Below are 135,378 nucleotides of genomic sequence, written 5' to 3'. Positions count from 1 at the left end.
TTAAAATGAAGATTTGTGAAGAGGAACAGAAAGGTGAATGAAGGGAAATATCAAACAAACAAACAGGAAATTAGAGCTGACTCCCTTGACATATCACGTGCCTTCGATACGGTCTGGCACCCCGCTCTGCTCACCAAACTCTCCTCTTTTGGTATCCATGGAAATCTCCATGCATGGCTGGCGGACTTCCTCTCTAGTCGTAGTCAACGTGTGGCCCTGAATGGGTTTCTCTCATCTCCTCTTCCTGTTCAGGCTGGAGTTCCCCAAGGCAATGTTCTGGGCCCTGTGCTTTTTCTGGTCTTCATCAATGATCTCTCTGACTCTCTTGAAAATCCTCTCTATCTCTTTGCTGACGACTCTACTCTCTTTCGCTCCATTCTTCATCCCTCAGATCGGCAGTCTGCAGCCTCCTCACTCTCTGCAGACCTGGACAAAATCACAGACTGGGCAAACAAGTGGAACATGTCTTTCAATCCTGACAAATCTCACACTCTTACGATGTCTCTCCGAAAAGACCGACTAGACAACCCTCCCATCCACTTTCTGAATAATCCTCTCCAAGAAGTTCTGTTACTCAAGCTTTTGGGTCTCACTATCTGCCATGATCTTTCCTGGGAAAACCACATTTCAAATCTGGCCTCCAAAGCCAGTCGCCGACTGGGCATCCTCCATCGTGCGAAGTCCGTCCTTGGCACACCTGAGCTCCTCACCACATACAAGGCTTTCATCCACGGCTGAATGGAATACTGCTCTCCCCTCTGGGCTGGTGCTCCTGCCTCACACCGAGCTCGTCTTCACGCTGTTGAAACCAAAGCGTTCAGAATCATTGGAATCTCCCGTGATGAAGCTAACTCCAAGGGCCTCTCACTCACTCACCGCAGGCAGGTTGGTGGTATTTCCGTCTTCTACCGACTCCTCTCTGGCCTTGCCCCCCCCAGCTCTCTCTGGGCTCTGTCCCCCCAATATTCCTTCAGGTCGCACAAGATCTGCCTGCAACCCTCTTATGGTTAAACTGCCAAAATCAAGACTCTCTGCTCACCGTCACTCCTTCATTCCTCTTTTCTCCCACCTCTGGAACAAACTCCCTCACTCTCTTCAATCCCACTCCACCCTCCAGGTCTTAAACATCTGTTCACCACCATCTCTTATCTTCCCCCATCCAAAACCTTGATCTTTTCTACCCCCGCTAATTTCACCCCAATTCCACTTTTTTGAAATACCAACTTCTGTCCTGGAAGTCCTTGGTGTCCTTGTGTTTTATACTTCTCCCACCCCTCCCCTCCCCCCCTTCCCACGCCTCCTCCCCCCAAGCCCTCTCCCTCCCACACATCTCCCTGCTCTCAAATGTTGTGTTTGTGTGCTTCCCCTTCTCTCCCCATCTTGTTTTCCGCTCCCTCTTTTTGTGTTTTGTTTGTCTGGTTGATTTGTTTGTGAAGTAAATGTTAGCTCTTTCACGAGCCTCGATTCAGTATACAAAAAAAAATACAAAAAAAAAAATCTGAATGTCTTGTTTACCGGAGGTGTTTGTGAACCCGTTTAGAGATCCATCTGAGACAGTTGATGATGAAAATGGTGAAGGAGATGACAATGACTGCATGTTGAAATCTCGCCCACAGTGAGAACAATTCTCCAACTTTCATCGGGCCAAAGATGGGCCCTTCGCCAAAGATCTGTGGACACGGACACGACAAGGTTAATAAGTACGTGGCGTTCAAATGATCCAGCCCAGCGCACCACACAGTGCTGGCCTGCACAAGTCCAACACTTCACGCCCATCCAACGCGTCACATCCCAACGTCACATCCGGAAATCCCAACGTCCCCTAACACTCCCCTCTCCAAAATCAACGAATAGGTCATTTTACTGTCTTTTCAATCATATCAACAAAGAAAAACACAACAAACAAAACTTAACCTCCAACTTACCGTTTGCAATCCAATTTTAAAATGTCATTTTAGTTCAAATTTATTGATCACTGTTAGGAATCAATCACAAATTCAAAGAAGAAAGAGCAATCAGAGATTGCAAACCCTCGCCAGGATGTATTTTCAGTGTTTTTTAAGGCTTTTGTGTTAAAACAAATATGGCGGCCGAACCACGTGACCGATGAAGTCATCATTTTTTTTTTTCTAAACTAATTTATTCTGAGATTATGCTCAATAAATTTCATTTTGATCGATGAATTTTTGTACTTCTGGAATTATGACATCATAATGGAAGCACCTATGACATCATCATTAACATATTTTATTCCCCATGGAGAGTTCTTTACAATGAGCCATGTCTAAATGTTTTCTATTCAGCGCTTTCGGAGATATAGAGGTGCAAAGTCTTTCGACTTTTCCAAGATGGCGGCCAAAGCACGTGACCTATGACGTCATAATTATCATTAAAAAATTCTCCAGGTGGAGTTGCACCTATGGTGAAAATGTCCTGCCAATTGGACCAACGGTTGCAGAGAAAATCATATTTATTCTGTGCGGACAAACAAACAAACGGACTGAAATGCAATACCCTCCCTTTGGCGAGGGGTCTTCAGTAGGTGGTGTCTAAATAAAACGAGGAATCAATTATTGCCTCCACAAGGATTCGTAAATGAGATCGTTTAAACCTGACATTCTGAGCACATGCCAAATGGATCAAGCCTTTCAGTTTCACACCAGGTGTGGCTTGCTTGGAACAAGATAAAAGAGGAGGTAACATTTGTTAACACCGCAATTAAAGTGTAATTATTTATTTAATATCACAATATTTAACACTTGACCCTCCACGTTTCCCACTCACCTCATTATTTTTTGATGTCCAGACGACTCCGTGACGCACTTGGCTCACCGGAAGGATGTTTTCAAACTCAACATTCATATTTCGAGAGTTTCCAAAGAAGAAACGCACCAGCATAATGAAACACGACCACATCGTGCAACGAATCGAGAAGAACGGTCCAAATGTTCTCACAAAGGAAACAGAACAATGCACAATGAACAGTCTTTGTGACGCTGCACTGACGTCATGGGAACGGCGCATTTGCTTTAAACAACCTGCTTGGATGGTTCATTACATCGTTATGTCATCATCTCATGTAATATTATGTCATGTAATATCATTTTGTCCGTGTACAAGTCAATTATTTATTGCATTTCGTGAAAATTCGGAAGAAAACGGAAATTAAGTGAAGGAAGTGATTGAAGGGTTTGACGGATTGCTGAAAGGGCGTGGCTGCGGCTTTCGAAGGGGGCGGGGCGCCAAAATTCCTTTCATATTTGCATACATAATAAGTGGACGGCTCTTAATTGAATTTATCAGCGTTTTGTTGAATCCAAACCACGTCCGTTGTTGCACTAAAATTTGTTTTCGTATTCATCTCGTCGTCATAAACGAACCGAAAGCAGAGGTCGACTTGGAAACATCTCGTGTGAAAAGTTTAAACCAAATAAAGCGGTGGACCAGGCTCTCCTTTGTCAAACACGGCGGCCATATTGGTTCCCCCAAAAACGCACTTAACGTGTGAACGCAAGTGGAAAAGTGACACTTATCTTCTGTTTCTTTCATTGGTTTTACGAATATTCTGATTTCATACTGTGGAGAGTCAGGAGTGCATCGAAGGTGCGCTGGAGGGGGCGTGGCCAATAGGAGGAGGAGCCGAGGGGAGGAGTTCCGCATTCCGGGTGCAGGCCGCAGCGTGGAGAGGATTGGAAGTGGACGTGCGTCCGATGTTGGATTGAATAAAACTGTTGGATCTTCCTGAATGATTCATTCTTGCTTCTTGGAGTACTTTGCGCACCAGAAACCGGCGACGAGAATGCGATTGAACTTGAATCCACCGACACCCTTTCTGCAAAACCCGGACGAGCCCTCGAAGCCTTTCACGGCCTGGACTCGTGTCTTTGATAACCACGTGCTGGCGATGCAGGAGACAACACCAGCTGGTGCGAGGAAGCGCGCACTTTTGATACATTGCTTCTACACCGAAGGTCGGAGACTCTTTGTACATTAACAGTCGCTGATAATAGCGATGAGACTGCACTTGCGGCCTTGAGGAAATTTTTTGTCCCAAGAGTTGATGTGGCAGAACGATATACATTTCGGCAGTATCCATACTTCCTGAATGTGTCTACACGCAAGGTTTCAATAATGTGTCACTGACTAAGCCAAAACTACACCTGGATAGCTACCTGAGAAACCCGATTCCCGTGCGTGGTTGCCTGCATGCCGATGTGACTGGAGAATCACTGTGCACCTGCTGAATTGCACATCGTGCGGAGCGGTACTGCCATTCTGGGCAGAGACCTGGTTGCTGCACTCGACGTGCAATTGCTGAATGGTAGCATCACCTCTCCCACCCAAAACAGGGCAAATCGAACTCCAGTAGCAAATGTTACAGGTGTCAGCAAGGAGGACACCCTGGGATGTGCAAAGGGGTTCATTCATCTCGTTAAAATACGACCCAATGTGACTCCGGTCCAGCAAAAGCTGCTCCGCTTGCCTTTCTCTGTGAGATGCTGTTTCTCAGGAGTTGAAAAAGCTCGTTAAATTGGATGTAACTGAGCCAATTGAATCTTCAGAATGGGTTTCACCAATTGTTGTGATAATGAAGAAAAACGGAGGGATTCGTCTGTGTGTGGATTCAAGAGAACCAAATAAAGCGGTGGTGATTGACGGATATCCTCTTCCGCATATGGAGGAGATGTTTGCCGAGCTGCTAGGATCCGAACAATTAAATAACATAATCGCCGCCCGGATCCGAACACTACCACTGACGACACCCAGCCGAGTCATCTCAATGGGCGTCAAGAAGTGGCCGTGAGGCCATGCACCGAAGAACGTTTGGGTAAAGAACGTTGGGGTGAGCGGGTAGCACTTGTTGATTGGAGCACGTGTGATGTCATCACAGAATGTTCAAGCACCAGGGACAAAAAAGATACGTCCTGCCATTTTTGCTCTCTTGGTTCGTGGCTTTCATCCTGCCACGGTCACAGTTTATACGCTCTTGGTTCCGACATTTATTATGGACAGTACGTTTCGCAATCGCTCTTTTGTGCTGGGTTCGTGACAGGCAGTCTTGCAGTTTATTCACTCTCTTTGGCCTGGCTACCATTGCGTACAATCGCATTTACTCTCTTCTGTCCTGGCCTTCATTACGAGCGGATGCATCCTTCTCTTTTCTCTCCTTGATGTCGGCTCGTGACGGGTGTGTTTCGTGCCATGTGCACCTGGAAAATTCGGGACGTTCGGAGCTCGGTGCAGCCGAGCGAGAAGGATGTGGGAGGAGCTCTGGCCTGTTCGCTTCGCGTCGGCGGCAGGCGGTGAAAGCGACTTCGTGCCAACTCGTGTTTTCCCGCGCAGGGACAAGGGACTGGTGAAGGCCCGGGACGGTCAAGTATCCCAAGCTGAGTACCAAGCAAACGCTGCACACCACATTTTTCTTTAATTTATTATTCCCTGTGTCTGTATTTGAGTCTGTGTGGAGGGTCCCTCGGTTAGGAATTTAGTGTCTTTTAAAAAAAAATTGTATTGCATTGATTTTTATTAAACTTGTTAATTGTTGACTTTCAATTCCTTGTCTTGTCCGTTTATTTGTGTGCGGTTCGGAAAACCAGTGACGCGTCCCCGGCCGTACAGGTAAGCTCTTGCTGCCCTCCAATACGCCACCCCCCCCCCCAATTCCTTTGGAAATGCTTATTTACTGAAGCTGGAGGGTGTGTGTGCTTTTATATCAACCATTGATCCATTTAATCAATCACAACCTATAGCATAATAAAGGATGCTTAACACTTTTGTTTTGCTTCCATCTGCATTAATGGAGTTTACATAACAACCTGGAAAAGAGTTGACTTGAAACATCATGATGTTCGGATCTCAGGGACAAGAGATTATGAACATCATCAGCTTTATTTATTTTTGTATGTAGAATGCAGAATTGTAGATTTTGCTTTATTTGTTTGATGGATGAGATCATGGTGTGCTTGTTTTATCTCGTCCTTGTTATCTTTTGTCTTGATGTGACCAGAAAGGTAGTCTGATTGAAACGCTGGAAACTCTACTCGTTGTTGAGAACCATTCCTTGGAGGGAAGTCAAATGCAACCCAGTTAGAGCTCGTGAAGAGCAGACACTCTGGATGATCTACCCTACTCTGGACATTCAATTCAAATGATGTCGGAGTTACAAGGTAGGTTGGGGGGGGGGGGGGGTGGGGGTGGCAATGTTTGCTACGATCTCCATTTGCGATCGCATACTGCGATTGCTCTTAAGATAACTGTACCAGGAAATCAAATTAAATGATAAAACACTGATCAGTAAGGAATTGGTCAACATCGGCATCGCACAAGAGCTAATACCAAATGAATTCAACTTCCTGAGAAGATACAATCTTTGCATTGATTTATTGTACACAGCATCAGTATTTCCATCAAAAGTTAGCTTGTTATCAATAAAGGTACCCAGGTATTTAAATTTGTTAACAATATCTACCTTATCACCATTTATGGTTACAGGCTCATGATTGTGACCTTTCCGAAAGTCCAAAATCATCTCTTTTGTTTTGTCCACATTCAGAGTAAGACAGAAGTCCCCACACCACTTATTCAATGTGTCAATCTCGTCGAGGTACGATACCAAGGATGATTGATCGGAAAGACAGCCAACAATGGCGATATCGTCTGCATACTTAATAAAGTTACAAACTTCTTTAAGAGCCACGCATCCATTGGTGAAGAAACTGAACAGTCGAGGTGACGATACACAGCCTTGTGGAGCAGCAGTATTCAAGATTGATAACTTTGATAAGCTACCATTCACCCTCACCTGCTAAGTAATGCTGATGCCAGATTGTATTATACAACCAGGATGTGTTGTCCTCTTTTTAGCCAATATCCAACCTCCGCGGCCCTATGTTGCACCACCATTTTGCAGTTGGCGCTATGAGCATCTCAGATATTTTGTTCTTAGCAAAACCACGAGTGCAACACAATTGACCTTTTTAAAGTCCATGAAATAATATTTAAATTGAGAGATTAACTTAAACCTTTCCTGTCACTTGGGACGGGTCCTCCTCCGAGTTTATTTATAAACTTACCTGTGAGGATTATAGCTGTTAAATGCCGCGTTGCGTATGATGAGTGTGTGGTATTTTTCTACCTGGAGGGTGGTATAAGGGGTGGCAAAACATATTGTATTGTTGCACGAGTCTTGCATCTGCGCAAGATGGCCAAGGGGCCTTGTCGACAAGGAGCAAAGCTTTGTCTGTGACATTGTTCTCCTTGGTGCTATTTTCAATTGAGCTGCAGAAGGCTCGAGTGGGTTGGGGATTGGCATTCTCTCACACAGAGCTTAACCCCATGTCATTATAAAAGGTCTTTTCCATGGTCATTATTTACTTTTAACGATGTGTATATGTGCATCACGCAGAGGATTGTTGCTTTCGTGTCGTTTATTGGTAAATATCTCTTGAAGTTGCTTTTACTTTGTCATGTTTCATCATTTTCTGTTTGTATAAAAATGAACGAAAGTTTATAAATTTACTTTTTCTTATCATAAACTTTAACTTTTGACTTGTGGATACAAAAGTGACCTGAGAATGTTTAATATTTTAATGTTTTGGTTTCCTTTCAGTTCCTGAATGAAGTGACTTCAATTCCAGGCAGATGTAAGTGACTTTTCATCATCTGGTACATAAAGCTCTTTGTAACCCCTGACTCTCTCACTCACTGATAGATAATGTTTAATACCTTCGATTTGGGGTAGAAAGCTGAAATTTTGCCAACTTGCTGCAACTCAAAGCCAATATCCCAGGAAAAATCGCAATACAGTCGGAAATTTTCCATGAATGAAAATATCAGGGAATGAAAGATGGTTGCTGGAGACTCGGTATGACCACGGCAAGTGTTGTGACCCAAGACAAAGGAATACTTCGCAGAATATTGCGGTGACAATTGATGTAACGGTTCTCTGGTTTGTTCCGGTTGCCCGGGACGAATCCAGCGAGTCATGTTAAAACAATCGTGACAGTCAGCCGCTTCAAAGACTCCCTGCTGGATCTGCATCTGAAGACCGCATTACCAGGCAGATTGCAGTTCCAAAAGCGGGCGATTGTGCTGCCGAGAGATGACCACAAGACTGATCTAATAAGGCCGAGGAAACCTTGATCATGTGACGCGATCTTCTCCAATAGCGAAACAACCCTTAACGGGAATTACGAGAACCACCAGATGAAGCCACCAGGACAAAGAGAATTCACCCGAGACCAAGTCAGGTTGAATGACAAGAATGGCACGGTGAGGGAACAGGATGAGCAAGTGCAAATAACAGTCGATAAGAAACAATAAATCTATCATAACTAGAACGCCACTCAGTAGAGAGCATACCTCCGCCTGGTTGGTTGCATCACTCAAAGGTGAAGAATCACTTTTAAAAATTCCACTCGCTGGATCCGGAGCTGGATCTTCACCGAAATTGAATCGATTCTTCCTTGACCCACGCACAACCTGTCCAACAAGTTTCGTCCAAATCCATCCATAACCTTTTGTGATATCCTGCTACGTATCGTTTTTGGATCTATCTCACAATGGTGAAGAATCACTTCAAAAATTAAATAATTCTCATATCCGAATCCATATTCAGATCTTCACCAAAATCGAATCGCATCGTCCTTGTCACACAACCAACCGGTCCACCAGGTTTCGTCCAAATGCGTCCACAACATTTTGAGATATCCTGCTATGTATAGTTTTCGACCATATCTCCCAATGGTGAAGAATCGCTTGAAAAATTGGAGTAGCCGGACCTGAATCCGGATCTTCACCAAAATCTAATCATTTCGTCGGTGTCACATACGCTACATCTCTGCCAAATTTCGTCTGAATCCGTCCACAAGTTTTTGAGATATTTTGTTCACAAACAGACAAACAGAGGTGAAAACTTAACCTCCATCCACCTTTGGTGGCGGAGGTAATAAGTGTGTGTGTCAGTGTGTGTGTCTGTGTGTCTCCTCCATAAATCCAAAACCATGAAAGCTGGTGGCTTTCAAATTTGCATGAAACAATTAAGGGAACTTCAAGGGAGTTCATAAATGAAAACTGTGTATTTGTGTAAACTAGTACACCCGTTCGCTACGGGAGCGGCAAGAAGGGTCATTCCTCTTTGGGGTATATAGATTACAGTCGATCTATGGTCGGGTCTCAAGAACATTGGGTGTGTTCATTTTCCAAGTTTCTTGTGGAGAGATCGCCAAGTGCTTTAAGTATTCGAGCAAGCACTCCATTCAAAACCATTAAGGAACGGCTGGCTTGGCAAGCGCTAGCTAGCTGCTTGGTAAAAGAGCACAACCCGGGCTTCCTCCCTTTCAGTTTCGTGTTAAACAGCAGGAGCGAGTTTCAAAAGTTGTTTTCCGCTAGCTGCCTTCTCCTCTCTTTCCCTCTTCTCTCTCTTTTTCTCTCACTCCCACCCCCCTCCTCGCACCACTCCCTCCGGAGTGTATAGTGTTCTGAGAGATTGGTCTCCCCCTTCCTCGCTCCCCCACCCCTTCCTCCCTCTACACCCCCCCCCCCTTTCTTAGCTCTCACCCTTCTTTTCCCCCCAACCCTCCTCGACCCATCCTCACTCTTCCCTTCCCCATCCTCGCTTTCCCACCCCTCCTCTTTCCCTCTTCCCTATTAATATTTGCTTGTCAATAATTAGACTCCTCACCTTCGAACCGATCATACCCACCTATGAGTCAAGGAATAATGGGAACCATGATTATCTAAAACGCCTTCAGACTCAAACCACGAGGGAAAGACAAAGCAAAATCACAAGACAAGAAATATTCTTCCTCGACTTCTCACACACATGTTCTGGTGCCGTGGCCTGATGTGAATTGTGGAGGTGCTTTTCCTGTAGAAACATAAACTAAGGGCTGATGGCCTACACAGACACGAAAAAGAACATTTATGACTGAAAACAGATGGTGGAAACATCGAATAAAGGGTCAAATGTGCATATGCAGTAGTGTGCTTCACTCTCATATGATCATGGAGATACCATGGTTTGGTAACGAGTGGTACGAAGTCCTTGGTGGATGAGCTGAGATGGTTTGTTGAAATGATCCACACAGATGTTCTCTTTTACAGGTACGTGGAATGATGATTTAATGAATGGTGTGCACAGAACCGTCATCCTCCTACTTTGTTTGGCTGTGATCCTGCGGATCCTGGGACCCATCATCAAGGTATGGATGTAGTGAATACTGCTGTGCAAAAGTCTCAGAAAATTTGCATTTTTTCTCTTCTGATACAGAAGGAAACGGAAACTTTGTGTTCAATGCAAATAATCTTGATGAAAATAGTCTTATTGAAATATCTCGATTTAAACACAACTATCTGAAGTACCCAGCGTTGCCTGGATAAATACAATAAAACATGTGTTTAAATATTTCCTGCATCACAAATTGGGGAATGTTGGTCTTCTGCTTTCGTATGAATTACAAATTTTAGGCGTTGGAAAATGCTCTTGGACCACTTTCCCTTCTTTTTATTAATTGTATATTTTAAATACAGTTATCCTCCGCTTATCGAAGGCGTTACACACCTTTATATCCCTTCGTCATGCCAACCTTCATTACGTAGGAGCTCGTTTTACATTATTTATTGTCGGAAAATTCCACCGTTTCCTCACCGTAAATTTTCAGTCTCCGAGCAAAGTCATGTCCTTGGTATCTGGATGGTTTTAGTGCAAGTGACATGAAATATTATTATTTACCTGATAATAAAGACAGGAACACAAGAATAAAGTTAATTTAGTTTTAACACCGACCAAAAGAGTGCCTACTTCTCGGCGATCCTGTCAGCTTAATCGTCCCACACAGCTTCAATTATATTGAGATCTGGGCCTTGAGGGGGCTGTGAGTATTGTTGTATATATTAAAGGACTTTGCTTCATCTTTCTTTTGGAAATAAGTTTTAATTATGCTAGCTGAGTGCCTGGGATCATTTCGTTGCTGTAACACAAGGTTTGGACCAACAAACATTGCACCCCTGTGGAGAGAGAGCATGATGGATGAAAATTTGTTTGTGCGTTGCACAGTCAATATACACGATGCAGTGTCTCCACAAAGTGTTGTTCTGGTTTGGTTGTAATCAAAGTTGTAATAAACAGCACCAACACGTTGTGGGCACCCTGCACTGTTGCACTTGCGGAATTCTAAACACGCCGATGAGCCGCCAGGCTGGAAGGGGATGACAGGGCACCACATCCACCCGTTATTTGGTGCTGGTGGTCAAAATTTAAGAACCGCGTGCATTGATGTGCCCTGTTTAACTTTGTTCCTGGAAATGAAAGTAATCTTCCTTTTCTTTCAGGTATACATGATGCCCACCATTGTGAAGTGGAAAGGCATACGATCAAGTCAGCAGCTGGTATGTATGATTTATACTTCCCATCACAATGTCCATTCAAATGAATGTATGAATATTTATTAAACGTTCATTATTGTTTTTAATGTGATTGTTTTTTGATGCGTTTTTAGCTCATGTGGAACGTAGTTTAGGGGGAGGTATTAGCATGGTGCGGTGTCAGTCAGTCAGGCTGTAGGTAAACACTCAGATACCAAAGTTTGTTCACGGCATGAAAAAAAATCGGGATCTAAAGGGGTCACCGGTGTTCAAAGTGGGTCCATCTTTGGCCCTCCAAAATAGTTACTTGCTCTCTTCTTTGAAACTACACACGCAATTCTGATGAAGCTTGGCCACAACTTTCATAACCCGTGATGGACTAACGTTTGTTCACAGCATTAAATAAATAGCACCGCAAAGCGGGCGTAACCCCTCAGCCTAGGCATGGTGAAAGGAAGCCGTGGCGGCTATATTAAAAATCGCAGCGCGCCCATTTTCGAAAGGAACCTTCCTCCACTCACCCCCAACACACACTGCAAACCTGGATTTAATCGGACAAGCTGTTGTGCTCGAAATTGACAGAAACCAATTTCAAGATGGCTGCCGTGGCGGCCATATTGAAAATTGCAGCGTGCCCATTTTCGAAAGGAACCTTCCTCCACTCACCCCCAACACACACTGCAAACCTGGATTTAATCGGACAAGTCGTTCTGCTCGAAATTGACGAAAACCAATTTCAAGATGGCTACCGTGGCGGCCATATTGAAAATCGCAGCGCGCCCATTTTAGAAAGGAACCTTCCTCCACTCCAGCCCAACAAACACTGCAAAAATGGATTTAATCGGACAAGCCGTTCTCCTTGAAATTGACGAAACCCAATTTCAAGATTGCTACCGTGGCGGCCATATTGAAAATCGCAGCGCGCCCATTTTCGAAAGGAACCTTCCTCCACTCCACCCCAACAAACACCTCAAAAATGGATTTAATCGGACAAGCCGTTCTCCTTGAAATTGACGAAACCCAATTTCAAGATGGCTACCGTGGCGGCCATATTGAAAATCGCAGCGCGCCCATTTTCGAAAGGAACCTTCCTCCACTCACCCCCAACACACACTGCAAAAATGGATTTAATCGGACAAGCCGTTCTCCTTGAAATTGACGAAAAACAATTTCAAGATGGCTGCCGTGGCGGCTATAATGAAAATCGCAGCACGGCCATTTTCGAAATGAACCTTCCGCCACTCACCCCCAACACACACTGTAAAAATGAATTTAATCGGACAAGCCGTTCTCCTTGAAATTGACGGTAACCAAAAGTTGACGGACGCCCGGACGACGCCCGCCCGGACGACATCCGTGACGACAATACCCCTTAGCCCATTGGGCTGAGGGGTGAAAAGGAGGGGATCTAAAGGGGGTTTGTGGGGGTAGTGGAGGTTGACCCTCCTCCCCCCAAAAAATAGGTATTTGCTCTTTTCTCTGGAACTAAAAACACACAGTTGACGAAACTTGACCACAACCTTGATGTACCAATGTTTGTTCACAGCATTAAAAAAAACATCAGGGGTTTGTCCTCCAAAGGTATTTACTTTCTTCTCCGTGACATATTTTTGGGGTTGTCCACGCCTACCAGTGGTTCCCTGGTTCTGCCAGGTGAGCCCAGGGACATTACCCCTATATTTTCTTCGGCCTGGCAGTTCGTCGGGGAGGTTAGAATTCCGCAACCGTAACAGTACAGGGTGTCCACAAAGTCTTGTTTCAGTTTGGTTGTAACAACTTTTTAGAACCACAACAATACTTTGTGGACACCCTGTACTGTTACAGTCGTGGAATTCTATCCACCCTGAGGAATCGCAAAGATGGAAGGGCCAAAAGATCACCACACCCACCCTTAATTTGGTGCTGCTTGTTGGCAGTTTGAGATCCACGTGCATTCATGTGTCCTGTTCAAGTTTGTTCCTGCAAATGAAAGTAATCTTCTTTTTCCTTCAGATTAGCCACATTCAGATGTCGAAAAGCACACCATCAGGACAGCAGGCAGTACGTATGAATTATGCTTCCCATAACAATGTCCATGTAAATGATGGAATATTTATTAAACGTTCATTTAGTGTTTTTGGCATAATTGGTTCTTTGATGCATTTTTAGCTCACCTGGGACGAACTTCAGGGGAGGTCTGTATGTAAATTGTGGGATCTCCTTTTTTTCTCGCTCTTTTTTTTTGTATACAAGATCGAGGCTCGTGTAAGACGTAACATTAATGATAAAAAATAAATAAACAGAAACAAGACAAAATAGAAGGAGCAGGAGAAATATGGGGAGAGAGGGGGAAGCACACAAGTATATCATTTGAGAGCAGGGACATCGGGAGATCTGTTGGAGGGAGAGGGCTTGGGGGGAGGAGGTGTGGGAAGGGGGTAGGGGTGGGAGAAGTAAAAAACACATGGACACAGCTAGGTCTTCCAGGAAAGAAGTCGGTATTTCAGAAAAGTGGATCTGGGGTGAATTAACGGGGGAAGAAAAGATCAAGGTTTTGGATGGGGGAAGATAAGAGATGCTGGTGAACAGCTGCTTTAAAGACCTGGAGGGATGAATGGGATTGAAGAGAGTGAGGGAGTTTGTTCCAGAGGCGGGAGAAAAGAGGAATGAAAGAGTGAAGGTGAGCAGAGAGTCTTGTTTTTGTAGTTTCACCAGCAGAGGGTTGCAGGCAGATCTTGTGCGACCTGCAGGAGTATTTGGGGGACAGAGCACAGAGAGAGCTGGGGGAGCAAGGCCGGAGAGGAGTCGGTAGAAGACAGAAAGACCATCAACCTGCCTGCGGTGAGTGAGTGAAAGGCCCTCGGAGTTAGCTTCATCGTGGGAGATTCCATTGATTCTGAAAGCTTTGGTTTCAACAGTGCGAAGCCAAAAATAGCTAGGTAGCCATGCTAGGAGCATGGCTTTTCCAAAACTACACGCACAACTTTGATGATACTTGACCACAACCATCAATAGCCTTGATGGATTAAAGTTTGTTCACGGCATTTAAAGAATATCAGGGTCTGAAAGGTCCACGAGGAAGCCCGCCATCTTGGTCAGCCCACTGCACCTCTCGCTGGGTTCTTAAGCCGCCATTTTGTTTCGGCCTACTGAAACGTGCCTGCCTTGAAAACACGATCGATTATCATCACATAATTGAAGCATACTCGTACCCGACTGCAAAGCCGCAATGAGCCGGCAAAGCCAAAGCCTCTTGCCACTATTTTACCCATCACTATGGCATCAGTAGGTTAGGTAGTTGGTAGTAGGTAGGTGTAGTAGGTCCCGTACCTAGTTCAAAATGACACCATTTGCATTCTGGATGAGATTAATATTTATAAAATTTCCTTCTTGATTAATTCGGTGAATTCCGTCTCAACTTCGGATATTTCCGGCCGTGAAAAACTACCCCCTACGGCCGCGAGATTTCTAAAAAATAATTCTTCGTCAATTTTAGAATATTTGACGCCGTTTTCAGCCTCCGAAACGCGGTACCAGTAATAAGCTTTTTTGAAATATTTTTTCAAATGCTCGAATCTCATTGGTTCCGGTGTTTGGTGACGATTTTCGTTGAAGATAACCAGGGCCTGTGCGGGCCCGGGGAACAAGATTGGTCTTAAATGTTTTAATTACAAATTAGAGGTGCAGAAGATTGTGAATCAAAAAAAGACGGGTGAAACAAATTCCTATTGAACTTTTTATCAATTTTTTGTGACTACTTCCGCATCCGCAAGATGGCGGCCTCCATTGAGCGATTTGGTGCGTCAAAGCTTCGAAATTCTCAAAGGATTCAGCAAAATCTGGCTTTTCAACATAATACGTACGCGTTCATTCACAACACTGTTTTCGCCGGCTATCATCAAAATCTGGATTCGGATATGATGATTGGATGCTGTAGACTAAATAATGTACAAATCTGGAGTGAAATCTGACAAAATTTACCACATCGAGAGATTGGTGAACGCTTTTCAGGCTGCTTTTGCGAGCCATGGCGTTACAGTAGACAGACCTCCCGTTATGTTTTTATTCACAAGGCCGGGGAAGTTTTGTTGTGTTTATAACAGCCTTTAAAAAAAAAAATTGTTTGCTCTCAGTCGTTTCCACATTATTTGATGCGTTAAATCGATCTGTTTTTAAAATTCCTCGGCCATTTCACCAAGAAGCAATCGGCTTGCTATCGCTTGCCAAGCCAGCCGTTCCTTATCACCCATTTCGCTCGAGTGCTTCAGTCGCTTGGTGAAGGCTCCATAAATGAAGTGAGAAATGCCTGTGTACTTAATTAATTAGTGACAAGGCCGGGGAAGTTTGGGTGTGTTATAACACCCTCTTTGAATATGATTGACGAGTAGAGGTGAACCACCACTTAGTGAACACTATTCAGGCTGCTTTTGCAAGCCATGGCGTTATAGTAGACAGAGCTGCCTTTTTGTTTTCACGTACCCATTTTTTCATTGACTAACATTTTTTGTGCGATATAGTCACTCCACCCTCTCCCTCCCCCTGCTTCCTCGCTCCATCCTCCCTGTTTCCCTCTCCACCCTCCCTTCTTCTCACCTCCTCCCACTCCACTCCCCCCCTCCCTCCTCCCCTCCCTCGCCCTTTCCTCTCTCCCCTCCTGCTCCATCCTCTCTCCCTCCTCTCCCTCCCTTCCCGCTCGCTTTATATTCCCGTGAAGAAGCGACTCATTGTGAATAGTTTACGTTTTGTATCCCGGAGTAGACCAGAAAATCACAATACAGAATCACGTTCAATCAAAATCATCCGTCCAAAACTTTTTGAGATATCCTGCTCTGTTTCGTTTGTCGCCCGATCTCCCAATGGTGAAGAATCACTTAAAAAATTATACTGGCCGGATCCGAATCCGGATCTTCACCAAAATCTAATTATTTCGTACTTGTCACATACTCTGCCAAATTTCGTCCGAATCTGTCCATAACTTTTTGAGATATCTTGTTAACAAACAGAAAGACAAACAGACAGACAGGGGTGAAAACATAACCTCCATCCCACAAACAGAAAGACAAACAGACAGACAGGGGTGAAAACATAACCTCCATCCACCTTTGGTTGCGGAGGGAATAACCCTTCCTGCCGCTCCCATCGTGAACGCGTGTGCGAGTCAACATAAAATGAGACTTTTTCCACCTTTTTCCACCTTTACATATCGTAACCCACCACTTCCAAGTGAAAAACAAATTCTTAAAATTTCAGAAAATTAATGAAAAATAGAAAACTAGAATATCTTGGATATACATATATATATATATATATATATATATATATATATATATATATATATATATATATATATATATATATATATATATATATATATTGTAACGGTTTTGAGAAGTGTAACGGTTTTTGAGGAGTGTAACAATTTTGGAGGAAGTGTAACGAATGTAAAAAGTATGGTTTTGTTATGTGTAACACCCTCGTAATGTAAATATTGGTCGCAGCCGTCCTCCTAGTTAATTCCATGAAACGTACACGCAGGCCATGATATATCTTTTTATATAGTGTATTTCCTTATTCTATGTAGGCTAAATATGTGTTTCCCACTAGATTGACTTTGCATTGTATCAAACAAAATAAGCGTAGGCCCTTGCAATTTCCCCAAACATCTCCGCTCTCCAAAGTTCCTTTCAAAAGGGTGCGAGTTGTGTTCAATCCCGCAAGCCGCCATTGCCCATGTGCTAATCTCGGAGAAGAAAGGCGTGTCTCCACCTCGTCATAGAGGGGAGGAGTGAGCCAGAGGGTCGCATGGCCAATCAGCACCGCGGTGAGCGACCCGGTAGGCGTGCCCTCGCAGCCGGCGGCTTGATTCCGCCCCGAGTTATAAAAGCGACTGTAAGGGACTGCTTCACGAGATGACCTGGGAGAGGAGCGAAGAGGCGACACCAAGAGGAGCGGTGAGATGCGAAACGCTCCAAGCCAAAGAGGAGAGGTACTCGGAAAGGAAACCAGCTTTGGAGAGACGCGCTGAAAGGAGGGAGACGGCTCCACCAGAAGGAGAGGTACTCGGAAAGGAAACCAGCTTTGGAGAGACGCGCTGAAAGGAGGGAGACGGCTCCACCAGAAGGAGAGGAGCAGGTGTGCCCGAGCCAGCGCGTGACGTCTAAAGCATCGGCAGCGGATACGCGACGAAGGGTTTTCCCGCCAAAAACCGCGAGGAATTGAGAGCTGCTGCCTCCGACCCTCCTCCCTCTCCAGCAATCCACCTCAAGCCCTACCTGCCTGCAATATCCCCCGAGTAAGTGTGAACGTCGTCTGTCCTACTCGTTGTCTTGGGGTTAAGTAAAATGAATAGTGTAAGTTAACGATTCGCTGTGTGACTGCTTCTTCCATCCATTGCTTGTGTGTGTATAATAAATCTGTTCTTCCTCCGTACTCTGTCTTCTTCTCTTTTCATTCTCTTTCGGTCGCTTTAGAGGTTTCCCGATTGAATATCTGCGGTGCGATCTGGTCAACGTCGGGTGGAATCGGGTTCTAATCGGGGAGTAACTGTTCGGACGCGGTAATACCAACCGCTCGGTAAAATAACATCTTTAAACCGCGTCTGCAACAATTGGTGTTAGGAGTGGGATTCGGACCTGGGACTAAATTTGTTAGGCCCAAATTTTGGAACACCAATTGTACTATTAGAGTAACAATTGGTGTCGAGGAGTGAGATCGGACCCGAAGCGCGCTTAACGCGCTCAAAATTACAAGCTGCCGAAATTTATTTTGTTTTATAAAGCAAAACCCGAATTTTGAGATCTCGCCATGGACAATCAAGGCGATCGGATGTCGGTGGGGGAGATAGACGGGTTAGGGGTAACCCAGGACTTAGGGGAAGAAAGGGAGGAGGAGAGCAATGAGGTGGTTGAGGGTGTATCAGACGCACAAAATGGCGCTCTCGCGCACGAGGTTTCAGGCGCGCAAAAAGGCGCCTCGCACGAGCGCGCGGTAGCCGAGCCCGCTGTATCAGCGGGCTTTAACATGCAGCCGTTTGACATGCAGCAGTTCATGGCACAGTTTAGCGAATACATGGCACAGTCGAAGTGCGACAACGAAAAAAGAGCCAGGGAAATGGAGAAAATGGAAAACAGAATGGGGGAGCGACTAGGAAATCAAATCGGGGAATTAGACAAGAAATTTGGGAAGTTAGACAATAATTTTGAGGGGTTAGACAACGGGATAAAAGAGGTAAAGAATGGGTTAACGGGGGTGGAAAATAGAATGGCTGCCCAGGAGAATCAGTTGGAGGGGGTAAAGAATGGGTTAACGGGGGTGGAAAATAGAATGGCTGCCCAGGAGAATCAGTTAGAGGGGGTAAAAAATGGGTTAATGGGGTTAGAAAATAGGATGGAAGGCAAATTGCGGGAGATAGGGGAGCAATCCGCCCGAGGAATTAAACAAATGGGAGAGCAGATAGAGGAGGTAAAAATCGGGGTAGAAACCAAATTGGATGCTCAGAGGGATGAATTGGGACAGATGAGGGTGGCATCTACAAAAGAGATGGAGGAGATACGACGAGGGGTAAGTGAGGAGGTTTCGGGGCTACGCGAGGAGGTAAAGCGAGGTGAGAAGCGTATGGAGAAAGAAGTGAGAAATAATACGGCAAAGTTACAAGGGGGAATAGAAGATCTGACGGAGGAGGTGGAACAGCTGACGGAGGGACAAAAAGAACTAGTGGAGCAGGTTCAAAAGAACACTGCAGTACTCGGAGGGTTAAAGGCGACACAAAAAGAAATTAAAAACGAATTAATAGCGACACAGAGGCAATGTCAGATGGTACGTGAGGAACTGACAATGAGGGTGGACGAGGTGACAGAGATAATGGAGACAAAGGACCGAGAGGTGAGGATGCACATAGAGACGGTCACGGTAGCCTTAGAGGACGAACTTGAGGAGACGCACCGAGAAATAAAAGAGGTTAAACAAAAATTAGAGGAAGTGGAAGAAGAGGTGAGTGAAATTAAGAAGAGACGGACAGAAACTAAGACAGAAATCCAGGAGGAGGTAATGGAATTGGTACAAGGTCGGTGCTCAACTCATAATGTGATGCTCATTAACCAAATAAAGAGTTTGCAGGTGGCAAAGGAGGTGCGGAGACGAGGTACGGAGGTGAGTGGCAATGTATATGATGTGAGGAAAGCTTCAGTCGGCTTGGGGATTGGTTTGGATCCGGGTGTTCGTGAGAGGCCGTTGGTGAAGTGTGCGACAGGTCTGGTGTGCGAAAAAAGAGGTGTGCGAGAATGTCCGACAATGGGGTGTGTGAGGAAAAAGTGCACGCCGAGGAGTGAGTGTGCCGTCAAGAGTGAGTTGGACGTAGCGCGTGTGCGAGGGAGCACATGGAAGCGCGGTGTGGTGAGTGTTACAGAGGAAGTAACGAGAGAGTGTACACCTGTGGTGAGTGTTACAGAGGATGTAACAAGAAAGTGTATGCCTGTGGTGAGTGTTACAGAGGGTGTAACGGGAGAGTGTGCGCAAGAGTGTGCGTGAGAAAGGTGTGTAACGGACAGGTGCATGAGGAAAGAGTGCGCTGTCGAGAGTAAGGGTGAGTGCGCGACCGAGAGTGGAGGTGAGAGTAGTGAGAGTGACACGGAGCGTGAGTTGGTTGTGGCAGGTGAGCGAGGATGTACACCTGGAATGGAAGGATGCACACCTGGAATGGTAGAGCGTGAGTGGGAATGCACACTGGAATTGGTAGTGAGGCACGTGGTTGGGTGTGCGGGTGAGAGCACACCTGTGATTGTCACGAAGGAGGTGACCGAGAAAGGGGCGCGAAGAGGTGTGTTGGTGAGGTGTGCGAGCGACGAATGTGTGCCAAGGTGTTCGGTGGTCAGGTGTGTGACCAAGTCTGGGAGCGGAATGAGTGTACCGAGGGGTGTAAGGAAAGGTACGAGGAGCATGGGAACAGCTGGAGGTATGAGCAAGAAAGGGGTAGCGTATGCATGTAAGCAGGCAGGTGAAGCATCGACGGTAACCGGGTTAGAGGTTAGAACGACTTATAGCCGAATCGGGCCCTCGGTGCTCGTCGGGCAGCTTCGCGTGCCGCGAGGACCAGCGGGGATCCGAACCACGGCGGTTTCGAAAGAACCGCCGTACGCGATCCACGCTGTGCCTCGCTTGGAACGGCCGCGTCCGGGCTCCACTAGGCGGAGCGGGCAGCCCGATAGGAAGGGTCGTCATGGCGACCACTTTCTATTGAGACGTGCCGGCAGGTCGAGATCGGGACATTGGATGGCTCCACGCCGAAGTGGTGCGTGGGATCTCGGCCCGGGTAAGCCCCCGTCCCTGCCACGAATGCGGGACGTATCCAGCCGCTGGCACAAAACAACCCGTATTCATGGCTCGGCTGTACGAAGCCGAGCTTTAGAAGGGAATTGGCGCACCGAGAGGATGTAATAAGTAGACGGGTGATGAGGATAGTGTTTTGGCCCCGAAATTAGAAAAAAGCAAAATTTGATGATGGTATGGTGATTAGCAGTAAATGGCAAATTTTTGGTTTATTGAATTTGGACGAACAAAATTTATAGGGAGAGACCCCCGATGTGGTGGGATGGCAAATCCACCATCCCTCACAGGGTGGGGGCAAATGCGCAATAGTTTATGGGGTGGCTATGACAACCGAGCCAGGGAGGGCTTGGCTATATTGATAGGGATCTAGCGAAGATGACATTAGGTGACGTTAAGATTAGTTAGTGACTGATACCTGTAGTGGGGACGCAGGTAGATTAGTGTGGATTATAATGACGTGGGAGCGCAATAGTTTAAAGGGACGACTGGGAAGCGCAAGTTTCAGAGGGGAGTAGTTAGCTGAGATGATGCCGTGTGTTTGAAGATTGAACAGGTGTGATTGAACAGGTGTGATTGCACAGGTGTGCAACTGAACAGGTGTGTGGAGCAGTGTATGAGGGAGTAGTGGTGATTGCGTGTTGTGTTGACCAAATGGTCCAGGAAGAAAGGAGGGAGCAGGTGGCACCAGGTGTGAGGGCACAGGTGTGCAACAACAGGTGTATGTGGCTGTGTGGAATAAATGGTAGTGTGGAATATCTGGAGTATTGGAATGGATGGTCGTGGAGTGAGTATGGTGGAAATTGTGGAGTGGAGTGGATGGTGCGAAGGTGTGAATGGGGGAAGAGTGGACCCCCATCACGGATACCCGGGGCGGGTAGTGTAAGTGTTAGGTAGAGGGTACAGGTAAATTGTGGTTGGATATTGGCAGCTGTGGTGCAGGTGAAAGAATGGTCTTTGGATGGGTGCATTAGTGTTGTGGAAATGGCTGGGCGTGTAGCCTGTTAGTGTGTGTAGTTGGTTGGGCGCTCCACCACTGTGAGGATGTCGGCCAGGTGAGGCCGCAGGTGGGCTCTGGGAGCCGGTAGTAGTTGTTGTGGATGGGGCCCGAGGATCCGGAGGACGGACCCGGGTAGCCCAGTGCCAGAGGGCACCAAGGGGTGACAGAGCCAGGAAAGGGCCTTCCCCAGTTAGTTAGGTTAGGGTGAGGAGCTAGGTAAGCTCGGGTGGCAACTGCAGTGGTGGAGGTGTGCAGGTGGGTAGACCTGCTGGGAGAGCTACACGTCGCAGCCCAGAAATTGTGCGAAGGCACCGGGAGATGAATCGGGGGAGTGAGACCCCAAATTGAGAAGCACCACAGTTTGGGCAATGGGAATTGGTTTTTAGAACCCATAGTGTAAGTTGGCCAATGGATTGGCAGGGAAAGACCCCGGGTAGTGTAAAGTGTGTTAAAGTCATTTAGAGGATAGTTAGGAAGAAGGATCTCCTCACACCATCTGCATCCACTCACCTGAGGTGACAGGTACTCCGCACCATGCCATGTTTACTTATTTTTGATGCAAATGTTTGGATTGTGAGACGCATCATGACGTGGGTGTGACATTGTGCGTAATTCCATCTCTCCCTCCTTATGAGGATTGATGATGAATTGGTGATGGCAAATTTTGAAGTCGAGGGATTGTGGAGACGAATTTGGTATAGAGGAAATATGGGGAAGACGTGACAGTAGTGACGAATTTGTAAATGGGTAGATTTTGTAAATAGGGGGTAAGGGCAAGGGTAGTGTAGGTGACAGGGGGGTGACGTACGGTAGGGACGAGCTTTCTCACTTCGCCCTCCGTACGCATTTCGCCTTGCATTGCCTTATTGACGTGTACCCTTGTGACCTTACCCCTTGCTCAATTGTCTTTCTTTTGTCTCCCACATGACCTGTGCGCCATTGGGTGCCGAGGGGAGCGTGCGTGAGGTGGCCATTGTGCGCCCGAGATTCCCAGAACCAGCATGCATTGCGTTGATGTACCACCTTATGGACCGCTGTTCTGCGGCCAAGTACCACTTGATGGACCCCAGGTTCTGGGGCAGGGCACCTCTGTTGGAGACCGGCCATAGTGGCCAGGGAATCTTGCTTGCGGACCTCGGTAAGGTGGCACCTATGCCAAACAGGTGGACCACCCTTAGTTGGCCCCTGAGGCCCTAAATAAAAACGAACACAAGTTGTGCTTTATTATTATTTCCAAGTAGGCCGCATGAAGCCAGAAGACGTCGGGAAGAACATCGGCCCAGCAGAGAAAGAGAAGACCACCACCAGTTGTTTTGTTGAGTTTATTATGAACCATGGTGACTGCGCACCGGGTGGTGCTTTTGGTGATTTGTGGTGCTTTTGGTGCTTAGTGGTGCTTTTGGGTGCTTTGGTGGTATTGGTACTGGTGCATCGATGCAATGCGTGCTGTCTCCTCCCTCCCAACAGGAATTTCTTTTTCTTGTTCCCTAAAAGGAAAAAAAACAAAAAAAAAAAAACACAGGTCCTGGGTTGCGTTGTAAATAAGAAATCACGTCATTGTAAATAATGCTCCCCACCGTAAATGTATAGTTTGAGAATAATTCCGTAATTCGGTTAGCTGTGGGCTTGAGTCTGTTAGACAGGGTGCAATGCAATAGGGGGACATACTTATTTGTGTTTTAAGATTGTCACACTCAGGGTCAGGTTAATTGTAGAGGGAATTACACCTACGTGTCACACTAAGTTAAAGTTTTGTAGGCCCGAGTACGGGCCTGAAGAAAGGAGGGTGCAGTGTAACGGTTTTGAGAAGTGGGTAACGAATTTGAGAAGTGTAACGGTTTTTGAGGAGTGTAACAATTTTGGAGGAAGTGTAACGAATGTAAAAAGTATGGTTTTGTTATGTGTAACACCCTCGTAATGTAAATAATGGTCGCAGCCGTCCTCCTAGTTAATTCCTTGAAACGTACACGCAGGCCACGATATATCTTTTTAAATAGTGTATTTCCTTATTCTATGTAGGCTAAATATGTGTTTCCCACTAGATTGACTTTGCATTGTATCAAACAAAATAAGCGTAGGCCCTTGCAATTTCCCCAAACATCTCCGCTCTCCAAAGTTCCTTTCAAAAGGGTGCGAGTTGTGTTCAATCCCGCAAGCCGCCATTGCCCATGTGCTAATCTCGGAGAAGAAAGGCGTGTCTCCACCTCGTCATAGAGGGGAGGAGTGAGCCAGAGGGTCGCATGGCCAATCAGCACCGTGGTGAGCGACCCGGTAGGCGTGCCCTCGCAGCCGGCGGCTTGATTCCGCCCCGAGTTATAAAAGCGACTGTAAGGGACTGCTTCACGAGATGACCTGGGAGAGGAGCGAAGAGGCGACACCAAGAGGAGCGGTGAGATGCGAAACGCTCCAAGCCAAAGAGGAGAGGTACTCGGAAAGGAAACCAGCTTTGGAGAGACGCGCTGAAAGGAGGGAGACGGCTCCACCAGAAGGAGAGGTACTCGGAAAGGAAACCAGCTTTGGAGAGACGCGCTGAAAGGAGGGAGATGGCTCCACCAGAAGGAGAGGAGCAGGTGTGCCCGAGCCAGCGCGTGACGTCTAAAGCATCGGCAGCGGATACGCGACGAAGGGTTTTCCCACCAAAAACCGCGAGGAATTGAGAGCTGCTGCCTCCGACCCTCCTCCCTCTCCAGCAATCCACCTCAAGCCCTACCTGCCTGCAATATCCCCCGAGTAAGTGTGAACGTCGTCTGTCCTACTCGTTGTCTTGGGGTTAAGTAAAATGAATAGTGTAAGTTAACGATTCGCTGTGTGACTGCTTCTTCCATCCATTGCTTGTGTGTGTATAATAAATCTGTTCTTCCTCCGTACTCTGTCTTCTTCTCTTTTCATTCTCTTTCGGTCGCTTTAGAGGTTTCCCGATTGAATATCTGCGGTGCGATCTGGTCAACGTCGGGTGGAATCGGGTTCTAATCGGGGAGTAACTGTTCGGACGCGGTAATACCAACCGCTCGGTAAAATAACATCTTTAAACCGCGTCTGCAACAATATATATATATATATATATATATATATATATATATATATATATATATATATATATATATATATATATTGTTACAGCCGCGGTTATGATGTTATAGACCGAGCGGTGGTTTAAAACCGCGACCTAACAAAACTCACCCGATTCACCCAGAACTTTGGCCGTATCGCACCCTAGCTGCTCAATGAGGGAAAAGACAAAAGCGACGCAATGTAAGAGGAAAAGGAATTAAAACGAGAAGACGTACAGACGAGTAATGGGGTTTATTATTTACACACACAAGCAAAAAGGAGCAATCAAGTTTATTTACAACACATAAGACGCAGGTGACACAGTGCAAATACTAGCTTATCTACAGGCTTAACTTATCCCAGGACAGAACAAACAAAAGACTGACTCACGCGGGGAATTGCAGGAATCGCAGGATGTGGATGGCTGGAGGGAGAGGGAGGTCCAAGGGGGGGTCATGCAGCACGATCGGCGCGTTTAGCAGCCGCCGTTCCTTTTCGGCCCTGCTCCAAACCGCCGCCCAGGCCCCAAGCGGCTGCCGGGTGTCGCTGCTGCTGCCGCCTCCATTTGCCTTGCCAGGCCTTGTCCCACTCGTCTGGTCCAAACCCTCCACTCTTTCTTGGTCCCTCACTCTGACCACCGACTCCTCACCGCAACCAACTCTGTGCAACCAACTCTGACCAACGGTGCAACCAACCCTGCGCAGCCAACTCTGCGCAACCAACTCTGTGCAACCAACCAACTGTCCAACCACCACTCCACCAGCCACCTCTTTTACTTCCGTGCGCGCCTTTTTATAGCGCCTCCAGCGATCACGCCCCCGGCGCTTTGGACACGCCCATCGGGGCGCTCACCTCGGCCCTGGCTGGTCGCACGACCCTCGGGCTCCGCCCCGGACGACGACGGGCGGGCGCGCCCCTCCCCTCCTCTGACGAGGTGGAGACACGCCTTTCTTCCCCGACTCGAGCCTCGTGGTCAATGGCGGTTATTGGAGGGGAGGGAAAGGGAGATTTTTGGGGATGGGAAGGAAAGGGGGTCTATTCTCTTTCACTGGTGCAATGGAGTATTTCAATTAATGGAAGACACAGCCTTACGCTAATACACATAATAAGGATATAACTGTCAAAAGAAAGGATATATCGTGTCCTGCATGTATGTTTTATGGACTAACTACGGAAACGCCCTTTGACCTTTATACAACCACAAACGGAGGGAGGAGGGGTGATATTTTACAACAACCTTTTACAACAACATTTTACCACAACAACAAAATAAAAAAAACATTCTCATATCCACAACAATATATATATATATATAGTACATTATTACGTTCTGATAACTTTCAGATTTTGCAAGAAATGTATTTGTTTTCTCTGCAGGAAATACCAGGCAACATGATCGGCTTCAGTGTCACCTGCAGATCTGTTCTCACCGAAATGATTTGCGTGCAGCGTGGAAGCCGACTCACTGCAAAGGTCGGAGGTCCAAACTGTTTCCAGCTATTTGATTTCATTCATTAAGCATATTTCACGATACTGTGGCTATTGATCATCTGTTGTCCAGCAAAAGGGTATTTCCTGGTGGTGTTCATATTTCTATCTCACATGTAAGTTCTTATGCTTTACAGGAGATAATGAGGGACACTCGAGTGAAACAGTTTACGTGTACTCCTTCGAAACTTCCACGTTTGAAAGGTACTACAGCCGTCTTTTACAACTACCATGATTTTTAGCCGCGTCGCAGACGCTGCTCATAGAGTGCCCTCTGCTGTTGTTCTTGTTCTTCTTCTTGTTCTTGTTGTTCTTGTTGTTCTTGTTCTTGCAGAGAAGACAAAACCTCAAAGCTCCACCCATTCTGGGAACCATAGCTCCACCCATTCTGGGAGAGGCTTCATATAAACAAATATCCACCATTTTATTAACTCGCATAGCTTTGAGGCCTGTTTTGTAGGCCCGTGGTGTCTTGCTCTCTCACACAGTTTTATTTCAAATCAAATTCGATATATCATTTCATTTTTCACAGTCGCTAACATAGTTTTAGACTCGGTTGAAAAAAAACGGGAAGAAAATCCGATGAAAGTTGCCCTTTATAGAACGAAATGAATTCTCAAAGGCCTGTAACTTCAAGTCCATTGAGGTATTTTTTTTAAAATTGCGGCATGGTCAGTCATACACCGCCTGAAATAACAGACGGGAAAATGCCGAGATATATTAAAAATTCGTCCATTTGATGACAATCGTCACGATGAAATATTTAATTTATACGTCGTCACAATAATGTGGAGAGAGGAGCATAGCTTCGTTCACGTGTTGCTACACACGGGAAATTGCCAAGATATATATTTTTTAAATCGCGGCATGGTCGCGGCATGGTCATGGCATGGAAAAATAACATCAAGTAATCGAATCAATAGGAATGTCCTGTGCCTATAACATCGACGTTATAGGCACAGCTGCATCTAGGCATTGTGTAACATCGACGCGGCTTTTGTTTTAATTAAAACTTTTTGCTCTTGTTTTTTAAATACTTGGGCTCTGGCTTTTAATGGAGACACACACACACACACACACACACACACACACACACACACACACACACACACACACACACACACACACACACACACACACACACACACACACACACACACACACACACACATATTGACGAGACAAACAAAACAGCCACCGAGTTTGTTTTTGCTGGAGCGGGGGTTAGCCTTGCGGTCCCCATGACAATCTTCTCCATTTTGCCCTAATTTCTGCATCTCCCCTTGTTAACCCCCTTACCCGCATTTCTTCTTCCACCATCTTTAGCCAAGTCTTTCTCGGTCTTCCCCGTCCTCTACTCCCTACTACATTCATTTCCATCACTCTTCTCAACCAGTCACTTTCATCCTTCCTCAACAAATGACCAAACCATCTCAAACTGTTTCTCTTCACAGCATCAATCACAGGCTCTATTCCCATCATCTTTCCCAATTCATCATTTGTCTTCCTCTCTCTCTCAACGATACTCCACACATCCACCGAACCATTCGCATTTCCACCCTTTCCAGCCTTCGTTGCTGCCCTACGTTCATGACCCATGTCTCGCTCCCATAAATCATAACACTTCTCACACATGCAGCATACACCTTTCCCTTCAGCTTCACCGACACTCCCCTCCTCATCAGCACGCCACTCAGTTCCCGAAACCTCTTCCATGCACATCTCATTCCAGCAACCGTTGCCGAGTCTGATCCACCTTCTCCATTCAGCATGTCTCCAAGGCAACAATGTTTTCACACCTTCCAGTTTCACGCCATCTCCAAGATCCAACTCAACATTTCTCCATCTGCAGCTCCCTCTGTGCACACCTTACACTTGAATGTAGCTGCCACACTGGTTAATGACCCTCTCAAACCACTACATTTTTGATGAACCCACTCAGCGCACATTGTACATTGAATATAATTCACTCCGACACCCTTCCTGCACACAGCACACGGCCACTTCCCAGTTCTTTACACCTCACCACATGCTTTACCACTTGCCATCACCTTCGTTTTTCCGATATTCTCCTTCAGACCTTTTGTCTCCATACATTCCTTCCACTTGTTCATCTTCTCCTTCAGTCCATCCATACTTTCTGCAATCAACACCAGATCATCGGCATACAACAACTCCCACGGTAAACCCTCCTTTACGTTCTGAGCCAGCACCTCCATCACAGCTACAAATAGTGGTAGACTTAGTACCGACCCCTGATGCACTCCCACCTTTTTTTTTTTTTTGTATACAGAGTCGAGGCTTGTGAAAGAGCTAACATTTATCAAACAAACAAATCAAACAAACAAGTAAACAAAGTATATAAAAATGAGAGAGGTCGACAAGATGGGGAGAGAAGGGGAGGAAGCACACAAACACAACATTTGAGGGCAGGGACATCGGGAGATGTGTGGGAGGCAGAGGGCCTGGGGGGAGGCAGGATAGGTATAAAACGCAAGGACACCAAGGACTTCCAGGAAAGAAGACAAAAGTCACCTCAAAAAAGTGGATTTGGGGTGAAATTAGTGGGGGTAGAAAAGATCAAGGTTTTGGATTGGGGAAGATAAGAGATGGTGGTGAACAGCTGTTTTAAAGACCTGGAGGGAGGAGTGGGATTGAACAGAGTGAGGGAGTTTGTTCCAGAGGCGGGAGAAAAGAGGAATGAAGGAGTGAAGGTGAGCAGAGAGTCTTGATTTTGGCAGTTTAACCATAAGAGGGTTGCAGGCAGATCTTGTGCGACCTGCAGGAATATTTGGGGGACAGAGCCCAGAGAGAGCTGGGGGAGCAAGGCCGGAGAGGAGTCGGTAGAAGACGGAAAGACCACCAACCTGCCTGCGGTGAGTAAGTGAAAGGCCCTCGGAGATAGCGTCATTGCGGGAGATTCCAATGATTCTGAACGCTGTGGTTTCAACAGCGTGAAGACGAGCTAGGTGTGAGGCAGGAGCACCTGCCCAGAGGGGAGAGCAGTATTCCATTGAGCTGCGGATGAAAGCCTTGTATGTGGTGAGGAGCTCAGGTGTGCCAAGGAAGGACTTCGCACGACGGAGGATGCCCAGTCGGCGACTGGCTTTGGAGGCCAGCTTGGAAATGTGGTTTTCCCAGGAAAGATCATGGCAGATAGTGAGACCCAAAAGCTTGAGTGACAGAACTTCTTGGAGAGGATTATTCAGAAAGTAGATGGGAGGGTTGTCCAGTCGGTCTTTTCGGAGAGACATCGTAAGAGTGTGAGATTTGTCAGGATTGAAAGACATGTTCCACTTGTTTGCCCAGTCTGTGATTTTGTCCAGGTCTGCAGAGAGTGAGGAGGCTGCAGACTGCCGATCTGAGGGATGAGGAATGGAGCGGCAGAGAGTGAAGTCATCAGCAAAGAGATAGAGAGGATTTTCAAGAGAGTCAGAGAGATCATTGATGAAGACCAGAAAAAGCACGGGGCCCAGAACACTGCCTTGGGGAACTCCAGCCTGAACAGGAAGAGGAGATGAGAGAAACCCATTCAGGGCCACACGTTGACTACGGCGAGAGAGGACGTCCACCAGCCATGCGTGGAGATTTCCATGGATACCAAAGGAGGAGAGTTTGGTGAGCAGAGCGGGGTGCCAGACCGTATCGAAGGCATGTGATATGTCGAGGGAGACAGCTCTAATTTCCTGTTTGGCATTGAGGACCTCCATCCATTGTTGAGACAGCAGAAGCAGCATGTCCAGAGTAGAGTGACCTGGTCTGAAACCAAATTGATGATCAGAGATCATGCCATTGGAGAAGAGGAAAGATTTCATATCCGAAGCAATCTCCCACTCACTCGCTCCGGAGCCCCTGCTGGGGCACCTTACTCCCATAACCGTATCTTACCTGTCCAGGTAACCGCCAGGTAACCAGGCAACCTTACTCCTTATTCCCGAAAGATCTCTCCTGCATATAGCCGCCTAATCAGAGATCTCTCCCGCATATATGCTCCCTTTATATGCTAACCGTACCTTACTTTTTGCCGGCGTCCTTATGACGCTTCTAACCTCACTTACGAAACCAATCTATTCCCTACCTCGTGCCCCCTGCTGGGGCACCTTACTCCCGTCCCGTAACGTTACCCTGACGAATCCATAAACAGCCAGTTGCTCCGGAGCCCCAAAACGGCTCGTTCTTAAATTTTGTTCGAGGATCAGGCTCGAGCAGGGAACGGGCAAACGGCACCGAGCGACAGAGTGAGTTCCAATTTAGCCTAAAATCCCAGTCTATAACAATATAAACCCAAGGCTCAGCTCACCCAGACCGATCAAACCAGCTGGTGTTTTTTCCCACTCACTCGCGCCTGGAGCCGCGTCCCGAGTCTGCCCGAGCTGACTCCTGCCTGGCTCGCCATTTGACGGGATCCATTGACTTAGGACTCAAGACTCATGACAGAGAGAAAGGAACAACTGATACATATTTATTTGATTCGTCAAACACACAAGCTTGTGGAAAGCAAAATGCTTAAAATGGAGGCCCACAAGGACCATAATTCCAACAAGATGCTCTAAAATAATTCGGTCAAGCTCTCACTTTATAAAGGGAATATTGGGGTGTGGTTTTAGCTCTCAAGACAAAGAGAACGACCCAGTGGTCTCCTCGATACGTCCGAGGTCATTCATGAGTCAAACTACATGTTGACGACTTTCCAGAGTCCTGGTTTTTGGGGGGAAAGTTCAGCAGGTCGTAAAAAATGTCAAACATGAAAGTGATCTAACGCAGTCTTTTAAGGGGGACTGGAAAAGATAGGTTGGTCTTCACAGAGGGATTATATCATCAGGGTCTGGATTTACAAAGCATATAACTTCTTATAACAAGTTTCCAAAGGAATATTTCGACAGTAAGAGAACATGCCATCACAGTAACTTAATTCTTTAACAGGAAATATAATGGATAAGGTTTACAAAGCAACACATACAAATTAGTTATTTTTGGTAATTGAGCAACATCTTTAGCCTAATACTGGGATAACAGGTTTCCAAAGAACATGAAAGTATTATGAGTATACAGAAATCAATCAAAAACAGAACATATACTTGTTTATACTTGGTAATAGGTAAACATTGAAAACACAAGGGGGGAGGGGGACATCAAACCCCCACACATATATATATATATATATAATATATATTGTTGCGGTTTTGAGAACCCACACGTGTAAATATGACATCATTCTTGTAAATATGACATTAAAGGGTTAAAGGTTGCACCCCATAGTTAGGCCACAAGCAACACGTAGGCCACCATAGGACTTCAGTTATTTCATTAGAATGTGAATTAGGTAAGGCCGTGTTTCCAATAGTTGAATCTAAACGTGTTTCCAAAATAAGAAGTAGGCCCATTCCGTTCATTTTGAAAGCCTCCCTCTCCAAGCGACGCCATTACGCGCCCTCCAGTCTGCCCATGGCTCTCCCAATTTGTTACACGCCTTTGTTAGCAGCGTTCGCTGCCTTGAGCTGGAGCTCGCTCAAACGCCGCCATAAGCCACGAGGTTAGGCCCGAGAAAGGGGGCGGAACGCCAGGAAGAAGGTGTGGCCACGTCACCTCGCCATCATGGCGTGGCCGTAAGCGATGCCCAGCCAACCAGGGCTGAGGTAGGATCGCCGACAGGCGTGGCTTTGGGGTTCGCGGAGTGATCGCTTGGTGAGTTATAAAAGCGAACGCAAAGCCCTTTTACAGGACTGCGCAGAGGACTTGACAGCGAGCACATTTACCAAGAGGACTGCGCGTAGGACTGTTGTGATTGCAAGGACCGACTTATGAGATTTACGGCGCGCTTGATGAGAACTTACTTACTGATGGGAGAGAGCGCATTTGACTTACTGGGAGAATGCATGTTGCATTGAAAGGACTCGTGCAGTGGTGCTGATGAAAGGAGGACCTTATCAAAGGAGTACATTGGAGAGGGGGCGTTTGGCACCTTTGTATAGTGCACATATTACGTACGCAGCGTACCAGCTTCCCCCCGTTATATGAATTGTCCGGTCGCGTTCCACCTACGTGCGGAGCTGCCTGCCGGGTTTCGCCCGCTGGACCGGAACCTGGACTGGAGCCGACTGGAGCCGACTGGAGCCTGTATGCGCCGGTGACCGTCCACCATCTACAATCCCCGTGTGAGTGTGTATGTTTGTCCGGGGTATTAAGAATAAGACTGTCTAAGGCTGCCCTGTGTTCTGCTTCTTCCTCTTCCTATCCTGTATATTCTTTCGTTTCCTCTTCTCCTTCTTGTAAATAATTAATAAACCAATCTTTGTTCTTCCTATTTTCTGGTTTCCTCTTGTCCGATCGCATCCGTCTTTTCTCTCATTGGGTAAACGTGGCACGATTAGGAACCACTCAGAATCGGGTTGAGCCATTTGTTAATAGCTCGGATCGCGGATTGCTATCCGCTCGGCATTTTCCATCATATCCGTGGTTTGAGCGGGAGTTATTCCCTCGTTTCTGGCCTGCACTAGTAATTAGGTAGTAGTGAACCCCTAGGCCTAACAAACCCTACCTAACTCCGCGCCGGGAAGGACGTTATAACTTCCAGGACTCCGGTCGGCCAGATAAAAAGACAAGGGGATTAACCCCCCCCCCCCTTTGATAAGGGGAAAGCCCACGTCCGAGATCCGTAACATTTGGTGTCGGGGAGTGGGATTTGGACCCGAACCAAATTTTTATATGTTTGGACAAAAATTTGGTCGAAATTATGAGCGAAATTTTTATTAACATCCAAATTGAATCGTGCCATGGATAACCAAGGCGATCGGATGCCGGTGGGGGAAATAGAAGAAGGGTTAGAATCAACCCGGGACCTCAGGGAAGAATTGGGAGAGATGGAGGAGGAAATTAAAGAAGGTGCGGTAGTGGGGGTTGCAGGCGCACAAAATGGCGGTGCCTCGCACATGGCGACGAGGGCCGCGCCCGCTGCGCAACTGGGAGGGATGGATCTGCAGGACCTCATTGCGCAGCTGCAGGCAGCCATACAATTGGGGGTGGACAAAACACAGGAGCAAATTGGGGGATTGAAAAATGAGATGGGAAACCAAATTGGAGGATTGAGAAACGGGTTGAGTAATTTGGAAAATAAAATGGGGGAGCAATTGGGAAGTCAAATTGGGGGGCTAGAAAGCAAATTGGGAGGATTAGAAAACAAATTAGGGGCCCAATTGGAGGACGTGAATGGCCAAGCCCGAGAAAGCAACGAGGGGTTAGCGAGGGAGAAGGCCAGGTATGAGATAAAACAGATGGGGAAGGACAGAGACCGCCTGTCAGGCGGGAAAGGCACACGGGTATGCGACGGCGTAGCGCGGCTTGAGGAATGCGGGAAAAGCGAGTTAGAACAAAGCGAAGTTACGTGGACTTAGCTGACCGTATCGAGGTTGAAGGGCCGAAATGGGATGATGCTGAGGACCTCGACTTAGGACCCGGTCAGTGCGGCACACTGTGACCAGGTAGAAATCGTGACACGGGGGATAGAGAAGCCGACGACCGCCGAATTAGAAGATTTTATTTTATTAGCGCCAGTGGTCGTCGAGCTGAATAAAGAAAATAAAATCGAAGAAATAGTGAAAATTGGGTTTGAAGAGACGGCGGACTTAGAAGAGCAACAGCGGGAGGAAAGGATGGAATGTGTGCAAAGTCTGTGTTCACATCGTGATGTCGTGCTGCATAACCAAATGGGAAGTTTGCAGGTGGTGGAGGAGCGAAGAAGAGGAAGCACCAAGGTTAGTAGGGTGGTGTATGGCGCGAAGAGGTTTGGCGCGAGTGTTTGGCGCGAAAGGATTTTTCGCGCGCTTGGGATCCAGACGTCACCCGGGCACTCGTAGAAGGTCCGTGGTGCGCGGTGTGAAAGCGAATGGCGTGCGGGAGCGAACGGTGCCAGAGCGCGAGTGTGTTACCGAGAGTGAAAGCGAATGCATGACAGAGTGTGTATGTGAAACTGAGTGTGAGAAGTGCGACACAGAGAGTGAGTTGGTTGTGGAGCGTGTGCGGGAATGCACACCGGAGCGCGTGATTGGGTGTGCGACGAGAGATTGCACACCTGTGGGTCGATGTGCGCTGAGTGGGTGTGCAGCAAAAGAGTGCACACCCAGGGGTGTTACAGAGGATGTAACCAGAGAGTGTGCGAGTAGAATGAGTGCGCAAGAATGTGCACGAGAGTGTGTAGTAACGGAGTGTATGGGATTTGTGAGTATGGGAAGAGTCGCGTGTGGATGTGAGAAGGCGACTTGAGCATCGACTCTGACCGGGGCAGCGCTTAGGCCGACGTATAGCCGACGCGAGCTCTCGGGTCGTGGTGTTCTTTGTGTGCTGCGGGGGCCGGCGGGGATCATTGCCGCGTCGCTCCTGCAAGGAGCGCCGTGCACGATTCGGGCCGGGCTCCGCCCTGTATGGTCGGTGCCGCGCCGTAGTGGCAAGCGGCACGATTCCGGGGGAGAAAGGCCAGGTCAGACCTTTGCCCCCTGGCGGGCACGGTGTTCCGACCGGGCGAGGTTGGGTCATCGGGCCGGAGACCGAAAGGCTCTGCGCCGAGATGGACCTTGGAACCTCGGCCCGAGTATGCCTCCTCCCCAGAATCGTAAATGCCGGACGGACCCAACCTACAGGAGACAGGCCACCAGTATGCATTGCTCGGCTTGGCGAAGCTGAGCTGTGAAAATGTATTCCCGCACCGAGAGGCTCAGAGTATAGTGGACGATTAATAATAGCAGTAGTGATGGATGGTAGTTTTACCATTCACTACACGTTGGGGCGAAGGAGCTATAGGTTTATGGGGTTTGGCGGTGAGAAATAGCCAGGGAGGGTTTGGATAATGTTAGGATCTAGAGATGACCATAGGTGACACAAGATTTAAGTCGTGACTTTGTACAGGTAGTGGGGACGTAGAGTAGAGTAGTTGGATGATAACGACGGGGGATGTGCTTAGTATAAGGGATGATGGGGAGCACTAATTTAGCAGGGCAACAGGTAGATTAGATGATGCCGTGTGTAAGGAACCGAGTTGTTAGGGTTAGAAGGGAGTAGTTAGTTTAAATGATGCTGTGTGTCTGGAGTGTAGTTTATTAAATAAGGAATTGAATGAGTGTTTTGCTGGTGAGCATGTTGAAATGAGGAATTGAGCGTGGCAAGATTTGAGAGCGTGAGGCAATGGTTTGGAGAAGTGCTGTATTGTGGATGAATGTAATGAAGTTGGTTGAATGAATTGCTTGCTTAGTGTGCAAGTAGAGATTTGGTGAGTGGTAATAAATGGTGTGGAGTGCTTGTTGGGTGGAGTGAGTATTGTGGAATGAGTGGAGTGGAGTGCATGGTGCGAAGGAGTGAATGGGGGAAGGATGGACCCCTTCAGGAGTACCCGGGGAGGGTAGTTTAAAAGTAGGTAGAAGGAGTAGGTAAATTGTGGTTGGATATTGACATCTGTGGTGCGGATAGTCGCAGAGTACTGCTTGGGTGGGTGCATAAGTGTGTGGAATGGCTGGCCGTGTGGCCTGTTAGTTCGTATGGTTGGTTGAGCACTCCGCCACTGGTTGTCTGTCGGCCAGGTGAGGCTGCAGGTAGGCTCTGGGAGCCAGGTTAGAGTTCAGTGGGGCCCGAGGATCCAAGGGAAGGACCCGGGTTGCCGATGCCAAGGAGGGCAGTAGTGGGGTGCGAGAGCCAGGAGGGCCTTCCCCAAGGTAGGTTAGGGTGAAGGAGCTAGGCAAGCTCGGGTGGCGACGTTCAGTGGCGGAGGTGCGCAGGTAAGTAGGACCTGCGAGGAGAGCCACACGACCCAGCCCCGAAATTGTGCAAGGGCACATGTAGAAAAATCGGGCGAGTGAGACCCCAAATTGGTGAGCACCACAGGGATGGTCAATGGGAATTGGTTTCTAGAACCGCATAGAGTAAAAGTGGCCAATGGATTTGCAGGGCGAGACCCCCGGGTAGTTTAAAGAGTTAATGTCATTTAGAGTATAGTTAGGAGAAAATCTCTTCGCACCATCCGCATCCACTCACCGAGGTGATAGAACTCCACACCAGATTTTGTGCAAATGTTTGTAATGTAAGACGCATCTTGACGTGGGTGAGAGATTGTGGATATTCCATCCCTTCCTTCTAAGGAGGGATTGATGACGAATTTGGATTAGGGGAGATATAGGGGACGTGACAGTAGAGACGAATTTGTAAAGTTGTAAATTGTGTAAATACGGGGTAGGGGCAAGGGTAGAGTAGGTGACATGGGGGGGGGGGGGGGAGGGTGACGAACGCGAGGGACGAGCTTTCTCAGCTCGCTCTCCCACACCCTTCATGTCACATTGCCTTGTTTTGATGTGTACCCTTGCGCCCTTACCCCCCACTAACCTCTGCTTTGTCGTCCTTCCCCACTCATGGCCCTTGGTCTTTTGTCCGAGGGGAGTGTGCAGGTGCCCTGGATTGTGCTGCCCGCACCCTTGCTGCCTCCTGCCTGCACTGATGCACCATATGGAGCACACGTTCTGTGGCCTGGCACTTATGAACCACACGTTCTGTGGCCTGGCACTTATGGACCACACGTTCTGTGGCCTGGCACCTCTGCTGGGACCGACCATTGTTGCCAGCGGTATCTGGCTTGTGGACCACTGTTTTTAATTGGCATCAATGCTCACCAGTCGGACCACCAACGTTGGCCCTGCTGGCCATAAATAAAAAAGCGGACGCGGTTTGTGCCCTTTTTATTAAATCAACATCAAGCAAGAAGATCAAGCCAAGGTACATCGGCCCAGCAGAGGAGCACAAGAAGACGACATCCTTTATTATTTTTTAAATGTCTGTTTTGTGCATTTTTGATGCTTTTCGTGCATTTTTTTTATTATGGTGCATCAGAACCGAGATCTCGCGAGATCACGGCGAGGTCACGTCTTTTCGAAGCTGTTCCATGCGCTCACGCTTTCGAAGCTAAGTAATCTTTCACAATTGTGTTTTTGTCGAGACTGTATCTATCTTTCGGTGTGTGTACCTATAGCGTATCTTTAGGAAAATTTTCGGTGCTACTTTTTCGTACATGTATACACAATCGTCGGTTAATGCGTATCGAGTATTCTGAGGCCTAGTACTCGTAGGCTTAGGCTACCGTACCGTCTCCGAACTTGTGGTTTTGTTTTTCCCTCAGCAGTTCGTCGAATGCGCTGCAATTATTTTCGTTCTATGTTTCGTCCCAGTCGATCACCCCATACCTCCTTGTTTAATATCTCTACTCAAAAAAAAAAAAACCCCAAAAAATATTTCCTTCTCAGGTCTTATTCGTTTATTTGTTGTTCTTACTTGTTCGTTCGTTCTTCGTTCACGTTGTTCGCGATCACGCGATCACGTGGTTAGAAATGTATAATCTCTCCCCTGAACAACTATTTTCTCTCATATATTATAACACCTTTTTCTTCTTCTCCTACAAAAGGATGCTTTCGTCTTGCTCACCAAATCTATTCATTCCAAAAAATATATATAATACCATCTCTTACAGTTCCTCTTTTCTACATTCCCAAAACTATCCAGAACTCCACCCCTCCTTCAGTGTCCTCAAACGTATTTTTGACTCGAAGGTCTCAAACTCATTTTGCAAAAAATGTTCGTTTCCCATGAATCGTACACTTTTCAAAATCCAATCTCACCCCTCCCCTCCAAATCTTCCCCATCCCCCCTTCCCTCCAAAACTTCCCCATCCCCCCTCCCCTCCAAAACTTCCCCATCACCCCTCCCCTCCAAATCCTCCCCATCACCCATCCCTTTCAAATCTCCCCCCTTGCCCCTTCCCTCCCCTCCCTCCTAAACTCCCACCATACCCCTCCCCTCCGAGACTCTCCCTCGCTCCTCCCCTCCTAGACTCCCCTCTCACCCCTCCTCCTCAAAGCATCCTCCCTGCTTCTTCCCCCTTCCAACTTTCACCTTCATCTCCCCCAACCTTCTGCCTCGCTCTTCCCCCTCATCAAATAACACCTCACTGTGCCTCACCCAATCTCCATCAAACCTTTTGTCTGCCCCATTCTTCCTTTTCTCCAAGCTATTCTGAAATCTCTGAAATCTCTGACACACCTTCAACAGCTCTCCCTACCTCTTCCTCCTCTTCCACATCTTACCCGACCTCTCCCCCCCCCCCCTGTTCTGTACCCGATGCTCCCCCTCCTCTTCATTAACGGTATGGACCTCAAACATCCGGGGCCTTCGCTCAAACTTGACTGATCTCTCCATACAGGTTGCTTCTGACAAACCAAATGTGATCTGCTTAACAGAAACTTTCCTCCTTCATGATGTCTCTGATGCCTTGGTATCTCTCCCAGGTTACTCCCTCCTCCGGTATGATAGACCTGAGCCTCGTCCTGGAGGTGGGGTTGCTATCTTTATAAAGAACTCTCTTCCTCACTCGCCCTCCACTGCCCTCTCTCCACCTCACCCCCAGGAATACCTTTGGCTACGGCTTCCCCTTCGCTCCCACCTTTTGTTCATATGTGTGTTGTACCGTCCACCAAACAGTGATGACTCCATCTACATCTCGCTGTCTGATAATATGGACCAACTTCTATCTACCCATCCCAACTCTCTCTTCCTCATATGTGGTGATTTCAATTGTCACCATGCCAGTTGGCTGGGTGTGGGTACCTCTCTCACCAGCCATGGCTCTTCAGCAAAGGACTTCTGCGACTCACTGGGACTGACACAATCTGTCAATTTCCCAACCTGGATCTCAGTCAACGGAGCATCTTCTCTTCTGGATTTGGTTATGACTAACTTCCCTGAAAATGTCTGCTGCTCTTCTTCTGCTCCAATCGGCTCATCTGATCATGTGCTTGTCAAAGTGGACATCTCTCTGACCATTCTCAGAGAGCCTCCTCAGCGTCGCCGAGTCTGGCATTTCACTCAGGCCAACTGGCACGGTCTTCAAGCAGCCATCAATCATCTGGACTGGTCTCCCATCTCTACCGCCTCTGACATCAACTCATCCTGGGAATTCTTTCAAAGTAAATTGCTCTCTCTCATGCACAGATTTATCCCATCTCGTCTTCAGTTGTCATACCCTTCCTCCCGTTCATGGTACACGGAATCTTGTGGTGAGGCTATTGCCCTGAAACAACTTGCTTTCATCTCCTGGAAAGCAAATCCAACGGAAGGAAATCTCATTTCCTTTCACAAAGCCCGAAACAAGTGTGTGTCCACCCTCAGGAGAGCCAGGAAACAATATCTCACCGTTCTCAAGACCGAACTCTCTTATCTGTCTCCCTCTTCCAAATCCTGGTGGCGTCTGGTCATATCTGTTTCTGGTGTTTGTTCCCCCTCCATCCCCTCCCTCACCTCAAACGGCTTAACGGCTGACTCCGCACGTGAAAAAGCTGAATGCCTCAACTCTGTGTTTGCCTCTAAATCTTGTGTCCCAAACCCATCCCTCTCTGTAACCACCGTACCCAGTCGTACCCAGCTGCTCCTGGACTCTGTGTCCTTTCCTCCTGACAAGGTGGAAAGGTTTCTGTCAACCCTCGACTCTGATTCTGCAACTGGTCCTGACGGCATCAGCCCACGGGTCCTAAAATCATGTTCTTCCGCTCTTTCACTCCCTCTTTCTGTTCTCTTCACCCTCTCCTTTGCTCAAGGTCATCTGCCATCTGCTTGGAAATCAGCCAACATCACCGCTTTGCACAAAAAGGTGCAAAAACAGATCCTAGCCACTACAGACCAATCAGCCTTCTCCCAATTATCAGCAAAGTCATGGAATCCATCATTGCTTCAGATATGAAATCTTTCCTCTTCTCCAATGGCTTGATCTCTGATCATCAATTTGGTTTCAGACCTGGTCACTCTACTCTGGACATGCTGCTTCTGCTTTCTCAACAATGGATGGAGGTCCTAAATGCCAAACAGGAAATTAGAGCTGTCTCCCTTGACATTTCACATGCCTTCGATACGGTCTGGCACCCTGCTCTGCTCACCAAACTCTCCTCCTTTGGTATCCATGGAAATCTCCACGCATGGCTGGAAGACTTCCTCTCTGGTTGTAGTCAACGTGTGGCCTTGAATGGGTTTCTCTCTTCTCCTCTTCCTGTTCAGGCTGGAGTTCCCCAAGGTAGTGTTCTGGGCCCTGTGCTTTTTCTGGTCTTCATCAATGATCTCTCTGACTCTCTTGAAAATCCTCTCTATCTCTTTGCTGACGACTCTACTCTCTGTCGCTCCATTCCTCATCCCTCAGATCGGCAGTCTGCAGCCTCCTCACTCTCTGCAGACCTGGACAAAATCACAGACTGGGCAAACAAATGGAACATGTCTTTCAATCCTGATAAATCTCACACTCTTACGATGTCTCTCCGAAAAGACCGACTGGACAACCCTCCCATCCACTTTCTGAATAATCCTCTCCAAGAAGTTCTGTCACTCAAGCTTTTGGGTCTCACTATTTGCCATGATCTTTCCTGGGAAAACCACATTTCAAATCTGGCCTCCAAAGCCAGTCGCCGACTGGGCATCCTCCGTCGTGCGAAGTCCTTCCTTGACACCCCTGAGCTCCTCACCACATACAAGGCTTTCATCCGCAGCTCTATGGGATACTGCTCTCCCCTCTGGTCTGGTGCTCCTGCCTCACACCTAGCTCGTCTTCACGCTGTTGAAACCAAAGCGTTCAGAATCATTGGAATCTCCCGCGATGAAGCTAACTCCAAGGGCCTTTCACTCACTCACCGCAGGCAGGTTGGTGGTCTTTCCGTCTTCTACCGACTCCTCTCTGGCCTTGCCCCCCCAGCTCTCTCTGGGCTCTGTCCCCCAAATATTCCTACAGGTCGCACAAGATCTGCCTGCAACCCTCTTATGGTTAAACTGCCAAAATCAAGACTTTCTGCTCACCTTCACTCCTTCATTCCTCTTTTCTCCCGCCTCTGGAACAAACTCCCTCATTCTCTTCAATCACACTCCACTCTCCAGGTCTTTAAAACAGTTGTTCACCACCATCTCTTATCCTCCACCATCCAAAACCTTGATCTTTTCTACCCCCGCTAATTTCGGTCCCCTTGTGTTTTATACCTCTCCCCCCCCACCTCCCACGCCTCCTCCCCCCAAGCCCTCTCCCTCCCACACATCTCCCTGCTCACAAATGTTGTGGTTGCGTGCCTCCCCTTCTCTCCCCATCTTGTCTTCCGCTCCCTCTTTTTGTATAATTTGTTTGTCTGGTTGGTTTGTTTGTGAAATAAATGTTAGCTCTTTCTCGAGCCTCGATTCAGTTTACAAAAAAAAAAAAAAAAAAAAAAACTTTTTTTTTCTTGTATGGTGTATCGGTGCAGTGCATTGCAATGGCATTTTCCTCTTTTCAAAAGTTCTTCTCTTGTTCCCACAAAAGACAGGTCCTGGGTTGTAGTGTAAATAATAGTAGTCTTGTAAATAATGGTCCCCACCGGCTAAATGTTTAGTTTGAGAATAAATCCGTAATTCGGTTAATTGTGGGTGTGAGTCAGTTAGGTAGGACGCAACGCAGCAGGGGGGACATATCTAGTGTTAAAACTGTCGCACTCAGGTTAGTAGGTTAAAAGTAGAGGGTAACCACACCTAAGTGTCACACGAATTTAAAAGATAGTCCTGATTGTTTCGGCTTGGGCCGAGCCTGGAAAAGAGGGGAGGGGGGGGGGGGGGGGTGCAGTGTTGTGGTTTTGAGAACCCACTCGTGTAAATATGACATCATTCTTGTAAATATGACATTAAAGGGTTAAAGGTTGCACCCTATAGTTAGGCCACAAGCAACACGTAGGCCACCATAGGACTTCAGTTATTTCATTAGTATGTGTATTAGGTAAGGCCGTGTTTCCAATAGTTGAATCTGCGTTGTGTCAATCAAATAAGAAGTAGGCCCATTCCGTTCATTTTGAAAGCCTCCCTCTCCAAGCAACGCCATTACGCGCCCTCCAGTCTGTCCATGGCCCTCCCAATTTGTTACGTGCCTTTGTTAGCAGCGTTCGCTGCCTTGAGCTGGAGCTCGCTCAAACGCTGCCATAAGCCACGAGGTTAGGCCCAAGAAAGGGGGCGGAACGACAGGAAGAAGGTGTGGCCACGTCAACTCACCATCAGGGCGAGGCCGTTAAGCGATGCCCAGCCAACCAGGGCTGAGGTAGGATCGCCGATAGGCGTGGCTTTGGGGTTCGCGGGGTATATATATATATTTTTTTTTTTTTTTTGGGGATCCTGAATCGAGGCTCGTGAAAGAGCTGACATTTACTTCACAAACAAATCAACCAGAAAAACAAATTGCTGAGGGCATGATCGCTTTGTGAGTTATAAAAGAGAATGCAAAGCCCTTTTGCAGGTATGCACAGAGGACTTGCCAGTGAGCACATTTACCAAGAGGACTGCGCGTAGGACTGTCGTGATTGCAAGGACCGACGTATGAGATATACGGCGCGCTTGATGAGAACTTACTTACTGATGGGAGAGAGCGCATTTGACTTACTGGGAGAATGTGCGTTGCATTGAAATGACTCGTGCAGTGGCGCTGATGAAAGGAGGACCTTATCAAAGGAGTACATTGGAGAGGGGGCGTTTGGCACCTTTGTATAGTGCACATATTACGTACGCAGCGTACCAGCTTCCCCCTGTTATATAAATTGTCCGGTCACGTTCCACCTACGCGCGGAGCTGCCTGCCGGGTTTCGCCCGCTGGACCGGAGCCTGGACTGGAGCTGACTGGAGCCTGGACGCGCCGGTGACCGTCCACCATCTACAATCCCCGTGTGAGTGTGTATGTTTGTCCGGGGTATTAAGAATAAGACTGTCTAAGGCTGCCCTGTGTTCTGCTTCTTCCTCATCCTATCCTGTACATTCTTTCGTTTCCTCTTCTCCTTCTTGTAAATAATTAATAAACCAACTTTGTTATTCCTATTTTCTGGTTTCTTCTTGGCTGATCGCATCCATCTTTTCTCTCATTGGGTAAACGTGGCACGATTAGGAACCGCTCAGAATCGGGTTTAGCCATTTGTTTATAGCTCGGATCGCGGATTGCTATCCGCTCGGCATTTTCCATCATATCCGTGGTTCGAGCGGGAGTTATTCCCTCGTTTCCGGCCGGCGTGAGTAATTAGGTGGTAGTGAACTCTTAGGCCTAACAAACCCTACCTCACGCCGCGCCGGGAAGGACGTTGTAACTTCCAGGGCTCGGGTCGGCCAGATAAAAAGACCAGGAGATTAACCCCCCCTTGATAAGGGGAGAGCCGACGTCCGAGATCCGTAACAATATATACATATACACATATATACACACACACACACACACACACACACACACACACACACACACACACACACACACACACACACACACACACACACACACACCGGTGTGGTAAGCCGAAGAGTGAATGGATTAGTCTTGATTCGTTAGGTCACACAACGTAGGCTTTATTCAGCGAGAACAGTACAGCCTATAACAACACAGAAGCATAACTAAGTCTGTCGCTTAGTACAACAAGCATAATAAGTGTCGTGCGACTCCGATTAACACCAGAAGGTCGCGGATGGACCGAAATTGATTTAATGGAGGCGATAACCAAACACGGATTCGGCTGTACGTCGAGCGGGAGGATTGAGGAAAATGGAAGCTGTGCAAGTGCTTAACTGCGGTCACTCCGATCCTGTCGAGGCAATTAACTCAAGCGGGCACAGGTTTGAATGGGAAAGGAAAATAATACAAGGGTTTATTGAACCGGAATGCAGGAACAGGAAAACGCGGTAATAAACTAATAAAGAAGCCTGAATTGGGACGTCCCCACACACAGATATCAGAAACGAGACACAGGAATATCAGTCAAAGGAAAAGAACACGTTCTGTAAAATGTAATGGGGATTGGCCTTATCTGTCCCTCGTCTTGTCTTGGTATCGTCCACCATGCGGCTCCAAGCTCCGCTCGTGCTCGCGCGCACCAGGCCTTGCTCCAAATTCCAAAGCACCCACGAGGTCCCACAGCAGGAAAAGCACCTCGCGTCCAACGCAGGCTAGCGGCTCCAAGCGAGGTCAATCTTCACACACGATCGTCCTGCCACGTCCCAGTCAGCTCTCCCGAAGCAAACGTGCAAGAAGCAAGTGAACTCCACTCGGGCTATGACTCAACTCAACTCGGGCTGCGCAAGACGAAGCGCCGGATGTCCAAAAAGGCTAGCTGCACAAACAAGAGCATGAACTGCAAGAGACTCAAGAGCTGCAAGAGAGAAACCCGTGCTGCGTAGGACGAAGAAGAGAAGAGCGACGAGAAGAGAGAGGTGTTCGGCGCTCCCTTAAATAACCTTGCCGGTGACGTCAGCCTTGACGCGCTACCAACCAGCGACTTCCACCGAACCTTCCAGCTTCGCGCCTCTCGCACTCGTTGGCTGGAGGTTCGCGCCCAGCGCGCCGACCAATCACAGGACCGTAGCGTGGCGATAGCTCGTAGCATGTAGCGTGGTGATAGCACGTAGCATGTAGCGTGGTGATAGCACGTGGCACTCGATGTGGCTAGGCCTGTCGGAGGTGTAATTGGCGGCGGCCATCATTGGCGGTGCCCCAGCCTGGTTTCTCTGCCTATTCCTTCCGAAGTCACTGTCAGGGAAGGGAGTCATTTATTGTTGCACGAAGGAGATCCTAACTAAGTGTTTCAATGGGTGCAGTGCCAAAAGGGACAATGGTTTGATGACCAGGTGAGACACACAGGGGCACTACTCTTTAATCCCTAACTCTATTTATCACACGAACATCCTGGTATGTCCACAGGTATACATCTTACCCGACAAATCGCCGAAACATGAAACTTATTACAAGGTAGATTCCTTACCGCGACAGACGAAGCACGTTACCCACATAGATCTATCTGGCTCTACATATCACTACCCTACTGACATAACAATACTAATAATATTACTACACACGTAAGCATAACAATCCTACATTAATAATTAACCGAGAACATAACAATTATTAGTCTGACCGTAATTATCATCCATCCACACGGGCCCACGTAGCATCCATCTTGAATATTGCAATGCACTACTGGTAATCGCAAGACCCGGCTATATATATAACCTATGACGCTGATGTTGTTGTTGTTGTTTAACTATGGGGGAGGGGAAAAGATCCAGGCTCTCGGGCTTACAGTATGGAGGAGGATTTGGAATGACAATCTATAACATTCTTCCCCTCTCAAAATAATAAGCGAGTAAACCCCTACAGATTCAGGCGAACAGGTGGTTTTCTGTCTCACCCTGATCTGCGCAGTGGAGGAGCATTAGGAACCTCCTTCGGAGAGCTTCCGACATCTAAGAAGCTGGTAGTATCTTCATTACCACTCATGAGCTGATCGTGTGACAGATCCCCCGGGGTTGCGTCTGTGTCCAGTCCAGGAGGTTTTTGAACAGGAGGATCTAAGCCACCAGAGTTTTGGACCTTACCACATGGTGCCAGGTCATGCAGAGCCACAGTTGTCTCTTTACCGCCAGGGTAGCGCACATGGGCATACTGAGGGTTAGCCTCAAGCAGTTCCACCTCCTCAATGACAGGGTCATACTTCGATTGTCTCACGTGACGTTTCAAGAGAACAGGTCCAGGTGAGGATAGCCATGTCGGAATTGAGCAGCCACTTGTCGTTGGTAATTGAATAAACGCTCGTGTGGAGTAGCATTTGTAGCAGTCGAGAGCAGAGAACGTATAGAATGCAAGGCGTCTGCCAGAACGTTCTCCCATTGAGGAGTTGGTAGCCCTCGTGATTTGAGAGCCAGAGTAATAGTCTTCCAAATCACACCATTGTAACGTTCACACTGGCCGTTCCCTCCAGGATTATACGGGGTAGTGCGACTGGTCGAGACGCCACAGTCGTATAGGAAGTGCTTCAATTCTGACGACATAAAGGAACTGCCCCTGTCAGAATGCTATATTTGGTACTAGCAGAAGTACCCGGCATTGCCGGGCGGGGGCGGGGAGGGAAGGGGGAAGAGGAGGGGAGGGGAACGGGGGGAGGGGAGGAGAGGGGGGGAGGGGAGAAGAGGGGGAGGGGGAGAGGGGAGAAGAGGGGGAGGGGGGAGAGGGAGGGGGAGAGGGGAGAAGAGGGGGGGATGGGGAGTGGGAGGGGGAGTGGGGGAGGGGGAGAGCAGGGGGAGGGGGGAGGGGGATAAGGAGGGGGATTGGGAGGGGGAGGGGGGAGTCAAGTCGGAAGTCAAGTCGGAAGTCATTGTCGTCAATTGAATGTCGCATTTATTTTTTATTCCCTGTCAAATGTCATTGGTACCGCATTCCGAACCCGGAAGTCGGAAGTCATTGTCGTCAAATAAATGTTTCACTCTCTGTTACATGCCGTTGGTCCCATGTCAATCGGATGAAGTTGAAAAATTAACATTACGAAGTTTCTCTGGGACGTACTGAAATCCGAATATGAAGTTGAAAAATTAACGTTCCGAAATACGCTGATGACGTCATAATTTTAAAACTCGAAGTTTTTTTTAATTTTAAGGTGTGCTGTAGTTGCTCTGAGACGTGCTGATTCCGAATATGCCGTTGGTTTTGCTCTGCGATGAGTAGTTCTCGAATTATAAGAGGACAAACAAACAAACAAACAAACATACTTTACTGCTTTATATAGATAGATGCCTGCTTATGTACAAAGAGTTGACTAAGACATTTAATCACGGTGCAAGTTGTCATGTCGGGACAAGGAAAAGTGAATGGGAAGCGAGAAAACTCATCTATCACAGTAAGCAAGTAGCAGTTAGCGGTTGATGATGGTAAGGGCCCCTTGAAATCCATAATGAGCCTTTCGAATGGTTGCGTAGCTTTTATCAAATGTGACTGTTGCGGTTGGTAGAATCTTGGTTTGCACTCGGCACACACTGGACAGGAGGCCGTTATCTTCTTCACTTCCTCGACAGAGAAGGGAAGATTCCAGGTTCTTATGAAATGTACTGTTATGTCGGTAGGGTAGAGCAATATCTAGAGTCAGGTAGATCTGAATAGGTAACATGCTTCGTCTGCCGTGATAGGGAATCTACCTGTAACAAGCGTTACGCCTCGGTCCCCCATCGGTGAAGTGATGTGAGTTGACAAAGTGGAAGACGCAAGGCAGCCATCTTGGATTTTGACGTGGCGACCCAATTTTCAATAGTGTTCTCCCTTATGCATAGATACACCCACACACCAGATTAGAAGTTGGTACTTCATCTATTTTTCAAGATATTCCGCTCACAATGTTCAGACATACATGGTGGTGGCCATCTTGGATTTTGACGTGGCGACCTAATTTTCAATAGGGTTCTTCCATATGCCTAGTTGCACCCACACACCAAATTAGAATTCGGTCCTTCACTTACGCAAGAACGCACGGACGGACGGATGCACACACGGACGGAGGGGAAAACCATAGTCCCCCTTTCGCTCCGCGGTGCGACGGGGGCCAATAATAGCCGGCGACGCCGGTGTTGTGAATGAATGCGTACGTATTATGTTGAAAAACCAGATGTTGCTGGATCCTTTGATAATTCCAAGCCTTGACGCACCAAATCACTCAATGGAGGCCGCCATCTTCCGGATGCGGAAGTATGCATAAAAAAGTGAGAAAAAGTTCAAGAGGAGTTTGTTTCACCCGTCTTTTTTTGATTCACAATCTCATGCACCTCTAATTTGTAATTAAAATACTTTAAGACCAACCTCGTTCCCAGGGCCCGCACGGGCCCTGGTTATCTTCAGAAAATCTTCACCAAACACCGGAACCAATGAGATTCGAGCATTTGAAAAAATATTTCAAAAAAGCTTATTACCGTCAAAACGGCGTCAAATATTCTAAAATTGACGAAGAATTATTTTTTAGAAATCTCGCGGCCGTAGGGGATAGTTTTTCATGGCCGGAAATATCCGAAGTTGAGACGGAATTCACCAAATTAATGAAGAAGGAAATTTTATAAATTTTAATGTCATCCAGAATGCAAATGGTGTCATTTTGAACTAGGTACGGTACCTACTACACCTACCTACTACCAACTACCTAACCTACTGATGCCATAGTGATGGGTAAAATCGTGGCAAGAGGCTTTGGCTTCGACGGCTCATTGCGGCTTTGCAGTCGGGTACTAGTAATACTTCATACGTAAGCATAACAATCTTACATTAATAATTAACCGAGAACATAACGATTATTAGTCCTACCGTAATTATCATCCATCCACAGGGGCCCACGGAACATCCATCTTGAATATCGCAATGCACTACGGGTAATCGCAAGACCCGGATATACATAGATATATTACTAGATGCCGCATGGCCTATCAGCGCTTGTTGTCATGATACGTCGGAAGCGCCGCCATCTTGCGGAGGTACAACCAGCATGTGTGATCATTGGATCCAAGGGTAAAAAATTGATTCCTAGACCGTAGCTCGGTTAATAATGAACGGATCTGTACAATTAATACCTCATTTTAATGCTGAGGAAAATTTCTATTTAATAAGAGCAAAGTTTTTCATAGGAGGAAAGTTGGGGGTACTGTAAAAAGCAGACCGGCCAGAATAAGCGGACCATCCAGAATCGCAGACCACCCTCACAGCAGGAGCAGACTAGACACTGAATAAACATTCTCTGTGACTCACACACAGGAAACTCACAGGAAATTAATTAAGATTAGATGTACATATAACATGATGTTAAATATGGACTAACCAAATAATACTTTTTAAAAAGGCTATCAATTAAGCTCAATCAATTAATCCCTACCTCAAACAATTGTTGTGTTTAAATGCATGTACATGTATAACATTTATATCTGTTTATAAGATATTGTACTGTAACCTCTTCAGCTTTTGTTTGAAATAAAAAAATCTATCTATCTATCTATCAATTAAATAACTATTATATTAATGTATTTGTTATAAATGGAAAAGTCCATAACTCATCTATCTATAATTCCACTAATCTCTGTGTGTCTGTGACCGCTGTTTCTCGACAACCACGGGTCCGATATACTTGAAACTTGCCAGATATACTGCTGGGGACCTGAGGATGTGCCTTTTCAAGGTTTCATATTAATCGGACAAGTAGTTACCGAGCTATGTCAAAAAAACGATTCGACCAATCAGAGAGCAGCGAGCTACCGAGCTATGGCGATTTAGCCGTTCGCCGTTCGCTTTGGCTTTGCGAATGGACCAAACCATTTCATGTAAATAGAGGGGGGGGGGGGGGGGGGTTCTACCGTACTCGCAAGCCGTTCGCTTTGGCTTTGCGAATGGACCAAACCATTTCATGTAAATAGAGGGGGGGGATATAATTTTAGATATATATATAGTACGGGCATGCCCTAGTTATTATAATGACATAAAAAGTTATTTAGCATGTTTAGAGGTCAGGTTTGGTTCAAAGTGGATGGCCACAAATATGCACTAGTGTTAAGATATTTCTTCACCAGCCTAACCTGAAAAAATATTTTTCATACTTTTCAATTACTTTACATTTATAAAATGAAGAAATGAAAGATTTGCATGAGTTATCTTGGTAATAATGGCCATATAATACCAAGGGCAATTCACAAATCTGGCATCATGTATTCACACCGAGTTTAATTGAGAATTAATGGATTAATAGTTGAAGATATATTTTTTAATAGCCACATGGATTTTATAAGGGTAAAACAGGAGTGAGGATTGTTGATGGTCATTTAATATATCTTGGTATAGTTTTACCATTAACTGGTAGGTATAAGAAATCTGCGTTTGGGTTTTAGGATTTCATGGGCAATTTATGACTTACATTTGGTCATTTTATGCGTGCCCCAAATTTATACAAGTTTTAATGAAGTATTTAACTAACCCGATAATTATAAGATTTCACCAAGGATAAAATGGTGAACATGACAGATCTATATACTATTGAGATATATTATCACTGCTAATTATGCCAAAATCAGGCTTGAGGTCCTATTTTATCCTATGCCACAGATGGAATTCAAAATTGTAACTTTAATAAGTGCTGTATAATTATATTATATATATATATATCTATATATATATATATATATATATATATATATATATATATATATATATATATATATATATATATATATATATATAATATATATATATATATATAATAATAATAATAATAATTCATTTATTTTGTATAGCGCTTTTCCAGAAGCCCAAAGGCGCTTTGACAGAGTGGAAAACATAATGCATAACAATACATGAAAACAACAATTGCAAAAAGACAAGAATCAAGAGGGAAATATTTAAAGCAAAAGGAGGGAGAAGGAGAAGAGATAGTCAGGGGTTAAATGCAGTGGGTTGAATGTTGAATGCAGTGTTGAACAGGTGGGTCTTTAGTGACGTTTTGAATGTGGTGAGTGAGGAGGAGTCTCTGATGGTGTGAGGTAGTGAGTTCCAGAGGGTGGGAGCAGCGATGGAGAAGGCCCTGTCCCCCCAGGATCTGAATTTGGTCCGGATGGAGGGGGTCAGGAGGTTGGTACCAGCAGAGCGGAGGTTGCGGGTGGGAGTGTGTCTGGAGAGGAGGTCAGCCAGGTAGGATGGGGCCAGGTTATGGAGGGCTTTGTATGTCAAGAGGAGGATTTTGTACTGGATTCTCTGGGGGATGGGGAGCCAGTGAAGCTTGTAAAGGACAGGGGTGATGTGGTCACAGGTCCGGGAATGGGTGAGTAGACGGGCAGTGGAGTTCTGAATGTATTGGAGTTTATTGGTGATTTTTGAGGGTGAACCATAGAGGAGGCTATTGCAGTAGTCCAGACGGGAGGTGATGAAGGCGTGGATGAGGGTTTCTGCAGCCGTGGAGGAGAGGGATGAGCGGAGACGGGCAATGTTTTTCAGTTGAAAGAAGGCTGACTTTGTGATCTGTTTAGTGTATTTGTCAGAGGAAAGGGTTTGGTCAAAGATGACGCCAAGATTCCGGATGTGAGGGGAGGTGGATACTGGGATACCGTCGATGTTGAGGGCAAAGTTATGGGTGGATTTTGTGAGCGTTTTTGGGCCAATGATGATTATTTCAGATTTATCACAGTTAAGCTTGAGGAAGTTGATTTGAAGCCAGGATTTTATTTCAGTGATGCAGTTTGTCAGGATAGAGTGGGTGTCGGTGGAGACGGACTTGGTGGAGATGAAAAGCTGGATGTCATCGGCGAAGCAGTGGAATTGGAGACCATGACGGCGGATTAAGTGACCGAGGGGGGACAGGTAGAGGATGAAGAGGAGGGGGCCAAGAACTGAATCTTGGGGGACACCTTGGGGGAGGGGAGCAGTGGGGGATTTGCAGTTATTGATGGAGATGAACTGGCGTCTGTCAGAGAGGTATGATTTAATCCAAGAGAGGGCAGTGCCGGTAACGTTAAAGGTGGATTCAAGTCGGGTGAGGAGGATGGTGTGATCGATGGTGTCAAAGGCAGCGCTGAGGTCGAGGAGGACGAGAATGTTGAGGTTGCCAGCGTCAGAGGAGAGGAGAAGGTCGTTGGTGATCTTGAGGAGAGCAGTTTCAGTACTGTGGTTGGAGCGGAATCGGGATTGGAATGTTTCATACAGGTTATATATATATATATATATCTATATATATATATATATATATATATATATATATATATATATATATTGTTACGGACCGTGGATAGGATGTTGTTTTGCCGAGCGGATGGCGCCGCGGCCCTAACAGTTACCCCGACTAACCCGATTCCTGGACGTTGGCCAAAATCGCGCCACAGATATTCAATAGGGAAAAGTCAAAGGCGATACGGATGTGAAGAAGAAGAAGAAGACAAAAAGGTTTGAAATGCTACTAAATTTATTCCTACTATTTACACAATCAAAGAAACCAAGGAGAAGGAAGGATAATAAAACTGAGGAAATGGGAAAATGTGATTTTTCAAAATGGAAATGAAAAAAAAAAAATCCACCAAACAGCGATGACTCCATCTACATCTCACTGTCTGATAATATGGACCAACTTCTATCTACCCATCCCAACTCTCTCTTCCTCATATGTGGTGATTTCAATTGTCACCATGCCAGTTGGCTGGGTGTGGGTACCTCTCTCACCAGCCATGGCTCTTCAGCAAAGGACTTCTGCGACTCACTGGGACTGACACAATCTGTCAATTTCCCGACCCGGATCTCAGTCAGCGGAGCATCTTCTCTTCTGGATTTGGTTATGACAAACTTCCCTGAAAATGTCTGCTGCTCTTCTTCTGCTCCAATCGGCTCATCTGATCATGTGCTTGTCAAAGTGGACATCTCTCTGACCATTCTCAGAGAGCCTCCTCAGCGTCGACGAGTCTGGCATTTCACTCAGGCCAACTGGCGCGGTCTTCAAGCAGCCATAAATCATCTGGACTGGTCTCCCATCTCTACTGCCTCTGACATCAACTCATCCTGGGAATTCTTTCAAAGTAAATTGCTCTCTCTCATGCACAGATTTATACCATCTCGTCTTCAGTTGTCATACCCTTCCTCCCATCCATGGTACACGGAATCTTGTGGTGAGGCTGTTGCCCTGAAACAACTTGCTTTCGTCTCCTGGAAAGCAAATCCAACGGAAGGAAATCTCATTTCCTTTCACAAAGCCCGAAACAAGTGTGTGTCCACCCTCAGGAGAGCCAGGAAACAATATCTCAACATTCTCAAGACCAAACTCTCTTATCTGTCTCCCTCTTCCAAATCCTGGTGGCGTCTGGTCAAATCTGTTTCTGGTGTTTGTTCCCCCTCCATCCCCTCCCTCACCTCAAACGGCTTAACGGCTGACTCCGCACGTGAAAAAGCTGAATGCCTCAACTCTGTGTTTGCCTCTAAATCTTGTGTCCCAAACCCATCCCTCTCTGTACCCACCGTACCCAGTCGTACCCAGCTGCTCCTGGACTCTGTGTCCTTTCCTCCTGACAAGGTGGAAAAGTTTCTGTCAACCCTCGACTCTGATTCTGCAACTGGTCCTGACGGCATCAGCCCACGGGTCCTAAAATCATGTTCTTCTGCTCTTTCACTCCCTCTTTCTGTTCTCTTCACCCTCTCTTTTGCTCAAGGTCATCTGCCATCTGCTTGGAAATGAGCCAACATCACCGGTTTGCACAAAAAAGGTGCAAAAACAGATCCCAGCAACTACAGACCAATCAGCTTTCTCCCAATTATCAGCAAAGTCATGGAATCCATCATTGCTTCAGATATTAAATCTTTCCTCTTCTCCAATGGCTTGATCTCTGATCATCAATTTGGTTTCAGACCTGGTCACTCTACTCTGGACATGCTGCTTCTGCTTTCTCAACAATGGATGGAGGTCCTCAACGCCAAACAGGAAATTAGAGCTGTCTCCCTTGACATTTCACGTGCCTTCAATACGGTCTGGCACCCTGCTCTGCTCACCAAACTCTCCTCCTTTGGTATCCATGGAAATCTCCACGCATGGCTGGCGGACTTCCTCTCTGGTCGTAGTCAACGTGTGGCCCTGAATGGGTTTCTCTCATCTCCTCTTCCTGTTCAGGCTGGAGTTCCCCAACGTAGTGTTCTGGGCCCTGTGCTTTTTCTGGTCTTCATCAATGATCTCTCTGACTCTCTTGAAAATCCTCTCTATCTCTTTGCTGACGACTCTACTCTCTGTCGCTCCATTCCTCATCCCTCAGATCGGCAGTCTGCAGCCTCCTCACTCTCTGCAGACCTGGACAAAATCACAGACTGGTCAAACAAGTGGAACATGTCTTTCAATCCTGACAAATCTCACACTCTTACAATGTCTCTCCGAAAGGACCGACTGGACAACCCTCCCATCTACTTTCTCAACAATCCTCTCCAAGAAGTTCTGTCGCTCAAGCTTTTGGGTCTCACTATCTGCCATGATCTTTCTTGGGAAAACCACATTTCCAAGCTGGCCTCCAAAGCCAGTCGCCGACTGGGCATCCTCCGTCGTGCGAAGTCCTTCCTTGGCACACCTGAGCTCCTCACCACATACAAGGCTTTCATCCGCAGCTCAATGGAATACTGTTCCCCCCTCTGGGATGGTGCTCCTGCCTCACACCTTGCTCGGCTTCACGCTGTTGAGGCCAAAGCTTTCACAATCATTGGAATCTCCTGCGATGTAGTCAACACCGAGGGCCTTTCACTCACTCACCGCAGGCAGGTTGGTGGTCTTTCTGTCTTCTACCGCCTCCTCTCCGGCCTTGCTCCCCCAGCTCTCTCTGTGCTCTGTCCCCCCAATATTCCTTCAGGTCGCACAAGATCTGCCTGCAACCCTCTTATGGTTAAACTGCCAAAGTCTAGGCTCTCTGCTCACCTTCACTCTTTCATTCCCCTTTTCTCCCGCCTCTGGAACAAACTCCCCCACTCCCTTCAATCCCACTCCTCCCTCCAGGTCTTTAAAACAGCTGTTCACCACCATCTCTTATCTTCCCCCATCGAAAACCTTGATCTTTTCTTCCCCCGGTAATTCACCCCAGAGTCCTTGCAGTGTTCATATGTTTTATTCCTCTCCCACCTCCCCCCAAGTCCTCCCGATGTCCCTGCTCTCAAATGTTGTGTTTGTGTCCTTCCCCCTGTCTCCCCATCTTGTCTGCCCCTCCCCTTGTTTTTTGTGTTTTGTGTGTCGGTTTGTCTTTTTTGTGTGATTAATGTTAGCTCTTTCACGAGCCTCGATCTTGTCTACAAAAAAAATAAAAAAAATAAAATAAATTTACTGAAGAAATCAGAGACACAGTGAAAATACTAGCTTATCTAACAGGCTTAACTTATTCCCTGGACAGAACAAACAAAGACGGACTCACACGGGGAATTGCAGAGTGGATTGGCTGGAAGGAGGTGGGTGGCTGGAGGGGGAGGAAGGCACGGAGCTGGCTGGAGCTTGATCCCGCACGGGACGTCGGGCTGGACCTCGACGGACGCCGATACCACCGATCCTGTCGTGTGCGCGGGATCACGGGTCGGAGCTGCTTGGTGGAGCCGAAGCGCTGGTGGGGGGTCTGGCGTGACGGGTTCTCTCCTCTCTCTTTCTTAGTCCAACCCAGTCCAACAACTTCCTCTCTTGCTTAGTCCAACAACAACTTCCAGGCTTTTCGGTGTTCCGATCTCCTCCCTCCTCGACTCTCTCTGGGGGCCTCTGCCTCGGGTTATATAAGCCCCACCCTTGACCCTTTTGCGAACCTCCCCCAAACGTTCTCTCTCCGCCCTCTAAAGCCAACCCCTCGTTCTGGGTTGGTCGGCAAGGGCTGGTTCACTCCTCCCCTCTATGACGAGGTGGAGACACGCCCTTCTTCCCCGACCTTGCCTCGTGGCCAATGGTGGTTTTGGGGGCGATTCGAGCTAGCCCCAGCCAAAGGGCAGCAATGGCGAATGAAGAAAACCGCCCAAAATGCAGTTGGCAATTGCAGCAAAGTGGACGGCAGATGAAATGCAGCAAAGTGGCTAAACCTGGCACTTGGAAGATGCCATGTCGGAGGGATCTACTTTATTTAATGCAGTGCAATGGAGTGTCAAATTAATGGAAGACAAATCCTTAGCCTAATACACATAATAAGGATATAACTACTGAACATGGATATATGGTGTCCTTCGTGTATGCTTTATGGAATTAACTACGGGAACACCCTTTGACCTTTATACAACACTGGAGTAAGGAGGGCGATATTTTTACAACTATTTACACAACAACAACAACAACAAAAAAAAACATTCTCATATCCACAACAATATATATATATATATTGTTACGGCCCGCGGATAAGGATGTTGGTTTGCCGAGCGGATGGCACCGCGGCCTAACAGTTACCCCGACTAACCCGATTCCCGAACGTTGGCCGGATCGCGCCACAGATATTCAATATGGAAAAGACAAAAGCGACACGGATGTGAAGAAGAAGAAGACGAAAAAAAAAGGTTGAAAATACCACTAAATTTATTCCTATTATGTACACGCTCAAAGTAACCAAGGAAGAAGGAAAGATAATAAAATAATTTACAGAAGATTTTTGACACAGTGCAACCTAGCTTATACAAACTTAATTAAATACCCAGGACAGAACAAACAAAACAAACTCACGTACACAAGAGGATGGAAAGGCAGGAGGCGGATGGCTGGAGGGAGAGGAAGGTCCAAGGGGGTCCTGCAGCACGATCGGCGCGTTTAGCAGCCGCCGTTCCTTCGCGGCCCTGCTCAAAACCGCTGTCCAGGCCCCAAGCGGCTGTTGAGTGTTATTGCTGCTGTGGCCGCCGCTGCTGCTGCTGCTGTGGACGTCGCGTGCTTTGTCAGGACTACAACAGGCTTTGTGCTTCCCTGGATGATGATCTCCTTAATGTTCTCTATGTTCTTTTGCTCACATGCCAGCCTCGGACTCTGTTCGGAAAAGCACCAGCTCAGGAACAAACATCGGTCCACTTGATCAGCCGTTGCTGTGTACAAAGCTTCCTTGGGTGATCTCAATGTACTCTCGCAGTTGGTTCTCTTACAGTTGGTTCTCTCTGGATGGTCTTTTTACACAACTCAGCAACTACTCCACTCTACAACGTCCTTGCGCGCGCGCTTTTATAGCGCCTCCGGCGATCAAGCCGCCGGCCTTCAGGACACGCCCATCGTTGTGCTCACCTCGGCCCTGGTTGGTCGCGCGACCCTCTGGCTCCGCCCTTGATGACGACGGGCGGGCACGGCCGTCTTCCCCGACCCGAGCACATGTTCAATGGTGGTTTTGGAGGGGATGTAACTCGCAATCGAGGCTTGGCAATGATGAAAGGCAATGAAAGTTTTGGGAGTGGGAATGGGGAATGAAAGGAATCTACTCTATTTCACTTGGTGCAATGGAGTGTCATCTTAATGGGAGACAAGGCCTTACCCTAATACACATAATAAAGATATAACTATCAACCAGGGGGAAATCTATGATTGGCTAACGTGTATGCTTTATGGAATTAACTACGGGAACGCCCTTTGACCTTTATACAACACTGGAGGCAGGAGGGTCCAGACTTAAGCAATAATTCACAACAATTTACTACAATACAACACAATAAAAAAAATACAATCCTCATATCCGCAACACTGCACCCTCCTCCTCTTAGGCACGTCCCGGGCCTATAACTTTAACTTAGTGTGACACGTAGGTGTAGTTCCCTCTACTTTTAACCTGACCCTGAGTGCGACAGTTTTAAAACATAAATAAATATGTCCCGCTGCTCCATTGCACCCTACCTAACAGACTCACGCCCACAGCTAACTGAATTGCGGAATGGTCTTCAAACTATACATTGACGGTGGGGAGCATTATTTACAGTGACGCTATTTTATTTACAAAACGCAACCCAGGACCTGTGATTGTTCTTTCTGGGGGGGAGACAGTCTGCTCTGCATCGACGCACCATGAAAGCACTCAAAATGCACCAACACACCCTCAAGCACCAATCGGTGCACAGTCATCATTGTTCATGAATAAAATAAATCGACAACCCCTAACCCTGCAGGTGGTCTCTTGCTCTTCGGCTCCCTCTGCTGGCTATTATTATTTCTTCCTGATGTTGTCATCTTCTTTGCTGGCGGCCAATTTGTATCAAAATAAAATGCACCCAACGTGTCCATTTCTTTTTATTTATGGCCCACAGGGGCCGACTATGTATGGTTCACCTCTGGGGCATCGGTGCCCTGTGGCCAAGGTCCGCCAGCAAGATTTCGGGCCCTCATGGCCGGTTCCAGCAGAGGGGCCATGCCCCAACCCATGGGGTCCATCAGTGGTGCTCAGCCACAGACATGTGGTCCATAATGTGGTGCATCGATGCAGACAGCTGGTTCTGGGAGTTCCGGGCGCACAATGTCGGACTCATGCACGCTCCCCTCGGCGCCCAGTGGCGCACAGGTCCTCATGTGGGAGACAAAAGGGGGGGACAGACAGATGAGCGAGGGGTAAGGTCACAAGGGTACACATCAATAAGGCAATGCAAGGTGAAGTGTGTACGGAGAGCGAAGTGAGAAAGCTCGTCCCTACCGTACGTCACCCCCCCTGTCACCTACACTACCCTTGCCCTTACCCCATATGTACAAAATCTACCCATTACAAATTCGTCGCTACTGTCACGTCTTCCCCATCTTTCTTCTATTCCAAATTCGTCACCACAATTCCTCTAGCCAAAATTTGCCATCACCCAATTCATCATCAATCCTCATAAGGAGGAAGAGATGGAACATCAAGCACAATGTCACACCCACGTCATGATGCGTCTCACAATCCAAAACATCTGCATCAAAAATAATAAAACAACCTGGCATGGTGTGGAGGTACGTCACCCCAGGTGAGTGGATGCAGATGGTGCGAGGAGATCTTCATCCTAACTACTTTCTAAATGACTTTAATACACTTTACACTACCCGGGGTCTTTCCCTGCCAATCCATTGGCCATCTTACACTATGGGTTCTAAAAACCAATTGCCATTGACCAAACTGTGGTGCTTCTCAATTTGGGGTCTCACTCCCCCGATTCAACTCCCTGTGCCCTTGCACAATTTCAGGATTGGGGCGTGTAGCTCTCCCAGCAGGTCTACCCACCTGCACACCTCCACCACTGCAGTTGCCACCCGAGCTTACCTAGCTCCTCACCCTAACCTATCTAATTGGGGAAGGCCCCTCCTGGCTCTGTCACCCCTCGGTGCCCTCTGGCACTGGGCTACCCGGGTCCGTCCTCCGGATCCTCGGGCCCCATCCACAACAACTCTACCGGCTCCCAGAGCCCACCTGCGGCCTCACCTGGCCGACATCCTCACAGTGGTGGAGTGCCCAAACCAACTACACACACTAACAGGCTACACGCCCAGCCATTTCCACAACACTAATGCACCCATCCAAATACCATTCTTTCACCCGCACCACAGATGCCAATATCCAACCACAATTTACCTGTACCCTCTACCTAACACTTACACTACCCGCCCCGGGTATTCGTGATGGGGGGTCCATCCTTCCCCCATTCACACCTTCGCACCATCCACTCCACTCCATAGTTTCCACCATACTCACTCCACGACCATCCATTCCAATACTCCAGATATTCCACACTACCATTTATTCCACACTACCATTCTCCATACACCTGCAGTTGCACACCTGTGCAATCTTACCTGGTGCCACCTGCACCCTCCTTCCTTCCTGGACCATTTGGTCAGCACAATACTCATCACCATCACTCACTCAAACACTGCTCCATACACCTGTTCAGTTGCACACCTGTGCAATCACACCTGTTCACCATACACACGGCATCATCTAATCTACCTGTTGCCCTGCTAACTTAGTGCTCCCCGTCTTCCCTTTAAACTAAGCACATACCACGTCATTATCATCCAAACTAATCTACCTGCGTCCCCACTACCGGTATCATTGTCAATACCTATTCTTAACGTTACCTATTGTCATCTTCTCTAGATCCCTATCATTATATCCTAACCCTCCCGGGCTAGTTTTCACTGCCATAAACCCCATAACTAGTGCTCCTTTGCCCCCGCTGTGAGGGATGACAGAGTTGCCATCCCACCACATCGGGTATCTTCCACTACCAATTTTGCTCACCAAATTCCAACCAATCAAAAATTTTCCAATTACTGACAATTCTATTCACTTTTCTAAATTTCGGATCAAAAACACTATCAGTATCATCATCATCATCACAGTCCGCTCACTAGTGCCTGTCGGTGCGCCAATTCACTTCTACAGCCCGGCTTCGCACGGCCGAGCAATGAATGTGGGTTGCTTGGTGCCGGCGGCTGGATACGTCCCGCATTCGGTGCAGGGACGGGGGCTTACCCGGGCCAAGATCCCACGCACCATCTCGGCACAGAGCCCTCCAATGGCCCGATCTCGTCCTGCCGGAACGCCTCAACAAAAGGGGGTCGCCATGACGACCCTTCCTATCGGGCTGCCCGCTCCGCCTAGTGGAGCACGGATGTGGCCGTTCAAAGCGCGGCCCGGCGTGGATCGCGTACGGCGATTCTTTCGAAACCGTCGTGGTTTGGATCCCCGCTGGTCCTCGCGGCACGCGAAGCTGCCCGGCGCGCACCCAGGGCCCGATTCGGCTATAAGTCGCTCTAACCGCTAACCCGGTTACCGTCGATGCTTCACCTGCATGCTCACACGCATACGCTACCCCTTTCACCCTCACCGAGCTCGGTGCTCCAGCGCCGCCCGTACACCCCGCGTACTTCGCTATTGCACTCGTTCTTTCGCTCACAGACTTGGTCACACACCTGACCACCGCACACCTTTGCACACACTCGTCGTTCGCACACCTCACCAACACCTCTTCGCGCCCCCTTCTCGGTCACCTCTGTGACAATCACAGGTGTGCTCCCACTTGCACACCCAACCACGTGCCTCACGACCAATTCCAGTGTGCACTCCCACACACGCTCTACCATTCCAGGTGTGCATCCTTCCATTCCAGGTGTACATCCTCTCTCACCTGCCACAACCAACTCACGCTCCGTGTCACTCTTACCACTTTCACCACCACTCTTGACAGCGCACTCACCCTTACTCTCGACAGCGCACTCTTTCCTCATGCACCTGTCCGTTACACACCTTTCTCGCGCATCCTCTTGCGCACACTCTCCCGTTACTTCCTCCGTAACACTCACCACAGGTGTACATTCTTCCTTACTTTTGACAGCGCACTCTTCCCTCATGCACCCGTCCGTTACACACCTTTCTCACGCATCCTCTTGCGCACACTCTCCCGTTACTTCCTCCGTAACACTCACCACAGGTGTACACTTTCTTGTTACATCCTCTGTAACACTCCTCACTACGCGCTTCCATGTGCCCCCTCGCACACGCGCTACGACCGACTCACTCTCGACAGCACACACACTCCTCGGCGCGCACTTTTTCCTCACACACCCCATGGTCGGACATTCTCGCACACCTCTTCCTTCGCACACTGTACCTGTCGCACACTTCACCAACGGCCTCTCAAGAACACCCGGATCCAAATCAACCCCCAAGCCGACTGAAGCTCCCCTCACATCATATACATTTCCACGTATTTCGCCACTCACCTTGGCACCTCGTCTCCGCACCTCCTTCGCCACCTGCAAACTCTTTATCTGGTTAGCAAGCACAACATCATGATTTGAACACAGACCTTGCACATACTCCATCACTTCCTCCCTTATCTCCTTTTTAGTTTCCCTCCGTCTCTTCTTAATTTCACTCACCCCTTCTTCCACCTCCTTTAACTTTTGCTTCACCTCTTTTATTTCCCGGTGCGTCTCCTCAATTTCGTCCTCTAACGCCACCTTGACCGTCTCTATGTGCGTCCTCACCTCCCGGTCCTTCGTCTGCATTACTTCTGTCACCTCATCCAACCTCGTTGTCAGTCCCTCACGTACCATCTGACATTGCCTCTGTGTCGCTATTAAGTCATTTTTAATGTCGTTTTGTGTCGCTTTTAACCCTCCTAGTACCGCAGTGTTCCTTTGAACCTGCTCCACTAACTCCGTTTGTCCCACCGTCAGCTGTTCCACCTCCTCCGTCAGGTCCTCTATGCCCCCTTGTAACTTTGCCGTCCCATTTCTCACCTCTTTTTCCATACGCTTCTCGCTTCGCTTTACCTCCTCGCGTACCCCCGAGACCTCCTTGCTTACACCTCGTCGTATCTCCTCCTTCATCTCCTCCCTCTCTTTTGTAGATGCCTCCCTCATCTGTCCCAATTCATCCCTCTGAGCATTCAATTTGGTTTCTACCCCGATTTTCACCTCCTCTATCTGGTTCCCCATTCGTTTGATTTCCCGGGCGGATTGCTCCCCTACTTCCCGCAATTTGCCTTCCATCCTGTTTTCTAACCCCCTTAACCCATCTTTCACCCCCTCTATCTGATTCTCCTGGGCAGCCATTCTATTTTCCACTCCCGTTAACCCATGTTTCACCCCTTCTATCCCATTGTCTAACCCCTCAAATTTCTTGTCTAACCCCTCAAATTTCTTGTCTAACCCCTCAAATTTCTTGTCTAACCCCTCAAATTTCTTGTCTAACCCCCCGATTTGATTTCCTAGTCGCTCCCCCATTCTGTTTTCCATTTTCTCACTATCAGCCCTCCTTCTGTCTTCCATTTCTTCACCCGACTTAACCATAAGGGCCCTCATTTCAGCCAGAAATAATTGCATGTCTTCCACCGTTGGTACAAAGGGCGCGGCTCTATTTGGTGCCGCTGTAACCACGTGCGCGAGAGCGCAATTTTGCGCGCCTGAAACCTCCTCAACCACCTCCTCATTGCCCTTTTTCTCCTCCTCCCTTTCCTCCACATACATTTCCCCGAGGTCCTGGGTCGATTCCACCCCGTCTATCTCTCCCACCGGCATCCCGTCGCCTTGACCAGCCATGGTGCGATTTCAAAATTCGGGTTTTGTAAAACAAATCAAATTTCGGCAGCTCGTAATTTTGAGCGCGTTAAGCGCGCTTCGGGTCCGACCCCGCTCCCGACACCAATTGTTACTGCCAATAGTACAATTGGTGTTCCAAAATTTGGGCTAAATAAATTTAGTCCCTGGTCCGAATCCGACACTCCTGACACCAATTGTTACGGCCCGCGGATAAGGATGTTGGTTTGCCGAGCGGATGGCACCGCGGCCTAACAGTTACCCCGACTAATCCGATTCCCGAACGTTGGCCGGATCGCGCCACAGATATTCAATATGGAAAAGACAAAAGCGACACGGATGTGAAGAAGAAGAAGACGAAAAAAAAAGGTTGAAAATACCACTAAATTTATTCCTATTATGTAAACGCTCAAAGTAACCAAGGAAGAAGGAAAGATAATAAAATAATTTACAGAAGATTTTAGACACAGTGCAACCTAGCTTATACAAACTTAATTAAATACCCAGGACAGAACAAACAAAACAAACTCACGTACACAAGAGGATGGAAAGGCAGGAGGCGGATGGCTGGAGGGAGAGGAAGGTCCAAGGGGGTCCTGCAGCACGATCGGCACGTTTAGCAGCCGCCGTTCCTTCGCGGCCCTGCTCAAAACCGCCGTCCAGGCCCCAAGCGGCTGTTGAGTGTTGTTGCTGCTGTGGCCGCCGCTGCTGCTGCTGCTGCTGTGGACGTCGCGTGCTTTGCCAGGACTACAACAGGCTTTGTGCTTCCCTGGATGATGATCTCCTTAATGTTCTCTATGTTCTTTTGCTCACATGCCAGCCTCGGACTCTGTTCGGAAAAGCACCAGCTCAGGAACAAACATCGGTCCACTTGATCAGCCGTTGCTGTGTACAAAGCTTCCTTGGGTGATCTCAATGTACTCTCACAGTTGGTTCTCTTACAGTTGGTTCTCTCTGGATGATCTTTTTACACAACTCAGCAACTACTCCACTCTACAACGTCCTTGCACGTGCGCTTTTATAGCGCCTCCGGCCATCAAGCCGCCGGCCTTCAGGACACGCCCATCGGTGTGCTCACCTCGGCCCTGGTTGGTCGCGCGACCCTCTGGCTCCGCCCTTGATGACGACGGGCGGGCACGCCCGTCTTCCCCGACCCGAGCACATGTTCAATGGTGGTTTTGGAGGGGATGTAACTGGCAATCGAGGCTTGGCAATGATGAAAGGCAATGAAAGTTTTGGGAGTGGGAATGGGGAATGAAAGGAATCTACTCTATTTCACTTGGTGCAATGGAGTGTCATCTTAATGGGAGACAAGGCCTTACCCTAATACACATAATAAAGATATAACTATCAACCAGGGGGAAATCTATGATTGGCTAACGTGTATGCTTTATGGAATTAACTACGGGAACGCCCTTTGACCTTTATACAACACTGGAGGCAGGAGGGTCCAGACTTAAGCAATAATTCACAACAATTTACTACAATACAACACAATAAAAAAAATACAATCCTCATATCCGCAACAATATATATATATATATATACATATATATATATATATATATATATATATATATATATATATATATATATATATATATATATATATATATATATATATATATATATATATATATATATGGATATATATGGATATATATATATATATATGTATATATATATATATGTATATATATATATATATATATATATATATATATATATATATATATATATATATATATATATATATATATATATATATATATATATATATACACAAATAATTAAGTTAAGCACCCCCCCCGTTTTTTTACAACCTCGCACATTACAAGTTTGTTGTCGTCAAAACAGTGTAATATACCCATGATATTGCTATATTTTCTGGAGAAGTGATATTATGGTCACATAAAAACATAACAATCATGCCGTTTTCAATATTTTATTCTGAATAATTTAAGGTGAAATGTTTTGGGAATTTTAGGCATATTTTCACCTCAATTTAAGTATGGAGCTATAGGTCCATCACGGACAGTGTGGATGACGTTTATGTTTTCTAACGTACAGTCATTGTTCTGAGAAGACCTCTAGCGATCTTTGCGTCAATAACGTGTGTAGGACCCACGTGATCGGATCACTGACTCAACCAATCACTTTTTTTCACTTTGATCACTCAATTTCATCAATGGATAATTGCTAATGTCATACCAATCATTATTTGATCTCACATACCTTAGAATATATGCCAACATATACATATACACAAAGAATATATATTAGGGGGTGCTTACCTTAATTCGTTGTGTAGGGGTGCTTAACTTAATTCTTTGTGTATATATAGGATTTAATATTGCTTTAATTTTATTTTTATTATTTATAAATGTTTAAACTATTTATGATATATTAATCAGAAACACATAAACACGTTATGTAGGCATTACATTTATTTCTTTAATCAGGGCATTTACATGACAAATAAACTGGTTCCCAGTGAAAACAAAATTACCAGATAATTATTTAGACCTATTTCCACACTAAAAATATAGTATATCAGTATTATTTTAAATATCAGTATTTTTATGAATGCTGCAGCATTTCTCTGATAATACCCTTAGTTATAATAAACCGGAATGACTGGAGGCAGAGGAGCCCTGATTGTCGCACTCAACCTCTACAAAGGACCCAATCTGGTCACAAACCACAGCAGCCTACCTTGATGTTGAGGTGGTCCTCAATTTCTTAGGTTCCGAAAAGAGTCAATGAATTTTAAAATCAATGAATTTTAACTGGTATAACTGCAAAAAAGCAAAGTAAATAATTTTGTGTCTGTTCTACTCTCAAAATCAACTCACTTTAAACAGATGTGATGGGAAATTAAACACCGATGGCATCACCCCATCTCGGAGACGGACAATTTGACCCGTCCGGTCAAAATTCTCGGACTCAAAATGGTCACTGCAGAGGACGCTGTACTTGGATGCCTTGAACCCTTCTCTCTTGAGGGCTACTTCCCACAATCTCTTTTGGTGTGCATCTGACGGAAACCTGCATTAAGAAAATATATATATACGTATATAACTGTATTTCTATGAAATTTATTTTTGACATAATTATCAACTCACTAATTCATTAATGCATTTCCAACAATGCTTGGTCTGGAAACAGGACCCTCTAGAACCTTTCATAGACTATTTGTTATGTTTTTATAGGACAATCTCCAGGAATAACCCATTATCATGTGACAAAACTAGTCAAATTGCGAAACTCGTACACAAAGTATCTACAAATAACACCCAGCTCTCCAAATTAAGAAATAACACCTAGCTCCAACTTAACACAGTTAGCATAAACTACAGAATATATTTTTGTTACTGTTAGTCAGGGAATGATTGAGCTGCTGTCAAACTGCCCTGTTTTCTGTTGACAAGTGTTGTGGATGTATGGCAACACAAAGCTAGCGGTAAACTTCCACTAAAATTAACGCAAATACACCTGTAAAGCATGACTTACTTGTGGAATGTGATGCCTTTTAGTGCGGGAGCCCAGAAACATTTGTTTCACATCTCGAGTACAAAAGGTTTGAGGCCTGGAATATATGCATCTATGATAGGAGACCCCAAAAAGGCAATTCTTAAGTTCTGCAATTCTGCACAGCAACCAGGGGGCGCCACCAAAGACCCCTAAATGTGACTCTTAATTCACAATTTGAGTACATCTTTCAAACTTGTCTTAAAATGTTCTCTATAGGAGTGGAAATCAGAATTCCCAATTCTTAAGTTTTCAATTTGTGTATTAGGTCGCTTAAGAACGACCTAATTAACGCTAATTAACGCTAATTAGCATTTTTAATTCACAATTTGAGTACATCCATGAAACATATGGCAATGTATTCCTTAGGTCATCCTAAATCAAGATCAGTCATTCTTAAATATCCATTTCATGTATTAACCCACTTAAGAACGCAAAATGTACTCATTGACCCCGTCCCTGGCAAGGTGAGTGTTAATTCACAATTTGAGTACATCTTTCAAATTGGTCCCAAACTGTTCAGTAGATCATCGTGAATCAAGAACAGCAATTCTTATGTGTCCATTTCATGCATCAACCCACTTAAGAATGCAGTCAGTATTGTAACGGAATTTGGGTTGTCACTGGCTGCTATCCCCCCTCCACTCCCTGGCTGGCCCTCCCTTATATGCAAGGGAGGGGCTGGAGTGCTGACCTGAGGGCAGGCCCCAAGTAGACACCCACACCAGTGCTGAGCATGCACACACCTGTCTGGCTGGCCGGATCGAGGGTGTTCAGTTTTGGTTAAGGAAGGAGTTTTGGCCTCCCAGCCAATGGGGAGGCTTCTTCCCTAACTTGAGCCAATTACACCCTAAACAGGAAGTGCCTCTCTACAGAAATGACTGTCCTGCAGTGAATAACTGGGACCAATATACAACATTGTTTGGGGAATAATAACCAGTGACTTAAAGGGAAATATTAACACATTATCAATCCAGGTTTGTGACACTATCTTGAGGGACGAACTTTCTGGGACACCCTGTAGAGGGAGTTGTCGGTTTATCATAGGACCTAATCATGGGGAATCTCCTGCTCTTTCCCTCCATAGATTCTCTGAATCGGCTGCAGAATGTCTGATGTTGCCTGCAATGCCTAGATCACTGCTTAGGTAAGTCAACAAATAGGGTTAGGGTTTGGGGTTAGGTGGCAAAACCCCGGCAGAGGTTGTAGAAGGTGACGACTCCTTGGATGGACATAAATGTGGGGCATTGCTATGGTGAACATCACTGGCGGCTTTAACAGGTGGCGTTTGGGATGAGATGGCGGTAAAGTTCTTGTAACAAGAAACATGGTAACCCTAACCCTAACCCTAACCCAACCCTAACCCTAACCCTAACCCAACCCTAACCCTAACCCAACAAACAATACTATGCTGTAGGCCTAATAAGCATTCGGGGCCGATACAGAATTATGTAGCCCTAGGCCTAGGTGGCGCGCAGGAAATGTCCAGGCAGATGAGGGTATCCAAAGTTCTGTATGCATACCGATTTCAGGTTCGAACCACAGCTGAGTAGAAAATAATGACTTATTGCCTCAAAATTTGAAATAACTTCTTTTGGATTTCACTGACCAAAACTGACTGACTCGCCATGCTCACTGACCACCCGCTGTGATTTTATTTTTCAGACAATGATTTGAAACATGCAACCATGGAATCGGCCACCAATACTACGCCTACTGTCCAGCCTACTGTCCAGCCTACTGTCCAGCCTACTGTTTCATCATTGGAACGCAGATGTATTCTTCACATCCAACGCAGTGCAGACAAGAAAGCTCGTCCAGACGTTCTACCTTTCAAGGATACGCAATGGGAAGCAGTAGAAACAGCAGCAGCTAATAGACGGCAAAAGCAACATTTCCAGGACTCTGTCTATTGTGGTGTAGTTCAGAGATTGCCTACGTCTCCTGCTGAAATGGATGGTTACCATGTTTCTTGTTACAAGAACTTTACCGCCATCTCATCCCAAACGCCGCCTGTTAAAGCCGCCAGTGATGTTCACCGTAGCAATGCCCCACATTTACGTCCATCCAAGGAGTCGGCACCTTCTACATCATCTGCCGGGATTTTGCCACCTGTTTGTCTATTCTGTGAGAAAAAGATAAAACGACTCAAAGGTGGAAGCGTCGAACTGTTGGGAAGATGTGAAACCATTGAAGCCGGTGTATCGATCCAAAATGCAGCAAAGACATTAAATGACAGTAAGGTTATTCCAAAAGTAGTTGATACGGATTTAATTGCCAAGGAGGCCCACTACCATCATTCATGTAAAAGTGCGTATTTGTTGTCAGCCAATCGAGTTTCCCAAAAGGACACACGTGAAACAAAAACGCCTTCTGAGACCAGTGTGTTGGACATTTTTGCATACATTGAGCAATCTGTAATAATAGACAACAGACCTGAACTTCTTAATTCTGTATATGAACGTTATCTTGATATTTGTTCGGCATCCGCAGAAACGCCCAGGGGAAGCGCCTTCAGCCTCTCTAGGACATTGATGAGTCACTTCAAAGCGCGCATAAAGATACAGAGTTCACTTGGGAAAAGGCTTGGAAACATCTTATATAATGCAGAAACCGCAGATGATGCAATTCGTGTTGTATATGATTACACATCTACTGATGAGAGAACAATCGCCAAAGCAGCATTGCTTTTGCGCAACCAGTTGCTCAAGGTTGAAAAGGTCGACCTTCCTGAATGTCCGACATTGGAGGATTTAAGAAACGGGGACTCGTCACCCCCAAAACTTGTAGTAGATTTTTTCAATATTTTGTACGGAGGGCTAAAACCAGAGCGATATACAGAGTCAGTAAAGCGCCGCGCAAATTCGTCTAGTCAGGATGCCTTGTTCATTGTACAACGGGGTCGCGCAAAACCTGCAAAACATGTAGCTCTTGGTATGAGTGTTAAGTCGGTCACTGGCAGTAAAAAAATGGTTCAAGTCCTGAACAGGTTTGGTCACTGTTTAAGCTACAACACATTGGAAGAAGTTGAAACTGCCACAGCTGAATCCATTCAAGAACAGAAGCTTGCTTGTCCAAAAAGAACAGTCGTAGGTAAACCAGTCGGATTAGCCTTCGACAATTTCGATGAGATGACTCAAACCATGTCTGGAGCCAATTCGCTGCACGATACCATGGGTATTCTGTACCAAAATGTGCCAGCACCTGATGAAGAACGTGAAGCATCTGCTGTCATGGCAGTTTCAACCTAAACTAGTGCTCGGCAAGTAAAGACAGGCAAAAGGAAGAGAACCCTTGAGAGTACAGATACTGCACTCCAGCCATATAGGAAGATACCAAAGATGACGAAGTTCAGTTACAAAAACACTGCAGTCTACAGCCTTCCAGATGTTAGCAACAAGGCTCGCCACCTGGACCTCGTGTGGATGATGAGCCATGCCATTGGCAATGATGTATTGCCTATTATGTGGGTTGGGTTTAATGCAAGCATTTGCAGTGACCACCTTCCAAAACAAGAGGTTCTATATATGCCAAACTTACGCCAGCCTATCACCAGCCTAGAGGTCGTGCAGGAGACTCTCCTCATCACGCAGAGGTGTGCTAATGAGACGGGACAGAAATACGGAATAGTCAGTTATGATCTGGGCGCAGCCAAGCCGGCACTTCAAATACAAGTGACTGAGAAACCGAAATTTGATAACATTTTCATAATGTTAGGCCCATTCCACATCCCTCCCTGCCTTCCATGCCTTTACCGGCTCGGATTACACCGCAGCATTTGTAAGAAAGGGCAAGGTTCAGCCCTTTAATAAGCTGGAAAAGATGCCCGATGTACAGCAAGCTTTCAAAGCTTTGTCAACAGATGGACTGCCAAGCGAGAAATGCAAGGACACACTCTTGAAATTCAGTGCTATAATGTATGGAGCCAAAGAGAAGTCGAAGGAAACGTTAAACGCCTACAGGTTCAAGACCTTTGAAAGAATTTACAAGCCCAAGTTAAGAGGAAAGAACCCACTTGAAAAGCTGAAGGGAGCTGATGCCAGTAGTATTCCTCCATGCGAAAGAGAGGTTGCTGCCCACATAAAGCGTGTATCGCTTGTTTCAAGAATGTGGGCCAATGCTGACCAGCCAATCATCCAGCAACACCCATCAGAGGATGACGGATGGGAACTAGTGGGAGATCAATATAAACCCATCTGGTTTGAGGGAGACCAACTTCCGGAGTCGCTCGTTCCAGATGATGAAGAATTAGCTGATGCTGACGATGATGAGGTCCTAGCGCAGTCATCTTATGATGAAGAGGACGTTGAAGGAGATGGTGATGATGGTGATGTGTAGGTTTACAATCGACCAAACCTGTTCATACGATTATATTCAGTACGGTACATATCCAAAGCATCCTGACAGGGAATTTGTAATGTTTTTGAAATTTTAAGCAAAATAATGTTAGGAATGTTGGATAAAACAACATATATACAATCATGTTGATGTTTGAGATAAATTCAATAATTTTTCGTTGATATAGTTAGTTGAGTTTTTACATACATTAAAATTTGTTTTTAGTTCAGGGTAATTAGCTTAAACATGTTAAATAGTTTATAAGCGATAGTCAGAGATAAAACAGCAATATCGCTAATAGAGTAAAAGTTAGACATTAGCTATTAATTTTTATAAAATTAACATTAAAAATTGTTTTTTGTTCCGAGATTTGAGATTTAATTGTTGATGGGCGGTAGAACCAGGACGCCAATTTACTACATGACTTACTATGATCTGATTTTGAAGCATAATTCATGCATACTAAGTACATTTTTGTGTAGTTTATAAAAAAATAAAACATTGTGTTTGTATACAATCTATGTTTCTCCTTTTTGTCAGTGTGCATTCTTAAGTGGGTTAATACATGAAATGGATACTTAAGAATGACTGATCTTGATTTAGGATGACCTAAGGAATACATTGCCATATGTTTCATGGATGTACTCAAATTGTGAATTAAAAATGCTAATTAGCGTTAATTAGCGTTAATTAGGTCGTTCTTAAGCGACCTAATACACAAATTGAAAACTTAAGAATTGGGAATTCTGATTTCCACTCCTATAGAGAACATTTTAAGACAAGTTTGAAAGATGTACTCAAATTGTGAATTAAGAGTCACATTTAGGGGTCTTTGGTGGCGCCCCCTGGTTGCTGTGCAGAATTGCAGAACTTAAGAATTGCCTTTTTGGGGTCTCCTATCATAGATGCATATATTCCAGGCCTCAAACCTTTTGTACTCGAGATGTGAAACAAATGTTTCTGGGCTCCCGCACTATTTGTCCTTTGACTCCAATGTACGTGTATTTGTACAGCCGTACGCTGCACAAAATTGCGGCATTTCGCTGCTTTTAACTGCACCAGCGCGTCAGCTTTGAAGGACCTCCCCAAGATGGCGGACTGTTCCATGTATCCGGGGAGGTGTCGCGCGACATCTCGTGTTATATATATATATCTATGCGGATATATATATAACCTATGACGCTGATGTTGTTGTTGTTTAACTATGGGGGGAGGGGAAAAGATCCAGGCTCTCGGGCTTATAGTATGGAGGAGGATTTGGAATGACAATCTATAACAACCGGTTTAGTCAGGTTCACTATGTTTTTTCGTTCAAAATTTTGGTAGATTAGCAAAACTACACATTTTTGGAATATTCAGAGCATGAGGAATCCAAAACGTAATGTTTACATTTGCGTAAACACCTTTGCGAAAATGACACTCAGGACAGTGATGAAGATGTGTAAAAGCATATTCCTGAACGGTATAGACCTCGAAGATCCTGTGTATAGGACTTATAGTTCAATCTGATACTACCTATAACTTCCTATAACAACCTATAACTTCAAAGGACTTGCAATATCATGTATTATGTAATACAGTTATATCACAAATATAAAGACAATGGTTTTCAATTACCTTTGTTTGTTGCTTTTCTATAATCCTGAGCACTGTTTTGAGGCCTTTATTGGATTCCTTGACCCAGAAAACATAGGATTAGCATATTTAATTAAGTCTCTAGGTTGACTAGAAGCCGAGATCGCGCAAAATATGTATTTTATGGCGGCCATTTTCAAAATCCAAAATGGCGGCCATGCAGGTGTCTGTGCAAATGCCAACATTGATCTTCAGATTCTCCATGCTCTGAAGATTCCAAAAATGTACAGGTTTGCTAATCCCAAAATTTTGAAAGAAATTATATTTGTTAACATAGTGAACCTGACTAGTTACTTGGATGATTATATACCGGCGACTGGAGTGAATATAGTGACAAAATCATGTGACATACAAAAACAAACATTAGGCTACATGTACACACGTTGTACACACAGACATGTACATTCTCCCGGCTGCTCACTCTGCGAACCATTTGGGCCTACTTAATAAAGTTGATTACATTTCATCACTTTAGTTTGCATTATTTTGATACGTAATAAAAGGACAGCTCAGCTCATGTTTTCAATTCTGACCAAAAACAAATCATTGTGAAATAATTCGGACAGAAAGGAGCAGGGACTGGGGTGCAGAGCTGTCTCTATCTACGGCTCGGGTTTGGTGCACCCCTCCCTCTTCAAATCCATGGACTCGTCCTTCGACTGTTGGGTGCATAGTGTAGGCTGCTATGTCTTAAAAATGGCTGTCGTGTTTTTTTTTTGTTAAAAGCAAAATTCCACTTGATTCCTTGTCTTTGGGGTGTCACATGTTCGAAAAAATAGGTTGTTAATTTTTTAAAACGGATTAAGGGTGTCAAATCCAAGATGGCCGCCAAAATATATAAATGCCATGAAAACTGGTATTCTGAACACAGTATGAGGTCCAAATTAATGATAATACCCATAATTTCAATACCAAGGAATTCAAAAACAATTAATTTCAATATGGCAGTCAAATTCAAATTCAATTTCAATATGGCAGAAGGAAGCGGCATTGACCAGGCTTGGGTGGAAGCTGGACTATATTCTCCAACAAGCGTAACGCAAATCCTAAATGGAAAACATCTCTACAGGTCCCTAGAAGCACATACTGTAACATTGCTTGCTCTATACCATCTCTACTTTGACAGGTTCCTAACAAAAGCACCAGAAGAGAAAGTGTTCCTAAGTGAAGCGTCCATTGATTTGGAAAAAGCATATCAGAAAGATATCAGCATGAACACAGGCAACCGTCAAAACCTCAGAGATGCCGTCAGAGAAACCATGACCATGTTCGAATCTAGAGATATCCTCACAAAGTTGGGACAGTTTGAAAGCAATCCAGCACCAATTCAACACTACATCCGTAACTACTTGAGGCAGTTTGAAACTATCCTTCAGTATATTAGAGCTACCAGACAACGGGACCTGCTGCTGCATATGGAAAGCACTGAAGCTCTTATCAAGTACTTCTTTGCTCACGACCACCTGAACAACGCACGTTTGCTCCCTTTGTACCTGTCAACAATGCAGCAAAACAGAACAAGTTTTTCCAGATGTCTGGGCAGAACTCCTCAAAGGAAATTTCTGTGTGACGAAGGGGATTGCTGCATTCACTTCAATAGGTCCAGATCACGGAATTGAGCAGGAGAACTGCAAACTCAAGGTCATTGGAGGCATTACTGGAATAACCCAAATTGAGAGAGCTCTAGACCGTTTCTTCCTGATTGCACCTGACTTGTCTAATCTAGTAGAGGAGTTTCAAAGAGAATATGGCATGGAAGGTGCTGATACCAGAGACCAACACCACGAGATCACAGGGGGAAAGTCCACCCGAGTAATGAGAAATTCTGCTAGATTGACAGAGGTATTTGTTGTTCATGGAGACCCATTCGTAACCGATGACAGTGACCTGTGTAACCTTCTTACCAAGAAAGTAATTGATGAAAAGGTAACAAAGGACATAGTAGACCGCGATGCCATCGGACAACAGTTGTTCCAGACATTTGTCAAAGAACGCCTTACAGAAGGAAAACTTTCAGTGTGGGATCCAATGAAGAGAAAGAACATAGGCACTTTCAAAAGTGCCAACACAGTGAAGAAAGTGAAAGCAGGTGACAAACTCATTAAAGTCAAAGAAGAACGAGGACTCCTACAGAGGTTTATAGTAGCATCAAGAAGCCGTCCAGACCTTGATCTAAAGGACTGTATTGGGAAGTATGAATTTGGAATTGTTCCACGTGCCCTTTTCGCTTCGGATGGGTCACTTCTCCTAGCATATGACAAGGCTAAGGTCCTTCATCATCTTGAAGCGCTAGTTACCAAGGAGCAACCTAGCCCAACAGAAGCCACAAGCGATCCAGCTAATGCCATACCGAGTGTTTCTGGCGACCAAGTATTGAGTGAAAACTCCCAAACTGAAGTACCACCCCAAGCCGAGGCGCCTGAAGTACAAGAAGCGCAGCCTGAGCAAGAAGCTTCAACTGACATGTCCGACATGTCTGAGAAATTTAAAGTTGTAGTCATAGATGGCATGGCCCTCGTTAACTCCATCTCCAAGACAGACAAAATGAAAACATGCAGTGATTTTGCCATGTTATTTCTTGAAAAGCTTATCAGGATTGCAGCTAACTACGACGAAGTAAGACTGGTATTTGACAGATACGTCGAAAGTTCTCTGAAAGAGCAAATGAGAAAAAAGAGAACAAAGGGAAACTGGACCTACTATCACATCCAAGATAGTACACTGATCCAGAATATTTCCTTGAAGGACTTCCTTTCAAGTGTCAAAACCAAGGCAGAACTTGTAGAGTATTTAGCTGCATAGACTCTGGATCACAGCAACAGCTCTGCTAACAAATTGAAGAAGTTCATGGTAACCTTCGGCACTGAGACAAAAGGCAATGTAAGTGTGCCTGATGAATTGGTAAAACACGGTCATGAAGAAGCGGATACGTTACTCTTGCTCCATGTCCTAACAGTTAACGGCGATGTAGAACTTGTAATAGACTCTCCAGATACCGATGTCTTCTTGCTGATGATCCACATGTATCCACAGCTACCTGCTGAGACATATTTCCTTACCGGAAAAGGAAAACTGAATAGGAAAATTGCAGTCAAACCTATCTTTGAAAAGTTAGGAGTTAACCGCGCCTCAGCTATTCTCGGGTTTCATTCTTTCACAGGATCAGATATGTGTGGCAGGTTCGCTGGCAGGACAAAGGACTGGTGTATGAAGGTGTTCATGTCCTGCGATGATATATACTGGATTCACTTGCTTCACTTGGCAAATCTGCTGCTACACCCTCTCCAAACGCAATTGACCAACTGGAAAGGTTCGTTTGCTTGTTGTACAGATCCAAAACACACACCAAAGTAAATGCACTACGATGGTTCTTGTACGCAAATCGACAGGCCGAGGGAGAGAGTCTGCCTCCAACCTCTGGATCATTGACACCACACATTCTGCGAGCACATTATATTGCAATGATATGGATGCAGGCATGCAAAAGTCAACCGTCGCTTCCTTCTCCCACTGACTACGGATGGAAGTCAGAGGAAAATAGATTTCTTCCGGTGATGTGTTTGAACCCTCCAGCACCAGAGGCCGTGACTAAGCTGGTAAAATGTGGCTGCAAATCAGGATGCAAAGGAAACTCCTGTAGTTGCCGCAGCAATAAACTCCCATGCACAGAGGTCTGTAGCTGTTTGAACTACGGCTGTAGCAACAATGAACAATCAGCTCAGAACATTGTGGGAGATGAACACGAGGACTTGTAAGGTAAAACGGATGATTGTGAGACAGGAATATTTAAATATGGTCAAACAGGAAATTACATTACGCTATCATTGTTATAGCAATGTGGACCTTTGTGTAAAACAGTGGTAGCCATATTGGATTTTCTCACTATTTCTCACTATGGCTGGCATCCACCGATTTCAACGAATCAGTAACATGTTTCCCCAACGGCCTAGCATTACTTATGTGGGCATTACCACCAAAATGGACCTATTTCATCATTCACAATTTGTGTTATCAAGAACATTAAGTTTTTGTACTGTGGTTATTTAAGAAGTGGCGGCCATCTTGGATTTTGATTTTGATTTCCTTGGTATTGAAATTATGGGTATTATCATTAATTTGGACCTCATACTGTGTTCAGAATACCAGTTTTAATGGAACTTATATATTTTGGCGGCCATCTTGGATTTGACAGCCTTAATCCGTTTAAAAAAATTAACAACCTATTTTTTCGAACATGTGACACCCCAAAGACAAGGAATCAAGTGGAATTTTGCTTTTAACAAAAAAAAAGCACGAAATGACATACCAGCCTACACTAGCATTACACTCTCGTTCTGCGGGGCTGCGTCAACGCGTTTTTTCATGACGTCACACGATTAAGCTCCTCCCTTTTAGCTTGGACGTATCTTGTCGCTGCAGATGTCTCAAATTTCATCAGCTGAGGTAACGTACCTGTACTCGTGACGGGGTTTAGGAATTATCAAGTTATTAATGATAAATGTAGAATTATTGTGTTTGCTGAGGGGAAATGTTTGAACATGAGAAATGTACAATGAGGGGGAAAGAAGGAGCCATATTGGATTCACACGTTCGTTCATTTCGTCAAACATGAAACATGGCGTCGAATATGGAGACTGAAGAAGAAGAATAAAGTGTCGGATCTCTGAACTGGAGCATCAAACGTATCATATTCCATCTTTATCCATTTGAAAATCTGTTCCAAGAGATCTTCCTTTTCTAAGGTTGATTTGTAACACTTGTTCCGTCAGACCCTCATTGAGATCCGTGCTGGGTCGATGGGCTCAGCTAATCGCGTTGATGAGCGGGAAATCACCATGACTGATTGTGTTTAATTTCATAGTTAACACATTGACGGACTCGAGTCGAACGTGAAAGAACTGGATGATTTACACGGATGATCAAGATTGAGGTAATGAGGGCTGATTATACTGAGGTAATAATTAATAAACTCGATCGATACTCTTTTCGTCTGAGGTAAATTATAGCTGATTAAGTTGATAATAATTAATAAAATGGTTCACAGCTCAGAGGTGAGTGTGGGTGTCTCTTAGGTAAACTGTTCGTGTAAATGCGGTGTTCAAGGTGGATACGTTTACCGTTATATCTAGACACGTGATCAAATTGGATGAGATAATAACTCACAAAACATTCCAAAGTGAGTAAAGACAATAACATGTATAACTTTTCTGTGATTAACATAAACATTGTATCCTTGGCAGGTCATCGGTGAAATGGAGAACTTCTTGGAGTGGCTCAAGTCCCAAGGCCTGAGAGCAGAAACAGCCCAAGCAGTGATGGATAAACTTGGAGTTGACAATGAGAAGGTTCTTCGAGCTTGCACTGAGTCGTTTCCATTACGGACCGAGCTCCTTTCTCTCTCCAAAGAGAAATTACAATTTGCGATGTATGCTGACTTCTGTACATTTATGAACTCTTTTTCGAAGACTCAAGATGTCCGGATTGCAGGTTCCTCTCTTTTGGGAAGTGTTTTTGTCAACTTAGAGAATGTTATTCGGGAACTTTCCAGTTTCTGTGGAAAGATTTTCGGATCCCAAAACGTGCACCGGGCCAACGTTTCTGGTTTCTGTGGAATCGGGCTCCGTGATTCCCGCATTCTCCAATTTCAGGATGATGGATTCACACCCAAGTCTGGTACGTGACGTATTTTTTAAATTCAACGTAGAATGTCAAGATGTAACCTTTATGTTCTGTGATTTATTTTTTAGTTTTACCTCTGCCACTAAAGGTAGATGGAGGTTATGTTTTCACCCATGTGTGTTTGTCTGTGAGCAGGATATCTCAAAACATTATGGATGCATTCTGAGGAAACTTGGTGGACAGGTCACGTGTGTGACGAGGACGTATTGCTTAGATTTTGGTGAAGATCTGGATGTGGATGATAAAATTAGTCCTTCCTCTGCATAGCAGGAAACAGGATTTTGTGTGTGTGCGTGTGTGTGCGCGTGTGTGTGTGTGTGTGTGTGTGTGTATATATATATATATATATATATATATATATATATATATATATATGTGTGTGTGTGTGTGTGTGTGTGTGCGTGTGTGTGGGGGGGGGGGGGTGTTCGTGTGTGCGTGGGGGGGGGGGGGGTGGGTGTGTGTGCGTGTGTGGATGTGTGTGTGTGGAGATGTGTGAGTGTGTGTGTGCGGGGGGAGGGGGGTGTGCTTGTGTGTGGATATGTGTTCGTGTGGGGATGTGTGTGTATGTCGAGATGTGCGTGTGTGTGTGTGTGTGTTTAGGTGGGGATGTGTGAGTGTGCGTGTGGGGGGTGGGGTGTTTTTGTGGGGATGTGTGTGGATATGTGTTTGTGTGTGTTGGGGGGGGGGGGGGGGTGTATGTGAGGATGTGTGTGTGTGTATGGGGATGGGGATGTGTGTGTGTGTGTATGTCTGTGTGGGTGGGGGGAGGTTAGGGTGTTGTGTGTGTGTGTTTGTGTGTGTATGTGGGGATATGCGTGTGTGGTGGGGGTTGGGATGTGTGTGTGGGGAGGGGGGGGAGGGTGGGGATGTGTGTAGGGGGGCGTGTATGTGTGTGTGCGTGTGTTTGTGTACGTAGTGGGGTTGTATCCAAGGGGGGTTCTATCAAAGCATGTCCAATGAAAGTGGGGTTGTATCAAAAGTGGGAAGGCGGAGGAAACCGGTCATCACTGTAGGGTTAGGGGAGAAATCGTGGAGGAGAAATCTCGATGTACTTAAGTAGGGGAACTGTAGCTTAAAGTTGTTTGATTGTTCACCACATGGGTGGTGGTGCTGTGCAAATTATCATTAGGGTCGAAGGCTAGTGTTCTCCAGTGTGTGATTGCCCTTTGTAGTCTTTACCTTACGTTTCTGCCATCCCTTAAAAATACAATTACCATGGCCGGCCATGAAAGCAACCTTTAAATGATAACAACCCTGCTGGCAGAAAGTCAAGCATGTACCCAGAAACTGAGCCCACCCACAAGAGGCGGAGAAATGGGGGGTGGGGGGGGGGGGGGGGTGGGGTGGAGAAAGAGCCCTCAGGTCATGCCCCGAACGACATGATTGGCTCTTGCGGTGTGAAGAAGAAAAGTGCGCGATATTTTTGAGAGATGTAGAAGACTGCTTCAATAGCACTTAATATCCGGAATTTTTCTTTAAAACAATCTTTTCCTTTAACTTTTAGCAATCTTTAAAGTTTAAACAGAAGTGCTTCCTGTTTTGCAACTGCTAAGTGGAAATGTAAAAAATTAATGCACAATCTTTTGTGTTGAGAAAATATATAATTTTCTAAAATCTGTTAAATATTTTACATTTTGATTTTGAAAAAAAAAAATACTGTGTTCTTTGTTTCTGTAGAACAAACCAGAAGTACTATGGGACAAATAAGGTCCAGTCGCAGCTTGACAGTGAGGAAGAAGCCTTTTTTGAAGAAACAATCACGAAATCAAGACTCACTTCCTATAAAATGCAAGTGCATGCCTGGGCCTCGCAACACCAAGATTAATATTAAATTAAACAAACACAAAAAGGTTGTGGAAAGGCGAATACGTTATAAGTGTAATGTGTGCAAAATGTATTTTGCTTCAACGAGTAGCATCAAAATACACATGAGGATCCACACTGGAAAATGCCCCCACAAGTGCTCTGCCTGTGATAAAGGTTTCTCTCGAAAAGGCCATTTGAAATCACATATGAGGATCCATACAGGAGAGCAACCTTACAAATGCTCAATATGTGATAAAAGTTTCTCTCATAAAGGCCATTTAAAATTACATGTGAAGATCCATACAGGAGAGCGACCTTACAAATGCTCGATATGTGATAAAGGTTTCTCTCGAAAAGGCCATTTGAAATCACATATGAGGATCCATACAGGAGAGCAACCTTACAAATGCTCAATATGTGATAAAGGTTTCTCTCGAAAAGGCCATTTGAAATCACATATGAGGATCCATACAGGAGAGCAACCTTACAAATGCTCAATATGTGATAAAGGTTTCTCTCATAAAGGCCATTTTAAATTACATGTGAAGATCCATACAGGAGAGCGACCTTACAAATGCTCGATATGTGATAAAAATTTCTCTCAAAAAGGCAATTTGAAATCACATATGTGGATCCATACAGGAGGGCGACCTTACAAATGCTCGATATGTGATAAAGGTTTGTCTCAAAAAGGCCATTTGAAATTACATATGAGGATCCATACAGGAGAGCGACCTCACAAATGCTCGATATGTGATAAAGGTTTCTTGACAAAAAGCAATTTGAATAGACATATGAAGATCCATGCAGGAGAGCGACCACTCAAATGCTCGATATGTGATAAAGGTTTCTTGACAAAAAGCAATTTGAATAGACATATGAAGATCCATGCAGGAGAGCGACCACTCAAATGCTCGATATGTGATAAAGGTTTTTCTGGAAAAGGCGGTTTGAAATTACACATGATGATCCATACAGGAGAGCGACCCCACAAATGCTCGATATGTGATAAATGTTTCTCTCTAAACAGCAATTTGAAATTACATATGAGGATCCATACAGGAGAGCGACCTCACAAATGCTCGATATGTGATAAAGGTTTCTCTGGAAAAGGCGGTTTGAAATTACATATGAGGATCCATACAGGAGAGGGACCCCACAAATGCTCGTTATGTGATAAAGGCTTCTCTCACAAAGTAAATTTGAAAATGCATATGAGGATCCATACATGAGCGCTGAAATCTGAAATACCAGGATATGAAAAATGAGGTTAAGAGGATTTCGAAATTGAAGAAACCTGAAATTGTACCAATGATAGTCAGAGCAACAGGGAATCCGGATGATCAAGAAAACCCCAACTGAGCACTTAAAAAGCATTCCGGGGCATATCACAGCAAACAAACGACAGGTGGAGGCTGTCAGAGGTTCAGTGAGGATTCTAAAATGAGCCCTTGGATAAAGCTATGAGAATGAAGTTTCACAAACTGGTTCATGAATAATAATCCTTTCCCGAAAAAGGAGGTGGAGATTTTGAGTTCCGGGAGAACTGCCTCCCACCTCTTAAAACCCGCCGATTGAGATAACAACCAAGGAGAGCGTCCTTACAAATGTTCTATTTGTGACAAGGATTTTACTTCTAAACGGAGCTTGAACTTCCAACGTGCAACCCATGCTGGAGTGCTCGCATAAAAAGTGCTCTGACGGTGGGAAGAATTTTGCTGACAATGGTTTGTTAAATTTACATATCATTACCCATACTGGGTTGTACGTGCCCCCCTTGAAAGCGATCCTCAGCAGGAGGCAAGGTGTTCAGTGAACCAGGAAGGAGAAAGCATTTGAATATTTTGATTGTGACCAGTGTTTCGGAATTTTCTTTTCTATCTGATTTATTTGTTTTTCTTGTCCATTTTTGGTTATGCTCAGATTGCATCTTTTCATGTCAGTTTGAACATCAATTTTTACTCAATCTTTGCTGTCGTCTACATTTCATTGCCATGTGTGATATGGGGAGATCACCCTTGTTGTAAAATTGTTTATCAGAAGAATACTCCTGCCTATGTTTTTCATGAAACTTGAATTTGTAAAGAGTTTTGGAATAAATAGAGGTCCTTGTTGTAAAATCAATCTCACAACCGCTTTCTTGATCCAGGTTTAATCTGAATCAATCTCAAACAGCATCTAAGGGAGAATACATAACGGCCATCATTCGAATGCACTAATAGGCATCACAATACATATTGTTGCGGTTTTGAGAACCCACACTTGTAAATATGACATCATTAAAGGGTTAAAGGTTGCACCCCATAGGTAGGCCACAAACAACATGTAGGTCACTAAAGGACTTCAGTTATTTCATTAGTATGTGTATAGATAAGGCCATGTTTCCAATAGTTGAATCTGCGTTGTGTCAATCAAATAAGGTGTAGGTCCCCATCCATTCATTTTGCCAGCCTCCCTCTCCAAGTGACGCCATTAAGCGCACCCTCCTGTCTGTGCCCCATGGCCCATCCCAATTTGGTACGCTCCTTGGCCGCAGCCTTCGCTGCCCGTGAGCTCGCTCAACACCGCCATAAGCCACGAGGTAAAGCCCGAGAAAGGAGGCGGAGCACAGGAATGGAGGTGCGGCCACGTCAACCCACCATCAGGGCGGGGCCGGTAAGCGATGACCAGCCAACCAGGGCTGAGGTAAAATCGCCTGATAGGCGTGGCTTTTGGGCTGGCGGAGCAATCGCTGTATGAGTTATAAAAGCGCGAACGCAAAGCCCTTACACAGGACTTATTGGGAGAGAGCTCATTGAGAAGACTTATGAGAAAGAGTGGTATTGACAAGACTTACCGGAGGACTGCAGCGTTGGCATTGTTACAGGGCTTGAGTTACAAACCGGAGTGTTGAACCAAAGAACTTGAGGGGGCGAGCGCAGCTGAAAGGACTCGTATGAGAAACGCGCATTGTTCGCGCCTATTCTGATTACATACGCAGCCGCCGGTGTAGCCGCCAGAGCCCAGCCCTACCATTCGCCCCGCGTTATAATTGTCCGCTCGCACCAACGCCACGTGGAGCCTGCTTGCTGTTCTTCATCCATCTGCTCGGTACGAGTCGGGGACCGGACGAGGTGGACGCCATCGCCGGACCCTCAACCGACCATCTCCGTCCCCATGTGAGTGTCTGTATGTGAGACGGGCCCGTTTGTCCAGGGAATAAGATAAGACTGTTTAAGGCTGCCCTGTGTGCTTCTTCTTCCTCTTCCTATCTTGTACATTTCTTTCGTTTCCTCTTCTCCTTCTTGTACATTTGTAATAAATTGCTTTGTTCTTCCTATTTTCTTGGTTTCCTCTCCATCCGATCGCATCAGTCTTTTCTCTCATTGGGTAAGGCCGAAAAAAATATATTGCTGGTCTCTGGTCAGACCAAACTACCAGAATTGATGCGGCGATGCGGTTTTTTTTTTTTCCTTTTTTTTTTTTTGAAAAGCATGGATTGCACATACAGAGGTGTTGTTTTTGTGTGCCCATGCCTTGCGGTCCTCCTCATCTGCCGTGGCGCCGTCCAGAGAGAAATTAAAGACAGCCAATGGGACTGGTAGGCCTTTTTGTAAATAATGAACACAAGCTTAAGTTATTTTAAAATGTATTTATTCTGAAAATCATTAAGTTCTTCAAGCATATTATAGACTGCCATTTCGTTCTCGAGATCGCCTCGCCGTTCTCTCAAACATTCCAATGCGTCGATCGCGTCAACACTGCGCATGCGCAAGTGGTCTATGAGGCGATTACTGAAGCATTTGAATGCTGAAAAAACCGCGCATGCGCAAATGACGACACCCCTGGACCAATCTTCGTGTACGGGATGACGCTACATGTGTATCAAAGCCGCGCATGCGCAGATGGGCTGTATGGTGTTATTCAAATCGCGCATGCGCAGCCACACAGCTGGTTGCCACCACATTTTTCTCAAATTTCCAGTTTCCAGCAAATTTCCAGCATTTTTCTCAACATCAATGATAAAGCATTGTTAATGGAGGGAATACCTTTAAACACAAACACAGGTGTGGTGTGTGTCATACAGAACAAGGGAAAAACCACAGGTGAAATTTACATACAGGGAATTAATTACCCTTAAACCTTACCTAATTAACATAGCCCCACCCCTCACCATGGAGACAATTATACAACTTTACGCAACATCCGGTGTAACAGATTCCCTACTTAGTTACATGGGTGTTTCTTATTTTTCTCGATAGTCGAGCACACTATCCGAAACAATCCTACCTGACCTAAGGTATTCCATTGCCTACCCACCACAAACATAACAATATTTATATCGATTTTAAAGCTATTGTTATAGATCGTGGCTAGATGTTATAGACCGAGCGGTTGGTGACCGCGACCTAACAAACTTACCCGATTCCACCCGAACGTTGACTAATCGCGCTGTGCTAAATCAGTTGAGGAAAGGACACACGGCTGGGTTTACAATGACACGACACCAGGGGTACGGTTCTCAAGACCTCCGGAGGAGGTTATATTATGGCGGAAGGTCAGATTACAACTACAAGAGGGACAGCATAGGAAGATAGGCACTTAAACTCGGTCTTATAATAGCCCCGACAGATGACAGATAAACAGGACAAAAACTGACTCACACGGGGATTGATGGCAAGGAAAGCGGGTCTTCGATGGCCAGCACAAGGTGCACCTTGTGCTCAGGGACAGGATAGCGCGGCCCAAAAGATGCAGGAGGTCTCTCAGCGCTCGGAGGTAGCTTTCTTGTCTTCTCAAGCTGGGGGCGCATCTGACCTCACATCCGGTTAGTCGTCGCGTATATCCGGCGGGGAGTGACACGCCCTCGGCTCGTTAGCTCCGCCCCAGATGGAATCGGTCCGCCCTTCTTATTGGGTGCGGGGGGGGGGGGGTTACCAGGCTCCGCCCTTGACGAGGAGCTGACAGCCAGCCCCTTCGTGGTAACCCCGTCGGAGCGCATGGTCAATGGCGGCTAACCGAGCCGGTGTGAGGACGCACACTCCCCGCGCCGTCGCCGCGCCGCCCCCCTCTGCTGTTGTAGTTGTTGTTGTTGTAGCTTCTTCATGGGGAAGAGATGCGGGGAGGTATGGGAAGGTCCTAAACTCACTACTGGTGCCATATAATCACATTCTGGTGCAACGAAGAGTCAGAATTAATGGAAACGAGTCCTTAACTGACATAGACTAAGAATAACTAGCAAGATGTCCGAAAGTTGTCTACGTGAGATGCGGTGGACCTGGGTACGACATTTAATGGGGGAAAAAGGGGAAGGTCGGTTCTACAGAGTGTTGTTTACAGACAATGGGACTAGGGAATGGGGGATTGGGGATAGTTGGGGAGTATTGGGGAAATAGGGGAATATTTACAAGCGGATATGGAGGCCAAATCCCATATTCGCAACATTGCACCCTTCTCTACCCTCGGGGCGTCCCGACCCGATAAATTTTTACCTATTTTAGTGTGGCACTCAGATGTAGTTCCCTCTACTATTAACTCTACCCTGAGTGCGACAGTTTTACAGATATTCACAAATGAGTAAATATGTCCCCCTGCGACGTTGCACCCTTCTCCTCACAGAAACACACCCACAGGATAACCGAATCCGGAAAGAATTCGCAAACTAAACATACAGCCGGTAGGGAGCATTATTTACAAGACTACGCTGATATTTACACTACGATCCAGGACCTGTTTTTGGAGGAACACATGCAGATGTTATGCATAGAGAGAGAGCACGCATGCCAGCATCGATACACCAACCCACGAGTGCCCTGTGGCCTTACGGCCTTTAATAATGTGCAGAGCACCCCTTCCAAGCACCAAAAGCACCACCCCATCACACAGTCAGCACCATCCGGTGCACCAATAAAGTGTCTATAAATCACGGTGTGGTGTCGCAGCCGGCCGATGGTCTGCCGCTGGTCTTGCCTTCGTGTGGTGCACTTGGCCTTCTTGCCTCTTTCAAAAATAAAGAAAGGCGCCAACCGCGTCCATTTCTATATTGTGGCCGTCAGGGGGCCAACTATTAGTGGTTCACCTGTTTGGCATAGGTGCCACGTTGACCCAGAGGTCCATCAATGGGTGGTGCTTGGCCGCAAAAGAACTGCGGTCCATGGTGGGCGGCCACAAACATTGCGGTCCATATGGTGTATCGATCCCAGCAGCAAGCAGCGAAAGTGCAGGCCCACAACTGCGGAGCCAGCACCTCTCTCTCCTCTCTCTCTGTCCCAAAGCCAGATCCTCGGAGGTGGGAGACAAAAGAAAAGACAAGTGAGCAAGGTGGTAAGGGCGCAAAAGTGCACGCAATGTAAGGTAATGCACACTGGGGGCACATGGGAACCAGGTGAGACAGGTATGTTCCTACCGTACGCCCCCCCCCCCACCAGGTAACCTACATGGCCCCTCCCTTACCCCTTACTGTATCCACAAAACACAACACTACCCATAAACATCTATTTTACAAATCAACAAACGTCCCTACTGTCTTCCCCGTTCCTCCCATAAACCAAATTCGTCTTCTCTCCCTCCTAACCAATCAAATTTGCCATTTTCAACTCTCATCAAAATTTGCCATCTCCAACTCAACATCATAATTTGCTATCACCAATTCATCATCAGTCCCTCCTAGGGAGGGAGAGATGGAATCACCCCAATGTCTCATCCACGTCGTGATGCGTCTCACCAATCCTCACAGCAATTCTTATTTCCTGCAACAGAACAAAGAAAACACAGGTGTGGAGTCATCATCATCACCACAGGTAAGTGGCTGCGTATGGTGCGACAGGTTCATCAATCCTAACTATCTCCTAAATGACTTTAACAATTTTACACTACCCGGGGTCTTTCTCCGGCCAAACCATTGGCCCTCTTACACTATGGGTTCTAAAAACCAATTCCCATTGGCCAAACTGTGGTGCTTTTCAATTTGAGGTCTCACTCCCCCGATTCATCTCCCGGTGCCCTCGCACAATTTCTGGGCTGTGGCGTGTACCTCTCCCAGCGGGTCTACCCACCTGCACACCTCCACCACTGCAGTTGCCTCCGAGCTTACCTGCTCCTTACCCTAACCTAACTACCTGGGGAAGGCCCTCTGGCGCTCTCCCCACTCGGTGCCCTCTCTGGCACTGGGCTGCCCGATCCACACCCGGGATCCTCAGGCACCCACTCACAACTACCGGCTCCCAGAGCCCACCTGCAGCCTCACCTGGCCGACATCCTCACAGTGGTGGAGTGCCCAACCAACTACACACACTAACAGGCTACACGCCCAGCCATTTCCACGACACTAATGCACCCATCCACAATACCATTCTGCAACCGCACCACAAATGCCAATATCCAACCACAATTTACCTGTACCCTCTACCTAACACTTACACTACCCGCCCCGGGTACTCGTGAAAGGGGTTTACTCTTCCCCCATCCACACCTTCGCACCATGCACACCACTCCGTACCACTTACTCCAACTCTCTCCACACACCTGTACCTGCACACCTGTGCTCTCACACCTGGTGCCACCTGCACCCTTCTCTCCCCAAGCGCATTCGCGCTGATCCACAACACTCATTACTCACACACTGCTCCACGCACCTGTCCAGTTGCACACCTGTGCAATCACACCTGTTCCATTCTCACACACACGGCATCATCTCAGCTAACTACTCCCTTCTAAAACTTGCGCTTCCCAGTCGTCCCTTTAAACTATTGCGCTCCCTTGTCATTATCAACCACACTAAACTACCTGCGTCCCCACTACAGGTATCAGTCACTAACTAACCTTAACGTCACCTAATGTCATCTTCGCTAGATCCCTATAATATAACCTAACCCACCCGGGCTAGTTTTCACTGCCATACACCCCATAAGCTATTGCGCATTTGCCCCATATGGGAAGGGTGGCAGGGATGCCAGCCTTACCCACCGGGCCCATCGCTCACTACCAATTTTGCACATCAAATTTCAACAAATTAAAAATTTGCCAATCACTGCCCATCATCTGCCAATCATTACTGCCAATCCTTTGCCAATCATCAAATTTTGTTTTTCTCTAATTTTGGGGCCAAAACACTAACCTCATCACACAGTCTACTTACTAATGCCTCTCGGTGCGCCAATTCCTGTCCAAAGCCCGGCTTCGTACAACCAAGCCATGAATGCGGGTTGTTTGGTGCCAGCGGCTGGATACGTCCCGCATTCGGGGCAGGGACGGAGGTTTACCCGGGCCGAGATCCCACGCACCTTCTCGGCACGGAGCCATCCAATGTCCCGCTCTCGACCTGCCGGCACGTCTCACCAAAAAGTGGTCGCCATGACGACCCTTTCTATCGGGCTGCCAGCTCCGCCTAGTGGAGCACGGACGCGGCCGTTCAAAGCGAGGCCCAGCACGCACCGAGGGCCCGCTTCGGCTAAAAGTCGACCTAACCTCTAACCCGTTTAATGTTGATGCTTCACCTGCATGCTTACACCCCGCAGCCCGTTCCTTGCTCACACATCCAGCCGTCTCCATGCTCCTCGTACCTTTCCTTACACACCCAGGTACCCTCATTCCACTCACAGCCTTGGTCACACACCTGACCACCGAACACTTTGGCACACATTCGTTGGTCGCACACCTTACCAACACACCTCTTCGCGCCCCCTCCTCTGTCACCTCCTCTGTGACAATCACAGGTGTGCTCTCATTCGCACACCCAACCACGTGCCTCACCACCAACTCCAGCGTGCATTCCCACTCACGCTCTACCATTCCAGGTGTGCATCCTTCCATCCCAGGTGTACATCCTCGCTCACCTGTCACAACCAACTCACTCTCCTTGTCACTCTCACTACTCTCACCTCCATTCTTGACAGCGCACTCACCCTTACTCTTGACAGCGCACTCTTTCCTCATGCACCTGTCCGTCACACACCTTTCTCGCGCACACTCTCCCGTGACACCCTCTGTAACACTCACCACAGGTGTGCATTCTTCCTTGCCTTTGACAGCGCACTCTTTCCCCATGCACCCGTCCGTCACACACCTTTCTCGCGCACACTCTTGCGCACACTCTCCCGTCACACCCTCTGTAACACTTACCACACCGCGCTTCCATGTGCTCCCTCGCACACGCGCTACGACCGACTCACTCACGACAGCACCCTCACTCCTCGGCGTGCACTTTTTCCTCACACACCCCAGAGTCGGACTTTCTCGCACACCTCCTTTTTCGCACACCAGACCTGTCGCACACTTCACCAGCGGCCTCTCACGAACACCCGGGTCCATCTCGACCCCCAAGCTCCTTAAATCACCTGGCGCATCATACGCACGACCATATTGGTCACCACTTACACCGGGTCCTCTTCCTCTTCGCTTCTCCTCCATCACCTGCGAATCCCTCATCCGGTTAATGAGCACATCATCACGATCCGAACACAGACTTCGGACCAATTCTTTAATCTCCTCTTTTATCTCTTTCTTATCCCCTCTCCGTCGCTTCTTAATTTCGCTCACCCCTTCTTCCACTTCTTCTAATTTCTGCTTCACCTCTTTTATTCCCCGGTACGTCTCCTCAAGCTCGTCCTCCAAGGCTACCTTGACCGTTTCCAGGTGCGTCCTCACCTGCCGGTCCTTCGTCTCCATTACCTCTATCACCTCGTCCAGCCTCGTTGTCAGTCCCTCACGTACCATCTGACATTCCCTCTTCGTCGCTACCAAGTCATCTTTTAGTTCTTTCTGTGTCGCTTTTAAACCTCCTAATACCGCAGTGTTCCTTTGAACCTGCCCCACTAACTCCGTCTGTCCCACCGTCAGCTGCTCCACCTCCTGCGTCAGGTCCTCTATGCCCCCTTGTAACTTTACAGTCCCCTTTCTCACCTCCTTCTCCATGTGCTCCTTACAGTGCCTCACCTCCTCGCGCACTCCTCCGACCTCCTCACTCACTCCTCTTCTGATCTCCTCTCCCATCACTTGCATCTCCTGCCCAGATGCCACCCTCATCTGCTCCATTTCCTCCCTGTGAGCATCCAGTTTGGTTTCTACCCCCATTCTGACCCCCTCTATCTGCTGCCCCATTTGTTTAACTTCCCTTTCCGCTTGGTCCCTCATGTCCCTCAATTTGCCTTCCATTCTGTTTTCTAACCCCTCTAACCCCTTTTGCATTCCTTCCATTTGATTCTCTTGAGTGGCCATTCTGTTTTCTACCCCCATTAACCCCTCCTGTATTTCCCCTAATCTATCGTCTAATTTCCCAAATTTCTTGTCTAATCCCTTAAAATTATTGTCTAATCCCTTAAAATTATTGTCTAATCCCTCACCAGTACCCCTCGCTTCGTCCCTCATTACCCCCATTTGGCTTCCCATTACCCCCAATTGCTCACTCCGCGCCCTCGCTTCGTCCCTCATTGACATTGCCCTCCTCATTCTGTTTTCCATTTCTTCATTATTCTTGTCCATATGGGCCTTCATTTGTATAAAAAAAAGGTTCAAATCCATCGGCGGCGCTGCCACGGTCGCGGGCGCGGTCGCCGTGACCAGCGAGGCGCCATTTTGTGCACCCGCAATGTTGGGCGTAACGACGCTAATTTGTGCGTCTGCTACCCTCGCTGCTTCGCTCTCCTCGCGTCCCTCAATTTGGTCTTGGACCGACCCTGTCTCACTCTCCACTACCGGACCCCAGCCGACTTGGTCTGCCATAGCGCGACTTTCAAAATTCGGGTTTTTATTTTCGTAAAACAAAATCAAATTTCGCCGTTATAATTTCGAGCGCGGAAAAAAAACGCGCTCCGGGACCGATCCCACTCCTGACACCAATTGTTATAGATCGCGGCTAGATGTTATAGACCGAGCGGTTGGTGACCGCGACCTAACAAACTTACCCGATTCCACCCGAACGTTGACTAATCGCGCTGTGCTAAATCAATTGAGGAAAGGACACACGGCTGGGTTTACAATGACACGACACCAGGGGTACGGTTCTCAAGACCTCCGGAGGAGGTTATATTATGGCGGAAGGTCAGATTACAACTACAAGAGGGACAGCATAGGAAGATAGGCACTTAAACTCGGTCTTATAATAGCCCCGACAGACGACAGATAAACAGGACAAAAACTGACTCACACGGGGATTGATGGCAAGGAAAGCGGGTCTTCGATGGCCAGCACAAGGTGCACCTTGTGCTCAGGGACAGGATAGCGCGGCCCAAAAGATGCAGGAGGTCTCTCAGCGCTCGGAGGTAGCTTTCTTGTCTTCTCAAGCTGGGGGCGCATCTGACCTCACATCCGGTTAGTCGTCGCGTATATCCGGCGGGGAGTGACACGCCCTCGGCTCGTAAGCTCCGCCCCAGATGGAATCGGTCCGCCCTTCTTATTGGGTGCGGGGGGGGGGGGGGTTACCAGGCTCCGCCCTTGACGAGGAGCTGACAGCCAGCCCCTTCGTGGTAACCCCGTCGGAGCGCATGGTCAATGGCGGCTAACCGAGCCGGTGTGAGGACGCACACTCCCCGCGCCGTCGCCGCGCCGCCCCCCTCTGCTGTTGTAGTTGTTGTTGTTGTAGCTTCTTCATGGGGAAGAGATGCGGGGAGGTATGGGAAGGTCCTAAACTCACTACTGGTGCCATATAATCACATTCTGGTGCAACGAAGAGTCAGAATTAATGGAAACGAGTCCTTAACTGACATAGACTAAGAATAACTAGCAAGATGTCCGAAAGTTGTCTACGTGAGATGCGGTGGACCTGGGTACGACATTTAATGGGGGAAAAAGGGGAAGGTCGGTTCTACAGAGTGTTGTTTACAGACAATGGGACTAGGGAATGGGGGATTGGGGATAGTTGGGGAGTATTGGGGAAATAGGGGACTATTTACAAGCGGATATGGAGGCCAAATCCCATATTCGCAACACTATGTTTCACAAAATACATGGCAAAAACAGCACGGTGAAAGGCAAAAAGCAAAACTATATTGGCTTTGTCAAACATTAGTTAAAGAAACGGCGACTGAGAAAGTGTCATGCACACAGGGCTTTCAAGATATCCAAAATGGCTTGCTCATCAAGACTCAATAACTAACACACCTGGACATAACTCGAAAGGGGACAAATTACAAAACTCTAAAGGAATAAACTTTCATTCGTAAAAGGTTTTCTGCCCCCAAAATTTATTAATTTACCAATGTTTTCAAATATGACAAATACAATACTGGCTATCGTAGAAAGAGAATAAAAATACATTTTTCATGCTGATGTGGAGTCCACAAGGAAGGGTTTACAATGCAGTTATACAGGCTGGCCGGGCTCCGAGTCGTTGGTGTGGAAGTAAGCACTGTGACCTTGCTCTGTTGGCTCACATGATGGTCACAATGCTATTCTGCTACCACTTCGGCCTGGGCCTCCAGCCGCACGCGGTATTTTTGCAGCACCATTGAATGCAGCGTCTCGGTTTCGAGAATGCTTTTGCCAGGCGGATGTGGCCATCTCCATTTCTGTGGTAACGTGCTCACAGGCCCAACCGGCCCACCATGTGTGGAACTGCTGGTGCAAGCGCCACAATACCTGTTGGTGTGACTTGAGGACAGGAACCAAGACAGTTAGTCAATAAAGTTGAACAATACACAGCTAAAAAGACAATGTGCATTCATCATATTATCTCAGCAAAACTAAAAATACATCAGAAGAATCTTCTTCTTTCGTATGCAGCACAAGGCTGCGGGGTGGCATCTTTAGCTGAGGGCAGGGCTGTGCTGCTGATGCAATGCCCTCTGCAGGTTCGGGGGCAGGAATTTGGGATTTGTTCAGGGTGCCGGCGATAGTTCGCCTACTCCTCGCGAAGGATACCGTGGGATCTTTAACGTTCACCAACTAATGCCAGTAGATGGGACGCCCATTTAACGTCCATCCAAGGGACGGCAGACACATTGATGAATCACCATGCCTGTGAAACACTGGGATGACAGTTTAATGAGGGGTAGTGGAGGACGCATGGGATGGACAAGATGGATACTGAAGGAAACTTTCAGGAAGAGCAAACTGGAAATTTGGAAGGAGGTGGGATTAGAGTTGGGGGAGGGAATGGGAGGTGAACGGGAGTAGAAAATATCATGGTTTTCGATATTTTTCACCAGAAGGAGGTTGTCGTTGGACAGCATGCTCCCTCTAGAAAGCTGTGGATGGGAGAGGGGGGGGGGGGGGGCATGAGAGTAGGGTGGTGGTGTGTAGGGTGCAGAAATTCACCAAGAGCAGCATATCATTTTTGGCCACACCCCCTGGGGCGGGGTCAAAATGTCAAATATATATAAATGCTATTACGGGCACATTTTAAAATGAAACGTCGAATTTGCAATCAACATTGGGGGACACATTAATATTTTTCTTGATCTTCTTCTTTAACAGCTACTATTATCCCACATTGTGGGGTCGGCCGGGGGAATTTTGGTCCAAATCTTCACAAACCGGCTGGCCAGGCCTGACAATCGACTAGTTAGGGCAGGAATTTGTAATTTGGCTTTGGTGCCGGCGATAGCTTGCCCACTCTGTGCGAAGGACACCATAGGATCTTTAACGTTCACCAGCGAACGCTGGCAGACGGGACTCCCAGTTTAACGTCCATCCGAGGGACGGCACACACATTGATGAATCACCCTGCCTGTGAAACACCGAACTGACAGTTTATAGCTGGGTCGGGATTCAAACCAAGGCTAGACAGCTTACTCGTGAGTGTGCCCACCTCCAGGCCTTGTGCCAGCAATTAGGGGGACACATGAAATATGTAACGATTTTTGGGATTTGATCCACGGTTCATGCCCCCAGGGGAGTGGGGAACTTAGGGTCATGGGTCAAAATGGGGGAATTTCTTTTAGCTCAAAATTTGATATTGGGTCATTCCTGATGGAACGTTGTGCCATCTTTCAACTTTCCTTGAAGTGGGGATGTGTGATGGCGTGCTATTGACTTTACTCTAGTTACCTCCACCACCGAAGGTGGACAGAGGTTATATATTCACCTCTGTTTGTCTGTTTCTTTGTGTGTACGATATCTGAAAAAGTTATGGATGGATTTGGATGAAATTCTCTCTGATTCCTTTATATCTCTTCCTGGTTACTCCCTCCTCCGGTATGATAGACCTGAGCCTCGTCCTGGTGGTGGGGTGGCTATCTTTATCAAAAACTCTCCTCCTCTCTCTCCTTGCACTGCCCTCTCTCCACCCCACCCCCAGGAGTACCTCTGGCTACGGCTTCCTCTCCGCTCCCACCTTTTGTTCATATGTGTTCTGTACCGTCCTCCAAACAGTGATGACTCCTTTACATTTTCCTGTCAGACAACATGGACATTGGACCAACTTCTATCAACTCATCCAAACTCTCTCTTCCTCATATGTGGCGACTTCAACTGTCATCATGCCAGCTGGCTGGGTGTGGGTTCATCTCTCACCAGCCATGGCACCTCAGCAAAGACTTTTGCGACTCATTGGGACTGACACAATCTGTCAATTTCCCGACCCAGATCTCAGTCAATGGAGTATCTTCTTTTCTGGACTTGGTTATGACTAACTTCCCTGCAAATGTCTGCTGCTCTTCTTCTGCTCCAATCGGTTCTTCTGATCATGTGCTTGTTAAAGTGCACATCTCTCTGGCCATTCTCAGAGAGCCTCCTCAGCGCCGACGAGTCTGGCATTTCACTCAGGCAGACTGGCACGGTCTGCAAGCAGCCATCAATCGTCTGGACTGGTCTCCCATCTCTACTGCCTCTGATATCAATTCTTCCTGGGAATTCTTCCAAAGCAAACTGCTCTCTCTCATGCACAGATTTATCCCATCTCGTCTTCAGTTGTCTCAAGATTGAACTCTGAAACCTGTCTCCTTCCTCCAAATCCTGGTGGTGTCTGATCAAATCCGTTTCTGGTGTTTGTTCCCCCTCCATCCCCTCCCTTACCTCAAATGACTACACAGTTGACACCGCACGTGACAAAGCCGAATGCCTCAACTCTGTGTTTGCCTCAAAATCTTGTGTCCCAAACCCATCTCTCTCTGTTCCCACCTTTCCCAGTCGAAACCAACTGCTCCTGGACTCTGTGTCCTTCTCTCCTGACAAGGTGGAGCAGTTTTTGTCAAACCTCGACTCTGATTCTGCAACTGGACCAGACTACATCAGCCCACGGGTCCTAAAATCCTGCTCTGCCGCTCTATCTCACCCTCTCTCTGTTCTTTTCACCCTCTCATTTGCTCAAGGTCATATGCCAGCATCTTGGAAATCAGCAAATATTACCGCTTTACACAAAAAATGTGCAAAAACAGATCCTTGCAACTACAGACCAATCAGCCTGCTTCCAATTATCAGCAAAGTCATGGAATCCATCATTGCTTCGGATATCAAATCCTTCCTCTTCTCCAATGGCTTGATCTCGGATTATCAATTTGGATTCAGACCAGGTCATTCTACTCTGGACATGTTGCTTCTGCTTTCTCAACAATGGATGGAGGTCCTCAATGCCAAACAGGAAATCAGAGCTGTCTCACTTGACATATCACGTGCCTTCGATACGGTCTGGCACCCCGCTCTGCTCACTAAACTCTCCTCCGATGGTATCCATGGAAATGTCCACTCATGGCTTGCAGACTTCCTCTCTGGACGTAGGCAACGTGTGGCCCTGAATGGGTTTCTCTCATCTCCTCTTCCTGTTCAGGCTGGAGTTCCCCAAGGCAGTGTTCTGGGCCCTGTGCTATTTCTGGTCTTCATCAATGATCTCTCCGACTCTCTGGAAAATCCTTCCTATCTCTTTGCTGATGACTCCACTATCTGCCGCTCTATTCGTCATCCCTCAGATCGGCAGTCTGCAGCCTCCTCACTCTCTGCAGACCTGGACAAAATCACAGACTGGTCAAACAAGTGGAACATGTCTTTCAATCCTGACAAATCTCACACTCTTACAATGTCTCTCCGAAAGGACCGACTGGAAAACCCTCCCATCTACTTTCTCAACAATCCTCTCCAAGAAGTTCTGTCGCTCAAGCTTTTGGGTCTCACTATCTGCCATGATCTTTCTTGGGAAAACCACATTTCCAAGCTGGCCTCCAAAGCCAGTCGCCGACTGGGCATCCTCCGTCGTGCGAAGTCCTTCCTTGGCACACCTGAGCTCCTCACCACATACAAGGCTTTCATCCACAGCTCAATGGAATACTGTTCCCCCCTCTGGGCTGGTGCTTCCGCCTAACACCTAGCTCGGCTTCACGCTGTTGAAACCAAAGCTTTCAGAATCATTGGAATCTCTTGCGATGAAGTTAACTCCGAGGGCCTTTCACTCACTCACCGCAGGCAGGTTGGTTGTCTTTCTGTCTTCTACCGACTCCTCTCTGGCCTTGCTTCCCCAGCTCTCTCTGTGCTCTGTCCCCCCAATATTCCTTCAGGTCGCACAAGATCTGCCTGCAACCCTCTTATGGTTAAACTGCCAAAATCAAGGCTCACCTTCACTCTTTAATTCCCCTTTTGTCCCGCATCTGGAACAAACTCCCCCACTCCCTTCAATCCCACTCCTCCCTCCAGGTCTTTAAAACAGCTGTTCACCACCATCTCTTATCTTCCCCCATCCAAAACCTTGATCTTTTCTACCCCCACTAATTCACCCCAGATCCACTTTTTTTTATTTAAAATTCCAACTTCTTTCCTGGAAGTCCTTGGAGTGTTCATACGTTTTATACCTCTCGCACCTCCCCCCAAGCCCTCCCCCTCCCACATTTCTCCCGATGTCCTTGCTCTCAAATGTTGTGTTTGTGTCCTTCCCCCTCTCTCCCCATCTTGTCTACCGCTCCCCTTATTTTTGTGATTTATGTGTCGCTTTGACTTTTTGTGTGATTAATGTTAGCTCTTTCACGAGCCTCGATCTTGTGTACAAAAAAAATAATTAGTGGGCAGGTGGTTCAAAATCAAATTGTGTACATTTTGGTGAAGATCCAGATCGGGATCCAACTACTAGAATTATTCAAGTGATTCTTCATCATTGAGATACAACAACAACAACAACAACAACATGCATTTTAGGCCATTTTCCCTGCAAGAGCCGGGGTTAGCTTTGCGGGCCCCATGACAATCTTCTCCATTTTGCCCTATTTTCTGCATCTCCCCTTGTTAACCCTCTTGCCCGCATTTCTTCTTCTTCTTCATTATGGAGACGTGGGGCCAAAATCTATATATACACCAGCACAATATTTCAAAAATTTGTGTACCACCTGGAACAAAACGAGGTGGATGAGTTGGTTCGGTGGCAAGAACAAGCCGATTACATTTTGGTTTCGGTCCAGAACCACATTCGGCCGATCAGTGAGATATAAAACGTAAGCTGTTCACCTGGCGGAGGTATGCGCTGCTCAACCGAGCAAAATCCTAAATCTTATTCACGTCAAATTAAAAGGGGAAGTGTGTAAGTTACGGAAGTCTGCAAGCCATGTGTGGAGGTTTCCATTTTCTTCTTCTTCCCGACATCTATAATAATGATATGTGAGAAGATAAATGATGTAATAAAATCGCCGTTTGGGGGGTGGGGTGGGCAGGTGTCTGTGGACCTTGAAGATCTTAGGATCTTCATTTAAGGCTTTGTTGTGTTGTTAAATAACAGTTAACACGAGGTGGGTCATGCTACCGATGTCGGCAAAATGTGTCCCAGCTTACTGGAAATGGGGCACTGCATCAGTGGCCCCATATAACAAAACCCTCTACTCCTCATATAACGAAACCCTCTACTCCCCATATAACAAAACCCTCACCTCCCCATATAACAAAACCCTCACCTCCCCATATAACAAAACCCTCTACTCCCCATATAACAAAACCCTCTACTCCCCATATAACAAAACCCTCTACTCCCCATATAACAAAACCCTCTACTCCCCATATAACAAAACCCTCTACTCCCCATATAACAAAACCCTCTACTCCCAATATAACAAAACCCTCTACTCCCCATATAACAAAACCCTCTACTCCCCATATAACAAAACCCTCTACTCCCCATATAACAAAACCCTCTACTCCCCATATAACAAAACCCTCTACTCCCCATATAACAAAACCCTCTACTCCCCATATAACAAAACCCTCTACTCCCCATATAACAAAACCCTCTACTCCCCATATAACAAAACCCTCTACTCCCCATATAACAAAACCCTCCCCCGAACATCCGGTTATTTAATTTTCGGCTTAGTGCGATTTTCTTTTAAAATACAAAAAATGACATTTCATGGAAATTGTAACATCTTGTGAATGGGTTATGGGGTGACATAAACCTGGTGTTAGGTTAACGGTTAAGGTGACTGGTTTAACATCTTAAGGTCCTGAGTTTGAGCATCTGTCGTGCCGTTAAAATAACACCTGGGCCCGGTTGCTGGAAGGATATCACATATTTATCCACTGGAGAGCTTCCAACAACCGGGCCCAGGTGAGCTGACTCAACCTGTCATCCTTCCGAGGTGGACCAGGTGAGTACCAGCTTACTGGGAGTAATAAACCATTCGAGTATCCTGCGTCGGAGTGGCGACCTGGCCAGTACTGCACTCCTTAGCCAATGAAATGGCGTGAAAGCAATTTTATTGTGACCTCCAACCAACGAACGTGGTCCGAGGTTATGTTTTCCAGCGTCTCACTCTTGCTGTGACCAACAAAATTATATTTTTTTGCAACCGGATCAGCGAAGGCACTGTCTGCAGTCCGAGCAAAATGCTGCTGCACACGGGAAGAATAACACACAATGTCATCGAGATAGACATAACAAGTGTGGCTAACCAAATCTCCAAGCACCAGAGTCATCAACCGTTGGAAACTTGCTGGACCATTTACAACTCCAAAGGGAAGGACCCTGAAATGGAAGCGGCCTTGCTCACAGATGGAGGTAGTCTTCTCAACATCCTCAGGAGCAACACCCATCTACCAACAACCGCTACATAGGTCAAGGGATGATGATACCCCTCAGCCAATGACGATACCCCTCAGCCAATGATGATACCCCTGCAGCCAATGATGATACCCCTGCAGCCAATGATGATACCCCTGCATCCAATGATGATACCCCTCAGCCAATGATGATACCCCTGCAGCCAATGATGATACCCCTCAGCCAATGATGATACCCCTGCAGCCAATGATGATACCCCTCAGCCAATGATGATACCCCTGCAGCCAATGATGATACCCCTCAGCCAATGATGATACCCCTCAGCCAATGATGATACCCCTGCAGCCAATGATGATACCCCTGCAGCCAATGATGATACCCCTGCAGCCAATGATGATACCCCTGCAGCCAATGATGATACCCCTGCAGCCAATGATGATACGCCTGCAGCCAATGATGATACCCCTCAGCCAATGATGATACCCCTCAGCCAATGATGATACCCCTCAGCCAATGATGATACCCCTCAGCCAATGATGATACCCCTGCAGCCAATGATGATACCCCTCAGCCAATGATGATACCCTTGCAGCCAATGATGATACCCCTCAGCCAATGATGATACCCCTCAGCCAATGATGATACCCCTCAGCCAATGATGATACCCCTCAGCCAATGATGATACCCCTGCAGCCAATGATGATACCCCTGCAGCCAATGATGATACCCCTCAGCCAATGATGATACCCCTGCAGCCAATGATGATACCCCTCAGCCAATGATGATACCCCTCAGCCAATGATGATACCCCTCAGCCAATGATGATACCCCTGCAGCCAATGATGATACCCCTCAGCCAATGATGATACCCCTCAGCCAATGATGATACCCTCAGCCAATGATGATACCCCTGCAGCCAATGATGATACCTCTCAGCCAATGATGATACCCCTCAGCCAATGATGATACCCCTGCAGCCAATGATGATACCCCTCAGCCAATGATGATACCCCTCAGCCAATGATGATACCCCTCAGCCAATGATGATACCCCTCAGCCAATGATGATACCCCTGCAGCCAATGATGATACCCCTCAGCCAATGATGATACCCCTCAGCCAATGATGATACCCCTCAGCCAATGACGATACCCCTGCAGCCAATGACGATACCCCTCAGCCAATGATGATACCCCTGCAGCCAATGATGATACCCCTCAGCCAATGATGATACCCCTGCAGCCAATGATGATACCCCTCAGCCAATGATGATACCCCTGCAGCCAATGATGATACCCCTCAGCCAATGATGATACCCCTCAGCCAATGATGATACCCCTCAGCCAATGATGATACCCCTCAGCCAATGACGATACCCCTTAGCCAATGATGATACCCCTCAGCCAATGATGATACCCCTGCAGCCAATGATGATACCCCTGCAGCCAATGATGATACCCCTCAGCCAATGATGATACCCCTGCAGCCAATGATGATACCCCTCAGCCAATGATGATACCCCTCAGCCAATGACGATACCCCTCAGCCAATGATGATACCCCTCAGCCAATGATGATACCCCTGCAGCCAATGATGATACCCCTGCAGCCAATGATGATACCCCTCAGCCAATGATGATACCCCTCAGCCAATGATGATACCCCTCAGCCAATGGTGATACCCCTGCAGCCAATGATGATACCCCTCAGCCAATGATGATACCCCTGCAGCCAATGATGATACCCCTGCAGCCAATGATGATACCCCTCAGCCAATGATGATACCCCTGCAGCCAATGATGATACCCCTGCAGCCAATGATGATACCCCTCAGCCAATGATGATACCCCTCAGCCAATGATGATACCCCTCAGCCAATGATGATACCCCTGCAGCCAACGATGATACCCCTGCAGCCAATGATGATACCCCTCAGCCAATGATGATACCCCTGCAGCCAATGATGATACCCCTGCAGCCAATGATGATACCCCTGCAGCCAATGATGATACCCCTGCAGCCAATGATGATACCCCTGCAGCCAATGATGATACCCCTCAGCCAATGATGATACCCCTCAGCCAATGATGATACCCCTCAGCCAATGATGATACCCCTCAGCCAATGATGATACCCCTCAGCCAATGATGATACCCCTCAGCCAATGATGATACCTCTCAGGCAATGATGATACCCCTGCAGCCAATGATGATACCCCTCAGCCAATGATGATACCCCTCAGCCAATGATGATACCCCTCAGCCAATGATGATACCCCTCAGCCAATGATGATACCCCTCAGCCAATGATGATACCCCTCAGCCAATGACGATACCCCTGCAGCCAATGATGATACCCCTGCAGCCAATGATGCTACCCCTCAGCCAATGATGATACCCCTCAGCCAATGATGATACCCCTGCAGCCAATGATGATACCCCTGCAGCCAATGATGATACCCCTGCAGCCAATGATGATACCCCTCAGCTAATGACGATACCCCTCAGCCAATGATGATACCCCTCAGCCAACGATGATACCCCTCAGCCAATGATGATACCCCTCAGCCAATGATGATACCCCTCAGCCAATGATGATACCCCTGCAGCCAATGATGATACCCCTCAGCCAATGATGATACCCCTCAGCCAATGATGATACCCCTCAGCCAATGATGCTACCCCTCAGCCAATGATGATACCCCTCAGCCCATGATGATACCCCTCAGCCAATGATGATACCCCTCAGCCAATGATGATACCCCTGCAGCCAATGATGATACCCCTGCAGCCAATGATGATACCCCTCAGCCAATGATGATACCCCTCAGCCAATGATGCTACCCCTCAGCCAATGATGATACCCCTCAGCCAATGATGATACCCCTCAGCCAATGATGATACCCCTCAGCCAATGATGATACCCCTCAGCCAATGATGATACCCCTCAGCCAATGATGATACCCCTGCAGCCAATGATGATACCCCTCAGCCAATGATGATACCCCTGCAGCCAATGATGATACCCCTCAGCCAATGATGATACCCCTCAGGCAATGATGATACCCCTCAGCCAATGATGATACCCCTCAGGCAATGATGGTACCCCTCAGCCAATGATGATACCCCTCAGCCAATGATGATACCCCTCAGCCAATGATGATACCCCTCAGGCAATGATGATACCCCTCAGCCAATGATGATACCCCTCAGCCAATGATGATACCCCTGCAGCCAATGATGATACCCCTCAGGCAATGATGCTACCCCTCAGCCAATGATGATACCCCTCAGCCAATGATGATACCCCTCAGCCAATGATGATACCCCTGCAGCCAATGATGATACCCCTCAGCCAATGATGATACCCCTCAGCCAATGATGATACCCCTCAGCCAATGATGCTACCCCTCAGCCAATGATGATACCCCTCAGCCAATGATGATACCCCTCAGCCAATGATGATACCCCTCAGCCAATGATGATACCCCTGCAGCCAATGATGATACCCCTGCAGCCAATGATGATACCCCTCAGCCAATGATGATACCCCTCAGCCAATGATGCTACCCCTCAGCCAATGATGATACCCCTCAGCCAATGATGATACCCCTCAGCCAATGATGATACCCCTCAGCCAATGATGATACCCCTGCAGCCAATGATGATATCCCTCAGCCAATGATGATACCCCTCAGCCAATGATGATACCCCTGCAGCCAATGATGATACCCCTGCAGCCAATGATGATACCCCTGCAGCCAATGATGATACCCCTCAGCCAATGATGATACCCCTGCAGCCAATGATGCTACCCCTCAGCCAATGATGATACCCCTCAGCCAATGATGATACCCCTCAGCTAATGATGCTACCCCTCAGCCAATGATGATACCCCTCAGCCAATGATGATACCCCTCAGCCAATGATGATACCCCTGCAGCCAATGATGATACCCCTCAGCCAATGATGATACTTCTCAGCCAATGATGATACCCCTCAGCCAATGATGATACCCCTGCAGCCAACGATGATACCCCTGCAGCCAATGATGATACCCCTCAGCCAATGATGATACCCCTGCAGCCAATGATGATACCCCTGCAGCCAATGATGATACCCCTGCAGCCAATGATGATACCCCTGCAGCCAATGATGATACCCCTGCAGCCAATGATGATACCCCTCAGCCAATGATGATACCCCTCAGCCAATGATGATACCCCTCAGCCAATGATGATACCCCTCAGCCAATGATGATACCCCTCAGCCAATGATGATACCCCTCAGCCAATGATGATACCTCTCAGGCAATGATGATACCCCTGCAGCCAATGATGATACCCCTCAGCCAATGATGATACCCCTCAGCCAATGATGATACCCCTCAGCCAATGATGATACCCCTCAGCCAATGATGATACCCCTCAGCCAATGATGATACCCCTCAGCCAATGACGATACCCCTGCAGCCAATGATGATACCCCTGCAGCCAATGATGCTACCCCTCAGCCAATGATGATACCCCTCAGCCAATGATGATACCCCTGCAGCCAATGATGATACCCCTGCAGCCAATGATGATACCCCTGCAGCCAATGATGATACCCCTCAGCTAATGACGATACCCCTCAGCCAATGATGATACCCCTCAGCCAACGATGATACCCCTCAGCCAATGATGATACCCCTCAGCCAATGATGATACCCCTCAGCCAATGATGATACCCCTGCAGCCAATGATGATACCCCTCAGCCAATGATGATACCCCTCAGCCAATGATGATACCCCTCAGCCAATGATGCTACCCCTCAGCCAATGATGATACCCCTCAGCCCATGATGATACCCCTCAGCCAATGATGATACCCCTCAGCCAATGATGATACCCCTGCAGCCAATGATGATACCCCTGCAGCCAATGATGATACCCCTCAGCCAATGATGATACCCCTCAGCCAATGATGCTACCCCTCAGCCAATGATGATACCCCTCAGCCAATGATGATACCCCTCAGCCAATGATGATACCCCTCAGCCAATGATGATACCCCTCAGCCAATGATGATACCCCTCAGCCAATGATGATACCCCTGCAGCCAATGATGATACCTCTCAGCCAATGATGATACCCCTGCAGCCAATGATGATACCCCTCAGCCAATGATGATACCCCTCAGGCAATGATGATACCCCTCAGCCAATGATGATACCCCTCAGCCAATGATGATACCCCTCAGGCAATGATGGTACCCCTCAGCCAATGATGATACCCCTCAGCCAATGATGATACCCCTCAGCCAATGATGATACCCCTCAGGCAATGATGATACCCCTCAGCCAATGATGATACCCCTCAGCCAATGATGATACCCCTGCAGCCAATGATGATACCCCTCAGGCAATGATGTTACCCCTCAGCCAATGATGATACCCCTCAGCCAATGATGATACCCCTCAGCCAATGATGATACCCCTGCAGCCAATGATGATACCCCTCAGCCAATGATGATACCCCTCAGCCAATGATGATACCCCTCAGCCAATGATGCTACCCCTCAGCCAATGATGATACCCCTCAGCCAATGATGATACCCCTCAGCCAATGATGATACCCCTCAGCCAATGATGATACCCCTGCAGCCAATGATGATACCCCTGCAGCCAATGATGATACCCCTCAGCCAATGATGATACCCCTCAGCCAATGATGCTACCCCTCAGCCAATGATGATACCCCTCAGCCAATGATGATACCCCTCAGCCAATGATGATACCCCTCAGCCAATGATGATACCCCTGCAGCCAATGATGATATCCCTCAGCCAATGATGATACCCCTCAGCCAATGATGATACCCCTGCAGCCAATGATGATACCCCTGCAGCCAATGATGATACCCCTGCAGCCAATGATGATACCCCTCAGCCAATGATGATACCCCTGCAGCCAATGATGATACCCCTGCAGCCAATGATGCTACCCCTCAGCCAATGATGATACCCCTCAGCCAATGATGATACCCCTCAGCTAATGATGCTACCCCTCAGCCAATGATGATACCCCTCAGCCAATGATGATACCCCTCAGCCAATGATGATACCCCTGCAGCCAATGATGATACCCCTCAGCCAATGATGATACCCCTCAGCCAATGATGATACCCCTCAGCCAATGATGCTACCCCTCAGCCAATGATGATACCCCTCAGCCAATGATGATACCCCTCAGCCAATGATGATACCCCTCAGCCAATGATGATACCCCTGCAGCCAATGATGATACCCCTGCAGCCAATGATGATACCCCTCAGCCAATGATGATACCCCTCAGCCAATGATGCTACCCCTCAGCCAATGATGATACCCCTCAGCCAATGATGATACCCCTCAGCCAATGATGATACCCCTCAGCCAATGATGATACCCCTCAGCCAATGATGATACCCCTCAGCCAATGATGATACCCCTGCAGCCAATGATGATACCCCTCAGCCAATGATGATACACCTGCAGCCAATGATGATACCCCTCAGCCAATGATGATACCCCTCAGGCAATGATGATACCCCTCAGCCAATGATGATACCCCTCAGCCAATGATGATACCCCTCAGGCAATGATGGTACCCCTCAGCCAATGATGATACCCCTCAGCCAATGATGATACCCCTCAGCCAATGATGATACCCCTCAGGCAATGATGATACCCCTCAGGCAATGATGATACCCCTCAGCCAATGATGATACCCCTGCAGCCAATGATGATACCCCTCAGCCAATGATGATACCCCTGCAGCCAATGATGATACCCCTCAGCCAATGATGATACACCTGCAGCCAATGATGATACCCCTCAGCCAATGATGATACCCCTCAGGCAATGATGATACCCCTCAGCCAATGATGATACCCCTCAGCCAATGATGATACCCCTCAGGCAATGATGGTACCCCTCAGCCAATGATGATACCCCTCAGCCAATGATGATACCCCTCAGCCAATGATGATACCCCTCAGGCAATGATGATACCCTTCAGGCAATGATGATACCCCTCAGCCAATGATGATACCCCTGCAGCCAATGATGATACCCCTCAGCCAATGATGATACCCCTGCAGCCAATGATGATACCCCTGCAGCCAATGATGATATCCCTCAGCCAATGATGATACCCCTCAGCCAATGATGCTACCCCTCAGCCAATGATGATACCCCTCAGCCAATGATGATACCCCTCAGCCAATGATGATACCCCTCAGCCAATGATGATACCCCTGCAGCCAATGATGATACCCCTCAGCCAATGATGATACCCCTGCAGCCAATGATGATACCCCTCAGCCAATGATGATACCCCTCAGGCAATGATGATACCCCTCAGCCTATGATGATACCCCTCAGTCAATGATGATACCCCTCAGGCAATGATGGTACCCCTCAGCCAATGATGATACCCCTCAGCCAATGATGATACCCCTCAGCCAATGATGATACCCCTCAGGCAATGATGATACCCCTCAGCCAATGATGATACCCCTCAGCCAATGATGATACCCCTGCAGCCAATGATGATACCCCTCAGCCAATGATGATACCCCTCAGCCAATGATGATACCCCTGCAGCCAATGATGATACCCCTGCAGCCAATGATGATATCCCTCAGCCAATGATGATACCCCTCAGCCAATGATGATACCCCTGCAGCCAATGATGATACCCCTGTAGCCAATGATGATACCCCTGCAGCCAATGATGATACCCCTCAGCCAATGATGATACCCCTGCAGGCAATGATGATACCCCTGCAACCAATGATGCTACCCCTCAGCCAATGATGATACCCCTCAGCCAATGATGATACCCCTCAGCCAATGATGATACCCCTCAGCCAATGATGACACCCCTCAGCCAATGATGATACCCCTCAGCCAATGATGATACCCCTGCAGCCAATGATGATACCCCTGCAGCCAATGACGATACCCCTGCAGCCAATGATGATACCCCTCAGCCAATGATGATACCCCTCAGCCAATGATGATACCCCTCAGCCAAAGATGATACCCCTCAGCCAATGACGATACCCCTCAGCCAATGATGATACCCCTCAGCCAATGATGATACCCCTCAGCCAATGATGATACCCATCACCCAATGATGATACCCCTCAGCCAATGATGATACCCCTGCAGCCAATGATGATACCCCTGCAGCCAATGATGATACCCCTCAGCCAATGATGATACCCCTGCAGCCAATGATGATACCCCTGCAGCCAATGATGATACCCCTGCAGCCAATGATGATACCCCTGCAGCCAATGATGATACCCCTGCAGCCAATGATGATACCCCTCAGCCAATGATGATACCCCTCAGCCAATGATGATACCCCTCAGCCAATGATGATACCCCTCAGCCAATGATGATACCCCTCAGCCAATGACGATTGATACCCCTGCAGCCAATGATGATACCCCTGCAGCCAATGATGATACCCCTGCAGCCAATGATGATACCCCTGCAGACAATGATGCTACCCCTCAGCCAATGATGATACCCCTCAGCCAATGATGATACCCCTCAGCCAATGATGATACCCCTCAGCCAATGATGATACCCCTGCAGCCAATGATGATACCCCTCAGGCAATGATGATACCCCTCAGGCAATGATGATACCCCTCAGCCAATGATGATACCCCTCAGCCAATGATGATACCCCTCAGCCAATGATGATACCCCTCAGCCAATGATGATACCCCTCAGGCAATGATGATACTCCTCAGCCAATGATGATACCCCTCAGCCAATGATGATACCCCTCAGGCAATGATGATACCCCTCAGCCCATGATGATACCCCTCAGCCAATGATGATACCCCTGCAGCCAATGATGATACCCCTGCAACCAATGATGATATCCCTCAGCCAATGATGATACCCCTCAGCCAATGATGATACCCCTCAGCCAATGATGATACCCCTCAGCCAATGATGATACCCCTGCAGCCAATGATGATACCCCTCAGCCAATGATGATACCCCTCAGCCAATGATGATACCCCTCAGCCAATGATGATACCTCTCAGGCAATGATGATACCCCTGCAGCCAATGATGATACCCCTCAGCCAATGATGATACCCCTGCAGCCAATGATGATACCCCTCAGCCAATGATGATACCCCTCAGCCAATGATGATACCCCTCAGCCAATGATGATACCCCTCAGCCAATGACGATACCCCTGCAGCCAATGATGATACCCCTGCAGCCAATGATGCTACCCCTCAGCCAATGATGATACCCCTCAGCCAATGATGATACCCCTGCAGCCAATGATGATACCCCTGCAGCCAATGATGATACCCCTGCAGCCAATGATGATACCCCTCAGCTAATGACGATACCCCTCAGCCAATGATGATACCCCTCAGCCAACGATGATACCCCTCAGCCAACGATGATACCCCTCAGCCAATGATGATACCCCTCAGCCAATGATGATACCCCTCAGCCAATGATGATACCCCTGCAGCCAATGATGATACCCCTGCAGCCAATGATGATACCCCTCAGCCAATGATGATACCCCTCAGCCAATGATGATACCCCTCAGCCAATGATGATACCCCTCAGCCAATGATGATACCCCTCAGCCAATGATGATACCCCTCAGCCAATGATGATACCCCTGCAGCCAATGATGATACCCCTGCAGCCAATGATGATACCCCTCAGCCAATGATGATACCCCTCAGCCAATGATGCTACCCCTCAGCCAATGATGATACCCCTGCAGCCAATGATGATACCCCTGCAGCCAATGATGTTTTTTCCAAACTATTACAAGTGCAAAAGTGGTTTCCTGCACCAACACAAGTGCGAAAAGTGGTTTTTCAACACTAACACAAGTGCGAAAAGTGGTTTTTCAACACTAACACAAGTGCGAAAAGTGGTTTTTCAACACTATCACAAGTGCAAAAAGTGTTTTTTCCACACTAATACAAGTGCAAAAGTGGTTTCCTGCACCAACACAAGTGCGAAAAGTAGTTTTTCAACACTAACACAAGTGCGAAAAGTGGTTTTTCAACACTAACACAAGTGCGAAAAGTGGTTTTTCAACACTATCACAAGTGCAAAAAGTGTTTTTTCCACACTAATACAAGTGCAAAAGTTTTTTCCTGCACCAACACAAGTGCGAAAAGTGGTTTTTCAACACTAACACAAGTGCGAAAAGTGATTTTTCCACACTATCACAAGTGCAAAAAGTCTTTTTTCCACACTCATACAAGTGCAAAAGTGGTTTCCTGCACCATCACAAGTGCGAAAAGTGGTTTTTCAACACTAACACAAGTGCGAAAAGTGGTTTTTCAACACTACCACAAGTGCAAAAAGTGTTTTTTCCACACTAATACAAGTGCAAAAGTGGTTTCCTGCACCAACACAAGTGCGAAAAGTGGTTTTCCAACACTAACACAAGTGCAAAAAGTGTTTTTTCCACACTAATACAAGTGCAAAAGTGGTTTCCTGTACCAACACAAGTGCGAAAAGTTGTTTTTCAACACTAACACAAGTGCAAAAAGAGGTTTTTCCACACTATCACAAGTGCAAAAAGTGTTTTTTCCACACTAATACAAGTGCAAAAGTGATTTCCTGCACAAACACAAGTGCGAAAAGTGGTTTTTCAACACTAACACAAGTGCGAAAAGTGGTTTTTCAACACTATCACAAGTGCAAAAAGTGTTTTTTCCACACTAATACAAGTGCAAAAGTGGTTTCCTGCACCACCACAAGTGCGAAAAGTGGTTTTTCAACACTAACACAAGTGTGGAAAGTGTTTTTTCCACACTAATACAAGTGCAAAAGTGGTTTCCTGCACCAACACAAGTGCGAAAAGTGGTTTTTCAACACTAACACAAGTGCGAAAAGTGGTTTTTCCACACTAATACAAGTGCAAAAGTGGTTTCCTGCACCAACACAAGTGCGAAAAGTGGTTTTTCAACACTAACACAAGTGCGAAAAGTGGTTTTTCAACACTATCACAAGTGCAAAAAGTGTTTTTTCCACACTAATACAAGTGCAAAAGTGGTTTCCTGCACCAACACAAGTGCGAAAAGTGGTTTTTCAACACTAACACAAGTGCGGAAAGTGTTTTTTCCACACTAATACAAGTGCAAAAGTGGTTTCCTGCACCAACACAAGTGCGAAAAGTAGTTTTTCAACACTAACACTAGTGCGAAAAGTGGTTTTTCAACACTAACACAAGTGCGAAAAGTGGTTTTTCAACACTATCAAAAGTGCAAAAAGTGTTTTTTCCACACTAATACAAGTGCAAATGTGGTTTCCTGCACCAACACAAGTGCGAAAAGTGGTTTTTCAACACTAACATAAGTGCAAAAAGTGATTTTTCAACACTAACACAAGTGCGAAAAGTGTTTTTTCCACACTAATACAAGTGCAAAAGTGGTTTCTGCACCAACACAAGTGCAAAAGTGGTTTCCTGCACCAACACAAGTGCGAAAAGTGGTTTTTCAACACTAACACAAGTGCGAAAAGTGGTTTTTCAACACTAACACAAGTGCGAAAAGTTGTTTTTCAACACTAACACAAGTGCGAAAAGTGGTTTTTCCACGCTAATACAAGTGCAAAAGTGGTTTCCTGCACCAACACAAGTGCGAAAAGTGGTTTTTCAACACTAACACAAGTGCGAAAAGTGGTTTTTCAACACTAACACAAGTGCGAAAAGTGGTTTTTCAACACTATCACAAGTGCAAAAAGTGTTTTTTTTTTTCCACACTAATACAAGTGCAAAAGTGGTTTCCTGCACCAACACAAGTGCGAAAAGTAGTTTTTCAACACTAACACAAGTGCGAAAAGTGGTTTTTCAACACTAACACAAGTGCGAAAAGTGGTTTTTCAACACTATCACAAGTGCAAAAAGTGTTTTTTCCACACTAATACAAGTGCAAAAGTTTTTTCCTGCACCAACACAAGTGCGAAAAGTGGTTTTTCAACACTAACACAAGTGCGAAAAGTGGTTTTTCCACACTATCACAAGTGCAAAAAGTCTTTTTTCCACACTCATACAAGTGCAAAAGTGGTTTCCTGCACCATCACAAGTGCGAAAAGTGGTTTTTCAACACTAACACAAGTGCGAAAAGTGGTTTTTCAACACTACCACAAGTGCAAAAAGTGTTTTTTCCACACTAATACAAGTGCAAAAGTGGTTTCCTGCACCAACACAAGTGCGAAAAGTGGTTTTCCAACACTAACACAAGTGCAAAAAGTGTTTTTTCCACACTAATACAAGTGCAAAAGTGGTTTCCTGTACCAACACAAGTGCGAAACGTTGTTTTTCAACACTAACACAAGTGCAAAAAGAGGTTTTTCCACACTATCACAAGTGCAAAAAGTGTTTTTTCCACACTAATACAAGTGCAAAAGTGATTTCCTGCACAAACACAAGTGCGAAAAGTGGTTTTTCAACACTAACACAAGTGCGAAAAGTGGTTTTTCAACACTATCACAAGTGCAAAAAGTGTTTTTTCCACACTAATACAAGTGCAAAAGTGGTTTCCTGCACCACCACAAGTGCGAAAAGTGGTTTTTCAACACTAACACAAGTGTGGAAAGTGTTTTTTCCACACTAATACAAGTGCAAAAGTGGTTTCCTGCACCAACACAAGTGCGAAAAGTGGTTTTTCAACACTAACACAAGTGCGAAAAGTGGTTTTTCAACACTATCACAAGTGCAAAAAGTGTTTTTTCCACACTAATATAAGTGCAAATGTGGTTTTCTGCACCAACACAAGTGCGAAAAGTGGTTTTTCAACACGAACATAAGTGCAAAAAGTGATTTTTCAACACTAACACAAGTGCGAAAAGTGGTTTTTCAACACTATCACAAGTGCAAAAAGTGTTTTTTCCGCACTAATACAAGTGCAAAAGTGGTTTCCTGCACCAACACAAGTGCGAAAAGTGGTTTTTCAACACACACAAGTGCGAAAAGTGGTTTTTCAACACTAACACAAGTGCGAAAAGTGGTTTTTCCACACTATCACAAGTGCAAAAAGTGTTTTTTCCACACTAATACAAGTGCAAAAGTGGTTTCCTGCACCATCACAAGTGCGAAAAGTGGTTTTTCAACACTAACACCAGTGCAAAAAGAGGGTTTTTCCACACTATCACAAGTGCAAAAAGTGTTTTTTCCACACTAATACAAGTGCAAAAGTGGTTTCCTGCACCAACACAAGTGCGAAAAGTGGTTTTTCAACACTAACACAAGTGCGAAAAGTGGTTTTTCAACACTATCACAAGTGCAAAAAGTGTTTTTTCCACACTAATACAAGTGCAAAAGTGGTTTCCTGCACCAACACAAGTGCGAAAAGTGGTTTTTCAACACTAACACAAGTGCGGAAAGTGTTTTTTCCACACTAATACAAGTGCAAAAGTGGTTTCCTGCACCAACACAAGTGCGAAAAGTAGTTTTTCAACACTAACACAAGTGCGAAAAGTGGTTTTTCAACACTAACACAAGTGCGAAAAGTGGTTTTTCAACACTATCACAAGTGCAAAAAGTGTTTTTTCCACACTAATACAAGTGCAAATGTGGTTTCCTGCACCAACACAAGTGCGAAAAGTGGTTTTTCAACACTAACATAAGTGCAAAAAGTGATTTTTCAACACTAACACAAGTGCGAAAAGTGGTTTTTCCACACTAATACAAGTGCAAAAGTGGTTTCCTGCACCAACACAAGTGCGAAAAGTGGTTTTTCAACACTAACACAAGTGCGAAAAGTGGTTTTTCAACACTAACACAAGTGCGAAAAGTGGTTTTTCAACACTATCACAAGTGCAAAAAGTGTTTTTTCCACACTAATACAAGTGCAAAAGTGGTTTCCTGCACCAACACAAGTGCGAAAAGTAGTTTTTCAACACTAACACAAGTGCGAAAAGTGGTTTTTCAACACTAACACAAGTGCGAAAAGTGGTTTTTCAACACTATCACAAGTGCAAAAAGTGTTTTTTCCACACTAATACAAGTGCAAAAGTTTTTTCCTGCACCAACACAAGTGCGAAAAGTGGTTTTTCAACACTAACACAAGTGCGAAAAGTGGTTTTTCCACACTATCACAAGTGCAAAAAGTCTTTTTTCCACACTCATACAAGTGCAAAAGTGGTTTCCTGCACCATCACAAGTGCGAAAAGTGGTTTTTCAACACTAACACAAGTGCGAAAAGTGGTTTTTCAACACTACCACAAGTGCAAAAGGTGTTTTTTCCACACTAATACAAGTGCAAAAGTGGTTTCCTGCACCAACACAAGTGCGAAAAGTGGTTTTCCAACACTAACACAAGTGAAAAAAGTGTTTTTTCCACACTAATACAAGTGCAAAAGTTGTTTCCTGTACCAACACAAGTGCGAAACGTTGTTTTTCAACACTAACACAAGTGCAAAAAGAGGTTTTTCCACACTATCACAAGTGCAAAAAGTGTTTTTTCCACACTAATACAAGTGCAAAAGTGATTTCCTGCACAAACACAAGTGCGAAAAGTGGTTTTTCAACACTAACACAAGTGCGAAAAGTGGTTTTTCAACACTATCACAAGTGCAAAAAGTGTTTTTTCCACACTAATACAAGTGCAAAAGTGGTTTCCTGCACCACCACAAGTGCGAAAAGTGGTTTTTCAACACGAACACAAGTGTGGAAAGTGTTTTTTCCACACTAATACAAGTGCAAAAGTGGTTTCCCTGCACCAACACAAGTGCGAAAAGTGGTTTTTCAACACTAACACAAGTGCGAAAAGTGGTTTTTCAACACTAACACAAGTGCGAAAAGTGGTTTTTCAACACTATCACAAGTGCAAAAAGTGTTTTTTTCCACACTAATATAAGTGCAAATGTGGTTTCCTGCACCAACACAAGTGCGAAAAGTGGTTTTTCAACACTACCACAAGTGCAAAAGGTGTTTTTTCCACACTAATACAAGTGCAAAAGTTTTCCTGCACCAACACAAGTGCGAAAAGTGGTTTTCCAACACTAACACAAGTGCAAAAAGTGTTTTTTCCACACTAATACAAGTGCAAAAGTGGTTTCCTGTACCAACACAAGTGCGAAACGTTGTTTTTCAACACTAACACAAGTGCAAAAAGAGGTTTTTCCACACTATCACAAGTGCAAAAAGTGTTTTTTCCACACTAATACAAGTGCAAAAGTGATTTCCTGCACAAACACAAGTGCGAAAAGTGGTTTTTCAACACTAACACAAGTGCGAAAAGTGGTTTTTCAACACTATCACAATTGCAAAAAGTGTTTTTTCCACACTAATACAAGTGCAAAAGTGGTTTCCTGCACCACCACAAGTGCGAAAAGTGGTTTTTCAACACTAACACAAGTGTGGAAAGTGTTTTTTCCACACTAATACAAGTGCAAAAGTGGTTTCCTGCACCAACACAAGTGCGAAAAGTGGTTTTTCAACACTAACACAAGTGCGAAAAGTGGTTTTTCAACACTAACACAAGTGCGAAAAGTGGTTTTTCAACACTATCACAAGTGCAAAAAGTGTTTTTTCCACACTAATATAAGTGCAAATGTGGTTTCCTGCACCAACACAAGTGCGAAAAGTGGTTTTTCAACACGAACATAAGTGCAAAAAGTGATTTTTCAACACTAACACAAGTGCGAAAAGTGGTTTTTCAACACTATCACAAGTGCAAAAAGTGTTTTTTCCGCACTAATACAAGTGCAAAAGTGGTTTCCTGCACCAACACAAGTGCGAAAAGTGGTTTTTCAACACTAAAACAAGTGCGAAAAGTGGTTTTTCAACACTAACACAAGTGCGAAAAGTGGTTTTTCCACACTATCACAAGTGCAAAAAGTGTTTTTTCCACACTAATACAAGTGCAAAAGTGGTTTCTGCACCAACACAAGTGCAAAAGTGGTTTCCTGCACCAACACAAGTGCGAAAAGTGGTTTTTCAACACTAACACAAGTGCGAAAAGTGGTTTTTCAACACTAACACAAGTGCGAAAAGTGGTTTTTCAACACTAACACAAGTGCGAAAAGTGGTTTTTCCACACTAATACAAGTGCAAAAGTGGTTTCCTGCACCAACACAAGTGCGAAAAGTGGTTTTTCAACACTAACACAAGTGCGAAAAGTGGTTTTTCAACACTAACACAAGTGCGAAAAGTGGTTTTTCAACACTATCACAAGTGCAAAAAGTGTTTTTTTTTTCCACACTAATACAAGTGCAAAAGTGGTTTCCTGCACCAACACAAGTGCGAAAAGTAGTTTTTCAACACTAACACAAGTGCGAAAAGTGGTTTTTCAACACTAACACAAGTGCGAAAAGTGGTTTTTCAACACTATCACAAGTGCAAAAAGTGTTTTTTCCACACTAATACAAGTGCAAAAGTTTTTTCCTGCACCAACACAAGTGCGAAAAGTGGTTTTTCAACACTAACACAAGTGCGAAAAGTGGTTTTTCCACACTATCACAAGTGCAAAAAGTCTTTTTTCCACACTCATACAAGTGCAAAAGTGGTTTCCTGCACCATCACAAGTGCGAAAAGTGGTTTTTCAACACTAACACAAGTGCGAAAAGTGGTTTTTCAACACTACCACAAGTGCAAAAAGTGTTTTTTCCACACTAATACAAGTGCAAAAGTGGTTTCCTGCACCAACACAAGTGCGAAAAGTGGTTTTCCAACACTAACACAAGTGCAAAAAGTGTTTTTTCCACACTAATACAAGTGCAAAAGTGGTTTCCTGTACCAACACAAGTGCGAAACGTTGTTTTTCAACACTAACACAAGTGCAAAAAGAGGTTTTTCCACACTATCACAAGTGCAAAAAGTGTTTTTTCCACACTAATACAAGTGCAAAAGTGATTTCCTGCACAAACACAAGTGCGAAAAGTGGTTTTTCAACACTAACACAAGTGCGAAAAGTGGTTTTTCAACACTATCACAAGTGCAAAAAGTGTTTTTTCCACACTAATACAAGTGCAAAAGTGGTTTCCTGCACCACCACAAGTGCGAAAAGTGGTTTTTCAACACTAACACAAGTGTGGAAAGTGTTTTTTCCACACTAATACAAGTGCAAAAGTGGTTTCCTGCACCAACACAAGTGCGAAAAGTGGTTTTTCAACACTAACACAAGTGCGAAAAGTGGTTTTTCAACACTAACACAAGTGCGAAAAGTGGTTTTTCAACACTATCACAAGTGCAAAAAGTGTTTTTTCCACACTAATATAAGTGCAAATGTGGTTTTCTGCACCAACACAAGTGCGAAAAGTGGTTTTTCAACACGAACATAAGTGCAAAAAGTGATTTTTCAACACTAACACAAGTGCGAAAAGTGGTTTTTCAACACTATCACAAGTGCAAAAAGTGTTTTTTCCGCACTAATACAAGTGCAAAAGTGGTTTCCTGCACCAACACAAGTGCAAAAAGTGGTTTTTCAACACTAACACAAGTGCGAAAAGTGGTTTTTCAACACTAACACAAGTGCGAAAAGTGGTTTTTCCACACTATCACAAGTGCAAAAAGTGTTTTTTCCACACTAATACAAGTGCAAAAGTGGTTTCCTGCACCAACACAAGTGCGAAAAGTGGTTTTTCAACACTAACACAAGTGCGAAAAGTGGTTTTTCAACACTATCACAAGTGCAAAAAGTGTTTTTTCCACACTAATACAAGTGCAAAAGTGGTTTCCTGCACCAACACAAGTGCGAAAAGTGGTTTTTCAACACTAACACAAGTGCGGAAAGTGTTTTTTCCACACTAATACAAGTGCAAAAGTGGTTTCCTGCACCAACACAAGTGCGAAAAGTAGTTTTTCAACACTAACACAGGTGCGAAAAGTGGTTTTTCAACACTAACACAAGTGCGAAAAGTGGTTTTTCAACACTATCACAAGTGCAAAAAGTGTTTTTTCCACACTAATACAAGTGCAAATGTGGTTTCCTGCACCAACACAAGTGCGAAAAGTGGTTTTTCAACACTAACATAAGTGCAAAAAGTGATTTTTCAACACTAACACAAGTGCGAAAAGTGGTTTTTCCACACTAATACAAGTGCAAAAGTGGTTTCCTGCACCAACACAAGTGCGAAAAGTGGTTTTTCAACACTAACATAAGTGCGAAAAGTGGTTTTTCAACACTAACACAAGTGCGAAAAGTGGTTTTTCAACACTATCACAAGTGCAAAAAGTGTTTTTTCCACACTAATACAAGTGCAAAAGTGGTTTCCTGCACCAACACAAGTGCGAAAAGTAGTTTTTCAACACTAACACAAGTGCGAAAAGTGGTTTTTCAACACTAACACAAGTGCGAAAATTGGTTTTTCAACACTATCACAAGTGCAAAAAGTGTTTTTTCCACACTAATACAAGTGCAAAAGTTTTTTCCTGCACCAACACAAGTGCGAAAAGTGGTTTTTCAACACTAACACAAGTGCGAAAAGTGGTTTTTCCACACTATCACAAGTGCAAAAAGTCTTTTTTCCACACTCATACAAGTGCAAAAGTGGTTTCCTGCACCATCACAAGTGCGAAAAGTGGTTTTTCAACACTAACACAAGTGCGAAAAGTGGTTTTTCAACACTATCACAAGTGCAAAAAGTGTTTTTTCCACACTAATACAAGTGCAAAAGTGGTTTCCTGCACCACCACAAGTGCGAAAAGTGGTTTTTCAACACTAACACAAGTGTGGAAAGTGTTTTTTCCACACTAATACAAGTGCAAAAGTGGTTTCCTGCACCAACACAAGTGCGAAAAGTGGTTTTTCAACACTAACACAAGTGCGAAAAGTGGTTTTTCAACACTAACACAAGTGCGAAAAGTGGTTTTTCAACACTATCACAAGTGCAAAAAGTGTTTTTTCCACACTAATATAAGTGCAAATGTGGTTTTCTGCACCAACACAAGTGCGAAAAGTGGTTTTTCAACACGAACATAAGTGCAAAAAGTGATTTTTCAACACTAACACAAGTGCGAAAAGTGGTTTTTCAACACTATCACAAGTGCAAAAAGTGTTTTTTCCGCACTAATACAAGTGCAAAAGTGGTTTCCTGCACCAACACAAGTGCAAAAAGTGGTTTTTCAACACTAACACAAGTGCGAAAAGTGGTTTTTCAACACTAACACAAGTGCGAAAAGTGGTTTTTCCACACTATCACAAGTGCAAAAAGTGTTTTTTCCACACTAATACAAGTGCAAAAGTGGTTTCCTGCACCAACACAAGTGCGAAAAGTGGTTTTTCAACACTAACACAAGTGCGAAAAGTGGTTTTTCAACACTATCACAAGTGCAAAAAGTGTTTTTTCCACACTAATACAAGTGCAAAAGTGGTTTCCTGCACCAACACAAGTGCGAAAAGTGGTTTTTCAACACTAACACAAGTGCGGAAAGTGTTTTTTCCACACTAATACAAGTGCAAAAGTGGTTTCCTGCACCAACACAAGTGCGAAAAGTAGTTTTTCAACACTAACACAGGTGCGAAAAGTGGTTTTTCAACACTAACACAAGTGCGAAAAGTGGTTTTTCAACACTATCACAAGTGCAAAAAGTGTTTTTTCCACACTAATACAAGTGCAAATGTGGTTTCCTGCACCAACACAAGTGCGAAAAGTGGTTTTTCAACACTAACATAAGTGCAAAAAGTGATTTTTCAACACTAACACAAGTGCGAAAAGTGGTTTTTCCACACTAATACAAGTGCAAAAGTGGTTTCCTGCACCAACACAAGTGCGAAAAGTGGTTTTTCAACACTAACATAAGTGCGAAAAGTGGTTTTTCAACACTAACACAAGTGCGAAAAGTGGTTTTTCAACACTATCACAAGTGCAAAAAGTGTTTTTTCCACACTAATACAAGTGCAAAAGTGGTTTCCTGCACCAACACAAGTGCGAAAAGTAGTTTTTCAACACTAACACAAGTGCGAAAAGTGGTTTTTCAACACTAACACAAGTGCGAAAATTGGTTTTTCAACACTATCACAAGTGCAAAAAGTGTTTTTTCCACACTAATACAAGTGCAAAAGTTTTTTCCTGCACCAACATAAGTGCGAAAAGTGGTTTTTCAACACTAACACAAGTGCGAAAAGTGGTTTTTCCACACTATCACAAGTGCAAAAAGTCTTTTTTCCACACTCATACAAGTGCAAAAGTGGTTTCCTGCACCATCACAAGTGCGAAAAGTGGTTTTTCAACACTAACACAAGTGCGAAAAGTGGTTTTTCAACACTACCACAAGTGCAAAAGGTGTTTTTTCCACACTAATACAAGTGCAAAAGTGGTTTCCTGCACCAACACAAGTGCGAAAAGTGGTTTTCCAACACTAACACAAGTGCAAAAAGTGTTTTTTCCACACTAATACAAGTGCAAAAGTGGTTTCCTGTACCAACATAAGTGCGAAACGTTGTTTTTCAACACTAACACAAGTGCAAAAAGAGGTTTTTCCACACTATCACAAGTGCAAAAAGTGTTTTTTCCACACTAATACAAGTGCAAAAGTGATTTCCTGCACAAACACAAGTGCGAAAAGTGGTTTTTCAACACTAACACAAGTGCGAAAAGTGGTTTTTCAACACTATCACAAGTGCAAAAAGTGTTTTTTCCACACTAATACAAGTGCAAAAGTGGTTTCCTGCACCAACAGAAGTGCGAAAAGTGGTTTTTCAACACTAACACAAGTGTGGAAAGTGTTTTTTCCACACTAATACAAGTGCAAAAGTGGTTTCCTGCACCAACACAAGTGCGAAAAGTGGTTTTTCAACACTAACACAAGTGCGAAAAGTGGTTTTTCAACACTAACACAAGTGCGAAAAGTGGTTTTTCAACACTATCACAAGTGCAAAAAGTGTTTTTTCCACACTAATATAAGTGCAAATGTGGTTTCCTGCACCAACACAAGTGCGAAAAGTGGTTTTTCAACACTACCACAAGTGCAAAAGGTGTTTTTTCCACACTAATACAAGTGCAAAAGTGGTTTCCTGCACCAACACAAGTGCGAAAAGTGGTTTTCCAACACTAACACAAGTGCAAAAAGTGTTTTTTCCACACTAATACAAGTGCAAAAGTGGTTTCCTGTACCAACACAAGTGCGAAACGTTGTTTTTCAACACTAACACAAGTGCAAAAAGAGGTTTTTCCACACTATCACAAGTGCAAAAAGTGTTTTTTCCACACTAATACAAGTGCAAAAGTGATTTCCTGCACAAACACAAGTGCGAAAAGTGGTTTTTCAACACTAACACAAGTGCGAAAAGTGGTTTTTCAACACTATCACAAGTGCAAAAAGTGTTTTTTCCACACTAATACAAGTGCAAAAGTGGTTTCCTGCACCACCACAAGTGCGAAAAGTGGTTTTTCAACACTAACACAAGTGTGGAAAGTGTTTTTTCCACACTAATACAAGTGCAAAAGTGGTTTCCTGCACCAACACAAGTGCGAAAAGTGGTTTTTCAACACTAACACAAGTGCGAAAAGTGGTTTTTCAACACTAACACAAGTGCAAAAAGTGGTTTTTCAACACTATCACAAGTGCAAAAAGTGTTTTTTCCACACTAATATAAGTGCAAATGTGGTTTCCTGCACCAACACAAGTGCGAAAAGTGGTTTTTCAACACGAACATAAGTGCAAAAAGTGATTTTTCAACACTAACACAAGTGCGAAAAGTGGTTTTTCAACACTATCACAAGTGCAAAAAGTGTTTTTTCCGCACTAATACAAGTGCAAAAGTGGTTTCCTGCACCAACACAAGTGCGAAAAGTGGTTTTTCAACACTAAAACAAGTGCGAAAAGTGGTTTTTCAACACTAACACAAGTGCGAAAAGTGGTTTTTCCACACTATCACAAGTGCAAAAAGTGTTTTTTCCACACTAATACAAGTGCAAAAGTGGTTTCCTGCACCATCACAAGTGCGAAAAGTGGTTTTTCAACACTAACACCAGTGCAAAAAGAGGTTTTTACACACTATCACAAGTGCGAAAAGTGGTTTTTCAACACTAACACAAGTGCGGAAAGTGTTTTTTCCACACTAATACAAGTGCAAAAGTGGTTTCCTGCACCAACACAAGTGCGAAAAGTAGTTTTTCAACACTAACACAAGTGCGAAAAGTGGTTTTTCAACACTAACACAAGTGCGAAAAGTGGTTTTTCAACACTATCACAAGTGCAAAAAGTGTTTTTTCCACACTAATACAAGTGCAAATGTGGTTTCCTGCACCAACACAAGTGCGAAAAGTGGTTTTTCAACACTAACATAAGTGCAAAAAGTGATTTTTCAACACTAACACAAGTGCGAAAAGTGGTTTTCCACACTAATACAAGTGCAAAAGTGGTTTCCTGCACCAACACAAGTGCGAAAAGTGGTTTTTCAACACTAACACAAGTGCGAAAAGTGGTTTTTCAACACTAACACAAGTGCGAAAAGTGGTTTTTCAACACTATCACAAGTGCAAAAAGTGTTTTTTCCACACTAATACAAGTGCAAAAGTGGTTTCCTGCACCAACACAAGTGCGAAAAGTAGTTTTTCAACACTAACACAAGTGCGAAAAGTGGTTTTTCAACACTAACACAAGTGCGAAAAGTGGTTTTTCAACACTATCACAAGTGCAAAAAGTGTTTTTTCCACACTAATACAAGTGCAAAAGTTTTTTCCTGCACCAACACAAGTGCGAAAAGTGGTTTTTCAACACTAACACAAGTGCGAAAAGTGGTTTTTCCACACTATCACAAGTGCAAAAAGTCTTTTTTCCACACTAATACAAGTGCAAAAGTGGTTTCCTGCACCAACACAAGTGCGAAAAGTGGTTTTTCAACACTAACACAAGTGCGAAAAGTGGTTTTTCAACACTACCACAAGTGCAAAAGGTGTTTTTTCCACACTAATACAAGTGCAAAAGTGGTTTCCTGCACCAACACAAGTGCGAAAAGTGGTTTTCCAACACTAACACAAGTGCAAAAAGTGTTTTTTCCACACTAATACAAGTGTAAAAGTGGTTTCCTGTACCAACACAAGTGCGAAACGTTGTTTTTCAACACTAACACAAGTGCAAAAAGAGGTTTTTCCACACTATCACAAGTGCAAAAAGTGTTTTTTCCACACTAATACAAGTGCAAAAGTGATTTCCTGCACAAACACAAGTGCGAAAAGTGGTTTTTCAACACTAACACAAGTGCGAAAAGTGGTTTTTCAACACTATCACAAGTGCAAAAAGTGTTTTTTCCACACTAATACAAGTGCAAAAGTGGTTTCCTGCACCACCACAAGTGCGAAAAGTGTTTTTTCAACACTAACACAAGTGTGGAAAGTGTTTTTTCTACACTAATACAAGTGCAAAAGTGGTTTCCTGCACCAACACAAGTGCGAAAAGTGGTTTTTCAACACTAACACAAGTGCGAAAAGTGGTTTTTCAACACTAACACAAGTGCGAAAAGTGGTTTTTCAACACTATCACAAGTGCAAAAAGTGTTTTTTCCACACTAATATAAGTGCAAATGTGGTTTCCTGCACCAACACAAGTGCGAAAAGTGGTTTTTCAACACTACCACAAGTGCAAAAGGTGTTTTTTCCACACTAATACAAGTGCAAAAGTGGTTTCCTGCACCAACACAAGTGCGAAAAGTGGTTTTCCAACACTAACACAAGTGCAAAAAGTGTTTTTTCCACACTAATACAAGTGCAAAAGTGGTTTCCTGTACCAACACAAGTGCGAAACGTTGTTTTTCAACACTAACACAAGTGCAAAAAGAGGTTTTTCCACACTATCACAAGTGCAAAAAGTGTTTTTTCCACACTAATACAAGTGCAAAAGTGATTTCCTGCACAAACACAAGTGCGAAAAGTGGTTTTTCAACACTAACACAAGTGCGAAAAGTGGTTTTTCAACACTATCACAAGTGCAAAAAGTGTTTTTTCCACACTAATACAAGTGCAAAAGTGGTTTCCTGCACCACCACAAGTGCGAAAAGTGGTTTTTCAACACTAACACAAGTGTGGAAAGTGTTTTTTCCACACTAATACAAGTGCAAAAGTGGTTTCCTGCACCAACACAAGTGCGAAAAGTGGTTTTTCAACACTAACACAAGTGCGAAAAGTGGTTTTTCAACACTAACACAAGTGCGAAAAGTGGTTTTTCAACACTATCACAAGTGCAAAAAGTGTTTTTTCCACACTAATATAAGTGCAAATGTGGTTTCCTGCACCAACACAAGTGCGAAAAGTGGTTTTTCAACACGAACATAAGTGCAAAAAGTGATTTTTCAACACTAACACAAGTGCGAAAAGTGGTTTTTCAACACTATCACAAGTGCAAAAAGTGTTTTTTCCGCACTAATACAAGTGCAAAAGTGGTTTCCTGCACCAACACAAGTGCGAAAAGTGGTTTTTCAACACTAAAACAAGTGCGAAAAGTGGTTTTTCAACACTAACACAAGTGCGAAAAGTGGTTTTTCCACACTATCACAAGTGCAAAAAGTGTTTTTTCCACACTAATACAAGTGCAAAAGTGGTTTCTGCACCAACACAAGTGCAAAAGTGGTTTCCTGCACCAACACAAGTGCGAAAAGTGGTTTTTCAACACTAACACAAGTGCGAAAAGTGGTTTTTCAACACTAACACAAGTGCGAAAAGTGGTTTTTCAACACTAACACAAGTGCGAAAAGTGGTTTTTCCACACTAATACAAGTGCAAAAGTGGTTTCCTGCACCAACACAAGTGCGAAAAGTGGTTTTTCAACACTAACACAAGTGCGAAAAGTGGTTTTTCAACACTAACACAAGTGCGAAAAGTGGTTTTTCAACACTATCACAAGTGCAAAAAGTGTTTTTTTTTTTCCACACTAATACAAGTGCAAAAGTGGTTTCCTGCACCAACACAAGTGCGAAAAGTAGTTTTTCAACACTAACACAAGTGCGAAAAGTGGTTTTTCAACACTAACACAAGTGCGAAAAGTGGTTTTTCAACACTATCACAAGTGCAAAAAGTGTTTTTTCCACACTAATACAAGTGCAAAAGTTTTTTCCTGCACCAACACAAGTGCGAAAAGTGGTTTTTCAACACTAACACAAGTGCGAAAAGTGGTTTTTCCACACTATCAAAAGTGCAAAAAGTCTTTTTTCCACACTCATACAAGTGCAAAAGTGGTTTCCTGCACCATCACAAGTGCGAAAAGTGGTTTTTCAACACTAACACAAGTGCGAAAAGTGGTTTTTCAACACTACCACAAGTGCAAAAAGTGTTTTTTCCACACTAATACAAGTGCAAAAGTGGTTTCCTGCACCAACACAAGTGCGAAAAGTGGTTTTCCAACACTAACACAAGTGCAAAAAGTGTTTTTTCCACACTAATACAAGTGCAAAAGTGGTTTCCTGTACCAACACAAGTGCGAAACGTTGTTTTTCAACACTAACACAAGTGCAAAAAGAGGTTTTTCCACACTATCACAAGTGCAAAAAGTGTTTTTTCCACACTAATACAAGTGCAAAAGTGATTTCCTGCACAAACACAAGTGCGAAAAGTGGTTTTTCAACACTAACACAAGTGCGAAAAGTGGTTTTTCAACACTATCACAAGTGCAAAAAGTGTTTTTTCCACACTAATACAAGTGCAAAAGTGGTTTCCTGCACCACCACAAGTGCGAAAAGTGGTTTTTCAACACTAACACAAGTGTGGAAAGTGTTTTTTCCACACTAATACAAGTGCAAAAGTGGTTTCCTGCACCAACACAAGTGCGAAAAGTGGTTTTTCAACACTAACACAAGTGCGAAAAGTGGTTTTTCAACACTAACACAAGTGCGAAAAGTGGTTTTTCAACACTATCACAAGTGCAAAAAGTGTTTTTTCCACACTAATATAAGTGCAAATGTGGTTTTCTGCACCAACACAAGTGCGAAAAGTGGTTTTTCAACACGAACATAAGTGCAAAAAGTGATTTTTCAACACTAACACAAGTGCGAAAAGTGGTTTTTCAACACTATCACAAGTGCAAAAAGTGTTTTTTCCGCACTAATACAAGTGCAAAAGTGGTTTCCTGCACCAACACAAGTGCGAAAAGTGGTTTTTCAACACTAACACAAGTGCGAAAAGTGGTTTTTCAACACTAACACAAGTGCGAAAAGTGGTTTTTCCACACTATCACAAGTGCAAAAAGTGTTTTTTCCACACTAATACAAGTGCAAAAGTGGTTTCCTGCACCATCACAAGTGCGAAAAGTGGTTTTTCAACACTAACACCAGTGCAAAAAGAGGTTTTTCCACACTATCACAAGTGCAAAAAGTGTTTTTTCCACACTAATACAAGTGCAAAAGTGGTTTCCTGCACCAACACAAGTGCGAAAAGTGGTTTTTCAACACTAACACAAGTGCGAAAAGTGGTTTTTCAACACTATCACAAGTGCAAAAAGTGTTTTTTCCACACTAATACAAGTGCAAAAGTGGTTTCCTGCACCAACACAAGTGCGAAAAGTGGTTTTTCAACACTAACACAAGTGCGGAAAATGTTTTTTCCACACTAATACAAGTGCAAAAGTGGTTTCCTGCACCAACACAAGTGCGAAAAGTAGTTTTTCAACACTAACACAAGTGCGAAAAGTGGTTTTTCAACACTAACACAAGTGCGAAAAGTGGTTTTTCAACACTATCACAAGTGCAAAAAGTGTTTTTTCCACACTAATACAAGTGCAAATGTGGTTTCCTGCACCAACACAAGTGCGAAAAGTGGTTTTTCAACACTAACATAAGTGCAAAAAGTGATTTTTCAACACTAACACAAGTGCGAAAAGTGGTTTTTCCACACTAATACAAGTGCAAAAGTGGTTTCCTGCACCAACACAAGTGCGAAAAGTGGTTTTTCAACACTAACACAAGTGCGAAAAGTGGTTTTTCAACACTAACACAAGTGCGAAAAGTGGTTTTTCAACACTATCACAAGTGCAAAAAGTGTTTTTTCCACACTACTACAAGTGCAAAAGTGGTTTCCTGCACCAACACAAGTGCGAAAAGTAGTTTTTCAACACTAACACAAGTGCGAAAAGTGGTTTTTCAACACTAACACAAGTGCGAAAAGTGGTTTTTCAACACTATCACAAGTGCAAAAAGTGTTTTTTCCACACTAATACAAGTGCAAAAGTTTTTTCCTGCACCAACACAAGTGCGAAAAGTGGTTTTTCAACACTAACACAAGTGCGAAAAGTGGTTTTTCCACACTATCACAAGTGCAAAAAGTCTTTTTTCCACACTCATACAAGTGCAAAAGTGGTTTCCTGCACCATCACAAGTGCGAAAAGTGGTTTTTCAACACTAACACAAGTGCGAAAAGTGGTTTTTCAACACTACCACAAGTGCAAAAGGTGTTTTTTCCACACTAATACAAGTGCAAAAGTGGTTTCCTGCACCAACACAAGTGCGAAAAGTGGTTTTCCAACACTAACACAAGTGCAAAAAGTGTTTTTTCCACACTAATACAAGTGCAAAAGTGGTTTCCTGTACCAACATAAGTGCGAAACGTTGTTTTTCAACACTAACACAAGTGCAAAAAGAGGTTTTTCCACACTATCACAAGTGCAAAAAGTGTTTTTTCCACACTAATACAAGTGCAAAAGTGGTTTCCTGCACCAACACAAGTGCGAAAAGTGGTTTTTCAACACTAACACAAGTGCGAAAAGTGGTTTTTCAACACTAACACAAGTGCGAAAAGTGGTTTTTCAACACTATCACAAGTGCAAAAAGTGTTTTTTTTTTTCCACACTAATACAAGTGCAAAAGTGGTTTCCTGCACCAACACAAGTGCGAAAAGTAGTTTTTCAACACTAACACAAGTGCGAAAAGTGGTTTTTCAACACTAACACAAGTGCGAAAAGTGGTTTTTCAACACTATCACAAGTGCAAAAAGTGTTTTTTCCACACTAATACAAGTGCAAAAGTTTTTTCCTGCACCAACACAAGTGCGAAAAGTGGTTTTTCAACACTAACACAAGTGCGAAAAGTGGTTTTTCCACACTATCAAAAGTGCAAAAAGTCTTTTTTCCACACTCATACAAGTGCAAAAGTGGTTTCCTGCACCATCACAAGTGCGAAAAGTGGTTTTTCAACACTAACACAAGTGCGAAAAGTGGTTTTTCAACACTACCACAAGTGCAAAAAGTGTTTTTCCACACTAATACAAGTGCAAAAGTGGTTTCCTGCACCAACACAAGTGCGAAAAGTGGTTTTCCAACACTAACACAAGTGCAAAAAGTGTTTTTTCCACACTAATACAAGTGCAAAAGTGGTTTCCTGTACCAACACAAGTGCAAAACGTTGTTTTTCAACACTAACACAAGTGCAAAAAGAGGTTTTTCCACACTATCACAAGTGCAAAAAGTGTTTTTTCCACACTAATACAAGTGCAAAAGTGATTTCCTGCACAAACACAAGTGCGAAAAGTGGTTTTTCAACACTAACACAAGTGCGAAAAGTGGTTTTTCAACACTATCACAAGTGCAAAAAGTGTTTTTTCCACACTAATACAAGTGCAAAAGTGGTTTCCTGCACCACCACAAGTGCGAAAAGTGGTTTTTCAACACTAACACAAGTGTGGAAAGTGTTTTTTCCACACTAATACAAGTGCAAAAGTGGTTTCCTGCACCAACACAAGTGCGAAAAGTGGTTTTTCAACACTAACACAAGTGCGAAAAGTGGTTTTTCAACACTAACACAAGTGCGAAAAGTGGTTTTTCAACACTATCACAAGTGCAAAAAGTGTTTTTTCCACACTAATATAAGTGCAAATGTGGTTTTCTGCACCAACACAAGTGCGAAAAGTGGTTTTTCAACACGAACATAAGTGCAAAAAGTGATTTTTCAACACTAACACAAGTGCGAAAAGTGTTTTTTCAACACTATCACAAGTGCAAAAAGTGTTTTTTCCGCACTAATACAAGTGCAAAAGTGGTTTCCTGCACCAACACAAGTGCGAAAAGTGGTTTTTCAACACTAAAACAAGTGCGAAAAGTGGTTTTTCAACACTAACACAAGTGCGAAAAGTGGTTTTTCCACACTATCACAAGTGCAAAAAGTGTTTTTTCCACACTAATACAAGTGCAAAAGTGGTTTCTGCACCAACACAAGTGCAAAAGTGGTTTCCTGCACCAACACAAGTGCGAAAAGTGGTTTTTCAACACTAACACAAGTGCGAAAAGTGGTTTTTCAACACTAACACAAGTGCGAAAAGTGGTTTTTCAACACTAACACAAGTGCGAAAAGTGGTTTTTCCACACTAATACAAGTGCAAAAGTGGTTTCCTGCACCAACACAAGTGCGAAAAGTGGTTTTTCAACACTAACACAAGTGCGAAAAGTGGTTTTTCAACACTAACACAAGTGCGAAAAGTGGTTTTTCAACACTATCACAAGTGCAAAAAGTGTTTTTTTTTTTCCACACTAATACAAGTGCAAAAGTGGTTTCCTGCACCAACACAAGTGCGAAAAGTAGTTTTTCAACACTAACACAAGTGCGAAAAGTGGTTTTTCAACACTAACACAAGTGCGAAAAGTGGTTTTTCAACACTATCACAAGTGCAAAAAGTGTTTTTTCCACACTAATACAAGTGCAAAAGTTTTTTCCTGCACCAACACAAGTGCGAAAAGTGGTTTTTCAACACTAACACAAGTGCGAAAAGTGGTTTTTCAACACTACCACAAGTGCAAAAAGTGTTTTTTCCACACTAATACAAGTGCAAAAGTGGTTTCCTGCACCAACACAAGTGCGAAAAGTGGTTTTCCAACACTAACACAAGTGCAAAAAGTGTTTTTTCCACACTAATACAAGTGCAAAAGTGGTTTCCTGTACCAACACAAGTGCGAAACGTTGTTTTTCAACACTAACACAAGTGCAAAAAGAGGTTTTTCCACACTATCACAAGTGCAAAAAGTGTTTTTTCCACACTAATACAAGTGCAAAAGTGATTTCCTGCACAAACACAAGTGCGAAAAGTGGTTTTTCAACACGAACACAAGTGCGAAAAGTGGTTTTTCAACACTATCACAAGTGCAAAAAGTGTTTTTTCCACACTAATACAAGTGCAAAAGTGGTTTCCTGCACCACCACAAGTGCGAAAAGTGGTTTTTCAACACTAACACAAGTGTGGAAAGTGTTTTTTCCACACTAATACAAGTGCAAAAGTGGTTTCCTGCACCAACACAAGTGCGAAAAGTGGTTTTTCAACACTAACACAAGTGCGAAAAGTGGTTTTTCAACACTAACACAAGTGCGAAAAGTGGTTTTTCAACACTATCACAAGTGCAAAAAGTGTTTTTTCCACACTAATATAAGTGCAAATGTGGTTTTCTGCACCAACACAAGTGCGAAAAGTGGTTTTTCAACACGAACATAAGTGCAAAAAGTGATTTTTCAACACTAACACAAGTGCGAAAAGTGGTTTTTCAACACTATCACAAGTGCAAAAAGTGTTTTTTCCGCACTAATACAAGTGCAAAAGTGGTTTCCTGCACCAACACAAGTGCGAAAAGTGGTTTTTCAACACTAACACAAGTGCGAAAAGTGGTTTTTCAACACTAACACAAGTGCGAAAAGTGGTTTTTCCACACTATCACAAGTGCAAAAAGTGTTTTTTCCACACTAATACAAGTGCAAAAGTGGTTTCCTGCACCATCACAAGTGCGAAAAGTGGTTTTTCAACACTAACACCAGTGCAAAAAGAGGTTTTTCCACACTATCACAAGTGCAAAAAGTGTTTTTTCCACACTAATACAAGTGCAAAAGTGGTTTCCTGCACCAACACAAGTGCGAAAAGTGGTTTTTCAACACTAACACAAGTGCGAAAAGTGGTTTTTCAACACTATCACAAGTGCAAAAAGTGTTTTTTCCACACTAATACAAGTGCAAAAGTGGTTTCCTGCACCAACACAAGTGCGAAAAGTGGTTTTTCAACACTAACACAAGTGCGGAAAGTGTTTTTTCCACACTAATACAAGTGCAAAAGTGGTTTCCTGCACCAACACAAGTGCGAAAAGTAGTTTTTCAACACTAACACAAGTGCGAAAAGTGGTTTTTCAACACTAACACAAGTGCGAAAAGTGGTTTTTCAACACTATCACAAGTGCAAAAAGTGTTTTTTCCACACTAATACAAGTGCAAATGTGGTTTCCTGCACCAACACAAGTGCGAAAAGTGGTTTTTCAACACTAACATAAGTGCAAAAAGTGATTTTTCAACACTAACACAAGTGCGAAAAGTGGTTTTTCCACACTAATACAAGTGCAAAAGTGGTTTCCTGCACCAACACAAGTGCGAAAAGTGGTTTTTCAACACTAACACAAGTGCGAAAAGTGGTTTTTCAACACTAACACAAGTGCGAAAAGTGGTTTTTCAACACTATCACAAGTGCAAAAAGTGTTTTTTCCACACTACTACAAGTGCAAAAGTGGTTTCCTGCACCAACACAAGTGCGAAAAGTAGTTTTTCAACACTAACACAAGTGCGAAAAGTGGTTTTTCAACACTAACACAAGTGCGAAAAGTGGTTTTTCAACACTATCACAAGTGCAAAAAGTGTTTTTTCCACACTAATACAAGTGCAAAAGTTTTTTCCTGCACCAACACAAGTGCGAAAAGTGGTTTTTCAACACTAACACAAGTGCGAAAAGTGGTTTTTCCACACTATCACAAGTGCAAAAAGTCTTTTTTCCACACTCATACAAGTGCAAAAGTGGTTTCCTGCACCATCACAAGTGCGAAAAGTGGTTTTTCAACACTAACACAAGTGCGAAAAGTGGTTTTTCAACACTACCACAAGTGCAAAAGGTGTTTTTTCCACACTAATACAAGTGCAAAAGTGGTTTCCTGCACCAACACAAGTGCGAAAAGTGGTTTTCCAACACTAACACAAGTGCAAAAAGTGTTTTTTCCACACTAATACAAGTGCAAAAGTGGTTTCCTGTACCAACATAAGTGCGAAACGTTGTTTTTCAACACTAACACAAGTGCAAAAAGAGGTTTTTCCACACTATCACAAGTGCAAAAAGTGTTTTTTCCACACTAATACAAGTGCAAAAGTGGTTTCCTGCACCAACACAAGTGCGAAAAGTGGTTTTTCAACACTAACACAAGTGCGAAAAGTGGTTTTTCAACACTAACACAAGTGCGAAAAGTGGTTTTTCAACACTATCACAAGTGCAAAAAGTGTTTTTTTTTTTCCACACTAATACAAGTGCAAAAGTGGTTTCCTGCACCAACACAAGTGCGAAAAGTAGTTTTTCAACACTAACACAAGTGCGAAAAGTGGTTTTTCAACACTAACACAAGTGCGAAAAGTGGTTTTTCAACACTATCACAAGTGCAAAAAGTGTTTTTTCCACACTAATACAAGTGCAAAAGTTTTTTCCTGCACCAACACAAGTGCGAAAAGTGGTTTTTCAACACTAACACAAGTGCGAAAAGTGGTTTTTCCACACTATCAAAAGTGCAAAAAGTCTTTTTTCCACACTCATACAAGTGCAAAAGTGGTTTCCTGCACCATCACAAGTGCGAAAAGTGGTTTTTCAACACTAACACAAGTGCGAAAAGTGGTTTTTCAACACTACCACAAGTGCAAAAAGTGTTTTTTCCACACTAATACAAGTGCAAAAGTGGTTTCCTGCACCAACACAAGTGTGAAAAGTGGTTTTCCAACACTAACACAAGTGCAAAAAGTGTTTTTTCCACACTAATACAAGTGCAAAAGTGGTTTCCTGTACCAACACAAGTGCGAAACGTTGTTTTTCAACACTAACACAAGTGCAAAAAGAGGTTTTTCCACACTATCACAAGTGCAAAAAGTGTTTTTTCCACACTAATACAAGTGCAAAAGTGATTTCCTGCACAAACACAAGTGCGAAAAGTGGTTTTTCAACACTAACACAAGTGCGAAAAGTGGTTTTTCAACACTATCACAAGTGCAAAAAGTGTTTTTTCCACACTAATACAAGTGCAAAAGTGGTTTCCTGCACCACCACAAGTGCGAAAAGTGGTTTTTCAACACTAACACAAGTGTGGAAAGTGTTTTTTCCACACTAATACAAGTGCAAAAGTGGTTTCCTGCACCAACACAAGTGCGAAAAGTGGTTTTTCAACACTAACACAAGTGCGAAAAGTGGTTTTTCAACACTAACACAAGTGCGAAAAGTGGTTTTTCAACACTATCACAAGTGCAAAAAGTGTTTTTTCCACACTAATATAAGTGCAAATGTGGTTTTCTGCACCAACACAAGTGCGAAAAGTGGTTTTTCAACACGAACATAAGTGCAAAAAGTGATTTTTCAACACTAACACAAGTGCGAAAAGTGTTTTTTCAACACTATCACAAGTGCAAAAAGTGTTTTTTCCGCACTAATACAAGTGCAAAAGTGGTTTCCTGCACCAACACAAGTGCGAAAAGTGGTTTTTCAACACTAACACAAGTGCGAAAAGTGGTTTTTCAACACTAACACAAGTGCGAAAAGTGGTTTTTCCACACTATCACAAGTGCAAAAAGTGTTTTTTCCACACTAATACAAGTGCAAAAGTGGTTTCCTGCACCATCACAAGTGCGAAAAGTGGTTTTTCAACACTAACACCAGTGCAAAAAGAGGTTTTTCCACACTATCACAAGTGCAAAAAGTGTTTTTTCCACACTAATACAAGTGCAAAAGTGGTTTCCTGCACCAACACAAGTGCGAAAAGTGGTTTTTCAACACTAACACAAGTGCGAAAAGTGGTTTTTCAACACTATCACAAGTGCAAAAAGTGTTTTTTCCACACTAATACAAGTGCAAAAGTGGTTTCCTGCACCAACACAAGTGCGAAAAGTGGTTTTTCAACACTAACACAAGTGCGGAAAGTGTTTTTTCCACACTAATACAAGTGCAAAAGTGGTTTCCTGCACCAACACAAGTGCGAAAAGTAGTTTTTCAACACTAACACAAGTGCGAAAAGTGGGTTTTCAACACTAACACAAGTGCGAAAAGTGGTTTTTCAACACTATCACAAGTGCAAAAAGTGTTTTTTCCACACTAATACAAGTGCAAATGTGGTTTCCTGCACCAACACAAGTGCGAAAAGTGGTTTTTCAACACTAACATAAGTGCAAAAAGTGATTTTTCAACACTAACACAAGTGCGAAAAGTGGTTTTTCCACACTAATACAAGTGCAAAAGTGGTTTCCTGCACCAACACAAGTGCGAAAAGTGGTTTTTCAACACTAACACAAGTGCGAAAAGTGGTTTTTCAACACTAACACAAGTGCGAAAAGTGGTTTTTCAACACTATCACAAGTGCAAAAAGTGTTTTTTCCACACTACTACAAGTGCAAAAGTGGTTTCCTGCACCAACACAAGTGCGAAAAGTAGTTTTTCAACACTAACACAAGTGCGAAAAGTGGTTTTTCAACACTAACACAAGTGCGAAAAGTGGTTTTTCAACACTATCACAAGTGCAAAAAGTGTTTTTTCCACACTAATACAAGTGCAAAAGTTTTTTCCTGCACCAACACAAGTGCGAAAAGTGGTTTTTCAACACTAACACAAGTGCGAAAAGTGGTTTTTCCACACTATCACAAGTGCAAAAAGTCTTTTTTCCACACTCATACAAGTGCAAAAGTGGTTTCCTGCACCATCACAAGTGCGAAAAGTGGTTTTTCAACACTAACACAAGTGCGAAAAGTGGTTTTTCAACACTACCACAAGTGCAAAAGGTGTTTTTTCCACACTAATACAAGTGCAAAAGTGGTTTCCTGCACCAACACAAGTGCGAAAAGTGGTTTTCCAACACTAACACAAGTGCAAAAAGTGTTTTTTCCACACTAATACAAGTGCAAAAGTGGTTTCCTGTACCAACATAAGTGCGAAACGTTGTTTTTCAACACTAACACAAGTGCAAAAAGAGGTTTTTCCACACTATCACAAGTGCAAAAAGTGTTTTTTCCACACTAATACAAGTGCAAAAGTGATTTCCTGCACAAACACAAGTGCGAAAAGTGGTTTTTCAACACTAACACAAGTGCGAAAAGTGGTTTTTCAACACTATCACAAGTGCAAAAAGTGTTTTTTCCACACTAATACAAGTGCAAAAGTGGTTTCCTGCACCAACAGAAGTGCGAAAAGTGGTTTTTCAACACTAACACAAGTGTGGAAAGTGTTTTTTCCACACTAATACAAGTGCAAAAGTGGTTTCCTGCACCAACACAAGTGCGAAAAGTGGTTTTTCAACACTAACACAAGTGCGAAAAGTGGTTTTTCAACACTATCACAAGTGCAAAAAGTGTTTTTTCCACACTAATATAAGTGCAAATGTGGTTTCCTGCACCAACACAAGTGCGAAAAGTGGTTTTTCAACACTACCACAAGTGCAAAAGGTGTTTTTTCCACACTAATACAAGTGCAAAAGTGGTTTCCTGCACCAACACAAGTGCGAAAAGTGGTTTTCCAACACTAACACAAGTGCAAAAAGTGTTTTTTCCACACTAATACAAGTGCAAAAGTGGTTTCCTGTACCAACACAAGTGCGAAACGTTGTTTTTCAACACTAACACAAGTGCAAAAAGAGGTTTTTCCACACTATCACAAGTGCAAAAAGTGTTTTTTCCACACTAATACAAGTGCAAAAGTGATTTCCTGCACAAACACAAGTGCAAAAAGTGGTTTTTCAACACTAACACAAGTGCGAAAAGTGGTTTTTCAACACTATCACAAGTGCAAAAAGTGTTTTTTCCACACTAATACAAGTGCAAAAGTGGTTTCCTGCACCACCACAAGTGCGAAAAGTGGTTTTTCAACACTAACACAAGTGTGGAAAGTGTTTTTTCCACACTAATACAAGTGCAAAAGTGGTTTCCTGCACCAACACAAGTGCGAAAAGTGGTTTTTCAACACTAACACAAGTGCGAAAAGTGGTTTTTCAACACTAACACAAGTGCAAAAAGTGGTTTTTCAACACTATCACAAGTGCAAAAAGTGTTTTTTCCACACTAATATAAGTGCAAATGTGGTTTCCTGCACCAACACAAGTGCGAAAAGTGGTTTTTCAACACGAACATAAGTGCAAAAAGTGATTTTTCAACACTAACACAAGTGCGAAAAGTGGATTTTCAACACTATCACAAGTGCAAAAAGTGTTTTTTCCGCACTAATACAAGTGCAAAAGTGGTTTCCTGCACCAACACAAGTGCGAAAAGTGGTTTTTCAACACTAAAACAAGTGCGAAAAGTGGTTTTTCAACACTAACACAAGTGCGAAAAGTGGTTTTTCCACACTATCACAAGTGCAAAAAGTGTTTTTTCCACACTAATACAAGTGCAAAAGTGGTTTCCTGCACCATCACAAGTGCGAAAAGTGGTTTTTCAACACTAACATCAGTGCAAAAAGAGGTTTTTACACACTATCACAAGTGCAAAAAGTGTTTTTTCCACACTAATACAAGTGCAAAAGTGGTTTCCTGCACCAACACAAGTGCGAAAAGTGGTTTTTCAACACTAACACAAGTGTGAAAAGTGGTTTTTCAACACTATCACAAGTGCAAAAAGTGTTTTTTCCACACTAATACAAGTGCAAAAGTGGTTTCCTGCACCAACACAAGTGCGAAAAGTGGTTTTTCAACACTAACACAAGTGCGGAAAGTGTTTTTTCCACACTAATACAAGTGCAAAAGTGGTTTCCTGCACCAACACAAGTGCGAAAAGTAGTTTTTCAACACTAACACAAGTGCGAAAAGTGGTTTTTCAACACTAACACAAGTGCGAAAAGTGGTTTTTCAACACTATCACAAGTGCAAAAAGTGTTTTTTCCACACTAATACAAGTGCAAATGTGGTTTCCTGCACCAACACAAGTGCGAAAAGTGGTTTTTCAACACTAACATAAGTGCAAAAAGTGATTTTTCAACACTAACACAAGTGCGAAAAGTGGTTTTTCCACACTAATACAAGTGCAAAAGTGGTTTCCTGCACCAACACAAGTGCGAAAAGTGGTTTTTC

The 135,378-nt window shown here is 45.2% G+C and overlaps 2 protein-coding genes across 5 annotated transcripts in view; one reads left to right on the top strand and one right to left on the bottom strand.

Moving 5' to 3' along the window:
* The window catches only part of LOC144888394 (uncharacterized), a 4,575-nt gene extending 1,626 nt beyond the window's left edge, over positions 1 to 2,949 (bottom strand). The window contains exons 1-2 of the mRNA XM_078766267.1: positions 2,785 to 2,949; positions 1,516 to 1,670 (exon numbers count right to left, since the gene is read on the bottom strand). Of these exons, the coding sequence (XP_078622393.1) occupies positions 1,516 to 1,670; positions 2,785 to 2,916 (287 nt within the window). The 5' untranslated portion in view covers positions 2,917 to 2,949. The remainder of the gene's footprint in view (positions 1 to 1,515; positions 1,671 to 2,784) is intronic.
* A 23,194-nt stretch (positions 2,950 to 26,143) lies between these two features.
* Positions 26,144 to 81,626, top strand: LOC137416212 (uncharacterized). Of its 4 annotated transcripts, none has more exons than XM_078766858.1 (4): positions 26,144 to 26,188; positions 26,341 to 26,407; positions 77,262 to 77,694; positions 79,378 to 81,626. In XM_078766858.1, the coding sequence occupies exons 3-4, from the start codon at positions 77,274 to 77,276 to the stop codon at positions 80,736 to 80,738; spliced, it is 1,782 nt and encodes a 593-aa protein (XP_078622984.1). In that variant the 5' UTR covers positions 26,144 to 26,188; positions 26,341 to 26,407; positions 77,262 to 77,273; the 3' UTR covers positions 80,739 to 81,626. The 4 variants fall into 4 exon arrangements, with proteins under 4 accessions (XP_078622984.1, XP_078622985.1, XP_067957846.2 ...); XM_078766859.1 differs by lacking the exon at positions 26,144 to 26,188 and adding an exon at positions 67,136 to 67,195 and having other exon boundaries at positions 26,376 to 26,407; XM_068101745.2 differs by lacking the exons at positions 26,144 to 26,188; positions 26,341 to 26,407 and adding exons at positions 54,951 to 55,123; positions 67,136 to 67,195.
* Positions 81,627 to 135,378: the final 53,752 nt, after the last annotated feature.

Source organism: Myxine glutinosa, chromosome 12 (genome assembly GCF_964187855.1).
Source record: "Myxine glutinosa chromosome 12, kmMyxGlut1.1, whole genome shotgun sequence".
In the NCBI taxonomy this organism is placed as follows: domain Eukaryota; kingdom Metazoa; phylum Chordata; class Myxini; order Myxiniformes; family Myxinidae; genus Myxine; species Myxine glutinosa.
Note: the sequence above shows the minus strand (reverse complement) of the source record. Positions and strands in the feature narration are given on the sequence as shown.

Excerpts from the sequence above, each read along its gene's own strand:
- LOC137416212 (XM_078766858.1), top strand. The coding sequence starts at position 77,274 with ATGGAGAACTTCTTGGAGTGGCTCAAGTCCCAAGGCCTGAGAGCAGAA. Across the intron at positions 77,695-79,377 it reads TGGATTCACACCCAAGTCTG|AACAAACCAGAAGTACTATG; the intron begins GTACGTGACGTA and ends TTGTTTCTGTAG.